Consider the following 139,778-nt stretch of genomic DNA (forward strand, 5'->3'; position numbering starts at 1 on the left):
GCAGTGGTTCTGAACCTGGGGGTCGGGACCCCTTTGGGGTGGTCAAAGGACCATTTCACAGGGGTCGCCTAAGACTACGTGGAAAAAGACAAACCCCCCTGGTGTCAGGAACTAAAGCTTCTATTCTGGCACCTTGGGACATATTTTTACATTCCGACCAATCAGGTCTTTACAGTGGGGGGTGTCCCTCTGACCTTCCTGCCAATCAGCTTCAAGCTCTGTGGGGAGAATTGGCGCTAGACTTATGGTTGGGGGCCACCACAACATGAGGAACTGTATTAAGGGGTCATGGCATTAGAAACTGAGAGCCAGTGCTGGAAAGTAATAAAATTAGGAGGACAAACTCCAAAGAAGGAGATGTTGCTTGGAGGGCTACAAGGGAGGAGCTTTCTGGGGTCCTTTGCTGGACAACCCAGAGGCTTAAGGCACGGCCGTCCATCCTTGGCAACCTTTAAGACTCCCGGACTTCAACTCCCAGAATTCTCCAGCCAGTTATGCAAGAGGTCAGAGGTCTCAAGCCCAAGGTGGAGAGAAATCACATCTGTCTTACAGCTGCCTGGGGCACGGCTGCCCCCCTTCCATGTGTAAATCCACAAGGAGAAAGGCCCTTTGGCACGTGGGCGGAATCTGCCCCAGAAACCAGTAGCCATAAGAGTCAAGAAATGTTCTAAGTCCTCTACCTAAAGTTGCCTGGAAGTTGAGCCCTGGCAACTGCACGTCCAGTTCTTCTTAGAAGAATCAGAATTAATTAAACTAAAATTAATTCTAACTCTCCAAGTTCCCCCAGTTCTTCTTGGAAGAATCGGAATTAATTAAACTAAAATCATTTCAAGTCCTCCCAGTTCTCCTTAGATGTCCAGATAGTAGCCCAAGGCCATTCTAGATTGGAGGCCGGTCTGCCCCTGTGGGGGTCCCACCTTGGGGACATCATCCTCAGTCCCAGGCGCTTCAAGAGACCCAATGCAGGCTCCCCCTCCGTGAAACCTCCCAGGGAAGGGGAGGGTCCGTGAACACGCACGTCTTTGGCATCGGAAGAGAGGCAAAGACCCCCGTCCATTGGGCGTCTCCCAACGGAAACAGTTTGCAGGCTGCTGTGAATCCTCCGCTCGCGAGGACCTCCTCCTGGCCATGGCAGGGGACATCCCTGAGAAGAACTTCAAGGTGGTGAATCCTGCTCCGTCTAGCCGTCTTTCAAGTGGCAACCGATGGCCACCTGAGCGCCAACTGCTTCTCTGCGGAGCTGTGGCTCCTCGTGTCGGTACCACTGCTCTTCACTGAAGTCTGGGAAGAAGAAGGCAATTTCCTTGCTGGCTGAGGCTGCAGAGTCTGCGGGGGGAGGAGAGAACAGAAGAACAGAGTCGGAAGGGGCCTGAGAGGTCATCTAGCCCAACCCCCTGCTCAGGAAGGAGACCCTACACCCGTGATGGCAAACCCATGTCACGGATGCCACAGGTGGTGCGCAGAGCCACATCGGAGGGCACGCGAGACTTTGCCATGTTTGGCCTTGAGAAAGGCTGTTTTTGCCCTCCAGATGCTGCAGGGAAGGTTCCCAGAAGCTCTGGGGGCAAAAAATTAAAAGGCCCAACGGGCAAATGGGAAATTCAGAAAACACAGCTCCTGTTTGCCCATTGTGCTGTTTTTTGCCCTCCGGAGGGTTCAGGGAAGCTTCCTTTACCCCTGGAGTGCAAAAAAACAGCACAACAGGTAAACAGCAAGTGCGTTTTCTGAACTTCTGGTTTGCCTATTGGGCTGTTTTTTGCACTCTGGAGCTGCAGGAAGCTTCCTGAACCCTCTGGAGTGCACAAAACAGCACAACAGGCACAGTGGAAGTCTGTTTTTCTGAACTTCCGGTTTGCCCGTTGGGCTATTTTTTCATGTCTCAAAAGCTTCAGTGAGGCCTATGCAGTGGGACTGGGGGGGGGGGATTTTGCACATGCGCTGGGGCAGTTTGGGGGACATGGGTGGGAGGGAGGAAAGAACTATGGGCACACACACACACCAACACACACACACACTCCCTTTGACACATGAACTAAAAAATGTTTGCCCTCACTGCCCTACACTATTCTGGACAAACAGCTGTCCAACCCTCCAGCGCTGAAGCTTTGCCCACAACTTCAAGAGCCCCCCTGCGCCCCCCCTGGGGCTCACCTGAGCCATGCACGGTGTTGCGGGTGTCGGTGAGGCCCAAATTCCCACGGATGGACTCCGGGGCCATGTGCCGGGCACGGTACACCTTGGTGGGACCCATCAGTGACCTCCAGCGCGTGATGGCTTCCTCGTGAGCCAGGATATAAACCCTCATGGGGCCACTGAAAACGCCAGGAGAGATAAATGCAGGAGACTCCCTGGTCTCTGTGTGTTTCGACATCCCTTCGCTCAAAGTCTCCTTCCCTTCCTTCCTTCCTTCCTTCCTTCCTCCCTTCCTTCCTTTTTTCCCTCCCCTTTTTCTCTCCTTCTCTTCTTTCCTCCTCCCTCCCTCCCTCCCATCCCATCCCCTTCCTCCCTTCCTCCTCCCTTCCTTCTTTCCTTCCTTCCTTCTTTCCTTTTTTCCCTCCCCTTTTTCTCTCCTTCTCTTCTTTCCTCCTCCCTCCCTCCCTCCCATCCCATCCCCTTCCTTCCTTCCTTCCTCCTCCCTCCCTTCTTTCCTTCCTTTCCTTTCCCTTCCCTTCCCTCTATTGATCTTTCCTCCCCTCCCTCCCTCACCTAGATCACCCCACCCACCCCCCAATCTGGAATATCAACAGAGAAAGCGCTTAGATCTACAGTGACCCTGGACAGTTCCTCAAGCTTCATAGAATCATTTCTGGCTATTTATGCAACTGGTCTTCTACTGCCTCCTGGTGGTCAATGCAACACAATACAACACACCTAACCTTTTTTACTAGGCGCCACTCATCCATCCAAATGCATTAATTAGTGCAATTCTCTGTCTCTGTGAGGTCTTCTCCCCACCAGCTCTGGACCTACCTGGACATGAACTCCACCAGCCTCTGGTAGAAAAAGCGCCCTGGAGGAAGAAGAAGAAGGACTTCTGAGAAAGAACAGGTCCTGCTCTGCTCGCTCCCCACCCTGCTGGACCTCAATGAGAACAAGACGGAGATGCTGATGCGCTCCAAAGTGGGTCGGATCCAGCATGGGGGGGCCCAGCACATCAGCTCAAACCAAGGCTTAGAACCGCGATGGGGAACCTCTGGCACACGTGTCTCATGGAGCCACGTCAGAGGGCAGGTGAGACTTCGCCATGTCTCTGCACCCTGGCCAGCTGTTGGGAACGGCCATTTCGTCCTCCAGATGCTTCAGGGAACCTTCCTTGAAGACCCCGAGGCAAAAAAAAATATTCCCCCAACGGTCAATCCAGAAGATTGGGAAAATGCCCCCCTGATTTGCCCTTGTCCTTCTTTTTCACTCCGGAGGGTCCAGGAGGCCCCAGAGGGCAAAAAACAGCACAACGGGCAAAGCGAAAGGGCTTTGTCCAAACTCTTCCACTTTGCCTGTTTGGGCATTTTTTTCACCTACCAGGCTTCAGAAAGGCCTGGGCACATGCACTTGGGGGGCAGCGCAGGGGGGAGGTTTACACATGTGTTGGGGGGGAGGGCACGCATGCTAGCACACCTACCAACACCTCTTTTGGCACGCGAACCCCAAAACGGTTCCCCATCCCTGGCTTGGAAGGACATTGTGGACTCCAGCTTTGATTCCTGAACCCAGGATGCCATTTGACCCACAGAAAGGACCCGGAGGAAGGGTCTGACCCATGCTATTCTTCAGCCCCACTGAAGGCATGAGGACCTGCCCATACCTGGATCAAGTTCACCCAGGAGGATTCTCAGCTCCATGAGGAACATGGACAAGATCCACACGAGGAAGCCCAGATTGGAATCTTGAGAAAACTGGAGATTATTTCTTCAAAATGGGGGCTCGGGGTTTCTAGGTTCCCCCCCCCCCATGGACTTTCTTTCTCTGGGAATGATGCCATTCAAAGAGGCAGGAGGTCAGAATGCATCTTGTTGGGGGAGGCAATCTTCTCCTGGACAAGTCCCTGCACCTCTTTGCATTGTCATCCATCAAGTTACATCTCACAGGGTATTGGAGAAGACAGAACCTTGCTGGATGGGGACCTCCTGACTGCCTCGTGGGTGGTTCATGTCATTCACTTGGGGTAACTGTTTTCTCCAGGGTTGATCAAGGATTGTCACGTCTGGTGCCTACAGAATGTCATGTCCTTGTCTTATCGTGGTTTGCCAGCAATAGACCTGACAGTCTTCTGTCTCCACAGGGAATGAAGACCCTTGGGGTGCAGAAAGCCTCAGGCCACCTGAGGAACTCTGAACTGGATCGAACCTGAGGTCCATCTGCCCCAGCTTCTCCACCGGCCAATTGGGCTGCATTGGGGAGGCTCTCAAGACTGGACTGGAGGACAAGAGACCCTCCCCCAGCCTTTCCCTGTCCCCGGGACGTCAGCCCCTACTGCCCCTAAGCCCCCACACCAACCTGAGTGCTCCTGGTAGAACCTCTGACTGTCCTGCTTACTCCAGAGAAGGTCCTTCGTGCGGACGATCAAGAACCTGTGGCTCAGGATGGTTTCATGCACGGCCTGAGAGGGGGAAGAGAAAGACCTTTAAGGGGAGGGTCAAGGGAGGTCCTCGGTCGTGCAGGTCATTGTGCAGGCCCTGAGTCTGCGGAGAAGGGCAGCACAGGAATCCAACCCAATAGATGAATATTTGCCCCAAAGGTGCTTTTTGCTTCCCCTCCCCCCCCAGGAGGCGACTGAAAAGGAGAAAGGAGGGAAAAGCCAATCTCCCCCCAGTTTGAATTTCCAGAGCCTGGGGAAAGAGGACCTGGCTGTGACTCTGGGCAAGACTGGACTTTCTGCTTCTCCTCCTCCTCCAAGAAGAGTCCAGACTTTAAAGAAAATGAAACTAATTCTCCAGCTCTTGGGTGTAGAGTCTGCAGGGTTAGAAAGTTAGCACAGCCCTGAAGGAAAGGAGGAAAATAGAAATGTATTGTGATGAGTGTAAATAGAAGGTAGCTGGGACAGGTAAATGTGCTCCACACTTTGGAGCAGTGGTTCTCCGCCTGGGGCTGGGGACCCCTTTGGGGTGGTCGAAGGACCGTTTCACAGGGGTCACCTGAGGCCACGTGGAAAAAGACAAATGGATGACCTGTCTATCTGCAGCTTCAGGGGGCGTTTTCAAGCCCCCTATAATGCATCTCAGCTTGAAGGCTCCAAAACACAATTGAACTAATCCAGGGCTCCTCAAACCTCGTCCCCTTTAATACTTGTGGACTGCAACTCCCAGAGTCCCTCAGCCAGCCATGGACGATAGAGTCGGAAGAGGCCAGAACGGTCACCTAAAGCCGGCTGAGGGATTCTGGGAGTCCAGCCGTCTTAAAGGGCCCAAGGCCGGAGCCCCCAGGGCGCCCTCCTTACCTGCAGCACCAGCGGGTGGGCCATGGCGTCGGGCTTGGCGATGGCCAGCGTGAGCTGCAGGGCCTGGCGGAGTCCCGGCCAGGACACGCGCATCTCGCCTGGCAGCGGGGGGAAGGAAGAGCGTCTCTCGCTGCAAAAGAGACGCGCGCGGGCGCCCCGGCACGCCCCCCTTCCGGGGAGGAGACGCCCTCGCACGCCCCTCCCGCCAGGCCCCGACGGAAGCCGGAGGGGGCCGCAACGCTCTTGAACGCGTTTGCACGCTGCCTGCGTCCCCCGTCCCCCCCCCCCAAGCCCGGCACACAGGCGCGCAAGGGGAAGCGGGGACACTTTGGCCCGGTTCTGCAAAGGGGAGCGGGGAAGCCCCCGGGGAGGCTTTTGCACACTTCCTTTGCACGCCCTGCGCTCCCCCCCCCCCTTTTTAAAGGGCTTCCCAAGGGGGCGCTTTTTGCACGCTGCCTCCCTGCCCTGGTTGGCAGACCTCGGTGACCCCCCCCCGTCCCCCTTATTTTTCAGGGCTTGCAAAGGGGAGAGGGGGGCGTTTTGCACACTTCCTTTGCCAAACAGCGCTCTCCCCCCCCCTTTGCACACTTTGCACGCCCGGCGTCTCCTTTTTTGCACACCTTGCACCCCAGTGCCTCCCTTTTGCACACTTTTTTTGCACGCCCGGCGCTCCCTATTTTGCACACTTTACAGTCCCGGTGCCTCTTTTGCACGCCCGGCGTCCTCCCTGTGCAGGCAGAGGGCGGGGGTGGGGAGCGGGGCCCGCGCGCAGCATCCGGCCGGTCGCCTGGCAGCCGGGGCGGCGTCTGTCGGGCGGAGGGAGGGGAGGCGCCCGCGGGCGCAGCGTTGCCAAACCCCTTCCGTCTCCCCTCGGTCTCTGGCATGGCGCAGGCGGGGGGGGGCGGGGGAGCGGGGACCCCCCCAACGCCGCCCTGGACCAGGACAAGTACGACGCCGAGGAGAACGTCAAGATCATCTGCCTGGGCGACACCGCCGTCGGGAAGTCCAAGTGAGTGGGGGGGCGCCCTCCCTCCCTCCCTCTCCCCCCTCCTTACAGAGGGGGGGCTCCTCCCCCGACACCCCCCCAGGGCAGAGCCGGGAATTGCGCCACCCAAGCCCCCCCCCCGGAAGAATAACGGAAGGGACCTCGGAGGTCATGTAGCCGACCCCCCCCCCCCCTGCTCAGGCAGCCCAGCCCCTTTGGAGCCCCTCCTGCATCGCCCCCTCCCCGAGGAGGATGAGGAGGATAATAATTTATTAGATTTGTATGTCGCCCCTCTCCACAGACTGGGGGCAGCTCACAACAATGTGACAAATCTAATATTTAAAAGAAAGCATCTAAAAGCGCATCATTTAAAAACCATACAAGACAAGCACACCATACATAAAACTCTATAAGAATGGGGGAGATGTCTCAATTGCCCCATGCCTGGCGATATAGGTGGGTCTTAAGCAATTTACAAAAGACAGGGAGGGTGGGGGCAGTTCTGATCTCTGGGGGGAGTTGATTCCAGAAGTCCGGGGCCGCCACAGAGAAGGCTCTTCTCCTGGGCCCCACCAGATGACATTGTTTAGTCGACGTGACCCAGAGAAGGCCACCTCTGTGGGACCTTATCGGCCGCTGGGATTCGTGCAGCAGTAGACGGTCCCAGAGATATTCTGGTCCAATGGTCCGATGCCATGGAGGGCTTTATAGCTCATTACCAACACTTTGAATTGTGACCAGAAACTGATCGGCAACCAGTGCAGGTCGCGGAGTGTTGGAGAGATGTGGCCGAATCTAGGTAACCCCACGATAACTCTCGCGGCCGCATTCTTATGGGTGGGGGCATCACAAGTGGGAGGACCCACCAACTTCCCGAATGCTCCTAGACCAGCTGCTCCAGGGGGCCTGTTTGGATGACCTCTAAGGCCAGAGCTGATTGGGGGCTTCTGGGAATTGAAGTCCCACCCTCGCAGCTGAGAGTCCAAAGGGTGATGGATGGGGGTCACACACACACACACACACACACACACACCTTCTTTGGGGTTCAGGTCAGGTGAGGTTGCTGACCAACTGAGCACAGGAATCCGATGGTCATTGAAGCAGGTTTTGGTGCTTTGGGCAGTGGGGGCAGGGGTCACATCCCCCTGAAAGATTGTGGTCAGGCTTGTTCGGGACATTACGGCTGGGAAGGGAAATAATTAGCAGCCGTTAAAATAAAAGAGGTTTTTGGGCAGTGATGGGCTCCTACGGGAACGGTCAGGAACACAGCTCCAGTAGCAAAATGTGGAGCCCCACCCCAGAGCCCCCAATTTGCACTGAAAGATGTTGAAACAAAATGCATAAGCCACGGCCAAAGTGTGGTCGTAAAAATTTTGGTAGCCCATCACTGTTTTGGGGATGTTATTTGTGCCGTATTATTTGATCAAAAGCGAAGGTCAGATCAACACCTAGGAATCTGATCTAGCAACGGTCAAGATAAGAGTCAATGAACAGCGCAGGAGGGGGAGGGAGTCTTGGATCTCTTTGAGGGGGGTCAGGACTCCAGACTGATGACACATTCAACACCCCCCCCCCCCCCCCACCAGCTCTGCCTGGCCGTCTCCCGCCGAAGCTGGACTGGGCTTCCTCAACGCCCTGGTTTTTTTCCTCTTTTTCCAGATTGATGGAGCGCTTCCTCTTGGAGGGGTTGTATCCTTTGACGCTTGACCAACGGGCGAAATCCCACCCCGGGAAAGGCGTCCGGAGGGTCTTCTCGGCTCTTGGGGGGAATGAAACCAGGCGGAGTTTCTTCTTCCAGCATCTGGAGGGAACCAGGTCTTCCTGAAATGGCCGAGGCCGGAAGATTCAGACGGTGCAAAGGAGGAGATGGTTGGAGATTGGTCATGGGTTGTTTTCCCATAGGGCTGCAGGTGCTTTTCTTCCAAAGGGGCAGCTGTCTGTCTGTCTGTCTGTCAATCTCTCTCTCTCTATCTATCTATCTTTTTTCATCTAACTATATCTGTTTTTCTATCTCTATTATCTATCTTTATCTATCTATCTCTGTCTATATCCATCCACCCACCCACCCGTCTGTCTGTCTGTCTATATTTCTATATTTCTATCTATTTCTATCTATTTCTATCTGTCTGCAGTGGCGCAGTGGTTAGGGTGCAGCCCTGCAGGCAACTTCAGCTGACTGGTTCAGCAGTTCATATCTCACCACCAGCTCAAAGTTGATTCAGCCTTCCGAGGGGGGTCAAATGAGGACCCAGATTGTTGGGGGCAAGAGGCTGACTCTGTAAACCACTTAGAGAGGGTTGTAAAAGCTCTAGGAAGCGGTCTAAGCGGTCTATAAGTCTAAATGCTATTGCCAATCTGGCTTCCCCACTGACTTTGCATGGTCAGAAGGTTGATCTAGACTGACATAAGGTCTCCAGCCTTAAGCAGGGGGAGGGGCTTAGGTTTCTACGCCCTGTTCTAAAACGGTCCTAAACTCGCTCTGGGGTGGGTGAGCTGGTGCTGCCTTGATGGCCTCTCCTGAGGAACCTCTACTTTGCTCCGTCCTTTCTCGAGACCCACCGTGGTTTCCTTGACCCTGATCCACAGCAAACCCCAGCAGCTCTCGACCTTCGCCTTGACCCTCTACAAGTACACGGCCACCGTGGACGGCAGGACGATCCTCGTGGGTAAGGACCAGCGGGGGAGACTGGGGTCATGGCCTCTCATTGGGTGGGACCCCCTTTTGATGGGATGGGATGGGACTAGAATAGAAACAGAATAGGAATTAGATCAGAATAGAATAGAATAATAGAATAGAAATAGAATGGAATGGAATAGACACACCTTGGTTTTGGGGGAGAAAAATAGGTGGGGTATCCACCTGGCCAGCGTCCATAGTCTGGTCAGCTTCAGCACATTATTTTATCCCCTGGTTAGGGCTTAAAAAAACCTTATTTGGAAAAACAGTGAAAGAGCTTGTAAGTGGGTAAGAGCTGGGAACATTGTGAGCACCTGGTTAGGGCTGGAAAGAAGCTTATTGGGAGCAAGTAGAGCAATGGAAAAACCCTGCAAAGACTTAAGGCTGGAAAAAGATTCTTCGGAGGGAGTAACAATGAAAGAGCCTGCAAGCTGGGAAGACCGTGTGGACCTAGTTAGTGCTGGAAAAAACTTATTTGGAGCAAGTAGAGCAATGAAAATAAGCCAGCAAAGACTTGGGGCTGGAAAAACATTCTTCCGAGAGAAACCATGAAAGAGCCTGCAAGGGAAGAGCTGGGAAGATCGTGAGCACCCAGTGAGGGCTGAAAAAACCTTTTGGAAAAAAAAGCTACGTTCAGAGTATAAGACGCACCCCAATTTTCAGCCTCTTGGGGAGGAAAAAGGTGCGAATGAAATGGAAGGAATGAAATGGAATGAATGAATGAATGAATGAATGAATGAATGAATCTCCGGCACCTACAAGGGCTCATAGAATCCACCCACATTCAGAAGATCCCAGCTTGGAAGAAGCTGACGTAGTGACCGTTTGAAGACGGCTGGACTGGGGAATTGTGAGAGTTGGAGTCCGGCCGTCTCCGAGCTGCCTTAGAGAGAGGTTTGTGGGTTCGTTTCAAGTGCGTCGTTTGTGAGCTGTGGGATTCCTGTTTTCCAGACTTCTGGGACACGGCCGGCCAGGAGCGTTTCCAGAGCATGCACGCATCCTACTATCACAAGGCCCATGCTTGCATCATGGTAAGGAAGGGGCACATGGGTTATGGGGTGGGAGCTGCCCAATGAAAGCCAGTGGGGGTTTGAGTGAGGGGTCTCTTCAAGGTGATTATCGGTGGTGATTGAAACGGACGTCCAAGTGCCGCCTCTTATGTGGGTGGAGGCAGGCAGGGTTCCCTGGGGTCCCATGTGTTGGGGGTCAGGGCAAAGGGAGGGTCTTGCCTTCTCTTTCTGCTCAAGATCCCCATGGACAATTGGGGCCACTGTGGGACACAGAATGCTGGACTTGATGGTCTTTGGCCCCATTCAGCAGGGCTCCTCTTAGGTCCTTATGTTCTCTGCCCCCTCTCTTTCTCTCCCTCCCTCCCTCTTTCTCTCTCTCCTTCCTCCCTCCCATCTCTTTCCCTATGTTGGTGGAGGCAGGCAGGGTTCCCCGGGGTCCCATGTGTTGGGGGTCAGGGGAAAGGGAGGGTCTTGCCTTCTCCTTCTGCTCAAGATCCCCATGGACAATTGGGAGGGGAAGGAGGGAGGGAGGAAGAGAGAAAGGAAGGGGAGGAGGAAAGAGCTGGGGTGGGACAGTGGTTAGAGCGCAGCACTGCAGGCTCCCTCAGTTAATTGCTGGCTGTAGTTCAACAGTTCAAATCTCACCACTGGCTCCAGGTTGACTCAGCCTTCCATCCTTCCGGGGGGCGGGGGGTGTCAAATGGGGACCCAGATTGTTGGAGGCAAGAGACTGATTCTGTCAACCGCTTAGAGAGGGTGGGAAAAGCACTAGGAAGCGGTATATAAATGCTATTGCTATTTCTTCCTTCCTTCCTTCCTTCCTTCCTTCCTTCCTTCCTTCCTTCCTTCCTTCCTTCCTTCCTTCCTTCCCAGATGGGTCAAGTGAGGACCCAGATTGTTGGGGGAAGGGGCTGACTCTGTCAACCGCTCAGAGAGGGCGGGAAAAGCACCAGGAAGAAGCGGTCTATGAGTCTAACTGCTAAGTTGCCAAGGTTGGAGCCCCCTGATCTAGTAGATGTTTCTTCCTGGGACTCTGTGCCCCATTGAGCTTCCTCCCACCGGGATCTGGCATTTTGGTTGTGGTTTGATTAGCGCCTAATGGAAGCCGTCCTCTTCCCTCTCCCCCCCCCCCCTCTCTTCCAGGTCTTTGATGTCCAGAGGAAGGTCACCTACAGGAACCTGGCCAACTGGTATAAGGAGCTGCGTGAATTCCGGCCTGAAATCCCGTGTGTCGTGGTGGCCAACAAAATCGATGGTGCACCTCTGCCTGGGGGAGGAGACCTTGTTCAGCCACGTCTTGGACAAGGGGGGGGGGAGACCCCCAGGCTTTTGATAAAGCCACACAACCCCCCTTGCCCCAAAGCGGCTTAAGCAGTTGTGTAGAATGTCGCAATTAACTGGTCTGGAACAAAAGGGAGTTTCCAAAAATCTATTGGAAAATGCATTGGGGGTCTTGCAGTCCAACCCCCTGCCCCAGCAGGAGACTCTGTCTGTCTATCTGTCTGTCTGTCTGTCTGTCTGTCTGTCTATTTATTTTATATGCCGCTCACTCCAAACGGACTCTGAGCAGCTAACAACAGGTATAAATAGAATATAAGTAAAAAAACCAATTAAAAACATCACTAAAATCATATGTATTATAAAACCATACTTGCAACAGTCTTCTACCCGTGATGGCAAACCTATCGTGCCACAGGTGGCACATGGATCCATCTCAGAAGCCACACACGAGTCGTGCCCTATCTCAGCTGCAGCGTGCCTGCTTGTGCTAGCCAGCTGATTTTCGGCCTTGGGAAAGGCTGTTTCGCCCTCTGGAGGCTTCACTGAAGCTTCTCAGAAGCCCCGGTGTGCAAAAAACTCCCAACGGGCAAACAGGAAGTTTGGAAAAACAGACTTCCGGTTTGCCTGTTGAGCTGGTTTTCACACTCCAGGTCTTCAGGACGCTTCCAGGAAGGCTCCTGAGTGCAAAAAACAGCACAACGGGCACAACGGAAGTCCGTTTTTCCAAACTTCCTGTTTGCCTCTTTTTTCACCGTCCCAGGCTTCAGTGAGGCCTCTGCGCATGTGCGAGAATGGGGGAGGGGGAGACCTTGTTTTGGGCAGGAGAACCAAAGACGTTTCGCCATCACTTCCCCACACCATATCAGACAGACAGTTGTCCAATGTCTTCTGAAAAGGCATGAATGTGAAACCCTGGTTGGGATGCCGCCGGGGGTCTCAAACTGCAGGGTTTCGGTTCCCCAACTCAAAAGCCGTCGCTCCCTTCCAGCCATGGCCTCTGTCCCAGCCGTGAGCAGCAGCTGCCCAAAAAGCCAACACAGCTCTGGGCTACGTCAAGAGAGGGAGAGAATAATTGATACCACTTTATAAGGCCTTGAAGTACTGCCTCCAGTTTTGGTCTCCACGATGCAAGAAGGATGTTGAGAGTCTAGAAAAAGTGCAGAGAAGAACAACCAAAAGGATCAGGAACTGGAGGATAAAACATATATGAATGGTTGCAGGAACTGGGCCTGGCTAGTTGAATGAAAAGAAGGACCAGGGGGACATGATAGCAGCCTTCCAATATCTCAGGGGTTTCCACAAAGAAGAGGAAGTCAATCTATTCTCCAAAGCACCTGAGGGTAGAAGAAGCAATGGGTGGAAACTAAACAAGGAGAGAAACAATTGAGAACTAAGGAGAAATTTCCTGACAGTCAGAACGGTTGATCTGTGGAACAGCTTGCCACCAGAAGTGAATGCCCCAACACTGGAAGATGTTGGATGACCATCTGTCTAAAGTAGTGTAGGGTTTCCTGCCTGAGCAGGGGGTTAGACTAGAAGACCTCCAAGGTCCCTTCCAGCTCTGTTGTTGTAGTAGTAGTTATTATTTATAACCATGTACGGACGTATTTTATTTATTTAGAAGATCTATGCAGCTGCCCATTCCTTCATTGACTGGGCAGCTTACAAACAATGACAAAGAACCCAATAGATATAAAACAAGTATACACAACACACAAGGCAACGCCAGCAATCCAATGAGCCACTTGATGGGTTCCAGCCCACTTGGGGTTCCCCAGGTCTTCAGGGCCTTGGGGAAGGGTGTTGAAGAGGTCATTTCGGTCACCAAATTAAGCCTGTGGGTCCTCCTCCCTTGTCTTGGTGCTGCACCAGTGGGGGACCCTTTGGGGTCCAGCCACCCCCTCCTGAAAAGGCTCCTGAGGTCACCCCATTCTCTCTCTCTTTTTCCCCTTAGCCGACCTGAAGGCCACGCAGAAAAGCTTCAGTTTTCCTAAGAAGCTCAACCTGCCCCTCTACTTCGTCTCCGCAGCCGACGGCACCAATGTCGTAAAGGTGGGGGTTGGGGGGCAGGAAAGCTTGGGTTCCCGGCCGAGGAAGGCCCCAGGAGTTGCCCCCAGCCGGGCAGGGAAGGGGAGCCTAGCGGTGATCCTCCCTGGCCGACCTCTCGCCTTCTTCTTCTGCAGCTCTTCAGCGATGCCATCAAGTTGGCCGTGGCCTACAAGCAGAATCCGGGGGACTTTATGGACGAAGTCTTGAAGGAGCTGGAGGTCAGAGAGGTGCACGGAGGCAAAATCCTGGGAGGGGACGTGCGCGCGTGGGCTTATATTTGCTTCCATGCACGCGGGGAAGCTTAAAAAAAATTGGGAAAAATCTCTCACACGCACATGTCCCCCCGTGACATTTGGGGGCATTTGTTCCTTCCTGGCCATGCGCGGAAGCAAAAACACGCTGGGGAGGCATGCGCACACATGTGCAATGGCCAAAGTTGCGGACAGAGCGCATGAGTAGCAACGGTAATAGCAACCCACCCCTGGTTAGTGGGTAGTTTTGTGTGTCGTTCTCCCCGACTTCAGTTTTTTCAGGTGGAGCAACCCCTCCCTCCTTCCCTCCCTCCTTCTCTCCTTCCTTCCTTCCCTCCCTCCTTCCCTCCCTCCTTCTCTCCTTCCTTCCTTCCCTCCCTCCTTCCCTCCCTCCTTCTCTCCTTCCTTCCTTCCCTCTTCCTGCCCTCTTTCCCATCTGCCTGCTTCCCTCCTTCCTCTCTACCCCTCTCTTTCTCCCTGTCTACTTCTTCACTCCTCCTCTTTCTTCATTTCTTCCCTTTTTCTTCCCTCTTCCCCTTTTCTCTTTATTTAAAAGGGTTTTTTTATCTTTGTTTTTTAAGATACAGATATTCCATCTTTCCTTAAACGGTGGATCATCTAGGTTCAAATATTTCTGTGCCAAATATCTCCTTCCTCTTTTTTCCTTCTCTTCCTTCTTTTTCCCTCCTTCCTATTCCCCTTTCCCTCCTTCCCTCCCTTTCTGAATCTCTTTCCTTCCTCTCTCCCTCCTTCCTTCTTTTCTCTCTTTCCTTCCCCTTTCCTTCCTCTCCTCCCTCCCTTTCTTTCTCCCCCCTCCCTCCCTCTCTTTCCTTCCTTTCCTCCTACCATCCATCCCATCTGGAAGCCTCTTCCGGCCAGGACCCATGGGCTGGATGCCCCCCCCCCTTGGCTGCAGTGGTGGTAACCGCAGGGTGAAGAGTCCAGCCGTGTCCAGTGTCTCTTTTGACCCCGTCTTCCCTGTTTCCCTGCAGAATTTTGAGCTGGAGGCGAAGGAGGGGGACTCCCCCGCAGAGGACGCCAGTCAAGGGGAGCCTTTCCCGGTCCAGCTGAGCCCCAGGAATGAGTAGCCGTGGGCTACAACCCCCCTGTACGGAGACTGCCAGCAGCCCCCTCTGGTCAGCAGAGGCCACCAGAGACCCCCGAGAAGGCCAGCGGATGGGGGTCAGCCCTGCTGCCCTGGGAGGAAGCGGTCAGAGGACCAGGCTCCCCAGCCGAGAGAAGAGGGGCTGCCGGCTCTGGTAGAGACCCTGGTGGGCTTATCAGTGCCCCCCCCCCCCCATATTTCACTTCTAGAAGGATCTTTAGTCTGTGTTGTTGTTGTTGTTGCAAAGACTCCACCTGGAGAAATAAATTTTGGAAGTCTGGAGAACCAGCCTGGTCAGCTTCTCTGAGAAAGCTCCATCTGGGTTGCGCCCTGAGAAAATGGTGGGGGAATTCAGGTCCCACATTTAGGCGAGAAAAAGGAAACACCCAGGTGCAGTGGGTGGGGCGCATGGCTCAACCCTAGCAACTGTGAGTTTTGGAGTCCTAGTGGACGGCCATTGAAATGCTTTTTGACAAAGTAGACCAGACCCTACTACTAAATAAAGTAGAAAAGTGTGGGATGGACAGCAACATCACCAGATGGATTCAAAACTGGCTGACCAACCGCACTCAACGTGTAGTGCTCAATGGAACTGCATCTAGATGGAGGGATGTTTGCAGTGGGGCGCCCCAGGGATTTCTCTTAGGCCCAGGACTCTTCAACATCTTCACCAATGACTTGGATGAGGGGATAGATGGGGAACTCGTCATCAAATCTGCAGATGACACCAACCTGGCAGGAACACTGCAGAAGATAGGATCTGGACAGACTTGACCAATGGGCGCTATCTAACAAAATGAAATTCAATGGTGAAAAAAAGAAGCCTCTACATTTAGGCAAGAAAAACAAAATGCTCAGCCACAGTACGTGTGGCACATTGCTTTAGAGTAGCAACTGTGAGAGGGATCTTGAGGTCCTAGTGGACAACCATTTACATAGGAGCCAGCCATGTGCAGCAGCTGCCAAAAAAGCCAACACAGTTCCAGGCTGCATTAACAGAGGGAGAGAATCAAGATCACGTGAAGTGGTCACACCACTTTCTAAGGCCCTGATAAGGCCACACTTGGAATACGACATCCAGTTTTGGTCGCCACAATACAAAAAGGATGTGGAGACACTAGAAAGAGGGCAGAGAAGAGCCACAAAGATGGTTAAGGGACTGGAGGCCAAAACATACGAGGAACGGTTGCAGGAACTGGGCCTGGCTAGTTTAATGAAAAGGACCAGGGGAGACAACAGCGTTCCAAAATCTCGTGGGTTGCCACAAAGAAGAGGGAGTCCACCTATTCTCCAAAGAACCTGAGGGCAGAAGAAGCAGCGATGGGTGAAAACTAAACAGGGAGAGAAGCAACTTAGAACTAAGGAGAAATTTCCTGACACTCGGAACAATTAATCTGTGGAACAGAAGTTGCCTCCAGAACTTGTGAATGCTCCAACACTGGAAGGTTTTAAGAAGAGGTTGGATAGCCATTTGTCTGAAGTGATGTCGGGTTTCCAGGGGGTTGGAATAAAAGGCCCCCAAGGTCCCTTCCAACTCTGTTGTTATTGTTATTAAAAGGAAGATGGGTCAGGCGAAACTGGCTGAAGAATTCTGGAAGTTGAAGTCCACAAGTCTTAAAAGTTTGCTAAAGTTGGGGGGCCCTGCCCTAAAAAGCCTTCTCTAGGAATTCATCTACGGCCGTCCCCAGTTCCTCTGGGCTTTAGGGAGAGTGACCGTCAGATGGAGAAAGACTGCGTGGTCAGCCACCATGGGCTGGAATAGCCATCATTTCACAGTTTTGATTTGGGATAGCCAATAGCTGGCAAGGAAGGGAGGATGACCCAAGGGCTCTTCACCTTTTCAGGAATTGTGAAATAAAAGACCCCCAACAGTAACTAGCGTGGGTAGGTGGTCTTTACTGAAAAAGCAACCACCCCAAACAGCAGCTGGCCTCGGAAGTGCGGGGTTTGGACTAGGTGACCTACAAGATCCCTTCCAACTCAAATAAATAAATAGGAAGGAAGGAAGGAGGGAAGGAAGGAAGGAAGGAAAAGACTGAAAGAATACAACCCAGTTCAGAGAGAACCATGGAGCCCTCATTTCAACGCTGAGCTACAAATATCCCCCTAGATAGCTGAGGTGGGCATTGGCAGTACGAGAACAGGCATTGAGCACCAGACCTATAGAAGTCTACCTGGACCCAAGGTGTAGCCTACACAGAGAGGCCTCTGAGACGGTCCAACATGGAGCAGCCGGGTGTGAAGACGGCAGGCAGGAATAGCATGCATTGAAGAGCACACCTAGGTAGCTGGCATGGGGCTCCAACACCTGAGACTTTCCAAGGTGGATTGGACTGCCATTTATCTGAAATGGTGTAGGGACTCCAGCTTGAGCAGGGGGTTGGGCTAGATGATCTACAAGGTCCCTTCCAACTCTAATAAATGAATAAATACTAAATAAAACTCTGGATGCTGGGCACAAGCACCTGCCAACCCTTCAATGCCCCTCAGGTGGCTCTTCATGTCCAGGCGGAAGAGCGGAAGGGACCAACCGTTTGGGGCGTCCTGTCAATGGAGCCATTAGACACCCGTCACTTTTAACTCCCCGTCACGGTGACGACACTTTTGTGAAGCTGCACTTTGCCCAGCGTTGTAGCCGTGGCCCAACAGCCGTTGATCAAGTGTGCAGAAAGGAACGTTTACAGCCCGACTGGCCATCGGAGATGCTCCGGTTAGGAAAGACGGGTTTGGAGGCATGTGGGGGAATAAATGGGGGGGAAATGAAGAGCCTGGGACCAGAACAGCTACATTGGGTAAACACATTTTGATATTTACATTTCGTAAATCAATAAAACACATTGCCAAACATCGGTTACAAAGAAAATCGGGGCGAGGGAAGGGGAAACGGGGTTTGAACTTGTAGCTAGTATAGATTCCGATTCTTAGCCCTTGCAGAAGCTGGTCTTTCCATGTTTAAGGGTTGCTTTCGTGCCCAACGAATTACCTACGCAACCCAATGCTACTTTGCCTTCTCCAGACAATGCTAAGGTCCCAGGGAGAGATGAAAGTGCAGTGGCCTCTGATCCGTTTCCGTGCTGCCTGCAGCCAGTGGTCACCACATGGCCGCTTCAAGAAGCCCCAGCCATGGATGGAGCTCGGCTCACCACCCCGAGCTGCGTAAAAGCGCCCCAGAGACCTGGCACGCGTGAGATTAGCAGGACCCTGAGCAAAACGTCCGTTTCTGGTTTTGGGCGAGTGTGCTGCCTCAGCTGCCCGGAGGATATTGCTGGCATTGCCAAGAATTCTCAATTTCTCCTCCCATTTCACCACGACTCCCCAGGCAGGTCATCCTCCGGTCGCCTTTCTAACTCCTCCTCGAGAGAAGCCAGGTCACTTTGCTTGAAGAGTTTCAGGTTCAACAAATCAGGCCAGATCCACACGGCGTCTTTCAAATTCTTAATGATCTGCGAGAACTGCTGGATGATCCTCAAGAACTTTAGGACGGTGTTGTCGGTATGGGAGATTTCAATGATGGGGACGATTTCATTCTGAGCGATCGGCTGGGATGGGGCCTGGGGGCTTTGGGGGTTCGGATGAGCTTCAGGGTTCGGCTGCCTGGAGGTTTCGGGTTGAGGCGTGGTTTCTGCTAGGGGTGGAGGCGTGGGTGGCGAGGTTTCAGGTGGGAGGTCTATGGAAAGAAGGGGTGTTTCAGGCTCCAGGGTGGGTTCTGTTTGAAGGGTCTCGGAGTGAGTTGGGGCATCGGATGCACCATTAAGTACAATAACGACATGAGATCCGCTCTCTGTTTCCAGTTCTGACGTGATTTGAGGAGAAGTTTGAGTCTCAGGTTGAGTTGGGGCTTCTGGTGTAGTTTGAGATGTCACAGGCTGAGTTGTGGCTTCAGGCTCTGTTTGAGGAGAAGAATGAGGTGGAGCTTTGGATGTAGGTGGACATGTGCTTGTAGACTGATACGGAGCTTCGTAAATGGTTCCAGGAAAAGGTTGGGATTCAGTTTTGGACATGGAGCTAACCTCGGTTGGGATTTCAGGCTTGGGAGGAGTTTCAGGGTTGTGTTGAGACGAGGTGTGGAGAGTGGATTGAACTACAGGTGCGAGTGGAGATGTGCCTTCAGTCTTCGATGGAGTTGGAGGATGAGGTGTTTCGGACCCCAGTTCAGATACGATTTCAATATCAAGTAGAGGAGAGGTGAAGGGTTGAACTGTGGATGCAGGCAGGAGTTCGGCATGAGAGGAAGATGACAGGACATGGGTTGTTGCCTGACTTGACATTTCAGTCTTGGGTGAAGTTGAAGGTGAAGGTTGAGTTGATGTTTGGAGTGTGGGTTGACTTATAGATGTAAGTAGAGATGTGCCTTCAGTCTTTGATGGAGTTGGGGACTGAGGTGGAGAATTGGACGTGGGCTCAGATATTGTTTCAATTTCAAGCAGAGGAGAGGTGTCAGGTGGAACTGTGGATGCAGGCGGGAGTTCGGCATGAGAGGAAGAGGAAGATGAGGCAGTCTGGGATGTTGTCTGACTTGAGGTTTCAGTCTTGGGTGAAGTTGAAGGTGAAGGTTGAGTTGACGTTTGGAGTGTGGATTGAATTGTAGTCTTTGATGGAGTTGGAGGCTGAGGTGGAGACTTGGAGGTGGGCTCAGATATTATTTCAATATCAAGTAGAGGAGAGGTATCAGGTGGAACTGTGGATGCAGGCGGGAGTTCGGCATGAGAGGAAGAGGAAGATGACAGGATGTGGGATGTTGTCTGACTTGAGGTTTCAGTCTTGGGTGAAGTTGAAGGTGAAGGTTGAGTTGATGTTTGGAGTGATTGAATTATAGATGCAAGTAGAGATTGGCCCTCAATCTTTGATGGAGTTGGAGGCTGAGGTGGAGACTTGGACATGGGCTCAGATATTATTTCAATTTCCAGTAGACGAGTGGTCTTGGGTTGAACTGTGGATTCAGGCAGGACTTTGGCATGAGACGAAGGTGACAAGACCTGAGAGGTTGCATGTGGAGAAGAAAACGAAGGCTTGGCAGGAGGTGAAGTTGGCTCTTGGGCTGAGTGGAGGTGGATTTCAATTTGGACCGTGTTGGGAGATGCGTCATGAGGTTGGGCCGTGGGCTTTGTTGATGGGACTCCAGAGGTGGACGGGGACAAAGGTTGTGTTTTAGGCCAAAGCAGAGGTGTTACGGTGGATGGAGGCCAGAAGTAGATCAACTGCTTCTTTCGAGAAGTGGTTTGTAAGGGCGTTGATGATACAGTTGGGGCTTGGGTGGTTCCGGGAGTTGAAGAGGGGCTTTTGGGAGCAGAGCTTGGGTGGGGAGTTGATTCACTCTGGAGTGAAACCTTGAGGGTGGGCATGGGCATGGGTGTGGGAGGGGGCTGCGGCATTGGGCCCGCCAGCTGCTCTATCCACGGGTAGAAGTGTTGCGTGTCGGTATAGACACCCGGCTTGTGCACTTTCCCACAGCCCTGCCCCCAGCTGGTGATTCCAATGATCCAGAAGGGTTGAGTGCCGTCTTCCTGACACATGAGGGGACCACCACTGTCTCCCTGGAACGAAAAACACAGGTAGAAGGAGGAGTCGGGGTCAGTCAACCGGTTGCAGATTCGAAACCAAACAAGGACGCTGTCCTGTCTGGCCAGCTCAATTAACAGGAACAAAGACCCATTTCACACACTGATTCAAAAACAACCCTAAGCAAAGTCTATGTATCAAGCAAACTTCTGCAACACAAAGATGAATGCAAAGGGTTGTGATGTTGGCTGCATTTCTCCCGTTAGCAGCAGAGTCTGGGATCCCGGCCAGAAGAGAGTCATAAATCTCCGATACTGAGGTCTCTGCTTTGACTAATTACTCACACAGTCCAGGGATATTTTACAGCTCAAGCCAAAGGCAGGATGGGGGATGGGAAAAGCTCTCTGTCCTCCATTGCTGAACATTGCTTGCCACACCCCCTTTCCCGTCAGCCTGTCTTTATATACTGCCAGGGTGTGGCCAAATGTCCCATAGAGCTGATCAACGGCAAGAACCCTGTCTAGAGAGATATTCATGCTTGGAGGTCATCCTCCTTACCCTTGCGTCTAATAGGGGGTCCTGATCCTCCTCAACACCCCATCGTCCTCTCCCTTTATACTCCAGAAACCCCGTAAGACAATCTAGAGTAGGGCTGCAAGCGCTGCAGTGTTCAGAGTGCAGTACTGCAGGCTGCCTCTGTTGACTGCCGGCTGCCAGAGGTTTGGCAGTTCGATCCTGACCGGCTCAAGGTTGACTCAGCCTTCCTTCTGAGGTGAGTAGCCGCGGTGGCACAATGGTTAGAGTGAAGTACTGCAGCCTACTTCTGCTGCTCAACGGCTACCAGCAGTTTGGCTGATCAAATCTCACCAGGCTCCAGGTTGACTCAGCCTTCCATCCTTCCAAGGTGGGTCAAATGAGGACCCAGATGGTTGGGGGCAAGAGGCTGAGTCTGTTAACCACTTAGGGCTGTAAAAACACCATGAAGTGGTATACAAGTCTAAGTGCTATTGCTATACCTGCCTTCCTTCCATCCATCCTTCCTTCCCTGGTGGGTCAAATGAGGACCCAGATGGTTGGGGGCAAGAGGCTGACTCTCTGTAAACTGCTTAGAGAGGGCGGGAAAAGCACTTGGAAGTGGTATACAAGTCTAAAATATTACTGCTATCGCTATTGAGTAAAATAAGGACCCAGATAGTTATAGTTTATTAGATTTGTATTATTATTATTATTATTATTATTATTATTATTATTATTATTATTATTATTATTATTATTTATTATTATTATTATTATTATTATTATTATTATTATTATTATTATTATTATTATTATTTAGACTTGTATGCCGCCCCTTGTTTAGTTTCCACCCGTTGCTGCTTCTTCTACCCGCAGGTGCTTTGGAGAATAGCTTGATTCCTTCTTCTTTGGGGCAACCCCTGAGATACTGGAAGGCTGCATACAAGTCCAATGTAAGGGAAGGAGGGGCAGAAACCAGGGGTGGTATTAAAAGAGGGACCACCCTAGAATCAATACATAGCCACAAGCAAATTAAATGCAACACACACACACCCTTGAATTCCATTGAACATTATCTTAAATCCTAGAGGGTGTTGTCCATTAGTTGAGAATAGCAGAGTTGGAAGGGATCTTGGAGGTCCATGCCAGACAAGTGGCTGCCCAATCTCTTTAAAGGCTTCCAGTCTAGGACTGAAGGTGCTTTTCAAAAGGTCATTGGACTTTATTATTTATCCCTTTCCTTCAATATTTTGCATGTCTCCTCCAAGAATGAAGAACTTCTCCAGAACTGAAGAAGCTTCTTGGATGAGAAGCAAAACATTCTCAAGCAGGGGGGAAAAACCAAACCCAAGAATGCCCAATTGCCTTTTGGAAAAGCACCTTTAGGGACAACGATGATCTGGATGGTGGAGAATCTCCGTAGAGATGAACTCTTGCTATAGGAAGACCTGGTGCCTTCTTCAACCCACATTTATGCAAGAAAAACAAAACACACAGGTACAATGTATGTGGTACATTGCTCAACAGTAGCAACTGCGAGAGGGACCTTGGAGTCCTAGTGGACAACCATTTGAATAGGAGCCAGCCGTGTGCAGCAGCTGCCAAAAGAGCCAACACGGTTCTAGGCTGCATCAACAGAGGGACAGAATCAAGATCGCACGACGTGTTAATACCACTTTATAAGGCCCTGATAAGGCCACGCTTGGAATACTGCATTCAGTTTTGGTCTCCACGATGCAAAAAGGATGTTGAGACTCTGGAAAGAGGGCAGAGAAGAGCGACCAAGAGAATTAGGGGCCTGGAGGCTAAAACATAGGAAGAACAGTTGCAGGAACTGGGCATGGCTAGTTGAATGGAAAGAAGGACCAGGGGAGACACGCTAGCAGTCTTCCAATATCTCAGGGGTGGCCAGGAAGAAGAGGAGCCAACCTATTCTCCAAAGCACCCGAGGGTAAAACAAGAAGCAATGGGTGGAAACTAAACAAGGAGGGAAGCAACTTAAAACTAAGGAGAAATTTCCTGACAGTCAGAACAGTTGGTCAGTGGAACAGCTTGTATCCAGAAGTTGTGAATGCTCCAACACTGGAAGTTTTTAAGAAGATGTTGGAAAACCATTTGTCTGAAGTAGTGTAGGGTCTCCTGCCTAAGCAGAGGGTTGGACTAGAAGACCTCCAGGGTCCCTTCCAAATCTGTTGTTGTTGTTGTTGTTGTTGTTGTTATTATTATTATTATTATTATTATTATTATTATTATTATTATTATTATTATTATAATAGCCTGGTGCCCTGTATTGGAGTCTCACTTGCCTTCCAGGACTGGAGTTTGGGCTGTGTAAGGGAAAGGGGGTACAGTCGATTCCCAAGCATCATTGGGGGCCCAGCAGGTGGTGCATTGGATAGAAGACCTACTTTACCTGGCAAATATCGGCTCCTCCTTCCTCGTAACCTGCACAGAGAGTGTTTCTCTCGATGGCCCCATTGTACCAGGTGCTGCTGTTGCACTGAGCCACAGAGAAGCGGTTGACCCTCACTTCGTGCATGACGTCGGTCACATCCCTGGTTGCTGAAATGGAAGGCAGCCGATTAGCAGGGCAGCCCCACTTTCCCCTTCCTCCTGGGGGGGGGGCTTTCAGCCAATGGGCTTCCTGAGCGAGAGCAGCAGGGGCTTGGCACCGGTGGCCCCTGGGAGCTTTAAGGGCCAGTATCTCCTAGCTATCCTAAATGGCCTTGAAGGTGGGGGGGGGCGAGGAGAAGGAGAAGGGAGAGGAAAATAAGAGAAGACAAGGAGGAAAAGATAAGAAAACATGAAGGATTAGAATGGGGAGGAGAGGGGAAGAGAGGTAAGGGGAGAAGAGAGGAGAGGCGAAGGAGGGAGGAATGGGAGAAAGAAGAATGGGGAGGAGAGGGGAAGAGAGGTAAGGGGAGAAGAGAGGAGAGGCGAAGGAGGGAGGAATGGGAGAAAGAAGAATGGGGAGGAGAGGGGAAGAGAGGTAAGGGGAGAAGAGAGGAGAGGCGAAGGAGGGAGGAATGGGAGAAAGAAGAATGGGGAGGAGAGGGGAAGAGAGGTAAGGGGAGAAGAGAGGAGAGGCGAAGGAGGGAGGAATGGGAGAAAGAAGAATGGGAGAGGAGAAGAGAATAAAGAATAGAATTAGAGAAAGATGGAAAGGGAAGAGAGGAGAGGAGATAATGAAGAAGAGAATTAGAGAAAGAAGGGAAGGGGAGAAGAGAGGAGAAGAGATTGAGCATGGCTTAGGTGCATTGATGAGAGGAGAGGGGAGAAGAGGAGAAGAGGGAGGGAGGGAGGAGAAAAGAGAAGAGGCAACACTGGCAAAACCAAAAATGCTTCCGAGCCTGTGGTGGTGGTGGTGGTGGAGCATCAGAAGGTGGCGAAGAAATTATTTGCAGGAGTGTGGTTCCCCCCCACAAAGACACACTAGGGTGGCACATAGCATCAGGGAAGGAGTGTGTGTGCATGCGTGAGAGAGAGATTGACCCGAGTGTGCCTTCTGTCCATGCTCACTGTCGCAGCTATTTAGGGGAACCGGGAAGTCTCCCCCGGCAGCCACGTTGTGAGTGCAGACCACACTCCGAACACCTAAAGCCGCTCCGGATTCCACGGAGTTCTCCACCCCCCGTTAGCATTGCGGAATGGCTTCCCCACCCTGTCCAGCCACAGCAGCAGGGAAACGCCACGTGTGAAGGAAGAGAGAAGCTGCCAAGGGCCCCCGGTGACAGATGTAGCCCTGGAGAATGAAGCAAGACCTTTCCTGGGGTTGGGCTTCTAAAGCGCAGGTGTTTGTACTATGCTTCCATGTATTAGAACACTGTTGCTTTAAGAGTTACTGTTGCAGATTGCCACAAGAGGGCGCCAGAAGCGTGATTCTCTCTCTCTTGCCGACTCTGCTATTTCTTTTTTGCCTTTGTGACGATGCTGTAGTAAGAACCGTGTCTTCAAATGATGGGTTTATGTATTTGTAAGCTGAACAAGTAAGGCTTATAGTTTTATATATGTATTGACTGATTTAACCGTGTATGACTAGGACTGTTCTTGACTGAGATATTTGCCGAAGAAAATGGCATTTTGTATACTTAGTGTACCTGGACTGTATTACTGAATTATTACTAGCATCTCTGGACCATCAGCTGGAGATCTGCCGCCTCCACGTTTCCTCTGCGCTTGTCTATCTTTGACTACTAAGAGGTTACACTGCACACACTCCTTAACCCTTAACACCAGGAAGTGGGCCGAGCCTGGGTGGCACTGGGGGGGGGGAGATGTTCTCACCAGCTTTTCCTAGAATGCCCCAGCCGCTGATGTAGCAGTGGTTGAGGGGAGATAGAGAGACGGTCATGTCGGGCAGGCAAGCCGGCTGGATGTAGTAGCTGCACTTCACCGGCTGGTCCAGCTCCATCAGGGCGATGTCACTGGTCTCCGTGCTCCTCTGGTAGTCCTCGTGGATGACTATCCGCTTGATGTAGCGCACGTGGACCTCGGAGCCAAGCGAAGAAAGCTTCCATGCGCCAATCACCGCGCGCCAGTGTGGAAGGTCCCTGGGGAAGAGACGGGGGGTCAGCCCTTTCCGACACTAGACAGGTGGGGGCTCAAAGGGGCTGCTGGTACTATGCACATAACTACTTCGGTTTGGCAATAGATAACGCAAACCAACCAGTGTTGGGCAGCAGACGATGCGTGCAGATGCACAGCTCTGGTAGGGATGCGTGCGCAGCTGCGCGCCCTCGTTATGGCTCCATGCAAGGTTTGGCTTATGCACATGCGCATCAGGCCAAATCTCACGAGAGCACATGCAAGAGAGGGAGGTTTTGGCGATTTTCACCGATTTCTTTCTTTACGGAAGCAAAAATATCATTGAAAATTGCCAAAATCTGGCTTTAACGTGTGTCCTCGTGTGAGATTTGCTGCACATGTGCAGAAGCCAAATCTCACGCCAATGGGCGCATGCACGACCATGATGACCGCCGAGAGAACTCCAGTAGTAGGCAAGTCGAGCAGCCCATCACTGAAACCAACAATGTAGGCTTACATGCATTAGAACATTTCATTTCACTATGGATGGATGGATGGATGGATGGATGGACGGACGGACGGATGGATGAGAGGGTGGGTGGGTGGGTGGAATGATTGATTGATTGAGTGAGTGAGTGAGTGAGTGAGTGATCGTTTGAGTGAGTGAGTGATTGGATTTTTATCCCGCCCATCTCCGAGGACTCAGTGTGGTTTACAACATATGAAAAAAAAAAACAATTCTGAAATCCAATAATAACTAAAAAGAAACTGTTTTAAAATAAAAACGGTCATTTTCAATCCACCAAGATACTTTCCATTCAACCTACATTCTGTTCATTGGCAGGGGCTGATGTCTAATGTCCCCAGGCCTGTCGGCACAGTTGCGTCTTCAAATTATTATGGAAGGCGAGGGGGGCGGGCAGTACAAATCTCTGAGGGGGGAACTGATTCTAGAGGGCTGGGGCCTCCACAGAGAAGGCTCTTTCCCCAGGTCCCACCAAGCAACATTGTCTAGTGGACAGGACCTGGAGAAAGCTGACTCTGTGGGATCTAACTGGTCAGTGGGACTCATGCGGCAGAAGGCCGCCCCACAAGTAATCTGGTCCCATGCCTTGTAGGGCTTTATGGGTCATAACCAACACTTTGAATTGCGTCTGGAAACCGATTGGCAGCCAGTGCAGCCTGCAGAGTGTTGGAGAAACATGGGCATAGCTTGGGTGGCCCGTGACCGCTCACATTATGCACGATCTGTAGTTTCCGAACACTCTTCAAAGGTAGCCGCCTGCAGAGAGCACTAGACGAGACAAAGCCAATTCCTGCCACCGCCACCCAACCTTTCTCTCCCCTTGGACTTCTTCGCCCATCCCTCTGAGAGGCCCTTCCCCTCCCGGAGAGCTTGGGGCCGCCACGTGGGAAGGTCTCACCTTTTGTTTAAGAAGCAGTGGGCCGCCGTGAGAACCCACCGGCCGGAAACGAGGGAGCCTCCGCAGCTGTGCTTGTGTCCTGTTATCGTGGGCAGCTGCAAGCTGACCACCCATGGCCACGCCCCCGGCTGGGCATCAGCTCCGCCCACCACATGTTCGCTTCGCCCATGGCTGGGCACTAAGGGGTGCCTTCCACAAACACTGGGGGGGGGGGAAGAAACAACACATCCGTCAGCCCACGTGTCCCCACTCTGTGCAGCTAATAGCAAGGGCACTTAGGCTTACACACCACTTCACAGCCCTCTCTAAGCAGTTTGCAAATCAGCCTTTTGCCCCCAATAATCCGGGTCCTCATTTTACCAACCCTGGACAGACGGAAGGCTGAGTCAATCTCAAGATGGTCAGGATTGAACTGCTGGCAATAGGCAGAGTTAGCCTGCAATCCTGCATTCTAACTATTGCACCAGCTATGGCCCTTCCTTCCTTCCTTCCTTCCTTCTTTCCTTCTTTCCTTCTTTCCTTCCTTCCTTCCTTCCTAATTTGTTGGTTTCTCCTTGGTATTTATATCAAGCGAACATATAATCTTTACATGTAATACACATATTTCCATTGTACTTTTTTTCTATAATAATTCACATATTATACTAGTTCTTTAAATTCAATGTTATTACTGTTTCCTTGTGGTACATTTTTTTTGTAAACTCCTTATTTTGATACTTGCAGCTAAAGCGCATCATTGCTAGTCTGTATGTTTTCTAACCGTTCGTACCACTCATCCCAAACCATATAGTTATCTGTCTTCCTCAATAAATGCTTTAGTGAGCTGGTCCATTTCTAGGCCTTCTAAAATTTTCTTGATTATGCATTCTTCTGTTGGTGTATTTTGGTTTTTCCACATCTGAGGCAAAGGACAATCTTGCTGCTATAATGATATGTAAAATTAAACATTGAGTTTTCTTGTCTTGGTTTCCTGTAAATATTCCTAGAAGAAATAGTTCTGGTTTCATTTCAATGTGCTGGTTCGTGATCCCCTCAATCTGCCAGGACTGTTTCGTTTTGGAACAAGACCACCACATATGATGGTAAGTTCCTATATTATGTTTTCACTTCCAGCATTCTATAGACGTATTGGAATATATTTTTGCAATCCTAGCTGCTGGGAGATGCTACCTGTGAACCATCTTATAAATATTTTCTTTACATATTACAGATTTTGTCATTTTATAGCTTTTCTTCCATAGGCTCTCCCATTTTTCTAGTTCTATGTTGTATCCAAATTTTGGGCCCATTTTATCATGACCTCCTTAACAAACACATTCTAACCACTGCACCATCATGGCTCTTTAACCCTAACCACACAGGTCTACAAAAAATATTTTGTGTAATCATCGCAGTTGACCTTGGTCTTTTCTGAATCATTTTTTGTTCTGACTTCAAAAATATACACAGCTTTTCTGTAGTTTCCACAGAGCAGCATCATTATTATAAGGTATAAGAAATATACTGGCGACATTAAGAAAACAATAATCTAACATAATAACAAAAATGCTTCTGTACCAGACACTTTATGTGATAGAGCAAAACTAAGCATATTTTTGGAATCAGCACATCAAACTCCATAAAACAGACCCATTGCTTTTGCTGATGACTTTTTTGTGTCAACCAGTGCCATACTAGCCAAGAGCAATAGCACTTAGACCTCTACACCACTTGGACGTGCTGTACAGCCCTTTCTAAACAGTTTGCAGAGTCAGCATATTGCCCCCCAACAATGTTGGGTCCTCATTTTACCCACCTCGGAGGGATGGGAGGCTGAGTCAACCTTGAGCCAGTGAGACCCGAACTGCCAAACCTCTGGCAGTCAGCAGAAGCAGCCTGCAGTACTGCACTCCAACCACTCATGGTGCTTGGCCCCTCACTCCCATGGGCCCTCTTCTCTTGTCTCTTTGGAAGCCTTGCTCCAGGGGATGCCCCTTGGAACCCTCTCGGGATCGGGCTCCCCTCCCTCCTTTTCCCTTCTCACTTACTTACTCGCAAGTATCAACTATGCTGTGAGTGGGCCAGACGGTAGCCAGAATCTGGAGCGGAAGGAGGATGCATCTCATGCTCTTGATGGCTCCAGGGGTTCCTCTGGATTGCCGCATTCTCTCACTGGCCGTGATGTCACAAGCGCACTCGGCCCGGTTATAGCCAATCAGCACCCAGGCAGTATGACCTCACATGGAATGTGCCAGCTCCAAGCAAGCTTTGGTCTCCTTCCAAAAGCCTTGGAACTTCTAGCCCAGATTATGGTGGAGACAAAACCATGTCGCTGGAGACATAACTAGCCAGGATCTGGCCTACATTTTGTTAGGTTGTCCTGAGAAGCACCCATCATTCATGGTCCTCCATCTGGGCAGGGAGGGATGAACACAAATATACGTGCCCCACAATATTATTACAGGATCCAGTCAGGATCTGTCACCAGGACCAGAGATCTACTCCCCCGAGCTCTCAGACTCAGACTGAAAACCAGTTCTAAGGGCACTTTTCCAGAATATCTTTGGGTTATTCTATGAGTCGTATTTATATGGTGCCTTCCTATTGGTTGTTTGGTGTGTTGATGGCCACTGATTGGCTGATGTTTCGTCCTGCATGTTCTAAGTACCTACTCAGTTTTTGCACCTGCTCGGCTGACAATCTGAGTAGCTGTGAAATTGAATGTAGGTCCTTGTACACTGAGAAGGATGTTTATTTTTAGGGATCTGCAGAGGTCATGCAACCCCTGATGAATAGGTTTTGTTGAGATAAAGCCTTGCTTACTTTCTGTTATTCAGGAGCCTGATGGGAAACTTTATGTGAAGACCCAGATTGTCTCTCAAGCTCCGGGAGAAGATTGGGTGGCATTCTAGCTCAATTGGTGTCGTGTTTTTGTTGTTTCAAAAGTTGATTCTGGAGTTATGTTTTTAAAAATTATTTTATGTATTTTAATACTTGGGGGAAGGGAAGGGGAAAGGAGAAGAGAAGTTGGGTTGGGTTGGGTTGGGTTGGGTTAGGCTGGGAAGGGAAGGGAAGGGAAGGGAAGGGGAGGGGAGGAAGAGGAAGAACCAGAATTCTATAGTCAGTATGACAACTTCGAAACCAGAAGGGTGTCAACCTTGGTAACCTGAAGATGTGTGGACTTCAACTCCCAGAATTCTCCAGCCAGTATTGAAACGTAAGGATTCTTCCCTCTAAATTTCTAGAAATTCTATATTTGTGTCATAAATATTATTTCAGTATTGGCTGGTTGGGGAATTTTGGCAGTTGACGTCTGCACATTTTCAACTTGACCAGGATGAGAAGCACTGATCTACCACGCCAAGAAAACAGGGCCTTGGCCGGCATTTCTCCAACCTTTAAACAGAATTCATAACTGGTCCTTCTTAGGACACCATTTTGCAAAAATAGGCTCTTCTGCCAAAACATCACTTTGTGCAACTCTTCCTCCGATTTTCTCTCTCAGAAGGTATCTCCAATCTCTGGACAGGGTGGACAACTACTCTCCAATGTCATCTGCGCAATGATAGGTCTTGGTCCTGCCTGGTGAAGCATCTTAGTGTCCCTACCATGAAATAAACCAGAGACATTTTCTGGGAGGAAATACTTTATTTGGGGAGTGTTTTCACAGGAGAACATTTGCCCGCATTCATTGGGTCTCAGCTAACCAGGGTGTGAATCGCTACTCCTTCCAGAAATGGGAGTTCAGGCTGGTTGGACGTTTGCCAGAATGTTGGCTCCTGGGTCCTGAAACTAGCCACGGGCCCCTTGGCCTGAGACAAGGTTGCCTGAGAATTGTGTCTGGGGTCATGAAGATAGTTGGCCGCCGTCTTGCTAAGCCTTCCGAAATTGAGTGGCTTTAGTGGGGCTTGGGCCAGGAGATAGGTGCCAATTCTGTTTCCAAGGGGGTGTTGATAGAAAGTGGCTGCAGAAATCTGACCAAAGGGTCAAATATAGGGTGAACGAAAAATAGCCCGCAGGTTGTCAAATGTTCAGGAGCTGGGTGGTAAGGATTACACCAGATGGACACTGGTCGTGGATGCTTCAACTGGGCCGCGGTGGGATGGGAATCCCTGGTCTTCCTTAAAGTTAGGGCCTGTTCCAGAATCCAGGCCTAGTCCAGTAACGTCCTATGGTGCGGGGAGGAGCCGTGGACCTTTTCCGGGGATTTCTATAAATTATGCTCGGTCCCTTGCCCCAGCCTTGGAAGGCAGATGTGCGAATGGGCCACTGGGTGGTCAATGGAAAGAAGGTGTAGGTCTTAAGTGTCCTCGGGGGTCCCGTGTACCAGCCCCAGGTGCTGCGTTCGGCAGCGGGTCTCCACTTGCCCCTTCGGAGTGTGTATGTGTTGGCTTCGGGGAAGTACCCAACTAGCATCCCGTTGACCTTTTTGTAAATGGGGTGGAGGTAATACTCTCCTGTGAACCGGCTGGGGGGCGGAGGAGAGGGGGTGCTGGGGGTGGTTGGCCTGAATGAAGGAGAGAGGGCATAGTCGGGGGGATTCGCCATGATGTCGCTGATCCAGGTGAGGAAGTACTGGGTGTTGGTGAAGACCCCTGCTGCTTTGCCCCTGGAGCAGCCGGTGCCCCAGCTGTTGAGGCCGATCAGCCAGTAGCGCTCGGAATGGTGCTCCCGGCACATCAGGGGCCCACCGCCGTCACCCTGCAGGCAAGAGGAAGAAGACACATCGTGTGGTGACATGACACAGGCAGCTGGCAGTACAAAATCGTTCCAAATTTCCCCTGTTTCTGGCAGGTCCCCGAGCAAAGTGATCTCACATACACATCTCAAGCAGCCTCCATCCAGTAGTGGGTTGCACCCCATATTATTTTTTTTAAAATAATCTTTATTGACCATATAAATTAACAAAAAAAGAAGTAATGTGGAAAATAACACATATACTAATTATTAATACAATCATAAATATCAGACAAAATAAGAGAGGAAATAGAAAGAAAGGAAAAAGGAAAAGATAGAAAGAGAAGATTATAAAGATAAGGAAAAGAAGAGGGGGGCAGCTGATACCTGGCACATCAATAATGTACATAATACATTAATATATATATATATATTATTTTTATCATTATTATTTATTAGATTTGTGTGCCGCCCTTCTCCGAAGACTCGGGCGGCTCAGAGGAATAGATGGGATTGGCGATCTGTTAGTGGAAACGAAGATGTGCGCGCATATCTGCACCCCTGGCACATGAATTGGCTTCCGCACATGTGCGGGGAGTGAAATCTCATGCGAGGGCCATGCTGAAACCTCGCTCATGCGCACATCCTCACATGAGATTTGGCTTCCGGCGCATGCACAGAAGCCAAACCTTGCTCAAGGCCGCATGATGCACCCACTTCGGTCTCAAGGAGGGTTCCAGTCCCATCCCCCCACCTCCACCCCAAGACTCTCAGCCCCACGGCTGCAAAGGGAGACGCATCCAGAAAGAATGGCCATGGCATTTAGACTTATGTACCGCTTCACAGGGCTTTACAGCCCTGCCTAAGTGGTTTACAGAGTGTAAGCATATTGTCCCCCAAAAATCTGGGTCCCCATTTTACTGACCTCAGAAGGATGGAAGGCTGAGTCAACCTGGAACCTGGTGAGACTCGATCTGCCAAACTGCTAGCAGCCGTTGATCGGCAGAAGTGGCTTGCCGTACGGCACTTGAACCACTGCGCCACCAAGGCTCAAGGAATCCAGGAAAGTTCAACGTTGGCACTCAAATGACAAATGCCTGAAAAACGCCTCTCTCCACAGCCCCTCCTTCAGTCTCAGTCCCCAGGTGTGCCTTGTGCCGAGGGGCGAATAGTCAGCTCAGTCTGTGCGGTTCTCACCTTCTTTCCACTCTTCGTGCTCAAGGGTCAGGAAAGGGGGGTCCCTGCCCATTGCCTGAGCTCTCTCTCTCTCATGTTCACTGCTTAGACTCGCTCGGTCATCCTGCCCCCCCTTCCTCCTTGCCTACAAGCCATCCTGATCCTGAAAGGCCCTGAGCTGACTGGGCCTGCTCCTCCCCAGCCACCAAAGCCTGGTCTAGCAAAAGGCACCTCAGTAGTGGAGATTTATGACTCTAGCTGGCACGCATCCTGGGCCGTCTTATCTCTTGCTAAATTAGATAACTGCGGCCGGCATGAAATCCCTTGTGTTCATCGTTTTATTGTATAAAATTGTTTTGCCCAGAGTCCTGGCTTGTTGAGACTTTGGAAACAGCGTGTGTGGGTCTTTATTCCTGAATAATTGACCCAGACAGACAGAACAGAGATGAGAAGCGAAACGTTTGCAAACAAAAGAAAACCAGTAGAGGGTTGCAATCGGTACGGCTGGGATCGAAGTTCCGGTGGCGGAAATGGAGATGCATGTGCACACGTGAGATTTTGCTTCTGCGCATCCGCAGCAAGTGAAATCTCGTGCAAGGACATTCTTGGGCGTGAGATTTTACTGATTTTCGGCCTCTTCTTTTGCTTCTGCGCATGTGCGGAAGCAAAGACATCACTGAAGATTGGCAAAATCTCGCTTGTAGGAGCAACCTGGCATGAGATTTTGCTTGCTGTGGATGTGCAGAAGCAAAACCCCGCGCCCGTGATGGTCCCAGGGGGGCGTATCAGTAGCGGCCGTTAAGTGGAACCCTCGCCTGAAAAAACCCCAAGCCTAGTTGCCCTTTTTGGTAAAAGCATCTTTGGAAAAGTCTCCTCATTCAGCACCATCGTTAACGTCTAACGATGGCTGAAGCCGTGGCCCTCAAAGGAGGAGGGCTACCTCTGGCTCTCCCTGCGACGCCTCTCGGATCCCGGAGAAGGCCAGGAGGAAGAGCCTGGGGACTGAGAGGCCGTCCCTGCCCTTGGCACACTTACCCGGCAGCTGCCCTTGGTGGGGTCCTCAGAGAAGGCGCACAGGTGTTCTTCTCGGATGAGGCTAGCATACATAAGGCTTCGGTTGCACGTATCCCTGTCCATCAGCGTCACTTCAGCCTCTTGCAGGATATCCGAATAGGGGGCCTCCTCTGCGAACAGAAGACAGGCTGGTGTTACCCCACCACTCTCCCGTTGCCACCAGGGACCCATTCACATCACCCCGAGCTCCAGGTGGGGTCAGGCAGATGGGCTGATAGCAATAGCAATAGCATTTAGACTTATATACAGGGATGGGCTCCTACGGGTACGGTCAGGAACGCAGGACCGGTAGCAAAATTTGGAGTCCACCCCAGAGCACCCAATTGGCACTGAAAGATGCTGAAACAAAATGCATAAGCCACGCCCACGGGGTGGTAGTAAAAAATTTAGTAGCCACTCACTGCTTATATAGTGAGGGAGGGAGGGAGGGAGGGAGGGAGGAAGGAAGGAAGGAAGGAAGGAAGGAAGGAAGGAAGGAAGGATAAAATAATGTGCTGAAGCTGACCAGACTAAGGTTGCTAGCCAGATGAATATCAGGTAAGCAGATTCTTTTCCCTATTTTCTTTCCCAAAACTAAGGTGTGTCTTATACTCAGGTGCATCTTATACTCCCAAAAATATGGAGGCTCTCACTTCTCATGATGGTGATGCCCCAGCCGCAGATATAGCAGTGGGTGAGCGAGTCTACAGCCAGATCTCTTTCCGGCAAGCAGGCGGGCTGGACATAATCGTTGCAAGCCACGGGTCTGTCCAGCTCTACCAAGGCAATGTTATTCAAGTGTTTCTCATGGTCGAAACCTTTGTGGTCCACCAGTCTCTTGATGGCACGGACTTGGGCCTCGGGCCCAGGTTTCGAACGCTGGGTGGCCCCAATCTGCACTCTGAAATACTCCACTTTCAGGTACCTGGGTGGAGACAGGAGATCATGTTAGGTAAGACAAGGTCAACTTTGAAGAGGTGCAATTATGTCTTGGAATAGCAATAGCATTTAGACTTATCTACCGCTTCATAGTGGTTTTACAGCCCTATCTAAGCAGTTAACAAAATCAGCATATTTATTTATTTATTTATTACTAATTATTTTGACTTCTCTGCTGCCCAATCCCACTGGGACTTATTGCCCCAAACAATCTGGGTCCTCGTTTTACCCACCTTGGAAGGATGGAAGGCCGAGTGGTGAGATTTGAACTGCTGAACTACAGCTAGCAGATACATAGCAACACCATAGAATCCCTTGGGGACTTGAGATGCCGATGAGGATAGAGAAGGGCCAGCAGAGAACTTCAGGCTCAGCTGAAAGGAGAGACCCTTCCTCCTCCTCTGAGAAGAATAGCAATCATCTACCTGGTAAGGTGATTGTGTAGCCTCTCACTCATTCCCTGCTTGGTCAGGTGTCTTCAAACGTGGCCGCTTTAAGATTTGTAGACTTCAACTCCCAGAATCCCTCAGCCAGCCATGAATGATAGAGTTGGGAGAGGCCACGAAGGGTCATCTAAGTCAGGGGTTCCCAACCTTGGCAACTTTAAGACTTGTGGACTTCAACTCCCACAATCCCTCAGCCCACAAAGCAAAGAATTCTGGGAGTTGAAGTCCACACGTCTTAAAGTTGCCAAGTTTGTTGCCAAGCTGTTTGTTGATTTTTTTTAACCTACCAGGCTTCAGAAAAGCCTGTGTGCATATGTGCGGGGGAGAAACACCATGCGCAGGGGGAGGGGAGGGGTGTGGGCACCTCATACAGGCTGGTCCCCTCCAACTGCCCCTTTTGGCATGTGAACCAAGAAAGGTTCAGCATCACTGTCCCAGACGCTTGATGGCTCCGTGTGCCCCCTGTCTTATCGGAGGACTTTGCCATGGGTCAGCTTCAGTGGGCATATGGCTGCTGGCCAGCTGGTTTTTGGCCTTGGGAAAGGCCGTTTCGCCTTCTGGATTCTCCAGAGAAGCTTCCCTGAACTTCCGGAGGCAAAACAAATCTCCCAGCAGACAAACCGGAAGTTTGGACAAATGCACTTCCAGTTTGCCATTGTGGTGTTTTTTCAACTCCTGAGGGTTAAAGGAAGCGTCCCGAAACCCCAGAGTGCAAAAGACATCACAATGGGCAAACTGGAAGTTCAGAAAACGCACTTCTGGTTTGCCTGTTGTGCTGTTTTTCACACTCCAGGGCTTCAGGATGCTTCCCAGAACCCTCCAGAGTGCAAAAAACAGCACAACTGGCAAACCGGAAGTGCGTTTTCTGAACTTGTTCAGACAGTTTGCCCGTTTGCCTGTTTTTTTCACTGTCCTGGGTTTCGGTGAGGCCTGTGCGCATGCGCTGGGACGGAGGGATTGTGTGCAGGCGCAGGGGCAGCGTGGGTGTGCGGGTGTGCGCACATGTGGGGGGGGAGGGAAGGGGGTGGACACATATCCACATGGTAGCACACCCACACCGCCCCTTTTGGCATGCAAAACAAAAAAGGTTCACCATCACTGTCTTGGACACACCAGTCCCCATGTCCGATCTCGGGACAACTGGACCACCCTCCTGGACTCGGCTGCATTGGTGATTTGGGTGTTTTGGGTTTTGCTCACCTTTGAATGAGGAAGCATTGCGCCGTCGAGACGACCCAGCGAGAATTGATCAAGGAGCCGGCACAGAAATGGCGGAATCCCTGCCGGGTTGGGAACTGGAAGCTGACCGTCCAGGGCCATGTTCCTGGCAGGGAATCGACCCCGGCCACAATCCGCATCATGCCATGGCTCATGGCTAGTGGCCGGCTACCACACACCCTCCTGCAAAGAAAGACGCAGTGATTGATTGGTTGATTGATTGATTCTTGACAAATGTCTCTTTTTCTCTTATGTAAAGACAAATTCCTTGCGTCCCCAATCCCACTTGGCCCATAAAGAATTCTATTCTATTCTATGGAGCGTACGGCCTCCACTGAGGTCCTGCACTGATACACAAGACCAATAAAACACATTATATGTACAAACACAGATAATATAAGGCTACGCACAGATAATCCGTGACTTACAACAGTTCATTTAGTGACCATTCAAAGCTACAACGGCACTGAAAAAAAGTGACTTATGACCAGTTTTCACACATGACTGTTGTAGCATCACCCCCCATGGTCACCAAGGTGTTCTACTCATTCTTCATGCTGTTGTTGTTATTGTTGTTGTTATTGTTGTTGTTGTTAATTAGATTTGTATGCCGCCCTTCTCCAAAGAGAAGGCTTTCCCTGCCCATCTCCAACAACCATCCAGCACAGTCCAGCTGTGGTGTGGAGGCCCCATTCTACCAGGACCCCCCAAGGTTGCCAGTGGAGTGACTCCCTCCCGCTGTGGCCCTCGCTTACGTGCAAGTGTCTTCTTCATCCTCAAAGATCAGACAGAGAGCATCCAGTGCCCAAAGCAGGAACAGCAGCTTCTTCATCCTACATCGCTCAACAAATGTCAGGTCCCACATTCTGCTCCCAGGGCTCATGACGTCACAAACTGGCCTTTCAGTCCCTGGCCAATCAGCCAACAGACAGTATGACGTCACACTGAAGAACCATAATTCTTTGCTGCCCATGGCTTTAGAAGAGTCAATGGTGGGGATCCAGTTTGGGCCTCCGGACGCAGCCTTCAAAACTACTTTCGACCTCGCCTAGGAATGGAACCCATGGCACGCGGCGTGGGGGGTCAGAGAAGGCTCACGGACACTAACTGTCTTGCTGGGTCAGCCACAACAGGAGGCCTGAGCAAGCATCGAGCTGGGAAGGACACAGTGGCATGGACGATGCTTTTGGAGATGTGGAATGGACAAGCAGCCCTGGTTTTGCAGTCATCTGCAAATGCATTTCGCCCCGAGTCTTCGGAGAGGGACGGCATACAAATCTAATAAACTTAAACTAGGAGGTCATTCGTATCATTCTACCCATGAGAATAATGGGGCAAGGTGGAAGGGACCTTGGAGGTCTTCTAATCTAACTCCGTGCTCAAGCTGGAAATCCTATTACATTTCAGACAGTTGTCCAGTCAGAATAGTTGTCCAGTCTCTTCTTTGAAACTTCCAGTGTTGGAGCCCCCACAGCTTCTGGATCAATTGTCAGGAAATTTCTCCTTAATTCTAAATAGAATAAACAGTTGGAAGGGACTTAGAGGTCTTCTAGTCCAACCCCCGACTTCAGCAAGAGATTCTAATCTGGACCATTTCAGATAGGTGGTTGTCCCATAAGCCTGCGCACCCGGACGTTGAGAATGGGGTCATTGATCACCCCTCCTCATTTGACCCAGACGAGGCCCTATCTGGGGGTTCCACAGGCACTGCAGGGACCTCCACCTCTGTCCCTCCAGCCCCTCCAGCTTCCATCTCTCCTTCCCCCTCACCCTCCGAGAGCCACATAGGTCTCCGATGCTCCGACAGACCATCCAGTTCAAAATCAGTGACCAGAGGAGCTGGCCGTGAGCCACCCACAACATTAAGGTGCTAATCTTTGGATAACTATTCTATAATAGCAAATTGAGACAAAACAGTGAACTCTTTGTTGCTACCTCTTGGTTGTCTGGATTTTCTGCAACCCATCTACAGGAGCCCCCTGGCCTGCCAGATGTTGCTAAATTAGATCTCTGAGGAGTCCAAGCCAGCTTGGCTAAATGTGAAGGATGATGGGATTTGGAATACCTTAAGCTCTGTGGAGACAGAGGTTCCTCACTCCAAGTTGAATGTAGCAGCTAATATTTTCGACTTTCAGGATAAATAATTGAGAAGTAACATTAGACGTGAGGTGTTCACCATATATTCTTCAGTTTGGTAGGGAGTCATTGCTCACAGTCGCTCATCACCTCGAGGTTTGACTACTGCAACGCTCTCTACATGGGGCTACCTTTGAAAACTCCAGTTCGGAAACTCCAGATCATGCAGAATGTGGCTGCGAGAGCTATGGTGGGGTTACCTAGATTCGCCCATGTCTCTCCAACACTCCATGGCCTGCACTGGCTGCCGATTAGTTTCCGGTCACAATTCAAAGTGTTAATGACCTATAAAGCCCTACATGGCATCAGACCAGAATACCTCCGGAACTGTCTTCTGCTGCACGAATCCCAGCGGCCGATTAGGTCCCACAGAGTTGGCCTTCTCCGGGTCCCGTCGACCAAACAATGTCGCCTGGTGGGCCCCAGGGGAAGAGCCTTCTCTGTGGTGGCCCCAGCCCTCTGGAATCAACTCCCTCTGGAGATTAGAACTGCCCCCACCCTCCTCGCCTTTCATAAATTGCTTAAGACCCACCTATGTCACCAGGCATGGGGGAATTGAGGTACCCCCCCGGGCTTATATAGTCTATGTATGGTACGCTTGTGTTGTATGATTTTAATGATGGGTTTGAGATGCTTTTAAGTATTACATTTGTCATATTGTTGTTATTATTGTTGCTGTGAGCCACCCCGAGTCTAAGGAGAGAGGTGGCATACAAATCTAATAAATTATTAATTATTATTATTAGTCACCATTAAAGTGGAATTGCTCCTAGATCACGGGAGGTCATTGTTTCTTTGGATTCTTGGACTGTTCTTGGAGGACTTTGTACTTACAATAAATGTAAAGAAACTGGAGCAGGTTCAGGGAGGAGCTTCCAAAGTGGTAAAGGGCCAAGTCCCTTCGAGACGGGTGAAAGGATACACATGTTACGCATTGAAGCTCAGGGTTGAACGGTGTGGTCCTTACGCTCTCTGAATTTAGTGGTTTCCTTGCCGAGGCTTCATGAGCCAACTGTCATTGGTGCTAGATGGTGCTGCTCAACTTCCTAATGCTGCAACCCCTTAATACAGTTCCTCATGTGGTGGTGACCCCCAACATAGAAGTCTAGCGCCAATTATCCCAATGGATCTTTAAGCTGATTGGCAGGAAGGTCAGAGGGACACCCCCACTGTCAACGCCTGATTGGTCAGATTGTAAAAATAGGTTCCAAGGTGCCAGAATAGAAGCTTTAGTTCCTAACACCAGAGGGGGGGTGTTTGTCTTTTCCCATGTGGTCTTAGGGGACCCCTGTGAAATGGTCCTTCGACCCCCAAAGGGGTCCCCACCCCCAGGTTGAGAACCAGTGTGATAGAAGGAGGGGGTGACGATGGCGACATCTGTGGGATCCTTGGTGGTCTCCAACCTTGGTAGTTTTGTTCCACCAATGCTGCCCTCACCAGTATCATTCATGGTCGTAGTTGAGTCATACGCCAATGACAGCCTAGGCAGGAGATCGCCAAGGCAGCTTATTTATTTATTATTTATTGGATTTATAGGCCATCCCTCCATGAGGACTCGGGACGGATTACAACATATAAAAGGCAATAAAAACATCTGAAATCCAATTTAAATTTAAAACTAACTGGTCTAAAACCCAAGTCCATTAAAGGTCAGTCACTCCCATTCAAACAGCAAGCATCCATTTCATTCATTGGTTAGAGCAGTGTTTCCCAACCGGTGTGCCGCGGCACACTAGTGTGCCGCGAGACATGGTCAAGTGTGCCGCAAAGCTAGGGAAGCTCCAGCTGGCCGGGGCGCTGCCGGTGCCTCTGACCTCCCGGCTCCTGCCCGATGCCGCGGTTTCTGGCGCTCTCCTGCTGGGCCCCAAAGAAGGAAGGCAGGAAGAAGGAGAGCTTCATTCTTCACGCCTTTTTCCCACCTTCCTTCTTTGGGGCCCAGCAGGAGAGCGCCAGAAACCGCGGCATCGGGCAGGAGCCGGGAGGTCAGAGACACCGGCAATGCCCCGCCCAGCTGGAGCTTCCCTGGCGTCGGCGGCAAGTGTCCTTTGGGGCCTGGCGGGAGGGCACTGGTGGTGGGAGTGGGGGGGGTGGCTGCAGCGGCCGCAGGCAGTCACGGGGGGGTGGCTGCAGCGGCGCAAGCAGTCGCCGGGAGATGTCAGTGGGAGCAGGGGGGTGGCGGCTGCAGCGGCGCAGGCAGTCGCGGGGAGATGGCGGTGGGAGGGGGTTGCGGCGGCGCTGGCCTGCATATACTGGTATATGCTGGCGCTGCGGGCCTGGCATATACGGCGTCCAGCAGCACGTCCAGCTGCCGTCGTCAGGGCTCCCGCTTGCAGTCAGCTGAGAGAGAGAGAGAGAAAGAAAGAGAGACATATAAGAGAGGCAGAGAAAGAGAGAGAGAGAGCGAGAGAGACATAGCAAGAGAGGCAGAGAAAGAGAAAGAGAGAGACATAGCAAGAGAGGCAGAGAGAGAGAGAGAAAGAAAGAGAGACATAGCAAGAGAGAAAGAGAGACATAGCAAGAGAGGCAGAGAGAGAGAGAGAAAGAGAGAGAGAAAGAGAGACATAGCAAGAGAGAAAGAGAGACATAGCAAGAGAGGCAGAGAGAGAGAGAAAGAGAGAGAAAGAAAGAAAGAGAGAGAAAGAAAGAGATAGCAAGAGAGGCAAAGAGAAAGAAAAAGACATATAGCAAGAGACAGTGAAAGAGAGAGAGAGAACAAGAGAGAAAAAAGCAAGAAAGAGATAGCAAGAGAGACAGAGAGAGAGAGAGAGAGCAAGGGAGAGAGAAAGACATAGAGGAAGGGAAGGAGGGAGAGAGAAAGAGAGCAAAAAAGAGAGGAAGAAAGAAAGAAAGAGGGATGGAGAGAGAGAAAGAAGGGAAGGAAGGAAAAGAGAGAAAGAGGGAGAAATAGAGCGAAAGGGAGGAAGAGAGAGGGGGGTTTTGTCCAAACTTTTCTTTAGCCCGTCCCCCCACCCACCCCTTCAATGTTCCCCAGGATTTTGAAAATATGAATAATGTGCCGTGGCTCAAAAAAGGTTGGGAAACACTGGGTTAGAGGGCAAGTAATTAATTAATAGCACAAAGCCTGGCGAGTCTTTAGACTCTTAAGGAAGGTGAGGAGGGTGGGGGTGGTGTGAATCTCTTGGGGGAGCTGATTACAGAGGACTGGGGCCCCCACAGAGAAGCTCTTCCCCTAGGTCCCACCAAGCAACATTGTCTAGTTGATGGGACCCGGAAGAGGCCGACTCTATGGGATCTAAACTACAGTTTGCTGAATAGATGATGGAGGAGAAATATAATAGCAGTCTACAAACATCTAAAACAGTCTCCTATACAAGAGGACATCTTCTAGGTTGAGAAGGACAATGTAACCTCCATCATCTCTACACTATCAACATTCGCCCAGCTTCTCATTGGCTTCAACCTTCCTGGGAGGAGAATTCCATTCTCATTCCTCTAATCCACATTGGCACCAATTTTGCATTAATCTGAATAGGCTGCTATAATTCCACACTGCAAACATCGTCACACATCCAATATTATGTTTTAATATTTTTTTTAATTTCAACACCAGTCTAAATAAAGTCCTATGAGAAATTCCAAAGGAAAGTTAGTTATATGAAGGTGAAGTTTGTGTTCTAATTTCAATTGGGAATTTTGGAAAGAATGACGGGTTTGGGACTGGGGATTTCAGTGGAAAAAATGACTCTTGGTGTATGGCCAAACAAGGTGTATGGGCACCAGTCCATCATCTTCCTCCTGTTCTCTTCTGTCTTGATTCTCTTAAGATATCTAATCTCTTTCTGGGCCTCTGGGAGGCAAAACCATATCAGACTGACTGCCAGGTTCGCCAAAACTTGGATTCCAGTTGTTAGGGACATAATAGCCAGGGGGTGATAGATTTGGGTCCGGTTGCAGTTGTAATTGACGTGAGGCCCAAGTCACCCTAAACTTCCCAGAAGCCCTGTTCCACCAGTTTCTGGGAGTTGTCCACAAAGGCTGTGTCATTCTCCATGGGGCAGGCCCTGTCCAGGGAAGATACGTAGCGTGGGTTCTTCTCCAGGGAGGAGCCATGCTTCCCCACTTTGTCGGTCTGGACCTAGAAACTAAGTACTGTCGCTTGGGAGGAATTATGTACCACTGCGTGGGCTTCCACATAGGAGGAGGCCTGGCAGCAGTTGTGAACTGAGGAGGAGCAGGAGGAGGCCGAGGCCTGCGGCCAATTGTGAACTGAGAGGAAGGTCGAGGCCTGTACCCAGTCGAGCCCCAAGGGGAGGACGTATATCCAGGTATCCAGAAAGTGAGAGTCTTGCGCCTAGATGTGAACTGAGAGGAGGATATGACCATGGGCCCAGTGATGAGTAAAGGGTAAGTTGGAGGTCTCGGTGGTGGGTGCACCTGGGGACGCTTCCACTTCACATTCTGGGTGCTGGATTGGATCGAGGAGGTTGGCTTTGCAGGAGGCAAGACCTCGGCCAGGACTGGCTTGTGGGTGGCCTTGAAAAGATTCTCTTTGGTGGTGTTTGTGATCCAGTCTAGATGGAGTTGGGTGGAGGTGAAGACACCTGGCTTCCGAGGTATAGTACAATTCGCGGGGCCCCAGCTGGTGACTCCGATGACCAAGTATCGCTCAGACCTTTCTTCCCTACACATGAGAGGCCCTCCGCTGTCACCCTAGAGAAAGAAGGAGAGAACATCCAGTACTGTATCCAGTTGTGTCAGGCAAATACGCCCTTCACAGGCTCTTCTCCTCTGGAGGTACGAACGCTGGCTTCTTGTAAAGAGCATCTTCCAACTCTTCCCCCTTATATACTCTCTGGGAGTGCAGACCATGCACAGCTGTGCTCACTTCCTTTTTCTGAGCTTTCTTAATTGCTCCTGCCTCCCCTGCATCCTTCTCACCCGTACATTCATCGGGTCCCTTATCTCCTCTTCCTCCTCCTCAGACTCTGGCAAATCCCCAGTTGGGGGTTCTATAGCCTCTGTAGGCTCCTTACAGCCAGAGTCTCCCTCCTTCTCTGGCTCACTGTGTGACTCCGCCAGCAGCCACAAATGCCGACCGTGCCCAGATGGCCCCAGTTCATCAGGCTCAAAGTCCGTTGCCAGAGGGCCTGGCTGTGAGCCAACCACAACAGAAACTCTACTCAAGTCACTGAAAGACACGGAGACCAACTAAGTCACCAGTCTAGATCCACCTACCTGACATGTAGTAATTTCTCCACTCTCGTGTCCAGCACATATGTTGTCGGGCAGGATACGCTTGCTCCACCAATATAAGCTGCTGCATGTGTTGTGAGGTATGAGTTTAACAACCCCCTCTTGCATCACATCTGGCACCCTTTGGCCTGTGAACGGAAGCCAGAAGATATCACCAACCAGCATTTCTCCCATGCCCAAGGATTCAAGGGATGGAACGCTCTCTACCGTGGAGAACCAGAACAACAGAATAATGGGAGTGGGAAGGGACCTTGGAGGTCTTCTAGTTCAACCCACTGCTCAATCTGGAGACTTTATACCAGGGGTGTCAAGGTCAAGGCCTGAGGGTTGGATCCAGACTGCAGGGTACAGGCAACTTGGGCGTCCTCCTTGATCCACAGCTCACATTAGGGAACCATCTTTCAGCTGTGGTGAGGGGGGCATTTGCCCAGGTTCGCCTGGTGCAGCAGTTGCGACCCTATTTGGACCGGGACTCACTGCTCACAGTCACTCATGCCCTCATCACCTCGAGGCTCGACTACTGTAATGCTCTCTACATGGGGCTACCTTTGAAGAGTGTTCAGAATGCAGCTGCGAGAGCAATCATGGGCTTTCCCAAATATGCCCATGTCACACCAACACTCCGCAGCCTGGAAATGGTAAAAGAGCTGCCCATGGGGCCTCTGCCTGAGGAAATTGTGCTCAGCCCTTACATGCTCTGTTTGCGCTGGCAGATGGTTGCAGGGGGTCATCCCAGCAGCCAAAAAAGAGGCTGAGAGCAGGCGGGGGCATTTCAGCGCACGCATGTCCTCCTGTGCAATGTGGGGAAGCCAACTCTCACTTGGGCATGAGAAGTCCTTCGGAAGTTGTGGGAGCTTCATCACTTGAGTCTTTCAAGAAGAGACTGGACAGCTATTTTTCAGAAATGGTGTAGGGTCTCCTGCTTGAGCTGAGGGTTGGTCTAGATGACCTATAAGGTCCCTCCCAGCTCTGTTTATCTTCTGACTCTGTGATTCTATTATTATTATTATTCCCCCTGCCTTCCCCAGCGTGGAGACAATTTCAAGGTCTTCCACACTCTGTTTTCATAATGCGCACTTGCAAGAAATCTCCTCTGGGTCAATGCTCCACGTTGGAGATGCCGGAGATACATTGGCTCTAAACCCCCCTGAGATAAGCCAGCCTTTTTCAGGGCCCCCCCGCCTCTCACTTTCGACTTCCATGGTTCCCCAGCCACTGATGGAGCATTGGACCAGCTTTGAGATGGTGACACTCTTGTCAGGCAGACAAGCCGGCTGGATGTAGTCGTTGCATCTGACCGGCTCATTCAGCTCCACCAAGGAAATGTCGTGTTGGATCCCTCCAGCCGTACTGTTGAGTTCGTGCTTGTAGTGCTCGTGGTTGATCACCCTCTTGATTAAACGGTTCTGGGTATCAGGACCAGGTTGGGAGATCCGGTTGAGCCCAAGCACCACCCTAAAATATCTTTTGTCACTGGAACAAGAACAGAGGCATGTCAACCAAAGGTAGAGGGTCTGCCCAGGGCACTGGACTCAAGGCAGGGTGCTCTGCTGCTAAGGACCACAAAAACAGGAAGTCTGGACAGCCCTTCCTTCCCACCCTCTCCTTTTTTCCTTCCTTCTTTCCCTCCTTCATTCCCCCCTCTCATTTTCTCCTTCCTTCCCTCCATCCCTCTTTCCTTCCTTCATTGATTCTTTCCTTCCTTCTCCTTTTTTCCTTCCTTCTTTCCTTCCTTCCCTCCTTCACCTTTCTTTCCTACCTTCCTCTCTTTCTGTCTTTGCCTTCCTCTCCTTCCTTCCTTCCTCCACTCCCTTCCTTCTTTCATTCCTTCCTTTTGTTCCTTCATTCGTAAGATGAGAGAAATACTGAAGAAAGGAGTATAAAGAAATATTTGTGCACGAAAGAGAAAAAAGAAGGAAGGAACGCAGGAGATAGGAAAAAAAGAAAGAAAGAAGGAATGAAAGAGGGAGGGAGGGATGACAAGTTTATTTAGAATAGAACAGAATAGAATATAGGAGAGGAGAATAGAATAGAATAGAATACTTTATTGTCTTTGGTAGAGGGAGGGAGGGAGAAGGAAGGAAGGAAGGAAGGAAGGAAGGAAGGAAGGAAGGAAGGAAGGAAGGATGGAAGGAATGGAACCCTTCATAACCTCCGGAGGTCTCTGGAAGAAAGCAGAAAAGTCCTGCATGTGGATCAACACCAGACTGGATCTATCAATGGACCATGGACTTTAAACTCCCATAAGGCTGGGGTACCTGGTTAGAGGATCCTGTAGCATCACACCATCACTCCCCTCCTCCCCCCAAGAGGCAACAACTTTTTTTGCTCACTCTTCCAGCGTAAAGCAGTGGGCGGCAGTCAGGACCCAGCGAGCGCTGAGCAGGGTCCCTCCACAGGTGTTGGCGTAGCCCAGCATCGTTGGTACCTGGAAGCAAACCTGCCACGGCCACGTCCCTGGCAGAGCGTCTGTGCCCCCCACAACTCGTAGCAGGTTGTGGCTAGCTGCCAACGGACGCCGTCCACAGACACCACTGAAGAGAAGCACAAGTGGAGAAAGGTCAGGAGATGAAGGCTGTGAGATGCTGAGGATACGCAACCCACTACACCCTGGGGCACAAGGCCACCTCCCTGTGGGAGCCTGAATGTACGGAGGAAGATGAAGGGGGCGGCTTCAATGGCTTCAGAGGAATGTCCATCCATTACCTGGGGGGGACTTCTGACCCCTTCAGAAAGGGTCCACAGCTTGGGCGTACTCCGCGATCCACAGCTGACCATGGAACATCATATTTCAGCTGTGGTGAGGGGGTTGTTTGCCCATCCCTGCCTGTCCTGTCTTGCAAATATGGCAGAAGGCAGAAGCCCAGGGATGCAATAACAATAGCATTTAGTCTTACCATATTTTTCGGAGTATAAGACGCACCTTAGTTTTGGGGGATAAAAATAAGGAAAAGAATCTGCCCACCAGGTATTTATCTGGCTAGTGTCCTTAGTCTGGTCAGCTTCAGCATATTATTTTATCCCCTGGTTAAGGGCTTTAAAAAACTTTATTCGGAGAGAGTAACAATGAAAGAGCTTGCAGCCAGTAAGAGCTGGGAACATCATTAGAACCTGGGAAGAAACATTCAGAGCAAGAAGAACAATGGAAAAAACCCTGCGAAGACTTAGCACTTGGAAAAACATTCTCCGCAGAGCGTAACAATGAAAGAGCTTGCAAATGGGTAAGAGCTGGGAATATTGTTAGCACCTGGTTAGGGCTGGAAAGAAACTTATTCGGAGCAAGTTAGAGCAATGAAAAAAACCCTACAAAGGCTTAGGGCTTGGAAAACATTCTTTGCAGAGAGTAACAATGAAAGAGCCTGCAAGGTCAGAACTGGGAAGATTGCTAGTAGCTAGTTAGGGCTGGGAAAAAAAAGAAGAAAGCTACATTCAGAGTATAAGACGCACTCAAATTATCAGCCTGTTTAGGGAGGAAAAGGATGCGTCTTATACTCCGGAAAATACGGCATATCCCTCTTCCCAGGGCTTCTACAGCCCCTTCTTAGCAGGTTACCAAGTTGGCCTCTTGCCCCCAACAATCTGGGTCCTCGTTTTCTTCACCTCGGAAGGAGGGAAGGCTGACTCAGCCCTGCTTCCCATGGTCAGCCGCGGAGTCCTCCTTTGCCACTTACTCGCAGGGGTCATCGGTGGCTGCCAACGCTCCCCCCGGGGCCAACCTCTCCTGCGACATGGCCAGGACCAGGACTGGCAGCAGCTGCCATCCCATCTCCTGGCAGGCTCAGACGTTGCTCCGGCTCTGGCCTCTTCCTAGAACCCGTGACATCACAAAACCCAGGTTTCCTGGTTCTCTCTCGCCTCAGCAACCCAGCGTGGACATTGATGCCCAACCGGGGAGGAGGCAGGTGGGTGATTGGACACACGAGATGAGATTGAATCTGCTCTGTCCGGCCAGATCAGTTATCAGGAAATAAAGGCCCACTCACACTGCATACAAAAGTCTCAGTAAACAGTTGCTTTCATAATGTTAATTTCTTTATTATTCTTACTTTTAAAAATATTTTGAAGTATGTAGTAAATACAATCTATACTTTACCATTTGGGCAGGAGGCAATATAGCCTGCATGATAAATCATTGAAGTATGTATGAAATTAATTTATTAATGGAAAAAATAATGTGCTAATTTATATACTTGAGACTTGATAGTCTGGTACACAATTCAGACACATGGAGCTGCGCATGCAACTCTGGTTTTACTACCGCTGCGATGGTGTCAGCATACCGGTAGGAACCTGCCCCCAAAGGTCAAACACAACCATCAATGAAATCGATGCTTCTTCTTTCAGGGAAGAGAAGGAGGAAGATGAATGTGTCCCTAATGGGCTGCCTGCCATGACCCCCTCTGAGGGTCCCATTGCAAAGTTACTCCCTGCTTCCGACGATACTTCACTGTCCGAAGCAGTGGGCAGTAAAACAGGCCTCTGACACTGGGAGGATTCACCCACCTCCACCCCCACAGTCCTTGGGGCAGGAGCTGGCCCAGAGCCAACCACAACGTCACCAGTGTCATTAATGGTTGAGTCATTCAACAATAACAGCGCAGGCAAGAGATCACCAAGGCTGTTTGTTTATTTATTTATTATTTATTTATTGGAATTATATGCCGCCCCTCTTCCAGGACTCGGGACGGCTTACAACATTTAAAAGACAATAAAAACATCTAAAATCCAATTTAAATTTAAAACTAACTGGTCTAAAACCCAAGTACAGTGGTGCCTCTACTTAGGAACTTAATTTGTTCCGTGACCAGGTTCTTAAGTAGAAACGTTCTTAACTAAAAGCATTTTTTCCCATAGGAATCAATGTAAATAATGTGGATGATTTAAATGTAAATAATGTGGATGATTTAAAAGGTCAGATGTGCCAAGAATCCTCTTTCTTTGTGGTAAACGGAGGCAGACAGCACAAAACTCCATTCCATTGATGTGTCAGACTTATTAGTGGCCAGAAAACATGGTGCTTAAACATTTGTGGATCTTACGTGTAATTAAATATGATTCTCTGTTGTCTGAACATGAAGTAAGCTTCCTTTGCAAAAAAACCAAACCCAAAAACCCCTACACACAACCCCCCCAAGACAAGTACAGTGGTACCTTTGATACTCATTGTTAATTGGTTGTAGAAGGCACAATGAGTACCAAAAACAATTAATACCAAAGAAATTTTCCCCATAAGAAATAATGTAGTGAGTCACAAAGCAGCCCACATGCTCTAGCTTGAGCATCAAACCCACAAAATGTTCATGTCAAAAAGCATTGTTGCGTTCAAAGTTTGATGAGCTTCAAAGCAGTTGTGTACTGAGGTATCATTGTACAGGAAACCGTCAGGGCGTGGGAGGGACAGCCACCTCTGGGGTTTGGGTTCTCGTTCTCTTGGGAGGAAAGAACTCCTTGTCCAGTCCAGTTGATTAAAGGAATTAACACCTTGCAGCAATTAATTTCTTCAGGTCCTTGGAGGAGTTGCATCTGTTCCAGGCTGATGTGCCCAGATTTAATTGAGCCGGTTGAGAATGAGAGAGTTTGACCATCTGAAGTAGATAAAAGCACCAGGTTATTAAAAAATAGAATATAATCAGATGACATGAAAGTCCAGAAGAAAGAGAAGGGAAGGGAAGGGAGGGAAAGAAAGAGAAGAGGAGAAGAGAGGAGAGGGGAGGGGAGAGGATGAAGAATAGAATTAGAAGGAAAATGGAAGAGAAGAGAGAATAGAATGAAGACTAGAATGGGAGGGAAGAGAAGAGAAGAGAAGAACCAGGCCGTGTGAGTGTCAGGCTGGAGTGCACATGCAGCTCAATTTACATGAGTATCGTGCTGACGTGCACAACTTCCACTAAGCTGAGCTGCACACGCATTTTGCACACACACCAACCCGCCATTCACACAGGTTGAACTGCATACAGGCACACATGTACCAACCCATTGGACACAATCCCAGTTGTGAATAGGCCATAGCCCAGGGGTTGGAGAGCCTTGCGCAAGAGGATGATGAGAATAGTCGTCGCCTCCTCCTCCTCTTCCTCCTCCTCCTTTCTGCAACCCCCACCCCTTCTAGAACTGAGTAGGTTGACTAGTAAGCAACCTACTAGTTGGTTGACTTATAGGTTAACTAGTAGGTTACTAGTAGGTTAACCTACACTGAGTAGGTTGTGATTGACCTCTCCAAGTTTCTAAGACGTCAGTAAGGGGTGTGCATAAGTGCACTAGGGTGCCTCCCATCCCCTGTCCTTTCTTTCTTTCTTTCTTTCTTTCTTTCTTTCTTTCCTTCCTTCCTTCCTTCCTTCCTTCCTTCTTTCTTTCTTTCTTTCCTTTCTTCCTGTCTTTGATATGTATTACCACGTGGTTAATCTCATTAACCTTCATTATTTATTGGACTAGATAGATAGATAGATAGATAGATAGATAGATAGATAGATAGATAGATAGTTGGGTCATGAAACATCTGCAGGAAAACAATCCAGCTCAGAGACCATCGAGCAGAAACGAAGCGCTACTTTCCTGGCCTTTCCCTTCCACCTTGCCTGGGCCATGTGGGGAACCCCAGCTGAAGGTCCTCCCCCACGTGTGGCTGCATCTCTGTCTCGCTCGGAGTCTGCCCTGCCCAGCCCTCAAGGCTTCCGTTCGACCTCCTGGTCTCCCACATTCCACCGAGAATGTTAGGAAGGGCAGGTGGCCGTGCCTGATGTCACACAGCCCCCATTCCGTGATGTCAAGCACCAGAGGCCTGGAGGATGAGGAGGCTGCTCCTCTGTCTCCTGGCCCTCGTCACCATCTGGACGACACAGGCCCAGGAGGACAATTGCAAGTAGGTGGCAGCACGCGGAGCAGGTTGGGGTGCAGAGGAAGAGGGACGACAGTTACAAGGCAGGATCTCTGCCAACTCGGAGATCCGTTGCCAGGCAGGCTTAGGCTCCTCAACTACCAAGCATCGGTCAAGAAGAAGGCCCCTCAGAACCCAAAATTGGTAGTGGAGCAATGAGGGACAGGCCAACCTCCCGCCCCCCCGAGTGGGCTGCGGAATAATAGCAATAGCACTTAGACTTCTATACCGCTTCCCAGTGCTTTTACAGCCCTCTCTAAGAGGTTTCCAGAATCAGCCTCTGGCCCCCAACAATCTGGGTCCTTATTTGACCCACCATGGAAGGAAGGAAGGAAGGAAGGAAGGAAGGAAGGAAGGAAGGAAGGAAGGAAGGAAGGAAGGAATAGCAATAGCATTTAGACTTATCTACCACTTCTTAATGCTTTTTCAGCCCTCTCTAAGTGGTGTTCAGAATCAGCCTCTTGCCCCCAACAATCTGGGTCCTCATTTGACCCACCAAGGAAGGAAGGGAGGGAGGGGGGAGCATTGCGAGCCCCCAACCCCAACCTGACTTAGTCATAAGTGGAGGATTATCTGCAAAGGCTACCAAGGTCTCCTTGCTTTTGCTGTTTATAGAGGTCTTTGCGGCAGGCGCCCCTTGGCACCCGGCCACTCCCTCCCCGTTGTGGGAGGCATCGACACTATGCCAGGCACTTGGCCCTGGATGGTCAGCATCCGCACCCCGTTCAAGTCTGGCTACCAACACACCTGTGGAGGGACTCTCATTGGCTCCAGGTGGATTCTCACAGCAGCCCACTGCTTCACAGACATAAGGTGAGTGAAAGCAGGTGAGGGAGGGTTCAGATGCTTAGCTCAGGCAGTGTAGGAACATCATGTGGGCACATAAGACAAGTATTCTACTCGCTGCCTTGGTAGTTGAGGATCGAGGGACAAGTGTGTTTTGGTATCCTAGGCCAGTGGAGTCTGATAGCGAGGAGGTCGAAGGGGATGTGGAGTCAGAGGCTGAAAGCCAACCAGGGTCTATTGCACCTCCAGAGGTGCCCATGAGTGACTCAAGAGAAGAGGAGGAGCCTCTTCTCGATGTCAGAGTGCACAGAAGTATTAGCAGGCAGGAATGGCTGAACAGCAAAAGATCTATGTGTGAATAGCCCTATAGAACAATTAGCCACGCCTTCTGGCTATATAAGGGTTAGTCTTGTGATGAGTGAGTGTGGACGTCAACTATGGATGATTGGGGTTTGAGGTGGAACTAATGAGTTTATTCGAACAAACTTCTTATCTCTGTGCTACCTGCCAGTTCAAGTGAGTCAGGGCCAAAATGCCAGCTGTGAGATCAAAGAAGAAATAACTAGGAACTTGATATCTGTTCTTGGACGATAATTAGCTGGCACAGGAAAAAAAAACATTCCTTGCTAGTCACTGCATTTTGAAAACCTTTCTGCTTTATCAAATATTGGAATTATAACTTGCAAACTTTGGATGTAGGGACTTATTTCTTCAAGGGCTCATCATGGGGTCAGAAAAGTTCTCTCCTTGATCTCCAGCCAGATGTTGGGGTCTAATTATTTTGTGGCTGCTTGAAGATGCCCACTCTCTTCCCACCCTAAGGATTTTCATGGGACAGATTCCTGTTTTGTTCCGTTTACGGCGATGTAGGCAGTGGGAGAGGAACCCATGAATCTTTCGCGTTCTTCTCTCTCCCAGGCACCTGACCAATTGGGAACTGGTGTTTGGCACGAACAAACTGTCCCACCCAGGTCCTGATGCAGAGGTCCGCTTCCTCAAGAGGGTGGTGCAGCACGAGAACTACCAGCCCCGCCAGCAGATCAACGACATCGCCCTGGTAGAGTTGGATGACCCTGTGAAGTGCAGCGACTATATCCAGCCCGCCTGCTTTCCGGACAGCTCGGTGGACGTCTCCAGCATGGTCCATTGCTACATTGCTGGGTGGGGCTATACGCGGGAGATAGGTGAGAGTCTACCAGGCCCAGACAACCACACAATCCCTAAGTTGCTTGAGGATTTCACTACAGGGCCTTTTGCCAATGGATGCTCCCATAAGAGACAAGCGCCCTCTGACCATCCCTACCCCAGTGAACAGGGAGAGGGGGAGGCCTGCTGATTCTTGGCAGTGGAGCATGGGAACTGCTTAAACGACAAAGAAAAAGTAGAAGGCAGTTCAATGCAAAGGAGTGTGAGGTGTTTGATGGTCTCTGAGCCTGGTGGTTTTCTTCTTGATATTTCACTACTTAAGGAACAGTATCAATGCTGAAGGAAGTGGCTTCACTCTTTGTTTAAATACTTTCCTCCCCCCCTCTGGCACTGATGATATTACCTTATCAAGGATGCCTTGTGTGTCCAATCACACTTGACCAATAAATGATTCTGTTCTGTTCTGTTCACACACTCACACAATACCATTAGCAGAGTTCTTCAATGTAGCAACAGTGAAAAATAAAACACAAGCGGGAGAGTTGGTTTCATTTCAGCAGAGCAGACAAGCACAGGGTGGGCTGAGAATACAGAGTGTTGAGAGGACCTGGAGCCATGTCCAGCCTTAAGCTTAAGTTTTCAGTTTCGATTACCTGCACAGACTCAGAAGTGTTTAAACTCCGATTGACTGACTTAGTTGCTGTACCTGTTCATTGGCTAACCTTGTTCCCCTCGGCTCTCCCGGTTCATGAATATCTTAACATATTCTGGTTTTTTATAGGCAAAGAAGTGTCCATGGGTAAATTCATCAGCTATCTTTCCCTTTGCAGACAAGGCTCCATCGGATGTCTTGAAGGAGGCCAAGGTGGACCTCATTTCCACAGAGAAGTGCAACAGCAGCAACTGGTATTACGGAAGCATCTCCAGTAGTAACCTGTGCGCCGGATTTGAAGGAGGAGGCATTGACACTTGCCAGGTATGTGAGCAAGTTACACTCACATCCATTCTGGACTGTTGGTTTGATTGACTGATTGTGATCGTTCCTCATAGACATAGGTAATTTTGTTTTAAAGTTATAACAAGGTTATAAAAATCATGCTGTATGATTTGGGATAGAAAAGATGGATAGAGAAAAATCCTTTTCATAGAAACATAGAAGATTGACGGCAGAAAAAGACCTCCTGGTCCATCTCGTCTGCCCTTATACTATTTCCTGTATTTTATCTTAGGATGGATATGTGTTTATCCCAGGCATGTTTCAATTCAGTGACTGTGGATTTACCAACCATGTCTGCTGGAAGTTTGTTCCAAGGATCTACTATTCTTTCAGTAAAATAATATTTTCTCATTTTTATTATCACACAATACTTGGACGAGGGGGCCCTCCCTAAAGCTCACAGGTAAGAAAGTGAGGACAAATCAAGGGAAATATTTCTTCACCCAGAGGGTCCTTGGTTGATGGAATCCCCTTCCAGAAGAGGTCGTGACAGCTGTCAGCCTGGAGACCTTCAAAGCAGGATTGGACAGATTCATGAAGGCCAAGTGTATCATAGGTGGTTACTGAAATGGATGTCTATGTGCCTCCTTTATGTTGGTGGAGGCAGGCAGGGTCCCCTTGGGTCCCACTTGTTGGGGGTCAAGGGAAAGGGAGGGTCTTGCCTTCTCTTTCTGCTCAATATCCCCATGGACAATTGGGGGCCACTGAGGGACACAGAATGCTGGACTCGATGGGCTTTGGCCCCATTCAGCAGGGCTCTTCTTAGGTTCTTAGGTTCTGCACTGCCATTAATTGAGAGTTATAACTGTTTGGGATAGTTTACAACAGGGATGGGTTCCTATCGGTGCGCTGGGATGCGCCGTTCCAGGAGTGACCTGCAGATTTGTGCCATAGGTTTGCCATCATTGCCATACGGTCTCCAGCTCAAGCACGGGGTTGGAGTATAAGACCTCCAAGGTCCCTTTCAACTTTCAACTTGGCCACTCTATGTTCGAAATTCTATTGGCGCTCCTTCCCAACGCACCAGCCAGTTCCTTGCTTCCTCACGTCTCTTGCTGTCCCCTTCATCGCTTGTCTTTCTTCCTACTCTAGGGTGACAGTGGAGGACCTCTGATGTGTAGGGAAAACCGGTCCGAACGCTACTGGATTGTGGGAGTGACTGCCTGGGGACTGGGCTGTGCCAGGGCCCAAAAACCTGGGGTCTACACTGCTACCCAGAACTTCTATGACTGGATCCTAGGCTACACAAAAGAAAAGACCGTTCAAGAGGTGGTCACCCAAGTGCCAGAGACAACATTGACAACCACGTCTAGTCCATCAACACCTAAAGCAACAACATCCACAGAAAAAACAAGCCCACCCCAACCCGAACAAATTTCAAGGCGTCAAGAAATATCTTCCAAAATTGAGACAGCTTCAACAACCACCACTACTACCACTGAAACCACCACCAAGGCCACCACAAAAACCACCACTGAGGCCACCACGAAAACTACCACCGAGGCCACCACGAAAACCACCACCAAAGCCACCACGAAAACCACCACTGAGACCACCACGGAAACCATCCCCGAAGACACCACTGAAGAAATCATTGAAGACACCACCGAAACCACCACCAAAGCCACCACTGAAAGTAGTACAACCAGCACCACTCCCACCACTACCAAAGCTCCTCAGGCACAAGTCCCACGTCGCAAGCCCGAACGACCCACCAAGACTATTAGCTTCTATGGCTCCAGTGCGGATTTTAACTGGCTAAAGCACTTGCCTGTCAATTGGCCACATTCTTGAACCTGATCCCAGACCTAACTGTTGCTGGTCAGTAGCCCTCTTTATTTGCTTAAGGGATCTTCCCTTACGCCGATAAAAGGATTCTGTGCAGCGGCACTTCTCAAGTGATCCAATTAATGTAACAGATTATTAAAATGCATGTACTTCAAATAAATTTTTTTGTAAAAATGTACAAGACTGGTTTTTGGTTGTGTGGGCCCCAGTATCTCTGGTCTGTCAGCTGGATATTCCTCTGTATATGTGTATCTTTGACTACAAAGACACTACTATGACTGTTCTGCACACTCCTTAACCCTTAACAGTGACCAACACTGGATGTAAGTATGGCCTCACTAAGTCTTTATAAAGTGGCACTAATACTTCACATGATTTTGATTCTATGTCTCTGTTTATACAACAATGAATTGTATTCTCTTTTTTGGCTGCCGCTACAGACGGCTAACTCTGGTTTAAGTGATCGTTCACAAGGTCCCTCTTGCAGTTTTTGAACCAGGTTTCACCTAAACCAGATGTGCCAAACTCACATCGTCACAGCAGTTTCACGTGATGTATTGAGATTCCCCCCCCCTTTGCTAAATCGGACGTGGGGAGGGCCAGTGTGTGACATGTCTGGAATTTGACAGCCCCGACCTAAACTGTACTCGTATCTTTGGTTTTTCCCAGCTTATGTGTAAAACGTGCTTTTCTCTACATTAAATTTCATGTTGTTGGAAAGGGCCCATTGTTCAAGTCTGTCAAGATCTTTTCGGATCCTGAGCCTTTTCTCCTGGGCTGTGGGCTATTCCTGCCAACTTAGTGACACCTGCAAATTTGATGGGTTCTCCTTCTATCCCTTCATCTAAGTCATCAATGAAGACGTTGAAGTCACTGTCCACCCACTGCTACCTCTTAAGAATGTTGGTGCTAAGAGAGACCAACCCTGTCAATGTTCTCTCGTTCATTCATGATCTGAGCTTGGAATCTTACTGAAAATGTCACTCTGACCACCAAATTTGTGGCAGGAATATCTAATGAGTCTGCCTACTGCCTGTCAACCTTAGTTGCTAAGCAACCAGGCTCCAGGCCATCCCTTTGGAGAACTCTCACTGAGGGTCCCCTCTGGAAAGGAAGCAGAGAACTGGTGTGATGTCATATTGGCTGCGTGCTGATTGGAGGAAGGCAAGCGGTCTGTGGTTTGTGACGTCACGAGGAATGTCGTCAACTCAAGATGGAACTGAGCCCTTCTTGAGACATGTAGGATGAAGCAGTTCCCTCTTCATATTTTGGTCCTTCTTCTGTTATGGTCTACACATGCGTATGATAACAAATGTGGGTGAGTTATGTCAAATCCAGGGGTTAATAATCACAACAACAGCACCACCAACAAAAACAGTGTTGGAAGGGACCTTGGAGGTCTTCTATTCCAACCTACTGCTTAGGCAAGAACCCTGCACTACTTCAGACAGATGGTCATCCAACATCTTCATAAAAACTTCCAGTGTTGGAGCATTCACAACTTCTGGAGGCAAGCTGTTCCATGGATTAATTTCATTTCATTCATTTCATTTTATTGGATTTGTATGCCGCCCCTCTCCGTAGACTCGGGGCGGCTAACAACAGTAATAAAAACAACGTGCAATACTAAATCCAATACTAAAAATTAAACACTAAAATTGTTCTCACTGTGAGGAAACTTAGTTCTAAGTTGCTTCTCTCCTTGTTTAGTTTCCACCCATTGCTTCTTGTCCTACCCTCAGGTGCTTTGGAGAATAGTTTGACTCCTTCTTCTTTGTTGAGATATTGGAAGACTGCTATCATGTCTCCTGTGGTCCTTCTTCTCATCAAACTAGCCATGTCCAGTTCCTGCAACCGTTCTTCGTATGTTTTCGCCTCCAGCCCCCTAATCATCTTTGTTGCTCTTCTCTGCACTTTTTCTAGAGTCTCAACATCCTTTTTGCATCATGTCAACCAGAACTGAATGCAATATTATTATTATTATTATTATTATTATTATTATTATTATTATTAATTTATTTTTATTATTTATTAGATTTGTATGCCGCCCCTCTCCGTAGACTCGTATTCCAAGTGTGGCCTTAACGAGGCCTCATAAAGTGGTATTAACATTTCACGTGGTCTTGATTCTCTCCCTCTGTTGATGCAGCCTAGAACTGGGTTGGCTTTTTTGGCAGCTGCTGCACACGGCTGGCTCCTATTCAAATGGTGGTCCACTAGGACTCCAAGATCCCTCTCACAGTTACTACTGTTGAGCAAGGTGCCACATATGCTGTACCTGTGCGTTTTGTTTTTCTTGCCTAAACGTAGAACCTGACTTGTTCAGAGGAAGTGCTTTTAGTGTTCTGCAATGCTTGTTCCTAAGCAGACGTGGCTTCTCTGGTCTCCAGACCCATCAACTTGAGGAGATCCTGGGAACTTCAGGCTTTCTTTACATCAGATGTCCACACCGCTCAAGGAAGGTGGGCTGTTGCCATCCCCAGTAATGGGCAGGCAAAATTTTTACTGCCACACTGTTGGGTGTGGCTTATTTTGTGGGTGTGGCTTAATGGTCATGTGACTGGGTAGGAGTGACTTGCCAGCCATGTGACCAGGTAGGAGTGGCTTGAACGATCATCATCATTCAAGTGAAATGTTAAGTACTCGACTTACAACCTTGCCAGTGTCGCTCACTGGGGTGACAATTTGCTTCGTGTTTCCCGCACTCTCCTTCCTGGGTCGCCCCCCTCCCACCTCAGGCTGGGTAGCTGGGCGAACGGGGGCTGCCAGAGTCATAAATGCTGCCAGCGCCGCTTCCACCCAGGCCTTCTGCTTGCACCTCAGGCGGGAGGTGGCCGTGTGAGGCTGGAGGGGAGCCGGGCAGGAGAGAGGGAAGCTCGTCCGAGGTCAGGAAGGAGGAAAGAGGAGAAAAGCAAGGAGCCCAGACACAGCAGCAGCAGCAACAGGGGGAAAAAGGAAGAGCCAAGACGGGACTGGTAATCCCGGAAGTGACAGCCGCCAATCAGCTGGAGCTGCACATGCATCTTCATTTCCGCCGGTAGAACTGTGTTCCACCCCGTCCTGCCTGCTGCCATCCCTGCCGGTGTGGCATCCTTTACCGTTCCACTAGGAACCCGCTACTGGTTCCAGTGGTGGAAAGATTTGTGTCTCCCCCTTCCTGTGGGGTTTCAAGACGGCTTCCATGCCACCCCCACACCCATAGCAAACTGATGATGACGCTTATTATTATTTTTATTATTATTATTATTTATTAGATTTGTATGCTGCCCCTCTCCGTAGACAGCTTAGCTGAGGAGATGATTAAATTGACAGCATGATCTACCTGATTAAATTGACAACATGATCTACCTGATTAAATTGACAACAAATCAAACGGATGCATTTGGACAAGATGCTAAGTTTGGCTAGTAACATCCTGACTTAGGGGGTAGCATCAGCCTCCTAAGACTTCATTCACAATACGTTGCATGATTGTGCCTTGATTTTGAGTGTGTTCCTCTTTCCCAGTTGCAGTTTTGTCCTTTCAGAGTTTTAAACTGCTTAATTCCAACGATGCTGTTTATATGACTATGTAGGATGTCAGGCATTGATTTAAGCCTCCTCCACCTGTCTCCTTGCCACCTGGTCCCTCCTTTGCACTAGTGGGGTCTACAGTGGGGGGCTTGTTCACATGATATGATAGCAGCATTCCAATCTCTCAGGGGCTGTCACAAAGAAGAAGGAGTCAAGCTGTTCTCCAAAGCCCCTGAGTGTAGAACAAAAAGCAATGGATGGAAATTAAACAAGGAGAGAAGCAACTTAGAACTAAGGAGAAATTTCCTGACATTCAGAACAATTAACCAATGGAACAGCTTGCCTCCAGAAGTTATGAATGCTCCAACACGGGAAGTGTTACGAAGGGTTCCCTGTCTCATCAGGAGGTTGGTCTAGAAGACCTCAAAGGTCCCTTCCAACTCTGTTATTCTGACTGTGACAGCTTTCTTGAGTTTTTCAGCCCTCTTCTTATTCTCTCTTCCCAAGTGACATCTGTGGCCGCCGTCCTTTGGCCTCCAGTCACAGCAGCAACCTGCGGATCATTGGTGGCGTCGATACCCTTCCAGGAACATGGCCTTGGATTGTCAGCATCCAGATACCCACCATGACTGGCTTCAAGCACACCTGTGGGGGGTCCCTCATCAGCCCCCGCTGGGTCATCACGGCAGCCCACTGCTTCCTCAACAAAAGGTGAGGGATGTGTTGGCTGAGCCAGGATTGTCTAGTTAGGTTTGCACAAGGAACCCAGAATGAATTGCATCAGAATAGTTCCTTCATTACTTTTTGCCCATAGGCGGGAATCTTGCCAGATTAAAGCAACTATCTGAATAACCACCAGAAAAATCCTATAAAGCAGGGGTGAAGTCCAGGCTCCAGATTTTGAAGTTTTGAGTAGTTCGGAGAACCAGCAAACACCACCTCGGTCTAGCCCGATTGTGGGGGCGGGAATGGAGATTTTGCAATATCCTTCCTCTGCCATGCCCATCAAGCCACGCCCACAGAACCAGTAGTAAAAAAATATATATTTGAATTTCAACACTGCTATAAAGCTTTAGGGATGATCCATGTTGGAGCTCTTTCTGCACACCAAACACCCAAGTCTATCAGAAATGGTGTAGAGTCTGCTGCTTGGCTGGACTAGATGACCTGCTAGGTCCCTTCCAACTCTGTCAATCGGTTAAAGCCTGAGCTCCTGCAACTATTCATTGCACAGTTCAGCATCCAGACCCCATATCATCTTTGTTGCTCCTCTCTGTACATTGGACATTCCAGAACGGCATAAGGTCTTCTGCTTCTGGGTTTGACTAGAAGACTTCCAAGGTCCCTTCCAGCTCTATTCTGATTGACTGAGTAGTTAATAGGGTTGTGGAATCAAATCTACTCTAAGTGAACAGGCTGATAGTCTGAGTACCTTCCCAGAAGCCAAAGATTCACACAAATTTTGATTCCTAACTCCTAGAAATAAAGTCTACGACCCATCTCCACCCCCTTGTCAGCCTTTCTTAGTTTTAGTTTAATCCCACTGCCCCCCCCCTCCCCCCATGTGGTGGTTCACTCATGTCCTGCCCAAATAGTCATGGACTCAGAGGATGCAGAGACTATGGAGGTGTGGTACAGGTGTCCTGTGCTCCTGGCACCTGAGATTGACAGTGAAGAAGATGGAGGGTCAAGGTCAGAACAACAAGGGCCTTCTGCACTTCCGGGATGAGTGAATCAGCACTTCCTGTCAGGAATGACTTTGCATTTCCTGTGCTGAGTGGCTCAGGAGAAGAGGAGGAGCCTTTTCTGGATGCCAGAGTATGCAGGGCATCTAGGAGACATGAATGGTTGGCTAAAAGGGAATTTACTCATGAGTAGTACTGCTGGCTATTGGGTTATGCCCTCACACTATTTAAGGGTAAGGCCTGCCCCACCTCGCTGCAGAGAACAACGCAGTTCGTTGTGGAAAGATTTCGTATCGGATATTGGATTCAGTTTTTGTTTAAAAGAACTCATTCTTGCCCCTGCCAATCAATTTCAGTTTTCCAGTTGGATCCTGACTTCAACGCTTCTGAAATCTTGCCTCCCCTGGTAATTATAGCTGTGTTTATCATCTGGGATTCTTTCCAACTGATAAGACTTGGCTAGAATTTTCTTTCTGAAAGGATTTTTAAAAGACTCTTAAAAGACTGAAACTGTTGTACATATTAAATCCCTTTATTTGTTATTTCTGGTGTGCATCTGATTACTGGGCTCGGTGCTGGACAGAACATCCCCTCCCTCCTGTTTTCCACCCACAGTGCTTGCGACTTCCCTTTTCCTCCTCTGCCCCAGATACCTAGAACACTGGAAGCTGGTCTTTGGTGCCGCTCAGCTTTCTCGGCCTGGTCCGGATGTCCAGGAACGCACCATCAAGAACCTGGTGGAGCACCAGCAATACGTACGTAGAACCCACTACAATGACCTGGCCTTGATGGAGCTAAGCCACCCGGTCAACTGCAGTGACTACATCCAACCTGCCTGCCTGCCGGACAAGAGTGTGCAGATTTCATCGCTGACCCACTGCTATGTCAGCGGCTGGGGAGTGGCCGATATCTCGAGTGAGTCCTTCAGCATGTCCATCAAGGAGGAGTCTCCAATCACAACACAACTTGATGAGCTGTTTTCTTCTCTGATGGGGGTTTCTGCTGCTTCCAGGGCTGAAATTCTGGGAAGCTGTTCAAACCCAAATGGCCTTTTAAGATGGTTAAGGAGTGTGCAGTGACCCCTGAGTTATCAAGGATACACATACGCAAAGGAAACGTGGAATTCTAGCAGATATCCAGCAGATAGTCAGTAGACATGAATAATGGCTCAGTCATACAAACCAGATACGTTAAAGTGTATACAATAGTATTTACTTTAGCAAATATCGTAGTCAAGTTAAACAGCCCAGTCATGCACGGTCAAATCAGTCAATATCTGTCAATGCATTAGCAATACTACAAGCCTCACTTGTACATCTTACAAATACATAAACTATCATCAGACACAACAGTTCTTACTACAGCAGTCACAATGAATCAGCACAAATCAGCAGAAAAAAACAGAGAGAAAGAACCACGCTTCTAGCTCCCTCTTGTGGCAATTCCCAACACTAACTCTTAAAGCCATAGTGTTTCAATACATACATTCATTGGTAGCTTGTTTATACATTGCCAAACCCAATTGTTATGTACATCGTACTAACAAAGGTCCTAGCCAGAAGGGCCGGGTTCTCTCCGAGATCTTTCCTCAACCAGAACTTTTATCAGTAGAAGAGTTAGGGGTTCCAACTGGAGTGGGGCAGGAGCAAATCAAAATGAAATCCAGGCACATGGTGAGGAAAGGAGATTTATGCATTCGCAAAAGCAAGTGGAGACAGCTACAGAGAGAATGGGGTCCCAAAGGGCTGCTTTATAGGGGAGCCTGTCCTTGGTGGGGATGCGTGTAGGTCAAGGGAGTCAAACTCGATTTCATTGAGGGTTGTGTTTGACCTTTGGGGGCCAGGTGCAGCAATTGGTTCCTACCGGTATCTTGACGCCATTGCAGCGGTAGTAAAACCAGAGTTGCGTGTTCAGCTTCATGTGTCTGGCGTGTCCACATGTGCGCCCCAGTGAGATTTTGCTTCTGCATATGTGCGGAAGCAAAACAAATTGCCAAAATGTAATGCACGCACATGTCCCCTTGCAGGATTTTGCTTCCTGTGGATGCACAGAAGCTGCGCGCACATCACACTTGTATTAGCAGGAGAGGCAACCCCCACCTGCCCCGGGTGGGTGGGCTGGAGTGAGCATGCTCCCCCCAGGCACCATTTCCCTTGGCAGAGGGCAGCAGGAGGCCCTCTAGGCTGAAAACAGGGCCCTGGGGGATAGCAAGCTCTGTTTTTGTGGGCCGAGGCCTTCTGGGTCTCTCCTTCATGGTTTCCAGGCTAGCCCCACAGGCCAGATCTAAGCACCCCATGGGCCTTGAGTTTGACACCCCTGTTCTGAGGGGGTTCTTGAGGGAATGGGCTCCTGTAGGCAAGTGTCACCTATAATGTTTATTCTGGTGAACATGTGTTCCTTTTTCATTGTTTACTTTATTGTCCTGTTTTATTTTGCTTCTCTTTAGATGCTGTTGTGTTAACTTCTTTGAGAAAAGACTCTTAAATAAGACTTTTGTATATAGTAAAATCCTTTATTGGTTAATCCAGTGGTGTGCATCTGATTTCTGGGAGCTCAGAGCTGGGACAGAACAGATGTCTGTCATTTTTTCCCCTTTTTGTTATTGTAAGCCCTCTAGTTTAGACTTACAGCAAGTTAGGAGGCAAATAAATTTAATAGGTAAATTTAAAACAAATAAATAAATCTTTTTTGCTTACTAGAGCCAAATATGACCTCGGATATCCTGCAAGAAGCCAAAGTAAACCTCATCCCCGTATCCACCTGTAACAGCACGACGTGGTACAACAAGAAAATCCATCACAATAATATCTGTGCTGGGCATGAGGAAGGAGGCATTGACACTTGCCAGGTAACAGAAGGATAGTACAACAGAGTTGGCAGGGACTTGGAGGTCTTCTAGTCCAAACCCCTGCTCAGGCAGGAGACCCTATACCAGTGAGAGTGAACCTTTTCTGCCCCAGGTGCCGAAAGTGCTCACAGTCACGCTATCACAAGTGCATGGGTCCCCACACCCATAATGCAATTCCCCCATACCCCACCCCCCTGGGCATCTGTGTGTGATACCCCCCCCAAACCACCCTACCCCTTGGAACCTTGGGAGGGCAAAAAAGTCTCCCACATTTCCTGGAGACCCTTTGGATGTCACGACCAATTTCCCAACATCTGGTGGGCCCAGTAGGACCATTTATCACCCTCCCCAGGTTCCAGAGGCTTCCTTGAAGCCTGGGGAGGGCAAACACAGCCTCCCCCACCCCATCAGAAGTTCTCTGGAGGCTGGAAATGCCCTCCAAGAGCCTCCGCATGAGCCAAAAATCAGCTGGCCAGCACATGTGTGCTTAAGCTGAGCTAGGGCAATGGCTTGTGTACTGGCAGATATGGCTTTGTGTACCACCTGAGGCACATGTGCCATAGGTTCACCATAATGGCCCTATACAATTTTCCAGGCCTGTCGCAGCTTGGGCCTTTAGGGAAGAAAGACCCTCCGTATGCTGTAGTGGCATGGCATACTTTTACTAAAGCCACGTGGTTGCAGCCTAAGCAAATCCCAATCAGAGACTTCCCATGTAAACACGGTATTTTCTCTTTCTCCCACCCCCACCCCCTCTGGTCAATGAGGTTCAAATTTCCAGTAGTTATTTTGCTAACAGTCGTAAGGTTTGGCTCCTCTGGTTCCTCTCAGGTGGCCTCCCTAGAGTCCTCTATTCCCACTCCTCACCTTTTGTGGCAGGCTGCTATCAAAGCGAAGTAGGGCTGAAATGGTTTTATTGCAGATCTGATAACATTTCAGACAAATGGCTGTCCCGCCTCTTTCTTTAAATAAAACCTTCAGTGATGGAGCAACTACAATTCCTGGAGGCAAGTCGTTCCGCTGGCTAATTGTTCTCACTGTCAGGAAATTCCTCCTCTGTTCTAGGTTTTTTCTCTCCTTTCCTGCCTTCAGGTTGACCCACCTCCTCTTTGTGGCAGCCCCTCAGCATATTGGAAGACTGCCACCTGCCTTTGTACCCACAAGCCCAGTCCTCCTTGAATCCCGTTAACTCTTCTCCGCTGTCAATTTGCCTTGATAGTTAGTAGATCAGATTCTTGTAGAGAACTAACACGGATTAAACCTGTACACATTGAAGAGCCTGGCTTCCCTATTTCTTGTCCCTGACAGTTCCTGCACTTGATGTTCTTCCCCTTCTTGTTCCCACAGGGTGACAGTGGTGGTCCTCTCATGTGTCGGGAGCAAAGGTCCGAGCGTTTCTGGCTTGTTGGTGTCACCAGCTGGGGGGCTGGCTGTGCCAGGGCCATGAGGCCAGGCATCTACTCCTCCACGCAAGAATTCCTCAGCTGGATGAAAGACATGACCAAGGAGGACTTTTTCAAGACTCCTCGCCCACCCAAAAGGAGACCCCCGGTAAAGCCGCTTGACCATCTGTGGCAACAAACCACCCCCTCAAATGTAAACCAGCAGCTTGAGAGCTGGGTCCAACCCAAACCGAAGCCGACGATGATTCCTCCAAGGCAACCATCTGCAAACGAAATCCAACAGTTTGAGAACTGGTTTGCAGCTCATACAAGCCCTACTATGCCACCCACCACACCGTACTCCATCCCTTGGCCTCCGCAGCCACTAGCACCAACACTGCCGCTGCCGACACTACCCCCACCACCCCCACCACCCCCATCACCACCATCACTGCCCCCACCATCCCCATTCCCTGTTCAGACTCCGTCCCCATGGGGTTCACAGAATGTGCCGAACTGGAACCAAGGCTGGCAACCAATTTACCGGCCTCCCCCCAGAACCAGGCCCACTACGATGCCTTGGCTAGGATATGGGGCACAGCAGCCCCAGACATGGGGCAATGTGGCTGTGACCAGAACAAGAGCTCCCTATTATGGTGGATACTACCCAAACTGGAACATGGCCAGGCCTCCCTTTCGAACCACCCCTCCTTCAGTGTGGCAGGTTCAGCAATGGTCTCGCTCAAGCACACCCTTCAACTACCTCTGGTACTCGAGATGGAGCAGGTCCCCCAAGTAGCCCACGCTGCCCTACTCCACCATCAGCCAGTCGTTTTCTGCCTTTCCATTCCCATCCGTCAAAAAAGCTTCAAGGGCATGCAGTTTTGGGGATGGGTCTGCCCCCTCCCTTCCTCCAGGTCTCAAGCTGGGTTGCCCAAGAGAAGATAGTCACCTTTTAACCGATTGATATAAACAGAGAGAGAGATGAGACACAACGGATGCTGGAGGGGTGCAGTAGCAAAACCCCAGCTGCTGCAGGGCTGGCTGTGATGCTTGGTTCTGAGGGCCGGTGTTTTGGGGGACTCCCGGAGAGAGCCTACCTGGATAAGGAGACACCTGGTGGATCATTCAGTAACTGGCTTGATGCCTACCAACTGTTTCAAAGAAAAGGCTGGATGCTGCATCGGTCCCAGGGTTGGTCTTCTGTTGAGCAATATTTGTAATTCTATGTTAGGAATAAAGCGGTGGTGCTTCTAATGGGTTGATATGATCTTCATTCATTCATTCATTTTATTGGATTTGTATCCTGCCCCTCTCTGAGGATTTGGGGTGGCTTACAACAACAACATAATAATAATAATAATAATAATAATAATAATAATAATAATAATAATAATAATATAATAATAATAATTTATTAGATTTGTATGCCGCCCCTCTCTGAAGACTTGGGGTGGCTCACAACAGTAATAAAAACAATGTTATAGCGAAACAAATCTAATATTAAAAAAGAAAGTATATAAAACTCTATCATATTTAAAAACCAAACAACACATACATACCAAACATAAAATATAAAAAGCCTGGGGGAAGGTGTCTCAACTCCCCCATGCCTGGCAATAAAGGTGGGACTTGAGTAGTTTGCGAAAGACAGGGAGGGTGGGGGCAGTTCTAATCTCTGGGGGGAGTTGATTCCAGAGGGCCGGGGTCCCTACAGAGAAGGCTCTTCCCCTAGGCCCCGCCAGGTGACATTGTCTAGTTGACAGGACCTGGAGAAGGCCGACTCTGTGGGACCTGACCGGTCGCTGGGATTCGTGTGGCAGAAGGCAGTCCATTAGGTAATCTGGTCCCATGCCATGAAGGGTTTTATAGGATTTATTAGATCCTTTAAAATTTTGGAATCCTATCTTTCTGGGCCCAACATCCAGCTAAAATGGAAACACCGCACTGCAATAAATGGTGGCTTGTTAAAACTTCAGCCTAGAAAAAGATGAAGTGCAGCAGGGTGTTGGACTAGAAGACCTCAAGGGTCCCTTCCAACTCTGTTATTCTGTTGAAGTCAAGGAGCAGCAGTTGAGAGCCCCAGAGTTGGTGACATGAGAAACTAGCTTTCAGCATAAGATGATGACCGGCAGGAATGCCAGGGGACAATTTTCTAGCTGTGTTTGATTGTCACATCTTGGGTGAAAGCCTCTCTCTAAACGTCTGAGTGGATCGAGCCCATTTCTGAGAGGCTGCGGCTCCTGCTTGCAGACCTTCAGCCTAGATCAGGGATGGTCAACCTTTTTTGGTTCACATGCTGAAAGGGTTTGTGTGCATGTCCCATCATGCGCGCATGTGCCCACACCCCTCCCCCAGAGCTGCCCCTGCACATGTGCACAATCCCACCCATCCCCATTCATCCCCGCCAAATGAGCAAACCAGAAGTTCGGAAAACAGACTTCCTGTTTCCCCGTTGTGCTTTTTTTTGCACTCCAGAGCCTTCAGGGAAGCTTCCTGAAGCCCCAGAGTGTGAAAAACAGCACGACAATCAAACCACAAGTCCATTATGTGTGTGTCTGTGTGCTAGAATGCATGCCCATTCCTCTTCCCTCCCCCCCACGTATGTGCAACCCCCCCCCCCCCATGCTGCAACCTGTGGATCACACAGGCCTTTGTGAAACCTGGTAGGTGAAAAAAAATGCCCAAATGGGCAAACCGGAAGTTCGGAAAACCAACTTAGCCACACCTTGTCAGTATATAAGGGGCAGGCTGAGGAGAGAAGAGGAGTGGCCAGCAACGTTCCTATCATGGAAGATGGTGTCCTGGATCTGAGAGACCTTTTCGGGCTCCATGGACTTTGAATCCATTTTTTATATATGAGGTGCGGAAGCCTGGGATGTGAGTGTGGTTAAACTATCAGAGACACTTGATTTATGACGCTAGGAGGCCAGCTAGGGGAACTGCTGCCCACGTGAAATTCCTTGTGTTCTATCATTGTTATTGTAAAAACTGCTTTTCCAATAGACCTTGTTTATTGAGACTTTTTTCTTTTTAAATATTCTTATTAATTTCCACTTTTAAAAAAGAAAACACAATAGTAAGTACAGAAGAAAAATTTTAAAAAAATTAATAGCGGTATATACCGATACTAGCGTTATATTAGCATCAAACGCACTATATATTAATTAAACACTAGGCTATAATTTGTCTCAAGTATATAAATTAGCACATGCCTTTTTCCATTAACAAATTAATTTCATACATACTTCAATGATTTATCATGCAGGCTATATTGCCTCCTGCCCAAATGGTAAAGTATAGATTGTATTTATTACATACTTCAAAATATTTTAAAAAGTAAGAATAATAAAGAAATTAACATTATGAAAACAACTGTTTACTGAGACATTTGTATGCAGTGTGAGTGGGCCTTTATTTCCTGATAACTGATCTGGCCGGAGAGAGCAGATTCAATCTTATCTCGCGTGTCCAATCACCCACCTGCCTCCTCCCCGGTTGGGCATCAATGTCCACGCTGGGTTGCTGAGGCGAGAGAGAACCAGGAAACCTGGGTTTTGTGATGTCACGGGTTCTAGGAAGAGGCCAGAGCCGGAGCAACGTCCGAGCCTGCCAGGAGATGGGATGGCAGCTGCTGCCAGTCCTGGTCCTGGCCATGTCGCAGGAGAGGTTGGCCCCGGGGGGCGCGTTGGCAGCCACCGATGACCCCTGCGAGTAAGTGGCAAAGGAGGGCTGCGTAGGACCGCCCTGTGGGTCACGCGGCTGACCATGGGAAGCAGGGCTGAGTCAGCCTTCCCTCCTTCCGAGGTGTATAAAACGAGGACCCAGATTGTTGGGGGCAAGAGGTTGACTCGGTAACCTGCTAAGAAGGGGCTGTAGAAGCCCTGGGAAGAGGGATATACCGTATTTTCCGGAGTATAAGACGCATCCTTTTCCTCCCTAAACAGGCTGATAATTTGAGTGCGTCTTATACTCTGAATGTAGCTTTCTTTCTTTTTTTCCAGCCCTAACCAGCTGCTAGCAATCTTCCCAATTCTTACCTTGCAGGCTCTTTCATTGTTTCTCTCTGCAAAGAATGTTTTCCAAGCCCTAAGCCTTTGTAGGGTTTTTTTCATTGCTCTAACTTGCTCCGAATAAGTTTCTTTCCAGCCCTAACCAGGTGCTCACAATATTCCCAGCTCTTACCAACTTGCAAGCTCTTTCATTGTTACTCTCTGCAGAGAATGTTTTTCCAAGTGCTAAGTCTTCGCAGGGTTTTTTCCATTGTTCTTCTTGCTCTGAATGTTTCTTCCCAGGTTCTAATGATGTTCCCAGCTCTTACTGGCTGCAAGCTCTTTCATTGTTACTCTCTCCGAATAAAGTTTTTTAAAGCCCTTAACCAGGGGATAAAATAATATGCTGAAGCTGACCAGACTAAGGACACTAGCCAGATAAATACCTGGTGGGCAGATTCCTTTCCTTATTTTCTTCCCCAAAAATTAAGCTGTGTCTTATACCCCAGAAAATACGGTAAGTCTAAATGCTATTGCTATTGCTTCCCTGGGCTTCTGCCTTCTGCCATATTTGCAAGACAGGACAGGCAGGGATGGAGCCAAGCAATCATTCAAGGTTAATAGCATCAAAGTTTTGGAAAAGAAGAATTTGTATGTGATGACCCAAGACAATCCACAGCGGCAACACAACCAGCGGATAGTTCAAACCGCCCCTTTGTTGCTCCAAATTTCCTCCAAATATTCCCACCTTACAGCAAGTCCTAGAGTGAATTGATCACACACACACACACACACACAAACAAACACAAGCACGCACACACACACATCCAGCAGCCTCTGGCTGCAAGTATTTATTTGTTTATTTCTATGCCGCCCTTCTCCGCAGACTCAGGACAGCTTACAAAATAGAAATAAAAGACAATGAGAGAAACCCAAACATAAAATTAATACTAAAACGCCAATAATTATTTTAAGCCAAGCATTCCTTATTCAGTCTAATCATGATTCTCCATTCTTATCACCATCGACCAGAGTAAACTGTTAGTACTCAACAGCCAGTTAGTACTCGAAGTAGTTCGTGTGTGTGAGCACCATGGTTGCAAAGTGAGAAACCCAGCGAGGTCCAGGGAATAAGACAATGAGTCCAGGAGGCCAAGGGGGAAAGGAAATTAGTCCTGGAAGAAAGGAATAAAGGAATGAATCCAGGGAACGGCACACAAAACTCCATGAATTAGGTCTTTGTTCCTGACCAACGACCCTCCCCACAGTGCCTCCTTCAGTCTCAGTCCCCAGGTGTGCCTTGTGGAGAGAGGCGGGGTGCTCTCCTCCCGGGTATTTGGGTCAGCCTGCGCTGTTCCGGCTTCCTCTGCACTTTCCATGCTCAACGATCAAGAGGTCATGTTTTTTGCTCATGGGCTGAGCTCCGTCTCTCATGTTCACTGCTTAGCCTCTCCTGGTCCTCCCGCCCCCATTTCTCTCTGCTAGCAAGGTGTCCCACTCCTGAGGGGCCCTGGCCTAAATCCTCCCCAATTGATTGATTGATTGATTGATTCATTCATTCATTCAGTCATTCAGTCATTCAGTCATTCAGTCATTCAGTCATTCAGTCATTCAGTCATTCAGTCATTGGACTTCTATGCCGCCCCTCTCCGAGGATTCAGGGCAACTTACAACATATAAAAACAATGCAACATCATAATCCAATTAATTAAAAAACAATTAATCTAAAACCCCAATAATATTAAAATCAGTCGCTACCATTTACACAGCAAACATACATTACGTTCATTTGGCCAGGGGGGTAGGGTCTAGTGACCCCAAGACTGGCAACATAAATGAGTCTTCAGACTCTTCCGGAAGGTGAGGAGGGTGGGAGCAGTGCATTCCAGAGTGCCGGAGCCCCCACAGAGAAGGCTCTTCCCCTAGGCCCCACCAAGCAACATTGTCTGGTTGATGGGACCTGGAGAAGGCTGACTCTGTGGGACCTATGCGGCAGGAGGCTGTCCCACAAGTAATCTGGTCTGATGCCATGAAAGGTCAGCTATGGATCAAGGTGGACGCCCAAGCTGTGGACCCTTTCTGAGGGGGTCAAAAGTCCTCCCCAGGTAATGGATGGACATTCCTCCGAAGCCATTGAAGCCACCCCCTTCATCTTCCTCCGTAGATTCAGGCTCCCACAGGGAGGTGGCCTTGTGCTCCAGGGTGGAGTGGGTTGGTTGTCCTCAGCATCTCACAGCCTTCATCTCCTGACCTTTCTTCCTTTGTGCTTCTCTTCAGTGGTGTCTGTGGACGGCGTCCGTTGGCAGCTAGCCACACCCTGCTACGAGTTGTGGGGGGCACAGACGCTCTGCCAGGGACGTGGCCATGGCAGGTTTGCTTCCAGGTCCCAGTGCCACTGGGTTACACCAACGCCTGTGGAGGAACCTTGCTCAGCGCTCGCTGGGTCCTGACTGCCTCCCACTGCTTTACGCTGGAAGAGTGAGCGAAAGAGTTGTTGCCTCTTGGGGGGAGGAGGGGGGTGATAGTGTGATGCTACAGGACCCTCTAACCAGGTACCCCATAGCCTTATGGGAGTTAAAAGTCCATGGTCCATTGATAGATCCAGTCTGGTGTTGATCCACATGCAGGACTTTTCTGCTTTCTTCCAAAGACCTCCAGAGGTTATGAAAGGTTCCATCCCTCCCTCTCTCCCTCATTCCCTCCCTCCCTCCCTCCCTTCCTCCCTCCTTCTTTCTTTCTTCTTTTCCTATCTCCTGCGTTACTTCCTTCTCTCTCTTTTCTCTTTCATGCACAAATATTTCCTTCTTTCTTCAGTATTTCTCTCATCTTACAAATGAAGGAACAAAAGGAAGGAAGGAAAGAAGGGAGGGAAGGAAGGAAGGAAGGAGAGGAAGGCAAAGACGGAAGGAGAGGGTGACAGGGAAGGAAGAGGGTGACAGGGAAGGAAGGAAAGAAGGAAGTAAGGAGGGAAGGAGAGGGAGGGAAGAAATGAAGGAAGGAAGTGAAGAGGGAAAGTGGGAGGGAAGGAAGGAAAGAAAGAAGGAAAAAAGGAGAGTGGAGGAAGGAAGGAAGGATGGAAGGAAGGGCTGTCCTGTTTTTGTGGTCCTTAGCAGCAGAGCACCCTGCCTTGAGTCCAGTGCCCTGGGCAGACCCTCTACCTTCTGTTGACATGCCTCTGTTCTTGTTCCAGTGACATAAGGTTGTATAGGGTGGCGCTTGGGCTCAACCGGATCTCCCAACCTGGTCCTGATACCCAGAACCGTTTAATCAAGAGGGTGATCAACCACGAGCACTACAGGCACGAACTCAACCTCACGGATGGAGGGATCCATAATGACATTTCCTTGGTGGAGCTCAATGAGCCGGTCAGATGCAACGACTACATCCAGCCAGCTTGTCTGCCTGACAAGAGTGTCACCATCTCAAAGCTGGTCCAATGCTCCATCAGTGGCTGGGGAACCATGGATGTCGAAAGTGAGAGGCTTGGGGGCCCTGAAAAAGGCTGGCTTATCTCAGGGGGGGAGGGGGGTTAGAGCCAATGTATCTCCAGCATCTCCAACATGGAGCATTGAGCCCAGGGAGACTTCTTGCAACTGCGCATTGTTTTCTCCTGCTGGAAAATAATGAAAACAGAGTGTGGAAGACCTTGAAATTGTCTCCACGCTGGGGAAGGCAGGGCGAGTAATAATAATAATAGAATCACAGAGTCGGAAGATAAACAGAGCTAGGAGGGACCTTATAGGTCATCTAGACCAGCGTTTCCCAACTGGTGTGCCCAGCAGGAGAGCGCCAGAAACCGTGGCATCGGGCAGGAGCCGGGGGACAGCTGCGAGTAGGAGCTCCAGGTTGGAGGCACCGGCAGCGCCCCGCCCAGCTGGAGCTTCCCTGGCATCGGCGGCAAGTGTCCTTTGGGGCCCGGTGGGAGGGCACTGGCGGTGGGAGTGGGAGGGTGCCGGCTGCAGCAGCCCCAGGCAGTTGCGGGGAGATGGCAGTGGCGAGAGGGAGCTCCAGGGTGGAGGCACCGACGGTGGTGGTTGGACGTGTTGTTGGACGCCGTACATGCTGGCGCTGCGGGGCTGGCATATACGGCGTCCAGCAGCACGTCCAGCTGCCACCGTCAGGGCTCCCACTCGCAGTCAGCCAAGAGAGAGAGAGAGAGAGAGAGAAAGAGAGACATAGCAAGAGAGGCAGAGAGAGAAAGAGAGACATAGCAAGAGAGGCAGAGAGAGAGAGAAAGAAAAAGAGATATAGCAAGAGAGGCAGAGAGAGAGAGAATGAAAGAAAGAGAGACATAGCAAGAGAGACAGAGAGAGAGAGAAAGAGAGAGAGAGAAAGAGAGAGAGAGAAAGAAAGAGAGATAGCAAGAGAGGCAGAGAGAGAAAGAAAGAGACATATATATAGCAAGAGACAGTGAAAGAGAGAGAGGGAGCAAGAAAGAGAGAAAAAAGCAAGAAAGAGATAGCAAGAGAGACAGAGAGAGAGAGAGCAAGGGAGAGAGAAAGACATAAAGGAAGGGAAGGAGGGAGAGAGAAAGAGAGCAAAAAAGAGAGGAAGAAAGAAAGGGATGAGAGAGAGAAAGAAGGGAAGGAAGGAAGAGAGAGAGAGAAAGAGGGAGAAATAGAGCGAAAGGGAGGAAGAGAGAGATTTCTTTTTGACCAAACTTTTCTTTAGACCCCCCCCCCCCCCCGTTCAATGTTTCCCAGGATTTTGAAAATGAATAATGTGCCGCGGCTCAAAAAAGGTTGGGAAACACTGATCTAGACCAAGCCTCAGCTCAAGCAGGAGACCCTGCACCATTTCTGAGAAATCGCAGTCCAGTCTCTTCTTGAAAGTCTCAAGTGATGAAGTTCCCACAACTTCCGAGTGAAATCTCATGAGAGGAGACGTGTGCGTGCAAGATTTTGGTGATTTTCACCATTTTTTTGCTTCCATGCGCCAAAATCTAAGGTGGCTGCACATCCTCTCACGAAATGTTGCTTCCTGCGCATGCACAGAAGCCAAATCTCACTTTGGTATGGGCCCATACCTGCCAGACACCTGGAGCTGCGTTCTCATTGTACTGGTAACGCCAAAAGGTAGGAACCCCCGCCTGCTCTCGACCTCTGTTTTTGGCTGGGATGACCCCCTGCAGCCATCTGCCAGCGCAAACGGAGCATGTAAGGGCAGAGGCCCCGTGGGCTGCTCCTTTACCGATTCCAGGCTGTGGAGTGATGATGAGACTTGGGCATATCTGGTAAGACCCATGATGGCTCTTGCGGCCACATTTTGCACGATCTGAAGTTTCTGAACACTTTTCAAAGGTAGCCCCATGTAGAGAGCATTGCAGTAGTCGAACCTCGAGATGATGTGGGCATGAGTGACTGTGCGTAGTGAGTCCCAGTCCAGGTAGGGCCACAACTGGTGCACCAGGCGAACCTCCTCGCCACAGCTGAAAGATGGTGTTCTAAAATTAGCTGTGGATTGAGGAGGACGCCCAAGTTGCCTGTACCCTGCAGTCTGGATCCAACCCTCAAGCCTTGAGCTTGACACCCCGGTATAAAGTCTCCAAGACCTCCAAGGTCCTTTCCAGCTCCCGTTATTCTGTTGTTCTGGTTCTCCACGGTAGAGAGCGTTCCATCCCTTGAATCCTTGGGCATGGGAGAAATGCTGGTTGGTGATATCTTCTGGCTTCCGTTCACAGGCCAAAGGGTGCCAGATGTGATGCAAGAGGGTGTTGTTAAACTCATACCTCACAACACATGCAGCAGCTTATATTGGTGGAGCAAGCGTATCCTGCCCGACAACATATGTGCTGGACACGAGAGTGGAGAAATTTCTATATGTCAGGTAGGTGGATCTAGGCTGGTGACTTCGTTGGTCTCCATGTCTTTCAGTGACTTGAGTAGAGTTTCTGTTGTGGTTGGCTCACAGCCAGGCCCTCTGGCAACGGACTTTGAGCCTGAGGAACTGGAGACATCTGGGCACGGTCGGCATTTGTGGCTGCTGGAGGAGTCAGACAGCGAGCCGGAGGAGGAGGGAGACTCTGGCTGTAAGGAGCCTACAGAGGCTATAGAACCCCCAACTGGGGATTTGCCAGGGTCTGAGGAGGAGGAAGAGGAGATAAGGGACCTGATGAATGTACGGGTGAGAAGGATGCAGGGGAGGCAGGAGCAGTTAAGAAAGCTCAGAAAAAGGAAGTGAGCACAGCTGTGCAGGGTCTGCACTCCCAGAGAGTATATAAGGGGGAAGAGTTGGAAGATGCTCTTTACAAGAAGCCAGCGTTGGTACCGCCAGAGGAGAAGAGCCTGTGAAGGGCGTATTTGCCTGACATGCCTGGATACAGTACTGGACATTCATAAGGTTAATAACATTGTGAGTAAACTTTTGGATGAGAAGCAACTGTGTGGGACCTTATCTTGCCAAGTTGTCCTCATGCCTGGCTTTTGTTGGGGGAAAATACATTGTTTCGATTCACATTTGTGCAGTTTAAGAAACATCTTTGTAAATAGACTCTTGTTCCTTTTGAAACCTTTTTGTTTGAGTTTTAAACTGGGGCTACTTACTGGATGGCTGCCATGCAAGACAGAAGAGTTTCCAAAGTTGACCTCTAGAGTGTGAAGCCTTTCTTCTGAAACGTGCTTCTAGTTTTGGATGTTCTCTCCTTCTTTCTCTAGGGTGACAGTGGAGGGCCTCTCATGTGTAGGGAAGAAAGGTCCGAGCGGTACTTGGTCATCGGAATCTCCAGCTGGGCACCCTTGCAGTGTACTGTACCTCGGAAGCCAGGTGTCTTCACCTCCACCCAATTCCACCTGGACTGGATCACAGCCACCACCAAAGAGAATCTTTTCAAGGCAACCCACAAGCCAGTCCTGGCTGAGGTCTGGCCTCCTGCAAAGCCAACATCCCCGATCCAATCCAGCACCCAGTATGTGAAGTGGAAGCGCCCCCAGGTGCACCCGCCACCCAGACCTCCAACTTACCCTTCACTCACCCCTGGGCCCATGGTTCCACCTTCCTCTCGGTACACACTTAGGCCCAAGCCTCCCCCTCAATGGATACCTGGGTATAGGCCTCTCCCTTGGGTCACGACTGGGTACAGGCCTCGACCTTCCTCTCGGTTCACGATTGTCCGCAGGCCTCGGCCTCCTCCTCGGTTCACGCCTGCTGCCAGGCCTCCTCCTATGTGGAAGCCCACGCAGTGGCACATGATGACTCCCATACGATGGTACTTAGTTTCTAGGCCCAGACCGACAAAGTGGGGAAGCATGACTCCTCCCTGGAAAAGAACCCAGGCTACGTATCCTCTCTGGACAGGGCCTGCCCTATGGGGAATGACACAACCTTTGTGGACAACTCCCAGAAAGTGGTGGCATAGGACAAGGGCTTCTGGGCAGTTTAGGGTGACTTGGGCCTCACGTCAATTGCAACTGCAACCAGACCCAAATCTATCACCCCCTGGCTATTATGTCCCTAACAACTGGAATCCAAGTTTTGCTGAACCTGGCGGTCAGTCTGATATGGTCTTGCCTCCCAGAGGCCCAGAAAGAGATTAGACAGATATGTGATGTATCCCGTTTTTTTTAATGTTATGGATGTGGAGAAGAAACATAAACTTTTTTCAAAAAAATGATGGTGACTGTCAGGAAATTCCTCCTTAGTTCTAGATTGCTTCACTTATGCCCCTCCCCACTTGCCCCTCGGGGGGGTGGGGGTGCGCCAGCCATTCATGTAGCAGTTGGAGAACAGGGCTTCAGAGTCCATGTTGCCATGAGGCAAGCAAGCTGGCTGGACATAGTTGTCAAAGGTCACTGGGCTGCTGAGTTCCACCAGGGCGAGGTCATTGGCCTCGCTCTGTGGGTTGTGGTCTTGCTGGGGGAGGATGCGGTCCATGGAGCACAATTGTATGGTGTCCAGCAAGTTGTGGTCTCACTTAGCGTCCCAATAGCTGGTTTTGACTGCAGTTGCTAAATGAGCCCCACTTGCATTCAGAGTCTTGGAGAAGGAGCTGCCTTACAAACCTGTTCAGATTCTGAGAGTTTTATGTGGACTGTGCGGGCGGTCAGCTTACATGTGTGTGGGGGGGGGGGGGCGTTTCTCTAGGAAATGTGCATTGTCCATCACTTGATGACAGACTCCAGCAAGGATCCATTTGATCCCAAAGACCAACCCTCTCTAGAAATGCAAATAGCATTTAGCAACAGCCCTTAGATTTATATTCTGCTTCATAGAGATTTCCAGCTCTCTCTAAGCGGTTTACAGAGTCAGCCCCCAACAATCTTGGTCTTTATTTGACCCCCCTCAGAAGGATGGAAGGCTGAGTCAACTTGGAGTTGGTCAGGATTAAACTCCTGGGAGTAGACAAGAGTCAGTCTGCAATACTGCACTCTAACCACTGCGCCCCCATGGATCTTCCTTCCTTCCTTCCTTCCTTCCTTCCTTTCCTTCCTTCCTTCCTTTCCTTCCTTCCTTCCTTCCTTCCTTTCCTTCCTTTCCTTCCTTCCTTCCTTCCTTCCTTTCCTTTCCTTCCTTCCTTCCTTTCCTTCCTTCCTTCCTTTCCTTCCTTCCTTCCTTCCTTCCTTTCCTTCCTTCCTTTCCTTTCCTTCCTTCCCTTCCTTCCATTTCCTTCCTTCCTTTCCTTCCTTTCCTTCCTTCCTTCCTTTCCTTCCTTTCCTTCCTTTCCTTCCTTTCCTTCTTTCCTTCCTTTCCTTCCTTCCTTCCTTTCCTTCCTTCCTTTCCTTCCTTTCCTTCCTTCCTTTCCTTCCTTTCCTTCCTTTCCTTCCTTCCTTCCTTTTCTTCCTTCCTTTCCTTCCTTCCTTTCCTTCCTTCCATTTCCTTCCTTCTTTTCCTTCCTTCCTTTCCTTCTTTTCCTTCCTTCCTTCCCTCCCTCCCTCTTTCTCCTTTCTCCCTTTCCTTCCTTCCTTCCTTCCTTTCCTTCCTTTCCTTCCTTCCTTCCTTTCATTCCTTCCATTTCCTTCCTTCCTTCCTTCCTTTCCTTCCTTTCCTTTCCTTCCTTCCTTCCCTTCCTTCCATTTCCTTCCTTCCTTTCCTTTATTCCTTTCCTTCCTTCCTTCCTTCCTTCCTTCCTTTCCTTCCTTCCTTCCTTCCTTCCTTTCCTCCCTCCCTTCCTTCCTTTCCTTCCTTTCCTTCCTTCCTTCCTTTCCTTCCTTCCTTCCTTCCTTCCTCCCTTCCTTCCTAGCACCAGCATTTAGACTTATCTAGGGCTTCACAGCTTCACAGTGGATTACAGAGTCAGCCTCTTGCCCCTAACAATCTGGGTCCTCATTTTACAGACCTCGGAAAGACAGAAGACTGAGTCAATCTTCAGCCTGGTGGGATTTGAACTGTCAAATTGCAGTCAGCAGTCAGCAGTCAGCAGGAATAACCTGCAGTACTGCACTTTAACCACTGTCCCACCATGAATAGATAGAATTATTTATAGGTCAAGTGTGATTGGACACACAAGGAATTTGTCTTGTGTGTCCAATCACACTTGACCAATAAAGAATTCTATCTATTTGACCATCAGATATTTGACCATCCAGGATGGTCAAGTGCTTGCAACTCACAACTGCCAGACTCATGAAAAGGAAGAAAGGACTTCAAGATTAGATTGGTTGGTTTATATACTTTCCCTTTCAAAGGTTTCCCAAGGTTACTAATAACAATAATAATAACAAAGTCCATTAGGAGAAACAGAGGCAGCTTGGCCGGACGGAAGCAGCGATGGTTGTGGCTGGCTTTTTCGCTTGCTGGCGCCGTGATGAGGCTATGTGAAGGGGCCCCAACAGGCTGCCCCAAAGTTGGCAGCTCCTTTCTCAATCCACCCACTGATGGTTTGAGTGCCGCCGTAGGCCCTTCAGCTCCGAGTGGATCTCCCAGGTTTCCAGTAGAGACGCCGTGTGCTCCACCTAGGGCTCCTTCGTCCACATCTCGACCAGACTGCGAGGAGTTCAGAGTTTGTCCGGAGGAGTTTCTTGCTGCCGTCGGAGCTCAAACCTCTCTGGGATGAGATAGGGGGCCTTTGGGTCCATGGGCACTTCCTCCTTCCGTGGGTCAGCTGGAGGGCCAGCAAAGAATGGCCGAGGGACACCCCTCGCGGGCATCTTTGGTGCCTCCATGGAGCGAGTTTTCCTCCGCCGGGCATAGGGGATCTCCAGAAAGCCCACCTTCTCTGGAGGAACGTCCATGGGCTCCAGGGTTGCTTCTCTCTTCAAAGAGTTGTGTGGAAACCACGTGGGAGGACCAGGATGAGGCCTCCCATAGGGAAGTTGTTCTGGAGGAACATATGGTTTCTCCAGGAGAGCGGTTTCCTCTTCGGGAATGAAGGGGGGCTGTAGAGGAGTGTACGGGGGCTGCTCCGGTGTGTAGGGCCGCTCCAATGACATATGGCTCTCCGGTGGAGTGTAGGGGGGGCTCCAATGACATATGGCTCTCCGGAGGAGAGTAGGGCGGCTCTGGAGGAATGTAGAGGTCTTCTGGAGGTGTATAAGGGTGCTCAATGTCGTGATATGTCTCGGGAGGAATGTAGGGGTTCTCCAGAGGGACTGTTGCCTCCAGGGGCATAAACCAAAGGTCTGGAGGAGTGTAGGGGGGATCTGGAGGAGGGTGAGGGAGATCTAGAAAGCTGTGGGGGGGATCTTGAGGAGGGTGTGGTGGATCCTGAGGAGTGTAAGGGGGATCTGGAGGGATGTAGGGTTCCTCAATAGCATAGGGGGTTTGCGAGTGAATATGGGGAGGGTCTCGATCTCTTCTAGAAGCAAGCGGAAAGAGATGGGCCTCTGCCTTGTCAACTGAGAGGGGAGAGTCATAGTAAGGCTGCGTGGGGAGGATGGGGGGCTCCGGAGTGATATAAGGCTCCTGTTCAGGAATGTATGGAGGTTCCAGACTGGTGTTGACTTCTGGAGGGATGAAGGGGGGCTGCAAAGGTGTCGGTGGGATTTCTCTAGGGATATATGGAAGAGGCAATTGCGTCGGCGGGATTTCTTTAGGATAGAAAGGTGGTTCCAAGGTGACCAGTTGCTCCAGAGGGACAAAGGGAGGTTCTAGAGATGGAGGCAAAAGGCCCGGAGGAATGTAGGGATCTTGGAGACCGATGGTGGGCTCCGTTTCTTTAAAAGAAGCCTCCAAAGAATCCTCCAAAGTGGCGAAGGCTTTCGGAGACCTGTCTATGAGCTCTCCTTCCAGATCTTCTCTGGATTGTGAAGTGGCCGTCTTGATGGGAAGGAGGGTCACACCACTCTTCAGCCTATGTACATGTTCTTCCCCTGGGGCCGTCCCTTCATCAATCTCAATCATTTCTCCTAGGATCCACTCCAAGAAATGCTGGACGGAAGTGTAAATTCCCGGGCTGTTGGCCTCACCGCAGCCTTTGCCCCAACTGGTGATCCCCAAAATGTAGAACAGAGATTCGGGGGATGTCTTGCACATCAATGGGCCTCCACTGTCCCCCTACAGAGAGAGGAAAAGGGGGAAGGTCATTTGGGCAAAGGGAGGTGGGGAAACCAGGCTGAGAGTAGACCTCCACCTATCACCAATGATCCCTCTAACGTTAGAAAACGGTGCAGGGCAATTAGAAACTGCTACACACACTGTTCCCTAGTCATGTTGCACGGGCGTGCAGCCATGCAGCCTCCGATATTAGAAAATGGTGCATGGCAGATGGAAACTGCTGCACATTGTTCTCTCATTATGTGTGCAGCTGCGCAGCCACACAGCTTAGAGCAGTGGGCTGCTTGTCTTGGCACTACTGGTGTGTCCTCTGAGGCCATCGCAGCAGCACACAACTTCCAGTGGCAAGCAGTTCCACTAGTTAATTGTCCTCACTAAGTTTCTCCTTAATTCCAGGTTGAATCTCTCTTTGGTTGGTTTCCATCCGTTGATTCTTGCCCTGCCTTCAGGTGCTTTGGGGACCTTTTCTCTAGACTAGCTAAACCCACATTTCATTCTTCATATGTTTTCATCTTTGAGCCTTTAATCATCTTAGTTGCTCTTTATTTATTCGTGTACACAATTTTCTTTTTCACTATTAGAACTTTTCCGTTCATTCATCTGGGCTCGTGCAGGTATCACAAATGACCTGGTAGAAAGTGGCCTGTTCAGGTCCACTAAAACACCTAGTAGAGGGCGCTACGTTTCAGGTTTAAGAACAGCTTCTTTTGTGCCAGGTTTAAAAATTAATAATTATTTAAAAAGTGGGTTTGCCTGATTAAAACATTGATTCCCCCCTCCCCACTCTTTGAATCTCAGAATCCAGTGTCAGCGGAAAATTGCATGGGATTCAAAACAAGGTTTGGGTTTCCAGCTGCCCTTTAAACTGGTTGCTAGGTGGAAACTTTGATGAACGACGCAGGAGCAGATAATAAAATGCCGGCCTGCAGTTTGAGGACTGTGGGGAAAGGGTCAGTTCATTGGAAAATAGGAAGGAAAGTAAACCAGGATTGTCCAGAAAACTTGGACTGCTTCTGGCTGACCACCATATTGCTGATATTGTTTCGGGGGCATTTCGTACATGGGTGATGTTCTTGTTGTTGTTATTTTATGCCATGTGTTCTTTTAATGTACAACTCAGGGTGGACAGCATGCCTAATCTCTTCTGTTCCACAGCAAACCAGTGAGGTGGTCTCAAGCCAAGCCACAGACCACCCCATGAAACCCAACCCTTTATTTGCTTGTGCCAAATGGACAGAATCTTGCCAGACTAAAGCTATCCCCTTCTAAAACCCCATATGGGAGACTCTGGAGTGCGGCCCTCCAAACCTCTTCCTCCTTCCCTGTCCAGCTTAGGACTCTGTTGTCTCTTGCCTTGCCAAGTTGCCAAGGATGGGAAACACTGCCCTAGCTCAACTCCAACATGCATGTGTTTGTTGGCCAGCTAATTTTCAGCTCAGGCGGAGGCTCTGGGAGAGCATTTTTGGCTTCCAGAGAGCTTCCAGGGGGTGGGGGAGGGCCTTTTTGTCCTCCCCAGGTTCCAGGGAAGGCACTGAAGCCTGAGAAGGGTGAAAAACGGGACTACCGGACCCACCAGAAGTTGGGGAAAGGGCCATTTCTGGCACCCAAGGGGGCAGGGCAGACTGTTTTAACCCTCTCCAGGCACTGAATTGTGGTTGTGGGCACAGGGTTTTGGCACCGGAGGGAAAAAAGCTTCACCATCACTGACCTGCACCAAACTGGTAATTAATTATCCCTTATTTTTCCTACCCCTTTCTCTACCCTGGAACAATCCTTTGTCGGTCTTTTGTCTCAGGACTCTCAGTCCCTTAGAGTGGCAGCCCATTGATCTCATAGTAGGACATTTTCATAACATTGTTTTCTTAAAAATAAAACTTGTTGCTTCAAATCTCTACCGCTTGGCTTCGTATGAAAGCAAAACTGCGATTGTTTTTCATAACCACCAAGCATTGCATGGCAGAATTGCGCAATCTAGGCAAGTACAGGACTCAGGACGTGTCTCTGCCTGTTGAAGGCCACCAGGCTATTTTCTTTGATGTGAATATATACACACACAAACACACACACACACTTTTCCCTGGAACTACCGTACTTGAGGATCCTGACAGGAGAAGCATAGAGGACTTTGAAGGAGCAAGTCTGAACTGACACTTTAGAATTTTAGAATTTAGAACAAGAGACTTGGAAGGGACCTTGGAGGCCTTGTAGTCCACCCTCTGCTCGAGCAGGAGACCCCACACCACTTCAGAGAGATGGTTACCCAACATCTTCTTTAAAACTTGCAGTGTTGGAGCATTCACAACTTCTGGAGGCAACTTCTGTTCCACTGATTAATTGTTCTAACCATCAGGAAATTTCTCCTTAGTTCTAAGTTGCTTCTCTCCTTGTTTAGTTTCCACCCATTGCTTCTTGTTCTACCCTCAGGTGCTTTGGAGAGTAGCTTGACTCCTTCTTCTTTGTGGCAACCCCTGAGATATTGGACGACTGCTATCCTGTCTCCCTTGGTCCTTCTCTTCATTAAACAATCCATGCCCAGTTCCTGCAACCGTTCTTCATAAGATTTTGCCTCCAGTCCCCTCAGCCTCTTTGTTGCTCTTCTCTGCACCCTTTCCAGAGTCTCCACATCCTTTTTGCATCGTTGGGACCAAAACTGACTGCAGGATTCCAAGTGTGGACTTACCAAGGCCTTATAAAGTGGTATTAACACTTCCCGTAATTTTGATTCTCTCCCTCTCTTAATGCAGCCCCGAACTGTGTTGGCTTTTTTGGCAGCTGCTGCACACAGCTGGTCAATCTTCTCCCAAAGGGGCCTTTTCAGGAGTCAACTAGAGTCTCTTGATTTTTTTTTCTTTTGAAGACGTTTCGCTTCTCATCCAAGATGCTTCTTCAGCTCTGCCAGATAGTGGAGAATGGAAGGATTGATATTCCTTTCATCGTTGCAGGATTTGGGTCTGACCAGAGTGAAGGAAAGAAGGACGAGGGGGGGACGTGGTAGCAGGGTTGAGTGGCTGCCCCAAAGAAGAGGAGGGGGGTCAACTTCTTCTCCAAAGCACCAGAAGGCAGGACGAGAAGCAAGGGATGGAAACTGACCAAGGAGAGAAGAAACCTGGAATTAAGGAGAAAACCTCGTGAGAGTGAGGACAACTGACCAGTGTGACGACCTCCAGAAATTGTAGGCACTTCATCACTGGAGTTTTTGAAGAAGATCTAGAGCAGTGATGGCAAACCTTTTTTTGGTTGATGTGCCAAAACAGTGTGTGTGGATGTGCTAGCATGCACACCCCTTCCCTCCCCTCAGGCCTGCGTGCACACTCATACACACGCAAATACACTAATTTCTATGATTTCTATGCTGCCCTTCTCCACAGACTCAGGGCGGCTCACAACAAGGATAGATACAAAAATAGAATATATAAGAAATCTAAACTTGAAAATATGATACAAATTTTTTTTTGTCATCTGCATCTCTATCACTGTCTGGTTCAGTTCTGCCACCCAACAAGACCGACACAGACTTCAGAGGAGAATCAGAACTGCAGAAAAAGCAATGGCTGCCCACCTGCCTCCCATTGAGGACCTGTAGACTGCACGAGTCAAAAAGAGGGCGGTGAAAATATTGACTGACCCCTCGCATAAACTGGACATAAACTGTTTCAACTCCTACCCTCAAAATGTCACTACAGAGCCCTGCACACCAAGACAACTAGACACAAGGACAGTTTTTTCCCAAGCACCCTCACTCTGCTAAACAAATAATTCCCTCAACACTGTCAAACTATTTACTAAGTCTGCACTCCTATTACTACTAGTTTTTTCCTCATCATTCCCATCACCCATTTCCTTCCTGTATGACTGTAACTTGTTGCTTGTATCCTTAAGATTTTTACTAATATTGATTGTCTCCTCATTGCTCATTTGACCCCTATGACCATCATGAAGTCTTGTCCAAATGTCTCTTTTCTTTTATGAACACTGAGAGCATCTGCACCAAAGACAAATTCCTTGTGCATCCAATCACACTTGGCCAATAAAGAATTCTGTTCTGGTCTATGATCTAAACCCCCAATTCATTAAAAAACAAACCACCTTCCAAAAACAATCCTCCCCTTTGTCCTAAAATGGTCTTGACTTATGACTCAGGTGAGTCACGTGTTTACGAATCAGGGACTTGGTAGAGAGAGGCAAAGGGAACGGAGCAATGTGCAGCCAATTAAAACGTTACAATCCTTTAAAAATAGATTTCCTCCTTTAAGACATTGATTGTTTTTTTTCTACTTGGATCCCATTTTCCCTTGTCAGCGGAAAATTGCCCAGCCCTCAGACCGAGGTTGGCGTTCAGGCTGCCCTTTGAATTGATTGTGATGGGGACAAATTGATTAATGACGACGGAGGCACAGATAACAAGATGCAAGCTGGCATTTCAAGGGCTGTTGGGGGGAAAGGCCACTTCGACATGGAATAGGAAGGAAAGCAAACCAGGACTGACCCCGAGTCTGCAGAGGTCCTCCATCACCCAGGTCAGGATTGTCTCAAACAGAGGTGCTTTTTTCAGGAGGTAACTGGAATTTCTTGTTGTTTCTTTGGAAGAGGTTTTGCTTCTCTTCCAAAGCAGCTTCTTCAACTCTGGCAGGACAGTGGGGAATGGAAGGATTTATATTCCTTGCAGATCCTTTGCATCCTTTCAGAAGGTGGTTGGAATAATTGCAGACTGCAGGAATCATTTCAGGACCCAGAGAAACCTCCAAGTGGCCTCAACGACCCTCTAAAACAGTGGCTCTCCACCTTTCTTAATACAGTACCTCATGTAGTGGTGACCCCCAACCATTAGCACCAATTCTCCCAACAGAGCTTGAAGCTGATTGGCAGAAAGGTCAGAGGGGCACCTCCACGGTCAACGCCTGATTGGTCAGATTGTAAAAATATTATTTATAAGGCCTTGAAGTAGTGCATTCAGTTTTGGTCACCATGATGCAAAAAGGACGTTGAGACTCTAGAAAGAGTGCAGAGAAGAGCAACAAAGAGGCTCAGGGGACAGGAGGCTAAAACATAGGAGGAACTGGAAAGAAAGACCAGGGGAGACAGGAGAGCAGCCTTCCAATATCTCAGGGGCTGCCACGAAGGAGTCAAGCTATTCTCCAAAGCACCTGAGAGAAGAAGAAGCAGCAATGGGTGGAAACTAAACAAGGAGAAAAGCAACTTAGAACTAAGGAGAAATTTCTTGACAGTGAGAACAATTCATTAGTGGAACAGAAGTTGCCTCCAGAAGTTGTGAATGCTCCAACACTAGAAGTTTTTAAGAAGATATGGGATAACCATCTGTCTGAAGTGATGTAGGGCTTCCTGCCTAAGCAGGGCGTTGGACTAGAAGACCTCCAAGGTCCCTTTCAACTCTGTTGTTATTATTATTATTAAATATGACCGAGGCTAGCCCAGTAAGAGCAGGAGTGAGAGTAGGGGGTTCCTTACCTGGCAAGTGTCAATCCCTCCTTCCTCATAACCAGCACACAAGGTGTGGGGGCTCATGGCCCCATTGTACCAGTCGCTGCTGTTGCACTTCTCCGAGTCCAAGAGGTTCACTTTGGCTTCCTGCAAGACATCCGAGGTCTTGACACCTCCGAGGAAAGGAAGGAGATTAATTGGGCTTCTGCCATCTGGTGGACGTCCACAATTCCTCCCTTCCTGACACCCCCGGCCCTGGATTATTTAAGAAGCAACAACAAAACCCCCACAACACTTTACGAAGCCTCATTAAGGTCCCACCCAGGACACGGCATCCAGTTTTGGTCAGCAAAGTCACGAAAAAGATGCCACGTTGTGTTCATGCATGAGGGGGAGGACATTGCGTGATGGGTGTGGGCATGTGTGCCCTCACATTATTGCTTGCACGCGCACCCTTTGGGCACCCGAGCCAAGAAAGGTCCACCATCACAGATCTACGGTCTCTAGGGTCTGCTGCTTGAGCAGAAGCTCTGTTCTGATGACAGTGTCCCCTCGACTTTCGCGGGGGATGTGCTCCAAGACCGCCTGCAAAAGTCAAATTTCCATGAAGTAGAGATGCGGAAGTAAATACGCTATTTTTGGCTATGAGCAGTATCGCAGGACATCCCCTAACACTTTAACCCCCTAAATTACAATTTCCCATTCCCTTAACAACCTTCAGATTATTACCACCATGATTACTGGTGTTCTGGATTCTGGTAGAACTTTTATTACATTGGAAATAACGCTGACTGAATGCAGGATTTCATAAACAAAAAATCTCCATTTTTATTCTCCTCTCCTCCGTATTCCAAAATGCAATACAGACAGTCACATTCCTCTCTCTTTATCTTTAGCAATTAGAGCACACAAACATTCCTCCAGGCCTCCTCCCTTATCTTAAGATTTATGTCTATGCAGCGTAGTTCAAAAGCACCAGGAATAGCTATGAAATAATAAAGAATAAGCTAACTCACTCCGGAGCCAAAATGATACATGTCCATGATGGATTTACAACACTGAAAAACTCCACCCTTCTTCCCCGCTGGCACTCTGACGTGACGAATGCATCACTCCAGTAATTAACCCGTTCGTCCCCTTAATATCTTTTTCCTAACACTTGCTCCCTGCGCCTTTGAACTCTTCTGAAGTGAGGGTTTAACCAGCGATTGTCTGTCTCTTCTTCACTGGAGTCTGGACTCATAGCAACAGCCTGTGGCTGGCCTCCCACCTGTTCTGATACCTGTAACCCGGGGCCTGCCACTAATTCATAAACACTATCTGTATCAGAGTTATCAAACTGTTCAGCATCTTCCAACTGACCAGGAGTATGTACAACACCTGGTACTCACCATTGAAGAAGATACTTAATGATCCTGATATTTATTAACATAATTATTTACTAACAATTAGAATCACTCTATAATATGTAAACAGATATTTTCCTCTGGAGTTAACATGGTATATACAAGAAACACCCCCAATTTGGTGGTGGGGTGTGAATGCTTGCCTGGTGGTGGGCACTACTCACAGAGCAGTTGTTTTATGTTGTGTGTGTGTTCATATTTTTAAAAAGTCAGTAAAAATATTTTTTTAAAAACAATAATTTGGCGATGACATATGACGTCACGGGCAGAAAAAACCATGGTGTAAAAAAAACCCCACGAAGTATTTTTTTATTATTTTTTTTTAAAAAAAACCGTGGTATAGACTTTTTGCCAAGTTTGGACCTGTGAAAGTCAAGGGAACACTGTATAACTTATCGGGACCTCCACTGAAGGGGAGTAGAAGAAAGCAGGTTATGGTATGAACTAAAACTTCATGGGATCTCCATTCTCCACATCTTCTACAGATTCCAGGAGCTAACTAGAAGAAGCACCTCCCACATGCACACACATGCAATAATAATAATAATAATAATAATAATAATAATAATAATAATAACAACAACAACAATAATAATAATAATAATAATAATAATAATAATAATAATAATAATTTATTAGATTTGTATGCCGCCCCTCTCTGTAGACTCAGGGCGGCATACAACAATAATAAGCAATATACAATGTGACAAATCTAATATTTAAAAGAAAACATCTAAAAGCGCATCATTTAAAAACCATGCAACACTAGCACACCATACATAAAACTCTATAAGAATGGGGGAGATGTCTCAATTCCCCCATGCCTGGCGATATAGGTGGGTCTTAAGCAATTTACGAAAGACAAGGAGGCTGGAGGCTGTTCTGATCTTGGGGGGGGAGTTGATTCCAGAGGGCCGGGGCCACCACAGAGAAGGCTCTTCCCCTGGGGCCCGCCAGACAACATTGTTTAGTCGATGGGATCCGTAGAAGGCCGACTCTGTGGGACCTTATCGGCCACTGGGATTCGTGCGGCAGAAGACGGTTCCGGAGGTTTTCTGCTCTGCAAGCTGCATAACCTGCATGAAATGAAGGATGCCCTTTGGTTGAACCCTTCTTCTAGCAGAATCGGAAGGCAGTGGAGTAAGTAAATATTGCCTGTTTCAGCCGAAAAGGAAAGCCCGCTAGGGACTCTGCCATAGATGGCCTACAAGGGGCACCAAGCGCTCGTTTGACCCCAGGGAAGTCCACCTCCTTACTGTTCTCAGCAGTGATTCCCCAGCCGGTAGCAAAGCAGGCGGTGAAGTTGGTTTCGGAGCCCATGGTGACCCGAGGGAGGCAGGCCGGTTGCACGTAGTCGTTGTAGGTCACAGGGCTGTCCAGCTTGATCAGCGCAATGTCGTTCTCCTCGGTGAGAGGGTTGTAATTCTGGTGGAGGACCACTTTGCTCACGCTGTGGGTCTGCGCGTCATAGGGCAGCTCGGAGAGGTCGGTGGCGCCCAGCACGATCCGCCAAAGATGCAACGAGCTGTGGAAAAAGAGGGCGCGGTTAGTGGGAGGCCCCCTGGAACAGGAGCCCCAACCTCCATTTCATGGAGCGGGCCACCTCAGGGCTGCGTTTGAGACCCTGAAGGGAAACCCAACGTAGATGACCCGGCCTCGATTTGTTCGGTATCTGATGGACCGGAGAGAAAATGGGAAACCTTTGAGGTTGGCAGGAGATCTTTTGGGTTGGGTCAAGTCAAGGTTTCAGGGGGTTCAGGAATCTTCTCCTTAATTTAGGGCAAAGTAACAGAATCTAGAAAACCTGGGGTGACCTTTGGCCCCTTTCCTACGCTTCCTTCAAACTCTGGACTGTGTAACCTCTCTTCTTTTTTTGAAAGTCCACCCTGAATGGCTCACTTCTTCCTATCCCAAAGTCAACTCCACATTCCTCTCAAGACATTATCTCCGAGACCGCCTTCTGCTGCACAAATCCAGCGACCAGTGAGTTGGCCTCCTTAGGGTCCTGTCGACCAACCAACGGCTGGCAGGACCTAGGGGAAGAGCCTTCTCTGTGGGAGCCCCGGCCCTCTGGAATCAGCTCCCCCCCAGAGATTCGCACTGCCTCCACCCTCCTTGCCTTCTGAAAGAGCTCAAAAACTCATCTTTGCCGCCAGGCTTGGGACTTTTAAATCTTCCCCCTGACCAATGAATGTTTAAGTATGAGTGTTGAATGATTGGTTTGATAGGTTTTCCTTTTTTAGTTAAAACTAAATGGCTGTTTTAGTATTAATTAGTAATTAATTAATTGGACTCATATTATTGTTTTGTTTCTTTTATATGCGGCATACAAATCCAATTAAATAAATAAATCAATAAATAAATCTACGTGCCCAGAAAGGCTGCATATTCCTCACCGAGGACTAACACCCCAAGAGGTCAATATTATTGGTTAAATTTATATCTTCCCAATGAGTGACTCTGGGGGTCTACCCAGGTTTACAGCCTGACCACCAGTCTCGTGGGTACAGATGCCAACTTTCTACCCACCTCTTCTTTGTCTTGAAGCAATGAGCGGCGGTGAGGACCCAATGCTCGGACAGGAGGGACCCTCCGCACGAGTGCCGGGTTCCCTTGGAGGAGGGGATCTGGATGCTGACAAGCCAAGGCCACATCCCTGGCATGGCGTCGATGCCACCCACAATGCGCGCACTTCTGCCATGCTTGGGTGCCAAGGGCTGCTTCCCACAGGCTGAAAGAGAAGCAGAGAGCGGAGTCAGGTCCCATTGTTTAGTTTTAGAGGATGGTTAGATCAGGTGAGAGCGTCCGATGGGGCCTCTTTGGTTCTCCCCAGTTGCCATAACTGGGCAATAATTCACAAGGATATTGAGAAGTCCCAGGTGGGCTTCAAACAGGACCCTCCCGGGCAGTCAATTTAACCACATGAGTCCCAGCAACTGGTCAGGTCCCGTCAACTAGAAAATGTCGCTTGCTGGGGCCTAGGGGAAGAGCCTTCTCTGTGGAGGCCCCGGCCCTCTGGAATCAGCTCCCCCTGGAGATTCGCACTGCCCCCACCCGCCTTGCCTAAAAGTTTAAAGACACACTTGTGCCAACAGGCTTGGGGACACTGGACATCAGTCTCTGCCAATGAATTGAACATGTGTTTGGATTGATAGAATGAGAACGATTGGTGGTTTCTTTTTAATAAATTGGGGGTTTAGATTGTTAGTTTTAGTTATAAAAAAATTGGATTTAGGTAATTGTGTATTGTTTCTTTTGTATGTTGTAAGCCACCCCAAGTCTTTGGAGAGCGGCGACAAATGAATGAATGAATGAATGAATGAATGAATAATACATACATACATAAATCTGTGTGTCTTAACAGAGATAACCTCCTCCTTCTCCTCCCCCTCCCTCCTCCCCCTCCAGGCCCTACTCACTCTCTGGATTGTAGCCCTGTCCCCCCCACAAGTGCAACAAGACCACGATGGGCAGCAGCAGCCCCGGCGGGCTCTCCATCCCCGGCTATGGCTCTTGGCACCCGTTCCCCATTGTTCAGGCCGTGCCACTGCAGGGAGATGGCGACATCAGCGGGTTCTCCTTCTGCGTTGCTAGGAGACGGGTCCAGCCCTGGTTCATGAGGCCGGAAGGAACAGGCCACTCCGCCACTCCTGGCCCAGACGCGTGGCCACTCAGCGTGGGAAGAGCTCCTTGCGTGAAGTCCACTCTGTCTTGGATTCACACAGCGCCCGCCATCATGGCGGCTCCACAGAACTACTTAGAAGATGGCTGGTGGTCATGGCAAAGCTGGTGGAATGCCTGCACACAATAGAGTGAGGCTGACTGGGGAATTCTGGGAGTTGAAGTCCACAGCTCTTAAAGTCACCATGTTTGAAACCTATTGTGATAGAGGCTCTGAGATCCTCTGTGGGAAGTAAGGAGATTCTGACTGAAGATGTATGAATGAGTCGTCAGTGGAAAAATTTGCTTCTGGAAGTTGCATCTGCTCCAACACCAGAGGCAGAAAAAGTGCAGAAAAGGGCAACAAGGATGGTCAAGGAAATGGAGCCCCTCCCTTTTGAAACCAGGTTGCAACGCCTTGGTCTCTTCAGCCTTGAAAGACGGCGTTTAAGGGGGGACTTGATCGAAGGGTATAAAATCCTGCATGGGATAGAAAAGGTGGATAGAGAAAAATTATTTTCTCTATCACACAATCCTAGGACAAGGGGTCCCTCCCTAAGGCTCACAGGTAAGAAAGTGAGGACAAATCAGGGGAAATATTTCTTCACCCAGAGGGTCCTTGGTTGATGGGATTCACTTCCAGAAGAGGTGGTGGCAGCTGTCAGCCTGGAGACCTTCAAGGCAGGATGAGACAGATTCACGGATGCCAAGTGTATCATAGGTGGTTATTGAAACGGATGTTCATGTGTTGCCTCTATGTGGGTTGAGGCAGGCAGGGTTTCCCTTGGGTCCCATTTGTTGGGGGTCAGGGGAAAGGGACAGTTTGGCCTTCTCTTTCTGCTCAAGGTCCCCATGGACAATTGGGGGCCACTGGGGGCCACATAACTCTGGACTCGATGGGTTTTGGCCCCATTCAGCAGGGCTCTTCTTAGGTCCTTATGTTCTTATGGCTTTTAAGAAGAGAGTGGACAGCCATTTGTCTGGAACCATCTACGTTCTCCTGTTTCAGCAAGCAGATGGAGTTGAAGGCCTGCACGGTCCCGTCCAGTGCTGTTATTCTGTATTCCAAGGTCCTGTAATCACACAGCACTAAATACAATCCAGGGGGTGGATTGATAGCATGGGTGGGCTGCTGCCCAGACGGGGGGGACACCCAGTGGGGTAGCGAAAATGGAGCCCCACCCCAGAGCACCCAATTTGCACTGAAAGAGGTTGGAAGAAAATGCCGGGCGTCCTGCCTAAGCCACACCCACAATGTGGTGGTAAAAGGTTTGGTAGCCCTTCACTGGTCAATAGTCTTGGGATTCGAAAACAGGAAGAGACGGCCATTGCAGTTTATGTCCATAGGGTCCACACACACCTGTACAGTTGGACCTTGAGTTATGAATGGCCACTTCACAACTTAACAGCCCTGTTACTAACTTAACAACTGCAATGATTTGCTTAACTGTGACAAGATAGCCATTAAAAAGGGACGAGGCTCACTTAAAAACTGTTTATTTACAGAAATTTGAGGTTCAGTCGAGGTTGTAAATTGAGGATGGTAGTTGCCGGTCAAGGGCTGGTACCTGTAACTGCATTACAGTTAATATGGCTAGAATAATAAAACAATATAAAATAAAATATTTGAATCACAACGGTGATTTAGCCGGGAATTATGATCCTACACTGTGCTGGTTGTTCAAGCAGGTCATCCCATGAATCCTCCCCTTTTAATGGCCCCATAATCCCTCGAGGGGCCGAATCTGGACGTGGGAATGGAGCGTTTACTGGCCAGATGCCTTTCCTGTCACCCCTGTTGAGTTACCGTATTGCTCAGAGTATAAGATGCACTTTTTCTCCCATAGAAGAGGGTGGAAATGCCACTGCATCTTATACACTGGATTCAGCCATTTTTGCTGTCCAGAAACCTCCCCCCCCCCAGAGGGTCTGGGAAGCCTGCAGACAGCTCCTGGGTGCTGGGGGGTGGCAAAAATGACTCCATTTTTGCAAAAAATGGGCCGGTTCTGCCAGATTTTTCCCAAAAATGGGGTGGGCAAAGGGTCTGGAGAACCTGCAGAGAGTTCCTGGGGGCTGGGGGAAGGCAAAATGCCCCAATTTTTGTGGAAAATAAACAGGCATTTTCTCAAAAATGGGGGTATTTTTGCATCTTGCACGACTGCAGGAGGAATTCTGGGAGTTGAAATCCAGTCGTCTTAAAACTGTCGAGTTTGAAGTTTGTAAAAAGTGCACCTGGTTGTAAAAAATATTCTGCTACACTGGTATTTTATTAAATAATACATTACTACACCATTTGGTTCAGGATGCTTTTTTTCCTTGTTTACCTCCTCTAAAATCTAGGGGCATCTTATACTTCAGCGCGTCTTATATGGTATATTCAGTAGATATATGGGATCCTGCGATAGCAGATGGAGAGAAGCCACTGGCACTTTGAATCTGGGTCATCAGTACTTTTGGGGGAAGGTCAATCATACTGTTGAACAGTCTCAAAGAGAACGGTCATAACTTGAGGGTGTTGTGGTTGGCTCTGGGCCAGCTCCTGCTCCGAGGACTGTGGATGTTGGTTTGGGAGAATCCTCACGTTATCAGAGACCAGTTTTACTGCCAACAGCTTCGGACAGTGAAGATTCTGTTCAAGGGCAGACTCTGGGAGTGAAGCAGGATCGGATGGTCAGGTAGATGCAGGCAGCCCATTAGCTAATGACCCTGTTAGTGAGTCATCACCATCAGACTCAGAGCAAGATGGATTAATAGATGCTCGCAGGCACAGGTTTATGACGAGAAGGGAACAACTGCGCAGGTATCATAGAAGATAAGGGAGAACACCTGTGGCTGGGGCAATTAGGCTAATGGGGCTGCTGATAAATTGCCAGCGTGGCTGAGAGCGTGCGTGGGAGATTATCCGTTTGGAGAAGGACGAGTGTTGTTTGATTTGGACTGTTCCAGGACTTACAAAGACTTTTTGGATATTTCACAGTTAAGTACATTTAATGGACTCTTGAAAGGGGGTGGCTGTGACGCCTTCACAGCTGCCTTTATCTGCTCTGTCTTGTTTTTGTTTTTTGCAGCATTCAAGGCTTGTGGTTTGTGGGAGAGCACTTTGGCTGTGCGTGCGTACAATACTTTTGTTTTGATAAATCGACTCTCTGTTTAATTTACAACAGCGTGTGTGTTTGAATTTACATTTCTGACTTAATTGGGGCTCGTAACGTGAAGCCCAGCATAACAGAGGAATACCTGTGTCTATTTTTAAAAAAACCCCACCATAATGCATATTTAAGAAATCAAGAATTTTATTTTCCAAATATGACTTCTCTTTGTCAGAATGTCCACAGTATAAACATTTTTTAAAAAAGAATTAAAATTAAACGTCAAATTAAAACAATTAGCATTTTCCGATCTTTGAAAAAAGCAGTGCAAAGCAATCCAACATCACAGATGTCAATGCCTGGGTGGAGTTGTTCATCAGAGCTTTTTAAAAGTGCTTTTGTTAAAGATGTGATCCTATGAGATTTGGAAAAGCCTTCCAGGGAGAGGGGGGGTTAGCAGCGAATTAGAAAAGAGGGGGAAGGTCAGCAGCGGAGGTCCCTTCTCCGAGCTTGTGGGTTGGTTTCCAAATGTTTTACTACCAGACTAGGTGATACCTTCAATGGAGTACAGGGGATGGCAGTGTTGGTATTCTCCTGCACAGAAGGGCCTCGTGTGGTCAGTATGTCCAGTGATGGGGAAGTCATGTCAGGTGAGGCTCAGGTGATCCACATCTAGAGCCAGGGAACCCCAATATCCTATCAATAAATAATAAATCAAGTGGCCAATATAGATGGGATCTCACTAACAGGTCCCACTGGGCCAGGGACCATCACATACGTGACCCCGTTATGTAGGAAATTGTTAGATGCGGTTTTGTAGCCAAAACAATAAAGCTTTCTTGTGGGAACCAAGGACATTTTCACAGGCGGCTGGCCAGAGGAGGAGCCACGTAACCAAGCAACCAGCCAGCACCTCGATTGGACAGCAGTGGCTTGGGGAAAAGGTTGGATTCCTGTTTTTGCTACTACCAGTGTGCTGTGTGCGCAGTTTCAAGTGTCCTGTGCGCATGCAGGTGCACCTCAGAGTGTTTGTGCTTCTGCGCATCCACAAGGAGCTAGATCTCATGAAGGGACATGCATGCACAATGCCAGCTTTTTTTTTTTTGCTTCCGCACATGCGCAGAAGCAAAAAATCGCCAAAATCTCCCCCACACTTGCATCTTCTTGTGAGATTTTGCTTCTGCACATGCACAGAAGCGACTTCTGTCCCACTGGTTGACCACTCTCACCGTCAGAATGTTCCTCCTTATTTCCAGGTTGAATCTCTCCTTGGTCAGCTTCCATCCGTTGTTCCTTGTCTGGCCTTCTGGTGCTTTGGAGAATAGCTTGACCCCCTCCTCTGTGTGACAACCCCTCCAATAGTGGACGACTGCTATCATGTTCCCCCTGGTCCTTCCCACGCTCTTCGTATGCTGTAGTTTCCAGTCCCCTGATCCTCCTGGTTGCTCTCTGGTTGCAACGCAGTCCTGGATTGCCTCAATGGTCCAAAGACCAGGAGAAGGGCCGGCACCTTCTTTATGCTGCTTTGGTGAGGCCACCCGTGAAGTATGGCATCCGGTTTTGGTCCTCCCTTCAGCCTCCAACCGCCAGGGTCTTGGACAGGGAAGAATGAGGTAGGAGCTCCATTCCTGGTTGAGTTTGGAGTTTCAAAGAAGGCAGAGAAGAAGCGCAGCTGCGGGAGATCCATTGTCCTGTCCCAGCCCAGGATGGACACCTGGACTTCTCATCTGACAGAAGAGCTTGCTCAGGATCACGGAACTTGCCCCGTTCAGAAAGCGAGACGGGATGGAGGTCAGGGGCCGACTGGCATTATGGCCACTACTGGTTCTCTTGCCTGGACACACGCTCATCCCAGTATGGTTTTTGCTCGTCCCAATTTATATAGTGAAGTGTCGAGACACCCTGGTATATTGATCTATCCTAGTCTCCCCTAATTTTCAAATTCAGCAAAAACATGTGACATATATATATATATATAAGGAAGCGAGACTACTATAGATCTTTTTCTAGCTTATTTGCCTTTATCAGGTAGTCACACCCTTTTACTGGGATTTGAACCTGTGACACAATTTACTGTATAATGTATAGTGCCTTTCAAATTTACATCTGTACATGTTTTGGATTTGTTTACTTTTGTTTAATTTTTAAATTTATTTTCTTTTGACTTTTTTGTATCTATATTTGTATTTTCTTTTTAAAAAGTGGAAAATTAATAAAGAATATTTAAAAAGAAAAATGTGCTGAAATCTTGTGAGGGGACACGCATGAGATATTTAAGCGATTTTTTTTTTGCTTCCGCGCATTGCCAAAATCTCTCTCGCACGTCCCCTCACAAGATTTTGCTTCTGCAAAAAATACACTGGGATGCGCACACACGCAAGAGAACTAAAGCTGCACATGTAGCGCACTGTTTGCTACCACTGCGCCATCCTCTACTGCCATGTTTCCCAACCTTGGCCACTTGAAGATATTTGGACTTCAACTCCCAGAATTCAGCTCCCAGAATTCCTCAACCAGCATTTGCTGGCTGGGGAATTCTGGGAGTTGAAGTCCAAATATCTTCAAGTTGCCAAGGTTGGGAAACCCTGGTCTACTGTATCGGTAGCGACCCACAACTGGATGGAGTGCTGTTGTTTTTTCCTGATTTTTTTAAAAAATGGAGAATATTCCTTGAGCGGGCAAAACTGAACCAGCTCTTCTCTCCAGGGAGTAAGATGGAGGTTAGGGATGGGGGGGTGCACGAGTAAGGCAGGGGGGGCCCTAACAGTGGCAGCAGGAGGGCCTGGGGCTGCACTGGGGGCTGCAGCACGGTTGAAGCGAGGGGTCATTCCCCAAGGCCAGCTGGCTTTCCCCAAAGGTCATGTCCTGGTCAAAGACGGCTTTCAGCAAGCGGGCCTCTTTAAGGACCCTCAGGATTTCGGGCTTCCGGCTCCCGGCCGGCAAGAGGTTGTAGTTCTCTGCAGGGTCCATCTCGAGGTCGAAGAGCAAGGGGGGCTCCTGGGCGGTGAGACCAGTGAAGCCGCTGCAGGCCTTGTCAGGGGTGGCGCCGCAGTTGAAGGCTCCTGGAGATCAAAAGAGAGACGGACGGGAGGTTGGTGGGTATTAAGGGTTTTATGGTGCAGAGGCTTTGTGATGTGGTCACCTTTTCCATATTGTAAATGGGTGGTAAAATGGGTGGCAAATAATTAAATAGATCAGAGGGGGAGAGAAGAGAGGGGACAACAACAACAACAACAAGTTGGAAGGGAGGAGAGAGATGGAGGAGAGAGAGAGAGGAGAAAGAGGGAAGAGAGGAGAGAGGGAGAGATGAGAGAGATGGGGAAGAGAGAGGGGAGACAAGGATGAGAGACAGGAGAGGGATGAGGAGGAAGGTAAAGGAATGAACAGGGGAGAGAGGGATGAGAGGGAAGAGAAATGAGATTGAGTATCTATCCATCTTTCCTGCTGTGGCTCCCACCCCCTGGAACCCCAGGCCTCTCAAAGTGAGACTTCTCCCACCCTCCTGGTCTTCCAGAAGGACCTTAAACCCCAGTTCTGCCAACTGGCTTTGGGGTTCATCCCTCCCTGGAGGTAGTCAGTAGACTAGGAAGAACATCTCAGCCCCATCCCAAATGTTCTAGGTTTAAATTTAATGACTCTTTTGGTGTCAAATGCTTTCTACATCTGTTTTTAGGATATGCTAAGCCACCAGAGCCTCTTGACAGTCAGGTGGCCAGTTTGTCAATGTAATCAATCAGTCAAGGGCTCACCTTTGGTGAAGAAATGAGCCTTGTACTTTCCGTGGCGGACAGCAAACACCCCAAACAACTCATCGGGAGCTGGCGGGTAGAAGAACATGGTCTGACGGGGGCTCTGTTGGAGGAAGCAGAGAAGACAACATCACCCCAGCCCTGATGAAGTTCCCTAGTTTGGTAATGAAAGGCCTGCAAGTAAACAACCAAGCTCAGAGAGCACCAAGGACCCCGCAGTCCTCCTCCTCGTCTCCACAGATCCCCCCTTCTAGCACTGATAATGTAACATAGCTGGGTCATGAAAGGTCTGCATGAAAGCAGCCAGGTTCAGGGCAGCACCAAGGGCCCCGTTGTCCTCCTCTTTCCCCTTCTCCTCCCCTCCTTTCTACCACTGGTGACATTACCTAGTTGGGGCATGAAATGAGTGCATGAAAATAGCCAAAAACTGAAGAAGCTTCTTGGGGGAGAAGCGAAAGGTTTTCAAGGAAAAACAGAGAACTTCCAGTTGTCTCTTGAAAAAAGACCCCTGGGGCAACCGTGACCTGGATGATGGAGCGTAATCTCCATGGACAGCCAGGGCATGGAAAGCGAGGCCCTCGCGGCAGGGCTGGGTTCCAACTCACCTCGAGGCCAGTTCAATTCCTCCAGCGCTGCGTGGGTGTGCGTGCATTGCACACCCCACAGCCACACGCATGCAGTGCCAAAAACCAACCTTGTGTGCAGGTGCAGAAGCAAAAAACAAGATGGCGGCACCTACAGGGCCACTGGAATAGCTGGTTTGGGGGCATGGCCACCCATCGAGCGCTCCTGGTTTGACGAGTGGAGAGAAATTCCCACTACCAGTTCAACTTTCAAGTTTTATTAGATTTGTATGCCGCCCCTCTCCGAAGATACAGTTGTTAGTAACTAGTTGGGTTTGGCAATATATAAAATAAACCAACAATGTATGCTTACACGGATTAGAACACTATTGCTTTAAGAGCTAGTGTTACAGATGGCCACAAGAGGGCGCCAGAAGCATGATTTTTTTTTTCTCTCTCCCTCTATTTTCTGCTATGCTGTAGAACTGTGTGTTCAAATGATGGTTTAATGTATTTGTAAGCTGAACGAGTAAGCTAGTAATGTTGTATAGGTATTGAGAGTTATTGACTGATGTAATTGTGTATGACTAGCATTGTTCTTGACTAAGCTATGAAAATCGCCCAGAAACAGTGCACCACATTTTTTTTTCCCAAGCCTACAGTAATGGTACAAATGTGAAACTTTAGATATACATTATTTGAATTGTCAGGAGTGCGTGTGTAAATGTTGCATTTCTTCAGACAGACAGCGTAGCTGCAGCCGTGTTTCGAAATGGCATCTGTAAGGGAGATATGTTACAAGCCGCGTGTCATCGTTGGATTTCTCACTGTAGAGAAAGAAACTGTTGGGAACATTCACTAACGTTTGTGTAGAGTGGATGGAGAAGGTGCAGTGTGGTTCGTCGCTGGGCACAGAGGGTGTGAGGCCATTCGAGGCCATTCGCCCAGTGCAGAAATGGCTTCGTGACCCGAACAAGGAGTGGGACTGACAGGGCATCCACGCCCTGGTGTCTCGCTGGAGGAAGGCCACAGAACGGGACGGAGATTGTGTGGAAAAATAGGGAGGGTAGAAGAAGCATAATTCTTTCTTGTGTGTAAGTTTCTTTGTGTTCAATAAAGAATTGTTGGAGAAAAAAATGTGGTGCATTACTTTCTGGGTGACCCTCATATTTGCCAAAGTAAATAATATTCTTACACTGACCGTATCTGGTGGTCTGAATTCCTAGTTGTATCTCTGGTCTATCAGCTGGATATCTGCCACCTCCACATTTCCTCTGGGCATCCTTTGTAACTCAAGGGTCACTCTGCACACTCCTTAACACCAGTGATATAGCACCGGTCGGAGCAAGCCCCCTCTGCCCCTGGCTGCCCCCAGAAGGCTTACCTTTCCTTTCCCGAAGAGGAGGGGGCTCAGGTCGTATCCATCCAGCGTGACGTTGGGGAGACGCGCCCCAGCCAGAGCGGCCAGCGTGGGAAGGATGTCCAAAGTACTGGCCAGTTCATGGGTCACTCCTGTCTCCAAGAGAAAACAGGGGGGGCATCAGGCCAAATCCGGAACGCTTGGACGTTTTGGCCTGCCGCATCGTGCTATGTTCTGGGATGGGATAGGATAGGATAGATAACGAGCTTTGGAATGAAGAATAGAATAGAATAAATAGAATAGAGTAGAGTAGAGTAGGGCAGGGTAGGGTAGGGTGTAGAATAAGGTATAGTAGAATAAATAGAATAGTGTAGACTAGAGAATAGAATAGAATAGAATAGAATTGAATTCTTTCTTGACCAATTGTGATTGGACACACAAGGAATTTGTCTTTGGTGCATATGCTCTCAGTGTACATAAAAGAAAAAGAGACATTTGTCAAGAATCATGAGGTGCAACACTTAATGATTGTCATAGGGGTCAAATAAGCAATGAAGAAACAATCAATATTAATAAAAATCTTAGGATACAAGATTATCCTAAGTCATACAGCCCTAGGTGGGAGGAGAGGGGTGATAGGAATGATGAGAAAAAACTAGTAGTAACAGCAGTGCAGACTTAGTGAATAGTTTGACAGTGTTGTTATTAGAGGCACATCCGCTCTGCCCCATTGCGAGGGCCAAGTCCTCCCACTGAACTGGCTCACCTGGCGCAATGCGACCGGGCCAATAAGCCACGGCTGGTTCCCTCATGCCCCCTTCATAGGTCGTCCCCTTCCCACATTTCAGCAAGCCAGAGCTTCCCCCTCGGGAGCCGCGCATCGTCTCCGGGCTGTGGAGAAATGAAAAAAGATATTGTAGGAAACGTCTGTGAACCTCCTCAGCAGGGCACCAAGTTCTCAACAGGAAGCAATTTATAAACATTTTTGTTTTAATCCCCATTCATTAAAAACCTGTTTGACTGCTCCTGCATTTATAAACTCCGGGCCTGGTTTTGCAAGAGGGAGGGACTATTATTGTTGTAATATATCTACCCGTATTCAACTGGGAGGGAAATGATATACCCTATTTTTCGGAGTATAAGACACATCTTTTTGCTCCCTAAAAGAGGCTGAAAATTTAGGTGCATCTTATACTCTGAAGGTAGCTTTTTTAAAGCTTTTTTTCCAGCCTTAATTAGGTGCTAATGATCTTCCCAGCTGTTACCTTGCAGGCTCTTTCATTGTTACTCTCTGTAGTCTTTGAAGGGTTTTTCCATTGCTCTAACTTGCTCCAAATAGGTTTCTCTCCAGCCCTAACCAGGTGCTCACAATGTTCCCAGCTCTTACCAGCTTGCAAGCTCTTTCATTGTTATTCTCTGCGAAGAATGTTTTCCAAGTCCTAAGTCTTCGTAGGTTTTTTTTCATTCTCTTCTTGTTCTGAATTTTTTTTTCCAGCCCTAACCAGGTGCTCACAATGTTCCCAGCTCTTACCAGCTTGCAAGCTCTTTCATTGTTACTCTCTGCGAAGAATGTTTTCCAAGTCCTAAGTCTTCGTAGGTTTTTTTCCATTGCTCTACTTGCTCCGAATAAGTTTCTTTCCAGCCCTAACCAGGTGCTAACAATGTTCCCAGCTCTTACCAGCTTGCAAGCTCTTTCATTGTTACTCTCTGCGAAGAATGTTTTCCAAGTCCTAAGTCTTCGTAGGTTTTTTTTCATTCTCTTCTTGTTCTGAATTTTTTTTCCCAGCCCTAACCAGGTGCTCACAATGTTCTCAGCTCTTACCAGCTTGCAAGCTCTTTCATTGCTTCTCTCTGCAAAGAATGTTTTCCAAGCCCTAAGTCTTTGCAGGGTTTTTCCCATTGCTCTAATTGCTTCAAATGTTTCTTTCCAGGTGCTAATGATGTTCCCAGCTCTTACTGTCTTTTGCAAGCTCTTTCATGGTTACTCTCTCCAAATAAGGTTTTTTTAAAGCCCTTAACCAGGGGATAAAATAATGTGCTGAAGGTGACCAGACTAAGGACGCTGGCCAGATGAACGCCTGGTAAGCAGATTCTTTCCCCTATTTTCCTCCCTCAAAACTAAGGTGCGTCTTATACTCTAAAAATATGCTATGTGTATGTGTTTTTCCCTTTTTGTTTTTAAGTCCATGGTTTCTTTAAAAAGGTTTAGTTTTTGAAGTCTGCCAAATGACAACTAGACTTTTTTTGGTGGAGGTTTTTTCCTCTTGAAAATGTTTTGCTTCACATCCAAGAAGCTTCCTCTGTGCTGAGGAATGGAAGAACTTCTCCAGAACTGAAGAAGCTTCTTGGGTGAGAAGCGAAATGGTTTCAAGGACGAAAACCCAGATGACGAAAAAAAGGAAATGGAGGCAGCACTAGATAACAATATCACACAGATCCAAGATGTTTAATTATATAAAGGCTAATGTGTTTTGCTGTATATTTTAAAGGTTGGAGCTAGGGAATATTTATTTGTTTATTTGTTTATTTATTTGTTTGTATTTATATGCCGTCCGTCTCCGAGGACTCGGGGCAGCTTACAACATTTAAAAAACAATGCAACAAAACAATTTTACAGTATTATCAGGCAAGGAAATTTTATATATAGATACGGGTAGATATTGAAATATTAGTTTCTGATTTTTATTACTGTTTTTCATACTGTTAGTTTAAATAATGGAAAAGTGAGGACAAGATTTGTTTACATGGAAAATGAAATTTTTCATGCTCCTTAAAATGTTTTATACTACATGAGAAGGAAATGGTACATATTGTGATTCCTAGACATTAATGCTGTGGGGTTTTTTTTTCAATGTATGTTTTATTGTATGGTGGAGAAAAATAAAAAAAAATTAAACCCGCCTCCCCCCCCCCAAAAAAAAAGAAAAAACCCCAAGAAAGTCCAGTTGCCTCTTGGAAAAGCACATCTGGGACACGGCGACAAAGTTCTGTTAAACTGGATTTTGGGCTGTTATGAAATCTATGCAGAGATACTTTCATGGCGGCAGGATTTATCGCTGATGTCCGGCCTACGTTAACTTTTGAGGCTAATCTGACCACCTTGCTGCGCCCCCCCCATCCCTGACCCAAAGATTGGCCCCCGGATGCTCACTCACCCATTGTCGGATGTGAAAAACACCAGTGAATTTTTGTGGACCCCAGCATCCTGCAAAGCTCGCAAAAGGAAGCCGACGGTCCCATCAAATTCCAGGAGGGAGTCGCCATAAGGTCCCCTAGAGGATCGGCCAGTGTAGTTTTGACTCCCGAACTGGGGATAATGGGTATGCTGGAAAGAGGGGGGGGAATAGAATCTTGAATATTGAAAGCCTCCCAGACATCTTGACCTGAGATGGGGCAGCTATAGAAAAGCTTCAGAAATGATGAGTCTAAAGCAGTGATGGTGAAACTATCTCAGCAACTAAGTAGATAAGCTTGGCAATAACATAAAAAACATTCCACAAGTCATTCTAAAATTTATGGGCTAATCAGGGCTAACCAAGAGTCATATAAAAGCAAGTAATAAATCACACATGATAGCTTACGCTCCAGAGCAAGTCCTGGACGCGACCATCTTTAGATTGCAAGATTGAACGAATTCAGCTTCTCTTCCGTTTTACACCCGGATGCGAGGTAATTGATTAATTAATTACTCTCTAATATCTCCTCCCTCTTTCTTCCAAGTGTCTCCGAAAGTGTCTGAAACGAGCATCCCTCCATATATTATCTCCCCCATTTGAGTCACCTGAACTCATATCTATGTCATTAACTCCATGGTCTTCACTAACATTGCTAACTGTTGGTAGAACAGGGGGATCTATGATCTCTAAATCCCACTCATCCACATTCCTCAAGCTGCAAGGGAGCACACCCAACACTACTGGTGGGGCATCAACAGTGGGATACACTCCAAGGCTAGGGAGGTACTAATACCTCTTTGCAAAGCCTTAGTTAGACCACACCTGGAGTCCTGCACACAATTTTGGTCACCACACCACAAAAAGGACATTGAAACTCTAGAGAAAATAGATCAGCAAGTGCTTTATGGCCTCTGTACAAATCGATGGTGAGACCACAGTTGGAGTCCTGTGTACAGTTCTGGTCACCTCAAGGAGGATAGAATGGAACTGGAAAGGGGGCAAAAAAGGGCAACAAGAATGATCAAGGAAATGGAGCCCCTCCCTTACGAAACCAGGTTGCAAGGCCTTGGTCTCTTCAGCCGTGAAAGACGGCATTTAAGGGGGGACTGATTCAAGTGTATAAAATCCTGCATGGGAGAGAAAAGGTGGATAGGGAAAAATTCTTTCTCTATCACACAATACTAGGACGAGGGGCCCCTCCCTAAAGCTCACAGGTAAGAAAGTGAGGACAAATCAAGGGAAATATTTCTCCACCCAGAGGGTCCTTGGTTGATGGGATTCTCTTCCAGAAGAGGTTGTGACAGCTGTCAGCCTGGAGAGCTTCAAGGCAGGATGAAACAGATTCAGGGATGCCAAGTGTATCATAGGTGGTTATTGAAACAGATGTCCATGTGCCGCCTCTCTGTTGGTTGAGGCAGGCAGGGCTCCCTCGGGTCCCATTTGTTGGGGCTCAAGGGAAAGGGAGGGTCTTGCCTTCTCTTTCTGCCCAAGATCCCCATGGACAATTGGGGGGCCACTGTGGGACACAGAATGCTGGACTCGAGGGGCTTTGGCCCCATTCAGCAGGGCTCTTCTTAGGTTCTCATGAGAAAGTGCAGAAGAGAGCAACAGGATGATTAAAAGACTAGAAACCAAGACATGAAAGGAAAAGCTGAAGGAACTGGGCACGGATGGTCTAGTGAAGAGGAGGTCCTGGGGGCACATGAGAGCAGTCTTCAGATACTTGAGGGGCTGCCACAGTGAGGAGGGGGGTCACACTATTTTCCAGGGCAGCAGAGGGCCAGACTAGGAGCAACGGATGGAAACTGACCAAGGAGAGGTTCAACTAACAAGGAAGAACTTTCTGATGGTGAGGAACGTCTTCCCAACAGAGGTTGTGAATGCCTCAACACTTGACATAGAATGGTGGTGGAGGGTCTCCTGCTTGAGCTGGGGTAGGACTAGATGACCCGCAAGGTCCCTTTCAACTTGAATGAATGAATGAATGAATGAATGAATGAATGAATGAATGAATGAATGAATGGTGGCTGAGTCCAAGACTGCCTCCACCTGCCATCCTGGAATAATTAATTAATAATAATTAATAATAATTTATTCGATTTGTATGCCGCCCCTCTCTGAGGACTTGGAGTGGCTCACAACAGCAATAGTAATACAGTAGAATACAAATCCAATATAAAACTATATTAAAACCCCATTATTATTAAAAATCCAACTGAAAAAGCAACTTTTGGGACATTATATGTGATATTGCAAAGTTGGAGCCCCCGTTTATTCCACAGGGCTCAGGACAAAAGAAGGACCAAAGGGAGTGTCTGCATCGAAGGAGCCATAAAGTTGGAGAAGGACTTTGATTTGGGTGTGGCTTCCCCAGGGTGTGTGTTGTGGGTGTGGGTGTCATGTTTGTGTTGGGATGGGAGAGCAGTGGAGATGGAAGCAGCAACCGAGGGAGGGCCAAGGGCCATCAAACTTTCCATAAGACTCTCCAGATTAATTAATCAATTTATTATTTATTTATTTATTTATTATCCTTATGTGCCACCCAACTCCCGAAGGCCTCTGGGCGGCTTCCGACAAGTAAAAACAATTCTTCGAACAATAGGAGGACCTGGCTTTGCCAGTGAACCTGGGGGCTATGAATGCCAACATCTGTCACGGCCGAATTATGATTGATTGGTATGCATGTTTGTTTTGATTAGACTGCTCGGTGGGTTTTATAATGGGTTTTAAAATAGTTTTTAGCATTTAATATTTGACTTTTTTCACTAATGTGTTGTATGAATGAATGAATGATATAGCTGTCTGGTTCAGTTCTGCAACCCATCAAGACCGACACAGACTTCAGAGCATAATCAGAACTGCAGAACAAAACAATGGCTGCCCACCTGCCTTCCACTGAGGACCAGTCGACCACGAGTCAAAAAGAGGGCGGGGAAAATATTTAATGACCGCTTGCATAAACTGGACACAAACTGTTTCAACTCCCACTCTCAAACTGTCGTTACAGAAAACTGCACACCAAGACAACTAGACACAAGAAGAGTTTTTTCCCAAGCACCCTCACTCTGCTAAACAAATAATTCCCTCAACACTGTCAAACTATTTACAAAGTCTGCACTACTATTACTACCAGTTCCTCCCCCATCATTCCTATCATAATCTCTTCCCACTTATGACTGTAACTTGTTGCTTGTATCCTTAAGATTTTTATTAACATTGTTTCCTGATTGCTCATTTGACCCCTATGATCATCATTAAGGGTTTTTTACCTCCTGATTCTCCACAAATGTCTCTTTTTCTTTTATGTCCACTGAGAGAATCTGCACCAAAGACAAATCCCTTGTGCGTCCGATCACACTTGGCCAATATGGAATTCTATCCTATTCTGTCATTTTATTGTTGTATGCGTGTGTAATGATCTTATGCACTACTGTTGTATGCGTGTGTAATGATCTTATGCACTTATGCCGCCCCGAGTCTTCGGAGAGGGGCGGCATACAAATCCAAATAATAAAATAAATAAATAAATAAAATAAACTGAGACAAATTCCTTGTGTGCCCAGTCACACTTGGCCAAGAAAGAATTCTATCTATCTATCATATATCATTTTTCACTCTTAAGCCTTGGTGGTGCAGTGGTTACAGTGCATTCATTCATTCATTCACCACTGGCTCCATCCTTCCGAGGGGGGTCAAATGAGGACCCAGATTGTTGGGGGCAAGAGGCTGAGTCCCTGTAAATCACCCAGGGAGGGCTGTAAAGGCACTGGGAAGCGGCATATAAGTCTAAATGCTATTGCCCTTCCTTCCTTCCTTCCTTCCTTCCTTCCTTCCTTCCCTTCCTCCTTTCCTTCCTTTGTGGGTCAAATGTGGTCCCAGATTGTTGGGGGCAAGAGGCTGATTCTGTCAACCACTTAGAGGGGGCTGTAAAGGCACTATGAAGCGGTCTATAAGTCTGAATACTATTACTATTGCTATTAAGGTGCTTGCAGGATCTCTGTGCTCATGGGATCAAAACTCAGATGCTTCCCAACTGACTCATCGTGATAACGGTTGAAGCATCTCTGTGGTCATGTGACCAACCTTCTGACGAGCGAAGTCGAGGGGGAAACCAGATTCATTCAACAACCGTGTCACCAAATCAATAACTGCAGGGATTCGGCCAACCCCTGTGGCCAGCGAGGTCGTAGAATGGCACCACATTCAGTTAGCAGCTGCCTCGCTCAGCCACAAAACTGTTGGGGGCCCAACTGTGTGGTCGTACACCGAGGACTCCCTGTCTACCACAGGCTGAGGTTGCCCCCCCATCCCGGCCCCCCCAGGAGACTCACGTGGGAGGCGTAGTAGAGGAAGAAGGGCTGCTTGCGCTGAGCGGAACCCAGGATGAAATCCCGCGCAAAGGCCTTGTAGCGGCCCTCCAGCTGGGGGAAGTAGATCGGCTGCTGGGCGATGCTCCGGTTGAGGAGGAGGGGCACGGGGACCACCCCCTGGTCGCAGACCCCAAAACACTGAGTGCTGGGCGGGAAGCAGGTGAGGTTCCGGCAGGGGCCCTGCGGAAGAGGCGGGAGCGGTGAGGGAGGCAGGGGGTTCCTACCCATGCGGTTCACAGCACTGCGCCACTAGGGACCCACTGATGATGCAATATTCAGCGTCTCCGTGTCAGAAGAAGCCCACCCACTCGCCCTCGTCTTAATGCCGGCCATTATTCTTCGTCCAGCTGAGAACCTCCTTCTCAGGAGACGCCAGCGGGGAAATTGCCAAAAATCGCATCATTTGTGGGTTCCCACCGGTGTGGCGCTCAAGCCGGAAAGCAAAGAATCGCTGGAAATGGCCAAAATCTTCTCGTCAGATTTTCATTCCTGCACATGCGCAGAAGTCAAACCTCCCTCTGATGTGTCCATGCGTGCACCCACTGCTCACCCGGAGCTGTTTGCGCAGCTCTGTTTTCAGTACTGGAACACACACACACACACACGTCCAGGTAGGACCCCTCTGCTGAGGTCAGCCCTGCAGCCTCTCACCTGGTCGTGCGAGTAGGGCACCCCCAAGAAGTGGTCAAAGCCCTGGTTGATGGGCAGGAACACGCCGTCGGGGCCCAGGCCCAGGTGCCACTTGCCGACCATGGCGGTGGCATAGCCGCGCTCCTTCAGCAGTTCGGCCACCGTCACCTCGGCCAGCGGGAGGCCTCCCCTCGAGCCGGGATAAAAGACGCCCGGATAGACGCCGGAACGGGTCTGGAAGCGGCCGGTCAGCAGGGCTGCCCTGCACATACAAAGAGAGAGAGAGAGAAAGAGCGTGGGAGTGAGACAGAGAGGACGAAGAAGGGGGCCCTGGACTTGCCAAATTTTCATTTAGGGGCCACTCAAAGCCACAAGGGCAATGGAAAAAGTGACGCCATCATTTTTATCCCACTTATGACCCCTGCGGCGGGTCCCAAAGTCATACGGTCAAAATTCGAATGATTGGCAACTGATTCATATCTATGACAGTTGCAGCATCCCAAGGTCACGTGATCCCCTTTTGCAATAGCATTTGGCAGAGCATGTAGACCTATATGCCGCTTCACAGGGCTTTTTCCAGCCCTCTCTGAGCAGTTTACAGACTCAGCCTCTTGCCCCCAACCATCTGGGTCCTCATTAGACCCACCTCAGATGGATGGAAGGCTGAGTCGACCTGGAGCCTGTGGTGAGATTTGAACTGCTGAACTACAGCCAGCAGTTGCCTGAAGGAGCCTGCAGGGCTGCACTCTAACCACTGCGCCATCCACCATCATTTAATACACTTTAACGTGTCTTGTGTGACTGACAAAAGACTCCTATCTCCTGGATATCTGCTGGACTCCCACTGGAATTTTCCCCTCTGCATATCCTGGATATAACTCAAGGGTCATTCTGCCCCCTCCTTAACAACCTCTCTCGATGCCTTCTCCCTTGGAGGTCCGTGTGGGCAGCCTTGAGCCCTGTCGACCAGCGAGGGGCCTTCGGAGGTGACCACTCTACCTGGAAGGGCTGCAGACGGGGCTGCTGCTGTAGAAGTCCGTGAAGCGCAGGCCCTCGGCAGCCATCCGGTCCAGGTTGGGGGTGGCGGAGGTGGGGTGTCCGTAGCTGCCCAGGTCCCCAAAGCCCAGGTCATCCGCAAATATCAGGACAATGTTGGGGGGCTGGTTGGCTGAGCCCAGGGAGGCCAGCAGCCCCATGGAGCATAGGGCCAGGAGCCAGGACGGAGGCAAGGCGGCCATGTGGCCCAGGAGGAAGCCCGTCCAAACCACCAGGTCACCACCGGAGGTCCAGCCCAGGCCCCACTGGCTCTGCAGTCAGCAGAAGAGCATTCCGGGTTTGACCGTCAGCGGAAGGATCTGCAGCCAGAGATGGACTCTTCGCTTTACCTGAAAATATTAAGACATAAATACAAGAAAATCAATACAAAATCATGGCCAAAAAAAGAGAAAGAAAGAAGAACTAAGGAGGAATTTGCTAACAGAGAGAACAATTAACCAGTGGAACAGCCTGACACCAGAAGTTGTGAATGCTGGAAATTTTAAAAAAGAAATTGGACCAACCATTTGTCCGAACTGGCATAGAATTTCCTTCTTGAGTGGGGGGGCTGGACTAGAAGACCTCCAAGGCCCCTTCCCACTCTCTGATTCTGTTATGTTTTTGTAGAAAGCACAACTGCTTCAGAGGCCTCAGGATAAGAAATAAGCCTAGCAACTGACCCAAGGTCAAGAGAGAACAGCTGTCTACCCCACATGGCTCTGTGTTATGTAGTGAGGACTAGCACCATGAATTGCACCCAGAAAGAGATTGGAAGGCTATGCAGCTCCTACAGCATTGGGGTCACTTGGCTGAACCACAGATGAAGGTTCACGATAGTCTTCCAGGGCAGCCCCATGTAGACAGCATTGCAGTAATCTAGACAGGAGGGGACCAAGGCAGGAGTGACCATAAACCAGGCCTGCCAGTCCAGGAATAGGCACCACTGGAATCACTGAGCCTGTCATCTGCACCTCTGTAACTGTGGTTCGGTGCTGCAACCCAACAGGACCAACATGGACTTCAGAGAATAATCAGAACTGCAGGGAAAAAAACGGCTGCCAACCTGCCTCCCATTGAGGACCAAAAGGAGGGTGGGGGCAGTTCTGATCTCTGGGAGGACTAAAAGGAGGGCCGGGGCTGCCACAGAGAAGGCTCTTCGCCTGGGGCCCGCCAGACGACATTGTTTAGTCGATGGGACCCGGAGAAGGCTGACTCTGTGGGACCTTATCGGCCGCTTGGATTCATGTGACAGAAGATGGTTCCGGAGGTATTCTGGTCCAATGCCGTGTAGATGCCCTAACAACAACAACAACACAGTTGGAAGGGAGCTTGGAGGTCTTCTAGTCCAACCCCCTGCTTAGGCAGGCAACCCTGCACTACTTCAGACAGAGGGTTATCCAACATCTGCTTAAACATTTCCAGTGTTGGGGCCTTCACAACCTCTGGAGGCAAGTAGTTCCACTGATCAACTGTTCCTCCTTTGTTCTAAGTTGCTTCTCTCCTTAGTTTAGTTTCCACCCGTGGCTTCTTGTTCCGCCCTCAGGGGCTTTGGAGAACGGTTTGACTCCTTTGTGGCAGCCCCTGAGATGCTGGAAGGCTGCTCTCCTGTCTCCCCTGGTCCTTCTTTCCATTAAACTAGACATAATGTCTCTGTTTCTTCTATGGACACTGAGAGCATGTGCACCAAGAGAAATTCCTTGTGTGTCCAATCACACTTGGCCAATAAAAATCCTCTTCTCTTCTCTTCTAAACCCAGTTCCTGCAACCGTCCTTCTATGTTTTAGCCTCCGGTCTCTGAATCCTCTTCCCAGAGCCTCAGCATCCTTTTTGCCTCCTGGCGACCCAAACTGGTCCCCTGGCCTGTGGATTTTGTCCCTGGGGGTGGGGACCCCTTTGGGGTGGACGGAGACTTTCAGGGGGGTCGCCTAAGAAGACCCTGGGGAGAGAGGTTCCCTCTGACCTTCCTGCCCCTCAGCTCCAAGCTCTGTTGGGGGGATTGGGGCTAGTCAGGGTGCTAGTCCTCCCTCCAGGATGCCATGAGCAGAGCCCCCCCCCGTGTCTGGCCCTGGAAGCTTTGCCAGACCGACCCCTCCTGAGGCTGCCCCCCCCATGGACCCCCAAGCCCCGCACCTCGGGAGGGGGGGAGCTGGAGCAGCGCTAAGGAAGGCGAGACGCCCGCTGGATCTCCCCGCGGTGCTGTGGAGGGGCTGGGCCAGACTTGTAGGGCAGGAAGGGGCCCCCAGAGGTCTTCCAGTCCACCCAGAGTCCCCCGTGTTACCCCTCGCCCGCCCAAAGCAGCGGCCCCTGGGGAGCGAGAGGGGGGCCGGCAGCTCGGAGAGGGGGTCCCAAGCAGCCATCGAGTCTCCCGGAGCTCCCGCCGCCTCCCCGCCCTGCCCGCCTCCCCCCGAGACCCCCGCCCCGCCCGTAAGCGCCTCGCCTCGGCCGCTGCTCCGCGGAAGCGCCGCTCCGCTGCCGCCTCCTCCTCGTCTTCCTCGGCAGCTGCTCGCCGGCCCCGGCTGGAGTCACGCGGGGCAGCGGAGGCCGGGCTTTAAAGGGGGGTCCAGTCTCCGCCCGGGGGAGGGGAGGGGCTTCTGGGGCCGGAGGGGCGGGACTGGGCGCGGCTGGACCTCGGCCCTCGCCTCTGGCCACGCAGCCCCGGCGCTCTGTGTGAGTGTGTGAGAGAGTGTGTGTGCGAGTGGGAGTGTGTATGTGTATTGTTTGAAAGGCTCCGCCTTAGCCTCTGGAGGGGGTTGCCCCCCCCGCACTCGGTGAAGCCCCCCCCCCCGTGGGCAGAGCCAGCCGCTGTCTATGAGGGGCCAGGCGGGGCTCGGCTGGATGTTCTCGGGGGTCCCGCTGCTGCCGTCCCGCCTGCCCGCGTCCACAGGGAGGACCGAAGCTGGCAGCCCTTGGCCCAGAGCCCCGGCGGACAGCGGCAGAAGCCCCCGACCGAGGCTGAGCTGCGGCGGCGGAGCGGGCGGGCCTGGGGGGCGAGGCGGGGGTCTGCAGCTGGAGCCCGGGGCTGCGCTCGCCTCTGCCAGCGGAGGGTCCCGGGGCTCCGGCCAAGGGCGAGCGGCCCTCCCTCCGGCTCAGACTCAGCGCCGCCTTTGGGCAGGTGGGGTGGCCTCAGCGGGACCCCCTAGACCATCCAGCCGAACCCCGCCGGCCCCGCTTCTAGAGAGCGGCCGGCTCTGTCCCCGCTGGGCTCCGGCGGCTAATGCGGAGCCTTTGAAACAAACATGTGGTTCTAGCTTTGTATACTACCAATACAATACGTACTTGAATGAGTAAACAAGTAAGTGAATGAGTAAACAAGTAAGTAAATAAGTGAACGAGTAAGTAAGTAAATAAATAAATAAGTAAATTAATAAGTAAATGAATGAATGGATGAATAAGTAGGTAAATAAGTGGGTAAATAGGTAAACAAACAAATAAGTAAATACATGAATAAATAAATAACACACACACAGCATCTCTCTCCCCCCCATGCACAGCCCCCCCCCCTTGCCAGCTGCAGAGAGCCCGACACCCACGGGGCGCAGGCGGCATTACCAGGCGTGGCACCCGGCCCGACCGGAGCAGCGCCCGGCTCAGCCAGTGCCTGGAAGGAGGCAGCACCAGGCGGTTAGTGGCAGGCCGCCTCCTCGCCTCCGCCCTTCCCTTCTCCAGCTCCGTCGGGAGCTGACCTGGCAAGGCTTGGGCACGGCTGCCGGGGAGGCGCCAGGAAGCGGAGACGGTTCATTCTTTATGGGGGGGGGGGGGGTGGCGGCGGCGGCACCGAATTGAGGTGGAGGGAGCACGAGGCTGATATACAGGGGGTGGACAGAAGAATGGAAACACCTTGATAATCAGATTTGTGAAGCTCCCTTGGAAGAGTTTTTGTGGCAACTGGGTTCTGTACCTGTCTATTGAGCTCTGCAGTGATTTTAGCAGCTGCGGTCTTGCGATCCGCTCTAACAATTCGCTTTAGAGTCCCACGGTCTCTCTCAGACCACTTCCACTTTCGACCAGGCCTGTGCTTGGCTGAGGACGTTTTCCCTTCTCTTTCAAAAGCAGCCATGACTTTTGAGACATTACCTCTTGAAACGCCAAACATTCGGGCACTTTCTGTTACACTAGCGCCTGCCATTCGAGCACCAACCATTGGGCCTCTTTGAAAGCCTGAGAGCTCTGCCATTTCTAGAAGGTTATAACCCATTTCCTTAAATGTCTATAAAAAAAGGTAGTTTTAAAAAATATATCAAATAACAGAATTAAAAAACAAACAAACATTAATATATGTCAAGTTTTGATTGATTTGAACATGTTCAAACATTATGATGCCAAAAAGTCAAGTGTTTCCATGTTTTTGTCCACTCCCGTATATTGTGATGTGTTGTAAGCCACCGAGTCCTCAGAGAGGGGCAGCATATACTGTAAATCCAATGAATAAATAAATACCTACACCTCACCATAAATACCTCACCTACAAAGAGATACTGATAAAATTGAAGGGGTCCAAAGACGGGCTACAAGAATGGGGGAAGGTCTTAAGCATAAAACCTATCAGGAAAGACTTCATGAACTCAATCTGTATAGTCTGGAGGACAGAAGGAAAAGGGGGGACATGATCGAAACATTTAAATATGTGAAAGGTTTAAATGAGGTTCAGGAGGGAAGTGTTTTTAATAGGAAAGTGAACACAAGAACAAGGGGACACAATCTGAAGTTAGTTGGGGGAATGATCAAAGGCAACATGAGAAAATATTATTTTACTGAAAGAGTAGTAGATCCTTGGAACAAACTTCCAGCAGACGTGGTAGATAAATCCACAGTAACTGAATTTAAACATGCCTGGGATAAACATAGATCCATCCTAAAATAAAATACAGAAAATAGTAGAAGGGCAGACTAGATGGACCAGGAGGTCTTTTTCTGCCCTCAATCTTCTAGGCTTCTAAATAAAATAAATAAATAATAAACCTGTTTCCTGGTTCTTCCCCCCAGGTAAAGGGGAGTCTCCTGAGAGGGGCAGCATACAAATCTAATAAATTATTATTATTATTACTATTATTAAAACAGCTTGGTCTTATCCAGATGCAAGCCTGGTTTATTCACATCTAATTGATAGTCATTAATAAAACTCTCTTATGAATGAAGGGCAGGAAGAATCAGAGTATTACAAAGTAGGGGATGAATTCTACAAACGGTGAGAAAAGAGAAATCATAACGCGTGAGATTAAATAGTATGGAAATAAGAAAGCAATTTAAAACCGAAGCGATAATGTAAAGGATATGTAATAATATAAATATAATATTAGTAAATAGTATAAGAATTCTATGTCAAAATGAACTGTACAAAGCATAAGTGAGGCATGTCAAAAATGCGAAGGAAAAGGTTTTCAATGTATAAGTTTTAGTTAATTTTACTCAAAGCTCCGAAAACAGCTTCTGACAAGAGAGGGGGTTGTAAAGAACCTCAATGTATGTTTTATGTCTGTCTGTGTTTTGTATTGTGTCATGCAAAAAAAAAACAATGAAAAAACTTATTTATTATTACTTATTATTTAATTATTCTTCATGATTCATAATAATTATTTAATTCATAACAGCTGTGTACAGAAATAAAACAACAATACAAAGTTTAAAATCCCAGTTATTCAAAACCTTCATCCCTCACTACTTTCCTGACCCACAGCCAGGCCCAGGGGGCAGTGGAGCAGCGAAAATGGAGCTCCACCCCAGAGCACCCCATTCGCATTGAAAGATGTTGAAGAGAAATGGATAAGCCACGACCACAGTGGGGTAGTAAAAAAAATTGGTAGCCCTTCACTGCCCACACCAGACGATACAATACAGATCACGCGTGTTATGCCGGGCTTCACGTTACAAGCCCCAATTAAGTCAGAAAGGTAAATTCAAACACACACGCTGTTGTAAATTAAACAGAGAGTCGGTTTATCAAAACAAAAGCACTTTAAACAGCCAAAGTGCTCTCCCACAAACCACAAGGCCTTGAATACTGCGAAAAACAAAAACAAGACAGAGCAGATAAAGGCAGCTGTGAAGGTGTCACAGCCACCCCCTTTCAAGAGTCCATTAAATGTACTTAACTGTGAAATATCCAAAAGGTCTTTGTAAGTCCTGGAACAGTCCAAATCAAACAACACTCATCCTTCTCCAAACAGATAATTTCCCACGCACACTCTCACCGATGCTGGCAATTTATCAGCAGCCCCATTAGCCTAATTGCCCCAGCCACAGGTGTTCTCCCTTATCTTCTATAATACTTGTGCAGTTGTTCCCTTCTCGTCATAAACCTGCGCTTGTGAGCATCTATTAATCCATCTTCCTCTGAGTCTGATGGTGATTTATTATTTATTATTTATTTATTATTTAGATTTGTATGCCGCCCCTCTCCGCTAACGGGGTCATTAGCTAATGGGCTGCCTGCATATACCTGACCATCCGATCCTGCTTCACTCCCAGAGTCTGCCCTTGACACAGAATCTTCACTGTCCGAAGCTGTTGGCAATAAAACCGGTCTCTGAAAACTTGAGGATTCTCCCAAACCAACGTCCACAGTCCGCATTGCAGGAGCTGGCCCAGAGCCAACCACAACATTGGTCATTTTATAAAGCCTTGCTTGGGAAGACCACAACTTGGGATAACACAACCAGTTTTGGTGTGTAAACCAGAGGTTGAGAGACTCTGGGAAGAGAAGAACAAAAACAAGGATTAAGTAAAGGCCAAGGAGCCCAAAACATTTGAAGAATGGTTGCAGCAATTGGGGACATCAAATTTAATATAAAGAAGGACAAGGAGTGACAAAATAGCCTTCCAATATTTGAGGGGCTGACCCAAAGAAGAGGAAGGGGTCAAGCTATTCTCCAAAGCACTTGGAGGCAGGACAAGCAGCAATGGATGGAAGCTGTTCACCAAGAGAAGCAACTTAAAACTAAGGAGAACTGTACTGGCAGTGAGAACAATTAACCAGTGGAACTGCTTGCCACCAGAAGTAGTGGGTGCACCATCACTGAAGGCTTTTTAAGGAGACACTGGACAACCTTTAGTCTGAAATGGCATCTCCTGCTTGAACAGGGTGGGTGGGGGTGGACTAGATGACCTCCAAGGTCCCTTCCAACTCTGTCATTCTGAGTCCCTGGGCACAAGGTCCACTGACTTCTCCTGGCAGCAGGCATTCAAGGGCATGGGCTGCCCAGCCTCAGGGCTTGACACCCAGGGTGGGGGCGACTGCGGTCACTGCCTGCCCCTCCCGTGGTCCACACTGAGGAGTCTTTGTGTGTAAAGGTGGGGGCGGATGCCAGCAAGGCGCTGCTGAGCAACAGCCAGCAAAGAGTGGCAGCTTTCTGTGCCCTTTCAGCTCTCCGGTCAACTGAAATGCCAAGCCCCCTCGCTTTGTCCCTCTGCAGCGACTCAGCACAGATAAAACCAGAGTGGAAGTGCCAAGCGAGGGGAGGGATTGCGCCTTCGCGTCGGCAGAGGGCAATCCATCACTTCACAGGCCTCCACTGTGGCCGGGATCTTGTAGGGATCGGGATTCCCCTCTTGCAGGGCCACATGAAGCATCCGGGAATCGGCTGCTGGATTTGCTCCAGGACACCCGGTGGAGGGGAGGCAAAATTGGGAAGGCAGGGCAGCTCCTAGAAGACAGAAGTGCAATGCAGAACCGCCTTGTAGTAGCTAAGTCTGCACTACTATGACTACTAAGAGTACGAATACTACTTTTCCTATCACCCATCTCCTCCCGCTTGTTGCTTGTATCCATACAATTTATATTAATACTGATTGTTCCCTGGTTGCTTATTTGACTCCTATGACCATCATTAAGTGTTGGACCTCCTGATTCTTGACCAATGTCTCTTTTCTTTTATGGACATCGAGAGCATCTGCACCAAAGACAAATTCCTTGTGTTTCTGATCACACTTGGCCAAGAAAGAATTCTATTCTATTCTATTCTATTCCTTAAGTGTTGGACCTCCTGATTCTTGACCAATGTCTCTTTTCTTTTATGGACACCGAGAGCATCTGCACCAAAGACAAATCCCTTGTGTGTCCAATCACAAAGAATTCTATTCTATTTAAATAATGTTAAATAAATGTTAAATAACATTAAGTAGGGAAGTGTTTTCAATAGGAAAGTGAACCCAAGAACAAGGGGGCACAATCTGAGGTGAGTTGGGGGGAAGATCAGAAGCAACATGAGAAAATATTATTTGACCGAAAGAGTAGTAGATGCTTGGAACAAATTTCCAGCAGACGTGGCTGGTCAATCCACAGTCACTGAATTTAAACATGCCTGCGATAAACATAGATCCATCCCAAGATAAAAGACAGGAAACAGTATAAGAGCAGCATAGATGCACCATGAGGTCTTTTTCTGCCATCAATCTTCTATATTTCTATAATTCTATTCTGTTCTATTCTAATCATTTCTATTCAAGCTGCCAGATCAAGATCATTTTCAGCTACCAGAATAGCGTCACCTTCCTTCAGTTTTAAAACCACGGGGGGTTTTCTTCCAGTTCAATTTCCTTTAATATACATTCAGCATACAGGTTGAAAATATCTATCTCAGGCCTTTGCCAACCTGTTTGACCATGTTTGTCTGGACTGTGGCTTCTTGGCTTGTATATGATTTTCCCACGAAGGCATGAAGACCTTCTGGGATTTCCCACAACTTGACGTGGTCAATGCAACCGAAGGCTTTTTTGTGATCAATTCCACACACGCGGGCTTCTTAGGGGTGTTGTGGGCTCCTTGGTTGAGCTCGGAGCTTGGTTCTTTTCATGCAGACGTTTCACAACCGAACAATGTAACATCGGCAGGTTTAGAAGGAAGTAGAGGAGAGGAAGAGAGGAAGAACGGTGGGTTCTTGGTGGTCTCTGAGCTTGGTTGTTTTCTGGCACATTTCATGACCCAGCTAGGTACCTTCATCAGTGCCAAAAGGGAGTGAGGGGCTCTTCTGCCCTAGAGCCAGCCCTAATAATCAGATGCACACCAATGGTCTAGCTCAGGGTTTCCCAACCTTGGCCACTTGGAGATATTTGGACTTCAACTCCCAGAATCCCCCAGCCAGCATTCACCGGCTGCTGAATTCTGGGAGTTGAAGTCCAAATATCTTCAAGTTGCCAAGGTTGGGAAACACTGGTCTAACTAATAAAAGGATTTGATATTTACAAAAGTCCCAATATTGTAAAAGCCTTTTAAGAGTCTTTTCCAAGAGAGAAGCAAATCTAGCAAAGTCTTATCAGTCGGCTAAAGTCCCAGAGCGAAGATAAAATAATAATTACCAGCTGTGGTCAGAATTCTCAGACGAAGTTCTCAGAAATTAACTGGAGGACCGAAGCTCATTAGCAAAGCCAAGATTCTGCCCTTTTAAAATCAAAACGGAATGCAAGGGTCAAGACGAGATGATTCCTAGGAAATGTGGAGAGCCAATATCAGAAGATCGGTTTTAAAAAGAAAACAGGAAGGCAAAGAGACACCTGGATAAGATTGCTGTGATTTGATGTATATTATGTAAATACAATTTATGTAATTATAAGAGTTGTACTACAGGCAAAGCACAAACTGTCCAACTTTTTTAAAAATGTCTTTTGCATTTTGTCTGGGTTGTGTGTTATGAATAAAGTTTAATTTAATTTTTTTAAAAAAAATACGAGATGATTCCTCAATGAACGACATTGTTTTTCTGCAACAAGGCGGGGCATGCCTCACCCTTAAATAGCATGTGGGTGTGACTCAATTACCCAGCAACACTACTTAGGAGTGACTCTTCTCCTAGCCAACCATTCATGCCTTTTATATGCCCTCCGAACCCTAGCATCCAGACATTGCTCCTCCCCTTCCCCTGAGGCACTAAGCCCTGGAAATGCTAACTCATAACACAGGAAGTGCTGAAGGCCCTGGCTGTCAATCTGACCCTGACCCCTCATCACTTTCACTGTCACTCTCAGGTGCCTGCCTCGCCCCTCCACTGTCTCTGCAACCACAGAGTCCATTACTATTTGCATAGTACACGAGCGAACCATCACAGGGTCTCGCTCACTCTTTATATATCACCGCTTGCCCTGTCACTATTGATGGGAGTGATCTTGGTGGCTCCTTGATTAGGTTATTATTTACTGCCTGGCTGTTTGTTTGGGTTGGTCGTTTCTTGATTGAATCTCTTGGGACATTCTTTCATTTCTTTCTCAAAGGCTCCGCAGGCGTCAGAAATAATGTCTCAGGATCCTCCATCAGGCCACAGCTGCCCAGTGGTGAGTGAACCTTTTCACCTCCTGGCTGTTTCAATCACGGAGTCAATTTAGTTTTCGTGTAGTCCGTCTGATGTTCTCCGTATGTACAGGTTGTTCTTGTTCTGGTTGCTGGAAAACTGCTAACAATGAAAACACCATTGGTTGGGTAGAACATTTTCTGCTCCATTTCTGTTTTCTGAATCCTACAATCCAGATCTGTTTCCCTCGTTAGTATTTCCAATTTTGGCCTTCCAGTCTCCGGTCAGAAAGGGGCACATCTCGGCTGAACGTTCTGTCGATTTCGGATCACCTGAATACGTGTTATGAAAAATGGGTGCGTTTGTGCGAGTGAAGGTGTTTTTATTTTTAAAAAGTCAGCCCGACGGCCTACGTCAATTTGTCTGGACTGATGTAGGGTCTTTCAGCAGGGGGCTGGACTAGAAGACCTCCAGGGTCCCTTCCAAGTCTGTGGTTCTGTTAGATCACAGGTTCTCGAACTTCCGCCATCCTTTAATACAGTTGCTCATGTTGTGGTGACCCCCAACCATAAAATAAATAAATATCTATTATTTCTCTATCTATCTATTATCTATCTATCTCCCTGTCTATTATCTATCTATGTCATCTATCTCTCTATTATTTCTCTCTCTCTCCATGTCCCTTTAGGTAGTCCTTGACTTATGACCACAATTGAGCCCAAATTTTCTGCTGTTAACTGAGACATTTGTTAAGTGAGTTTCCCCCCCATTTTACGACCTTTCTAGCCACCGGTCATAACTCTGGACAAAACAGTCCCACGTCCCATTGTACAGTTGTACCTTTGAATGGTCACTAAACAAACAGTGGTCAGCAGAGAAATCCCTGCATTGGACGAATTCCCTGCGATCAAAGTCTGTGTTGATTCTTATCCCCCCCCCCCCCCCGAAGATCAGTTCCTAATTTGGTCTTTCAGGGTTTCCAATGGTGCCTCACTGTCACCGCGATGCCTGGACTCCGATGGCAGCTTTTCTGACTCACAGGCCTTATTCAGGGGCCACTCCCACAAGTGCCTCTCCACACAATTTGTGAGCTGGCTTTGAGTGACAGTTGTCGTGTGCTTACGCGAGAACTGGAGTTGCTAAAAACAGCATTCTGGTTATTTTATATTTTATTTTATTTTATTATTTATTTTATTTATTTTATTTATTTTATTTATTTTATTTATTTTATTTATTTTATTTATTTTATTTATTTTATTTATTTTATTTATTTAATTTATTTAATTTATTTAATTTATTTAATTTATTTAATTTATTTTATTTATTTTATTTTATTTAATTTATTTAATTTATTTATTTTATTTATTTTATTTATTATTTTATTTATTTTATTTATTTTATTTATTTTATTTATTTTATTTATTTTATTTATTTTATTTATTTTATTTATTTTATTTATTTTATTTATTTTATTTATTTTATTTATTTTATTTTATTTTATTTTATTTTATTTATATATTTTTTTTCATTTTTTATTTTTTATTCTTTATTTTTTTATTTTAATCGATGCTTGGAGCAAACTTCCAGCAGACGTGGTTGGTAAATCCACAGTCACTGGATTGAAACCTGCCTGGGATAAACACAGATCCACCCTAAGATAAAATACAGGAAAGAGTATAAGGGCAGTCGAGATGGACCAGGAGGTCTTTTTCTGCCGTCCATCTTCTATGTTTCTATGAATAAGGATGGAGGGAGGGAGGGAAGGAAGGAAAGAGAGAGAGAGAGAGAGAGAGAGAGAGAAAGAAAGAAAGAAAGAAAGAAAGAAAAAGAAAGAAAGAGAGAAAGAAAGAAAGAAAGAAAGAAAGAAAGAAAGAAAGAAAGAAAGAATTGTCTTTTTATATTGTTGAGCGATGCCCATCCGGATGGAAAGGAAAGGCTGCGTGGTGGAGGAGCCGGCCCAAATTCTCAGCAAAGTCGCCATGGCAACCGTGAGCAAGAGCAGGGAAGATGCTCTCACCCCAATGAAGGTGTGGATGGAGTGGGGGCTGCCTGGGGGGAGATCTGCAGCCCCTTGGTTTCCTTCTGGGGGGCGGAGGGGAGGGGGCAGCTGTGTGGGGCCCATTTTTACAGCAGAGGGGGAGCCCCCAGCCCAGAGGCCTTCCTCACTTGAGGCTTGACTACTGCAATGCCCTCTACGTGGGGCTGCCCTTGAAGACCCTTCGGAAGCTGAAGTGGACGAGCAATGAGCTGGCTGGACCAGGCTCAGGTAGCCCTGTGTGTGAGCTGCACTGGCCGGTCAGTAGCCTCACCCCCCTCCCAGGACGTGGCTGGTGGGGGGCAGCAAGAGGCTTCCTGGTCACAAAGAGAGAAATGGGGCTGTGGGGGGGGGAGATCATTTGAAGCCTGAAGTGCTGCCTCCACCTCTGTCACCAGCCCCACCTATTTGGGGAGCACAACTAAAGCCAGTGGAGGAGACTGGACCACTGGGAGGGGTCAGAAAATTCAAGATGGGTTGCAGCAGCTGTGACCCCAAATCCCCACTCCTTTTGATAGCAATGACACTTAGACTTATAGACCCCAACAATCTGGGTCCTCATTTGACCCACCTGGGAAGGAGGGAAGGCGGAGTCAACCTGGAGCTGGTGGGGAGATTTGAACTGCTGAACTAACAGCTACCATTAGCTGAAGGAGCCTGCAGGGCTGCACTCTAACCACTGCGCCACCCCTGGCTCCCTCCCTCTCTTCCTTCCTTCCTTCCTTCCTTCCTTTTTCTCCTTCTCTCTCTCTGAATAGCCATCGCCCTTAGACTCACCTACCGCTTCCTGGTGCTTCCCCAGCCCCCTCTAAGCAATTGACAGGGTCAACCTCTGGCCCCCAACACTCGGGGTCCTCATCCAACCCCCCTGGGGAGTCCACCTGGAGCCTGGTGAGATTCCATCTGCCCAACTGCTGGCAGCCCATGATCAGCAGAAGCAGCTGGCAGTGCTGCGCTCTAACCACTGGGCCACCCAGGCTCTGGGGTTGGGGCTGGCCAGGGGGGCATTGGCAGCATTTGGAGCAGCTTCTACCAGCCCCACAGCAGCAGGTGGGTGGGGGGGCTCACCTGAGAGCTTTTGTGCCTGTCCCAGACACACAGAGAGACACAGAGACATGTGTGTGTGTGTGTGTGAGAGAGAGAGTGAAAGTGAAAAGAACTGTTCAGTCCTGCTCTCTCCCAACCCCCCCTCCAACCCCCCCCCTCTAATGTTATTTGTCTTGTTCCATTGGTGAAAGGGATTCGTGACCGGGACCCCACCCGAGAGGGGGGATTTTCCTCTCCCCCCCTGATGTCATGCTCTTCCTGAACACGGGTCCCCCCCCAGTCCCCACTTCCCAGGGGAGGGGGAGGGGTGCTTCATCCGGATGCTTCCTGCCCTGGCAACAATGGGTGAGGTCACCGCTTGCTCACTTCTCCACTCTTGGCAAATTGGGCTCTTGGCAAGAAAAGTCTCTCTCTCTCTCTCTCTCTCTCTCTCTCTCTCTCTCTCTCTCTCTCTCTGTGTGTGTGTGTGTGTGTAGGAGAGAGACAGAGAGAGAGAGAGAGAACAAGAGAGAGAAAGAAAGACAGTGAGAGAGAGAAAGAGAGAAAGAGAAAGAGAGAGAGAAAAAGAGAGAAAGAGAGAAAGAAAAAGAGGGAGACAGAGAAAGAGAGAGAAAGACAGAGAGAGTGAGAGAGAGAGAGAGCGAGAGAGAGAGAGAGAAAGCACGTGCACACCAGTGGTAGGATTAAAAAAGTTTTACTACTGGTTCTGTGGGCGTGGCTTGATGGGGCGTATTTTCTGGGCGTGGCAGGGGAAGGATTTCCTCCCAATCAGCTGTGACTCGGGAGGCAGAGATTAGAGGGGGCGGGGCCAGTCAGCGGTGGCATTTACCGATTGCCAGAACTACTCAAATGTCCCGCTACTGGTGGAGGTGGATTCCCATTGCTGTTCCTACCTATGCACTGCGCGCATATCTTTGCCTCGCTTGCATGCATGCGTGTGGGTCCCAGCATGTTTTTGCTTATGCGCATGGAAAAAGGATGTTGAGACTCTAGAAAGAGGGCAGAGAAGAGCCACAGAGAGGCTAAAACATAGTAAGAACCGTGGCAGGAACTGGACCTGTCTAGTTTAATGAAGAGAAGGACCAGGGGAGACAGGATAGCAGTCGTACAATCTCTCAGGGGTTGCCACAAAGAAGAGGGAGTCAAGCTATTCTCCAAAGCACCTGAGGGCAGGACAAGAAGCAATGGATGGAAACTAAACAAGGAGAGAAGCAGCTTAGAACTAAGGAGAAACTTCCTGACAGTTAGAACAATTAATCAGTGGAACTCCTTGCCTCCAGAAGTTGTGAATGCTCCAACACTGGAAGTTTTTAAGAAGAGGTTAGATAACCATTTGTCTCAAGTGGTGTATGTATGTATGTATGTATGTATGTATGTATGTATGTATGTATGTATTTATCTACATTCATTCATTCATTCATTCATTCATTCATTCATTCATTTGCCAACCCTTCTCTGAGGACTGCCTAAGCAGGGGGTTGGACTAGAAGACCTCCAAGGCCCCTTCCAATTATCACGGGTCCAAGGGTGGCGTGGAAGGCGAGTGTGCAGGGTTGCACAATGCACTGCCTGATGTTTCCAAACAAGAGTCCAGGGCTGTGCGTGGCCTTCGGACGCAGGATGTAGCACCGGAAGGATCGTCCAGGTCTCAGGAAAGAGCAGGGCAGCCGATCAGAGCAGCCAGGAAGCAGGTTTCCAAAGTCCCGATGTCATTTCCTGCCCTTCCGAAGCTGCCGAGTTGGAAATCCCTCCGAGAGCCTCTGCTTGGGTCAGAACCCCCCTCCTCTGTTTATTGCTGCAGCCCCAGGGATCACAAGTCACGTCTCCCCAGGCAGGAGGAAGCGAAAGGCTTGCGGCTACCAAACCCCCGGCCTTAACTATCCATTTTATCAGGGTTGATTGCATTTTAATCAGAGGTGAGATGCTACTGGTTAGCTGGGCGAACCGGTAGCAGTGGTGACAAGAGGAGGCTTTGCCCAACTGCCCAGATGTCATCAAAAAACACTCTGCACATGTGCAGAAATGTTGCATGCGCTGATAGTGTAGGTGACTAATTTTGGCTGTACCATCCCGCTAGAAGATTGGGAAACGGTTTGGAAAACTAGTTACCGGATGACACTATCGGTACCGTACAAAGAAAATCTAGACAAGATGTTCTACCAGTGGCATTATGCACCGGCACGTCTGGCCAAAATATGTCCCTTGCATGGGTGGGGGATGGGGGGGGCACGTGGTAGCACACGCACTCACCCCCTTTTGGCAGGCGAGCCGACAAAGGTTTCCCATCACTGGCTTAAGATCTGACTAGAAGAGAATGTTGGTGCTATGAAAACTCAGATGCTGGGCCACTGGCACGGACTTATGCCGGTTGCCACCTCCTGGAGTCACGTGATCCCTTTTTGCCACAGTCCAACAACCAAAGCCAAATCCCCTTCACAGCTGGTGCATTCCTGACTTAAACAGCTGCAGAGATTCACAATGATTTCCTCCGGGGAGAAAGGGGCAAAGTTCACCTAACAAATGTCCCGACAAACAACAGGTATTTGGGGGCTCCGTTGCAGTCATAATGCCCTTGGGGGAAAGGAACCCTCCATCGGAGTCTTGTATTGGCAGTTCCGTGATAGCAAAAACTTCAGAAGAAAAGGATTTGGGGGTGGGGATTTCTGACAGTCTCAAAATGGGTGAGCAGTGTGGTCGGGCGGTAGGAAAAGCAAGTAGGATGCTTGGCTGCATAGCTAGAGGTATAACAAGCAGGAAGAGGGAGATTGTGATCCCGCTATATACAGTGCTGGTGAGACCCCATTTGGAATAATACTGTGTCCAGTTCTGGAGACCTCACCTACAAAAAGATATTGACAAAATTGAACGGGTCCAAAGACGGGCTACAAGAATGGTGGAAGGTCTTAAGCATAAAACGTATCAGGAAAGACTCCATGGACTCAATCTGTAGAGTCTGGAGGACGGAAGGAAAAGGGGGGACATGATTGAAACATTGAAATATGTGAAAGGGTTAAATAAGGTTCAGGAGGGAAGAACAAGGGGGCACAATCTGAGGTTACAATCAGAAGCCACGTGAGAAAATATGATTTGACTGAAAGAGTCATAGATGCTTGGAACAAAGTTCCAGCAGATGTGGTTGGTCAATCCACAGGAACTGAATTGAAACATGCCTGGGATAAACACAGATCCATCCTGAGATAAAATACAGGAAAAGGTACAAGGGCAGACTGGATGGACCAGGAGGTCTTTTTCTGCCGTCAATCTTGTAGGTTTCAATGTCAAGGACTTGCCCTGTGTTATTCATTCATCCATTGGATCCGAGGCCAAAGCCACAGCCTGGTTCCCAGCTGGGTCTGAGCTTGCTTTGCTCCGTAGCCATTGTGATTCTCCGCCTACCCATGAGGGCTTTGTGAAAGGAAAGGTTTCTGCCCGCTGGGGATGGTGAAGAGGGGGCAGAGGCCTTCAGAAGTGACAGACGGGGGCTGGGGCAGATTTCTCCATCCTTCCCCCCAACACACACACACACACACACACACACACACACACACACACACCAATTCTTTGAGAAGCAGGCACAAGTCTCCTCCCAGGGCAGCGTCCTGATGGATTTTCTTGCCAAGTGGAGCATTGCACACTTACCATAACACATTATTATTATTATTATTATTATTATTATTATTATTATTATTATTATTTAGATTTGTATGCCGCCCCTCTCTGCAGACTCATAAAGGGCAAGGAGATGGAGATGGAGGAGGTGGGCAGTTTCAAATTTCTGGGCACTTATGTCTCAGAGGACTTCTCATGGGCTATGAATGTCAACATGGCATGGGTGTCGACAGACTCAAACTCAAGCCTGATAAGACGGAGTGGCTGTGGGTTTTGCCTCCCAAGGACAATTCCATCTGTCCGTCCATCACCTTGGGGGGGGGAATTATTGACCCCCTCGGAGAGGGTCCGCAACTTGGGCGTCCTCCTCGATCCACAGCTCACATTAGAGAACCATCTTTCAGCTGTGGTGAGGGGGGCGTTTGCCCAGGTTCGCCTGGTGCACCAGTTGCGGCCCTATTTGGACCGGGAGTCATTGCTCACAGTCACTCATGCCCTCATCACCTAAAGGATCGACAACTGTAATGCTCTCTGCATGGGGCGACCTTTGAAAAGTGTTTGGAAACTTCAGATCGTGCAGAATGCAGCTGCGAGAGCAGTCATGGGCTTTCCCAAGGTATGATCATGTTACAACAACACTCCGCAGTCTGCATTGGTTGCCGATCAGTTTCCGGTCACAATTCAAAGTGTTGGTTATGACCTATGAAGCCCTTCATGACATCGGACCAGAATATCTCCGAGACTGCCTTCTACCGCACGAATCCCAGCAACCGGTTCGGTCCCACAGAGTGGGTCTTCTCTGGGTCTCATCGGCTAAACAATGTTATCTGGCAGGACCCAGGAGAAGAGCCTTTTCTGTGGCGGCCCTGGCCCTCTGGAACCAACTCCCCCCAGAGATTAGAATTGCCCCCACGCTCCTTGCCTTTCGTAAGCTCCTTAAAACCCACCTATGCCGTCAGGCATGGGGGAATTGAGATATTCCTTTCCCCCAGGCCTATACAAGTTATGCATGGTCTTCTAGTCCAACCCTCTGCTTAGGCAGGAAACCTCACACTATTTCAGACAGGTGGTTATCCAACATCTGCTTAAAAACTTCCAGTGTTGGGGCATTCACAACTTCTGGAGGCAACTTCTGTTCCACTGATGAATTGTTCTAACAGTCAGGAAATTCCTCCTTAGTCCTAAGTTGCTTCTCTCCTTGTTTAGTTTCCACCCATTGCTTCTTGTCCTGCCCTCGGGTGCTTTGGAGAGTAGGTTGATTCCCTCTTCTTTGGGGCAAGAAGATGGCTATCATGTCCCTCCTGGTCCTTCTTTTCATTAAACCAGCCATGTCCAGTTCCTGCAACCGTTCATATATGTTTTAGCCTCCAGTCCCTTCATCCTCTTGGTTGCTCTTCTCTGCCCTCTTTCTAGAGTCTCAACGTCCTTTTTACATCGCGGTGACCAAAACTGGACGCCATATTCCAAGTGTGGCCTTACCAAGGCTTTATAAAGCGGCATTAACCCTTCACGTGATCTTGATTCCGTCCCTCTGTTAATGCAGCCTGCAACTGTGTTGGCTTTTTTGGCAGCTGCTGCGCATGGCTGGCTCCTAGTTGCCCACCAGGACTCCCATGTAAGTGATGTTTGGGTGGCTCAGGGTGGCGCATGTTCTTTTGGGATTGTTTTGGGTGTTCCGACTGGTCTTTAGGCATCATGTGAATGTTGTTGTATGGGTCCACTGTGTATATACACATATAATGACAGCAAAGTATTTATTTCAGAGCTGCGTAGGGCCAACCTGGGTCTGTAGAACAATGCGTGGTCTCTTCCTGGCCTCCTTCTTTTCTCAGCTAGGAAAAAAGGCTTGGAGTTGGGAAAAGGGAAATAGTAGGGGGGGGGGGGTTGTGTGTAAGAGAGAGAGGGCCCAAGGGGGGAGGGGGTTGTATCCTTTTCCTGGCAGGCCGGAGGAAGGAAGGGGACGGAGGGCGGGGCGGCCTTCCTCCTCCCGGCCCAATCTCCCCTGAGTCGCTGGGACAGCCAGGCGCTCAACCCACCAGGCCTCCTCCCGAGGTAAGAAATGGGACTTTTTAGGCGATAGGGACTGGGTGGGGGGTGGGGGAGGGCTGCCCTTGTGGCTTCAGAATCAGGGCCAACCAGACAAAACCGTCCCGTCCCGCAACTCTGCAGCAACTCTGCAAAAGTTTCCTGAGCCTCCTCCAGCCCCCATCCTGCCGGGGGGGGGGGTTGAAGAGGCTTTCTGGTGGGGGCCTGGAGCATCGAGCAGTTTTTGACATAAAACCCAGTAAATCTCTGTTTGCTTCTGTTTTCCTCTGGTCAAACCGGCGCAAGTATGTCGTAAGAGATGGACGTTGGGTACCTGGGCTTGTGGCAATTCCAGTAGGACTGGTGAAAGGTTGGAGGGGCCCTCGAGGGTCCAGGGGCTGCGCTTCCGTCTTGGGAGGCTTCCGGGACCCTCTGAGGCCAGCAGGAGTCTGGTGGCGGTGAGAGGAGGTGAGAGGCAGGGCAGAGTTGCTTCTATGTTTCTATGAGTTAAGGGGGCTGGCATTGCTAAGGCCCAGCAACTGCTCATCGTATGTTTTAGCCTCCAGCTTTTAATCCTCTTAGTTGCTCTCTCTGCGCTACTTCCTCAGTCTCTCTCTCTCTCTCTCTCTCTCTGTGTCTCTCTCCTGTCTGTCTGTCTGTCCATCCATCCATCCATCCATCCATCCATCCATCCTTCCATCCATCCATCCATCCATCCATCCATCCATCCATCCATCCATCCATCCATCTATCTATCTATCTATCTATCTATCTATCTATCTATCTATCCGACGTATCATTCAAGACGATTTGGCCATGAAAGATGTATAATTCATGGTCTCCAGACCTGCCGGCAAAGCGAGGTCTTCGTGGCGTTACAGAAGGCCAGTAGGGTGGGAGCAGTATGGACATCGGGGGGAGGGGCTGGTTTCAAAGAGCCGGGGCAGCCACAGAGAAGGCCCTCCCCTGTGGTCCCACCAACCTGCATTGCATAGTTGGTGGGACCCGGAGGAGGCCGACTCGGTGAGCACTGACTGGTCTCTGGGAGGCCTGTGGCAGGAGACGGTCCCATAAATAGCCTGGTCCTGAGCCATGCAGGGCTTCATAGGTGATAACCAACACCTTGACTTCTGCCCGGAGACTAATAGGCAGCCAGTGCAGCTTGCAGAGTGTAGGTGTTATATGGGTGGACCGAGATGCATCCGTGACAGCTCACGTGGCTGCATTCTGGACCGTTTGGAGTCTCCGAACACTCTTCAAGGGGAGCCCCACCCACCCAGAACGATGAATGGACAGATGGAGTGGTCCTTCGGAGGAGATGCCCACAGCCACTCGGTCTTCTTGTCTGGGTTGAGCTCGAGCCTCTTGACCCCCACCCGTCCATTTTTGCAAGGCCTTGCTTGAGAAGCCTGTCTGGGAGCGGATCCCCATGGGCGATTCCCTTGCTAAGAGCCATCAGATCCTCTCCGGGTCCTGCTCACCAGGAAGCCCACAAGCTGGGGGTCTCGGGGTCTCGGCGTTGGATTGCCAGGAGCCACAGCGTAAGCGGCAGCACCGTAGCCAAGTGTGGCGCGTGTTTCAAGGGAGCAGCTGGGAGCCCTGGATTCAAATCCCATCTCATCTCAGCCATGAAAACGGTTCCGACAGCCGCCATCTGCTCCCTTCTCCCGTTGCAAGTGCCGGAACCCATCTCGGAATTCAGCTGGCGGGAGGAGCCCGTGACCCCGTTTGACCCCATTGGTGGGCGCACGCACGGACAAAGGAGGGCCTTTCCGTGCCCCCCCCTTTCTCCTAATGCCGCCCCCTCTCGGTGTGCATTGATTAATGCGCACGGAGACTTCTGCACTTCCTCCTTCGCCTCCTTTGTGCCTGCAAATGTCCATGCAAAGTATGAGAATAGCTGGCAGCACAGCCATAAGGGGGAGGGGGGAGGAGGAGCACATGAGCGGTTTCAAGGGTGTCAATGCTCCTCAGACTGCAGCACAAAGGAATTGAAGAAGAGCAGCTCATGGCAGAGGAAAGAGAACTAGCAGTGGAAAGGAGGGCGATGGGTGGACACTAGCAAGGAGAAACTTAAAAGGAGTAAAAGTGTGGAAAGTGGAGCCTGGAAGAGGGTCGTTTTCCTATCGGAACAGAAGAACCAAGGAGAATTCCAATTTTGTACCCAATTTTGGTCCACCACGATATAAAGAAAAATAGAGGAAAAGGAATCCTCCATCTGAGCATTGTATTGGCAGTTCTGTGTTAGCAAAAACTTCAAAAGAGAAGGATTTAGGGGTAGTGATTTCTGACAGTGCGGTCAGGCGGTAGGGAAAGCAAGTAGGAGGCTTGGCTGCATAGCTAGAGGTATCACAAGCAGGAAGAGGGAGATTGTGATCCCACTATATAGAGCACTGGTGAGACCACATTTGGAATACTGTGTTCAGTTCTGGAGACCTCACCTTTGTATGCCGCCCCGAGTCTTCGGAGAGGGGCGGCATACAAATCTAAGTAATAAATAAATAAAATAATAAAATAAAAAGATATTGACAAAATTGAAGGGGTCCAAAGACGGGCTACAAGAATGGTGGAAGGTCTTAAGCATAAAACGTATCAGGAAAGACTTCATGGACTCCATCTGTATAGTCTGGAGGACAGAAGGGAAAGGGGGGACATGATCGAAACATTTAAATATGTCAGAGGGTTAAATAAGGTTCAGGAGGGAAGTGTTTTTAATAGGAAAGTGAACATGAGAATAAGGGGGCAGAATCTGAGGTCAGTTGGGGGAAAGATTAGTAGCAATGTGAGAAAATATTACTTGACTGAAAGAGGAGTAGATGCTTGGAACAAACTTCCAGCACACGTGGTTGATAAATCCACAGTAACTGAATGTAAACATGCCTGGGATAAACATAGATCCATCCTAAGATAAAATTAAAAAATAGTATAAGGGCAGACTAGATGGACCAGGAGGTCTTTTTCTGCCGTCAATCTTCTAGGTTTCTAGAAAATTGCAGGGAAAAAAAGATTAGAGGACCACATGCCAAAACACATGATAAATGGTTGTGGGCATGGAGTGCATCTTGTCTAATGAAAAGAAGGACCAGGGGAGACAGGATAGCAGTCTGTGAGCAATATTTGTGCGGCTGCCACAGAGAAGAAAGGGGCCATTTATGAAACGAGAAGCAAGAACGATTTGTCTCCAGAGGTTTAGAATAGAATAGAATTATTTTATTGGCCAAGTGTGATTGGACACCGAAGGGATTTGTCTTTGGTGCAGATGCTCTCAGTGCACATAAAAGAAAAAGAGACATTTGTCAAGAATCATGTTGTACAACACTTAATGATGGTCATAAGGGTCAAATAAGCAACCAGGGAACAATCAATATTAATAAAAATCATAAGGATACAGGCAACAAGTTACAGCCATACAGCCAGAAGTGGGAGGAGATGGGGGATAGGAATGATGAGAAAAAACTAGTAGTGGGAGTAGTGGTAGGGCAGAGAGAGAAGGCCCTGCCAACCTGCATTGGAGAATTCTGGGAGTTGAAGTCCTTCAGGCTTAAAGTTCCCAAGGTTGGAGACCCCTACTTTAGTTGACGGGACCTTGAGAAGGCCAACCCTGTGGGGTCTCCTTGGTCTCTGGGAGGTAGGTGGCAGGAGAAGGTCCCGTGAAGCCATGACCTTGGAGGGGTGGGTAGGATCAGGGGATTCCAGGGGTGGAACAGAGGCAGGGGAGGTCACAGGAATCACAGAAGAGCCAGTGAGGTTTTTCTACCTTCTCAAACATGGATGAAGAATTCTTCCTATCAACGGTGGAGACGAAGTCTCTGGAGCAGCGATTGGAGGCAGACGGGAGTTGCTTTGGACATGGTATCACCTCGAGGTTCAACTACTGTAACGCTCTCTACATGGGGCGACCTTTGAAAAGTGTTCGGAAACTCCAGATCGTGCAGAATGCAGCTGCGAGAGCATTCATGGGCTTCCCTCCATCTGCCCATGTTACTCAAACACTCCGCAGTCTGCATTGGTTGCCAATCAGTTTCCGGTCACAATTCAAAGTGTTGGTTATGACCTATAAAGCCCTTCATGGCATCGGGCCAGAATATCTCCGAGACCGCCTTCTGCTGCACGAATCCCAGAGACCAATCAGGTCCCACAGAGTGGGTCTTCTCCGGGTCCCGTCGACTAAACAATGTCCCTTGGCGGGACCCAGGGGGAAGAGCCTTCTCTGTGGTGGCCCCGGCCCTCTGGAATCAGCTCCCCCGGAGATTAGAACTGCCTTCCGCAAACTCTTGCAAAGCCACCTATGTCACCAGGCATGCGGAAATTGATTTCCCCAGCTGTCCCGCGTTATGAATGGTTTGCTGAATTGTGTGGCTGCTTTTAATAAGGGCTTCTTAATATTTTCTCTTTTTAATATTGGATTTGTAAATTGTATTGTTGTTGGAAGCCGCTCCGAGTCCTTGGAGAGGGGGGGCATACAAATCAAATAAATAATAATAATAGTAATAATAATAATAATAATAGTAATAATAATAATAATCATCATCATCATCATCGTCTGTCAAGAGGAAGAGCTAAGGGGGCTGCCTTAAGTCTCCCCGGGGCTTGTGGAGGTGACGCAGGAAGTTCGCGGGAGAACAGGTGGCGAGAGCGGCGCCTTCCTCTCTGTGGCCATCTGGGTTTGCACGAAGCCACCAACGCTTGTCTCTGGGAAGGCGCCAGCAACCTAGAAATAAGCCTTGTGCCTCCTCCGATGGGAAGCTTCTCCCAGAACATCTCGGGGGCCTGCGGCTGTCAAGTACATTCCAAAGCTGCGATGGAGGCTCAGTCAATCCATCGGTCAGGACAGAGCTGGAAGGGACCTGGGAGGTCTCCTAGTCCAGCCCCCTGCACAAACAGGAGACCCTGCACCATTTCAAAGAAATGCCCACTCCAGTCTCTTCTTAAAAGCTCCAGGTGACCCACAATTCAATTCAATTCAATTGATGAGATTTGTATGCCGCCCTTCTCCCAAGACTCCGGGCGGCTCACAGAATAAATATAAAACAAGCATATAGAACAAATCTAATCTATTAAAAAGTATGACTAAAAACCCTGTGTAATAGACCATCCTACAATCACACCATGCATCACATTTATTAGTCGGGGGGGGGGGGCAAGATCTAATTGTCCCAAGCCTGGCAACATAATAATAATAATTAATAATAATAATAATAATATATTAGACTTTTATGCCGCCCCTCTTCGAAAACTCAGGGCGGCTCACAACATAGATGAGTCTTAAGGCTCTTGCAGAAGGTGAAGAGGGGGGACAGTGCGGATCTCTGGAGGGAGCTGATTCCAGAGGGCCGGGGCCACCACAGAGAAGGCTCTTCCCCTAGGCCCTGCCAAACGACATTGTCTGGTTGGTGGGACCTAGAAAAGGCCGACTCTGTGGGACCTGACCGATTGCTGGGTTTCATGTGGCAGAAGACGGTCCCGGAGATATTCTGGTCCGATGCCATGCAGGGCTTTGTAGATCATGACCAACACATTGAATTGTGACCGGAAACCAATCGGCATCCAGTGAGATATGGGAATATCCATTGAGACCCATGACCGCTCGTGTGGCTGCATTCTGCACGATTTGAAGTTTCCGAACACTCTTCAAAGGTAGCCCCAACCTCTGGTGGCAAGTCATTCCACTGGTTAATTGTCCTGAGTTCCTGGTTGCTCCTCTCCTTGATTAGTTTCCATCCATTCTTTCTCGTCTTGCCCTCTGGTGCTTTGGAAAATAAGTGGATTCCCTCTTCTTTGGGGCAGCTCCCCAAATACCGGAACACTGCTATCATGTCACCCCTAGTCCAGCTTTTCTCTAGAGTGGCCGCACCAAAGTCCTGTTTGTCACGTTTTAGTCTGCAGGTCTTCAATCGTCTTTGTTGCTCTTCTCTGCCCTTCTTTCACTTCCGACATCTTTTCTGTAACGTGGTGACCAGAATTGGATGCAAGTATTCAGTGGAGCCCCCCAAGGCTCTGCTTTAGACCCAGGACCCTTCAACATCTTCATCAGGGACTTGGACGAGGGGAGAGATGGGGAAGTCATCAAATCTGCAGATGACACCAAACTGGCAGGAAGGGCCAGCACTCCCAAGGACAGGCTCAAGACTCAGAAGGATCTGGACAGACTTGAACAATGGGCGCTAGCTAACATAATGAAATTCAGTGGTGGAAAAAGTCAGGTTCTACATTTAGGCAGGAAAAACAAATCACACAGGTACAATATAGGTGGTACCTGGCTCAACAGTAGCAACTGCGAGAGGGATCTTGGACTCCGAGTGGATGACCATTGAAATAGGAGCCAGCCGTGTGCAGCAGCTGCCAAAAAAGCCAACACAGTTCTAGGCTGCACCAACAGAGGGACAGAATCAAGATCATGCGAAGTGTTAATACCACTTTATGAGGCCTCGGGAAGGCCACACTTGGAATATTTGCATCCAGTTTTGGTCCCCACCATGCAAAAAGGATGTTGAGACTGTAGAAAAAGTGCAGAGAAGAGCAACAAAGTAGATTAGGGGACTGGAGGCTAAAACATAGGAAGAACGGTTGCAGGAACTGGGCAGGGCTGGTTTAATGACAAGAAGTACCAGGGGAGACATGATAGCAACCTTCCAATATCTTAGGGGTTGCCACAAAGAAGAGTTGGGGGTCAACCTATTCCCCAAAGCCCCTGAGGGTAGAACAAGAAGCAACGGGTGGAAACTAAACAAGGAGAGAAGCAACTTAGAACTAAGGAGGGATTTGCTGACAGTCAGAACAGTTGATCACTGGAACAGAGGTTGCCTCCAGAAGTTGTGAATGCTCTGACACTGGAAGTGTTTAAGGTGTTGGACAACCATCTGTCTGAAGTAGTGTAGGGTTTTTTGCCTAAGCAGGGGGTTGGACTAGAAGACCTCCAAGGTCCCTTCCAACTCTGTTGTTGTTGTTGTTGTTGTTGTTGTTGTTGTTGTTGTTGTTGTTATTATTATTCTTACTAAGGGTTTATGAAGCCTCACTAATACTTCACGTGGTTTTGATTCTCTGCCTCTGTTTATATAACGACGGATTGTATTCGCTTTTTTGGCTGCTGCTGCTGCAGACGGCTGCCTCTTGTTTAAGTCCACGAGGACTCACAGTTATTGATTTTGAGGCAGGTTTCACCTGATCTGTGCTCCTTTGATTTTTTCCCTGTAAAATTTTGCTTATCACTCAGATACGGTGACAAGCGTTACCACTTCCGATATTGGCAAAAGTCCTGAAACAGCCTCACTCTTCTCCACTCAGACCCTTCAGCCATCTGGAAGGATCTGAAAATCAATGCAAAATAAATAAATAAATAAATATATTTTGAGTGGTTGGCCAATGGCTCCCCAAAGCCTCTTTTGAAACGCCTAAAGCCCCTCAATTAATTCGCCCAAAGGCAGACGACCCATTAACTGATGTCTCAGTAGGAGTCCTAGTCATCTCTGAGCAAGTTTCTTGTTGCAAGCATCTTGCCTGTTGCTCTGGGGTTGATCTTGGTGGGGGGGTGAGCGAGAGGATTGCACGCTTTGCCTTGTCATTCAAGGCCCCCCCCTCAAAGGGAAGCCAGAGGGGAGGGCAAAGCAAAGGGATTTCGCAGAGCCAAGGGAAATAATGGGCCTCGGAAGTGTTGGTGCCGTTCTCGGCCAGGAGACACGAGATTCCACACGGCCTTTGCAGAGCCCAACGTCGCCTGGGGTTGACTCCAGCGTTCCCAAAAATCTTTAGTTTCTGCCAACGGCCTTGGGAGGAAGACGGCTAGTGTTAGCCACGTTCTCCCTGGATTCTGGTGGACATGGGCTCAGTTTCTTTCTTTCTTTCTTTCTTTTTTTCTTTCTTCCTTCCTTCCATTTCTTTCTTTCCTTTCCTTCCTCCCTCTCCCTCCTTTCTTTCTCTCTCTATTTCTTTCTTTTTCTTCCCTCCCTCCCTTCATTTTTTGTTTGTTTCTTTCTCTCTCTTTTCTCCCTCCCTCCCTTCATTCTTCTTTCTTTCTTTCCTCCCTTTTTTCTTTCCTACTTCTCTTTCTTTCCTTCTTTCCTTCTTGCCTGCCTGCCTGTCTTCTTCTTTCTTTCTTTCTTTCTTTCTCTCTCTCTCTCTTTTTTTCTTTCTCTATCCTAACCTTCAATGGCTTGTTACAGGAGGACTCTTGGGGTTTGTTGATTGAATTAATCCTCTATGTTAGTTCCTTCTCTGACCTTAATCCTCCTAAAAACCCCTCACTCTCTGCATGTTTGTGATCTCCAGGAGGGTTTAGTGCCCCACAGGAGATGGGAAGGACAGGGAACTTCCAGCTGAGGGTCCTTGGGCAGCCCATGGTCAGGAGTGGGGTGGGAGGTTGGACGATAAGAGACCCCCCCTTCTCAGGAGAGTTTCTTTCATGCTCTTTTCAACATTGCTCCTTATGCTCCTTTTGTTGTTTTATCCTCGGGATCTTAGGGTGGATCCCAAGTGGATTCCCTGGCATGCTGAGCAAAATGCCGGCAGAGCCCTGGATCACTTCCGGCTGGACTTTCAGTCCGAAAACAGGAAGGGCAGCTGGTCTTCAACTTACAACCATCCATTTAGCAATGTTTGAAGTTACGACAGTGCAATGTTTTTAATTGGCATATAAAAATTTGAAAAATACAAAAAGAGAAACAAAATAGACATAATACAGAATAAACAAAAAAAACCACACTCTGAAACAAATCATAGATGCAGACATTAATACCTTTAAGGGACTGGGCGGCATAGAAGTCAAACTGGGCCCTCACTTGACCCACCTGAGAAGGAGGGAAGGCGGAGTCAACTTTGAGCAAGTGGTGAGATTTGAACAGCTGAACTACAGTTAGCTGAAGGAGCCTGCAGGGCTGTACTCTAACCACTGTACCAGCATGCTGCCACCCGGAAGGAAGGAAGGAAGGAAGGAAGGAAGGAAGGAAGGAAGGAAGGAGATGGAGTAAAAGAAGGAAGATGGAGGGAGGGGAGGGAGGGAAGGAAGGGAGGGAGGAATAGCAACAGCAGTAGCATTTACACTTGTATGCCCCTTCGTGGTACTTTCCCAGCCCCCTCTAAGCGGTTTACAGAATCAGCCTCGTCTCCAACAATCTGGGTCCTCATTTGACCCACCTGGGAAGGAGGGAAGGCGGAGTCAACCTGGAGCCAGTGGGGAGATTTGAACTTTTGAACTACAGGGTGCAGCCTAGAGTTCAGTGATTCTCAGCTGGTACTAATAATATAATAATGATAACAACAGTTAGAAGGGACCTTGGAGGTCTTCTAGTCCAACCCACTACACTTCTTCAGACAGAGGGTTATCCAACATCTGCGTAAAACCTTCCAGTGTTGGAGCATCCACAACTTCTGGAAGCAACTTCTGTTCCACTGATTGTTCTGACTGTCAGGAAATTCCTCCTTAGTTCCAAATTGCTTCTCTCCTTGTTTAGTTTCCACCCCTTGCTTCTTGTTCTATACTTACTTACTTATTTAGTCAAACAATTACAAGGTGATAATTTGTACAAATAAAACATCATTAAAGTAATGATAAAAAGTAGCGATAGACAACCCTCAGGCACTTTGGTGCTTTACTCAGCAACTCCAACTCCCATCCTCCCCAGCCGGCTTGGTTGAAACTCGCGGGAGAACGGGGGCGGGGGGTGCAGCAGCGGGCCGGCGAGGGGCTCCGGGGGTCTCAGGGGAGGGGGTGCTGGGGGCCTGGGGCGCAGAAGCTGCCCTCCCTCCTCCCCGCAGCCCTCCCTCCTCCGGGCGTCCAACTTTTCCGCCCGGCCCTTCCTCGCCGCCCCCTCTCCCTCATTGCCATGGCGACGCTGGGAACTCCGGGCTGCCGAGGGGGCTGAGTTTTGCGGCAGGGAAGGGAGCCTCGCGCCTCGCCACCGCGCCCCGAGACCCTCCGGACGCCCCGCGGACCCCCGGGACCCCGCCAGGTAAGCGCCGCGCGGCCGAGCGCTCGGGCTGGGCAGCCCCGCGGACGGGACCCTGCAGCTCCGGGATGGAAGGGGGTCTGCTGGGGGTCTGGAAGACCTTCGGGGGCCCCTTCCCACCCCGGGACTGTCCCATCCGCGTTCTTGTCCTTAAAGTTTAGTTCCTGAAAGCCCCGCATGGATTCCCTTGCAAGCGCTTTAAGCCTCAAGTCCATCCATTAAGTAATTCGTCCTCTCAAGGAAGCCTGGACTGTTCAAAATTGGGGAGGGTCTCCCGTTCGGGCAGGGGGTTCGTCTAGAAGACCTCCGGGGTTCCCTTCTTCCATGTCCTTCTTTCCCAGTTTAAATCCTACCCCAGCTCTGGTGCCTCGGTCCATTTCAAGGATGAAGCGTCAAGCTTAATTAATTAACGTTAATGAAGCATGAAGCATCAAGGCAGCTGTTGGTCCAGAACTAGGGAGGGTCTCCCTGTTTGAGCAGGAGGTTTGACTAGAAGACCGCTGGGGGTCCCTTCCAACTCTCTTCTTCTTCTATGCCCTCCTTCCAAGCTTGCTTTGCAAACCCTACGCTCCAGCTCTGGTGCCTTGCTTGGTCAGTCCATGGATGAAGGGTGAAGCTTAACTCATGAATGCTAAGGAAGCCATCAGTCCAGAATTGGGGAGGGTCTCCTACTTGAGACAGGGGGGTTGACTAGAAGACCTCTGGGGGTCCCTCCCAGCTCTAATCCTTCAGTTATTTGACTGTCCGGCAGAGCAAAGGAGCCACTGGAGGGAGGTGGGCAGCCAACCCCGGGCCAGTGGCCACAGCTGTGCCTTCAAACTGGGGTGGGCAAACAGGGGGGGGGGTCAGCCCATGTGCCAGTGTGCCAGTACTGATTTTCTCAGCCGCTCCGGGCGATGTCTGGAGAAAGACTCCCTGTTGGGTAATAGCACAGCCCACCTGGCCGGAAGAAGTGGGCGCTGCCACCCTGGGTGGGGGAGTGGTGGGCACCCAGCTCCTGGGCAGGAAAGACCAATTAGGATGGACAGAGAGGCCCAATGCCTGCTGGGAAATGTAGTCCGCCAGTGGCTCCTTTCAAGCCTTCCTGCCTGGCATTCCGAGTCTTGCCACCCAGCTCAGGGGGAGCTGGATCTGTGCCCCCTTGCGCTGCCCACGGTTGGCCTTGAGAGGGAGGCTGTGGGAGGACGCAGGGCGGCTGGCAGGATGTGGGGGCAGGTGCCTGGCTGGGGGCAGAGAAGCCCACGTGCCTTTTTTTGGTGGGGGCACCCTTGAAAAAATGGTTGTGTGAACATCCATTTCTTGGCGTAGATTAAGGAAGAACCCCCTATGATAGGGGATGGATGGGGAGGGGGCAGCTTAGAGGGAAGCCCCGTGACTTTGGCTAGCTGGGGAATTCTGGGAGTTGAAGTCCACAAGTCTTAAAGTGGCCAAGGTTGGGAAACACTGACTTAGAGGACCCTTCTGGCCTCTTCCAACTCTATCATTCGTGGCTGGCTGAGGGAGTCTGGGAGTTGAGGTCCACAAGTCTTAAAGGGGCCAAGGTTGGAGAGCCCCATCCTGAAATGGATAAATCTGGTTCTGAGGACCAAGACTGGATCAGCTCAAAAGAGACAGTGGTTTGTTTTGGTCTTTGGATGAAACTTTGAGCATTTAAAAATGGATGGTTGGTGTGGTGGAATCATGGTAAATCATGGTACAGTGATGGGGAAGTAAGACTCCGTCAATAAGAATAAAGCTGTTTTGTTGACAAAGATCAATAGGAACAAATCCACTTTGCCGTCTGCTGGTTGCAAGAGAGTGAAAATTCAGCAAGAGAGGGAGAGTGAAAATTCTAGAAAAGATGGTGACAGAAACTCAAGGCGAAGTCAAATTGGTTTAAAGAGAGTTTGAGAGAATATGAGTTCAACCTCCCTTAGATTTGATGTTCCCAACCCACCGTGTGTGTAGTCTTCTCTGTACATATGATTTGTTTTCAATTATCATTTAGTAAAAAGATTTTTCATGACAGTAAAAAAAAAAGGATGGTTGTTGAAACTAGTTGATGGGTGTAGTTGGGGTTCTCTTTGGAAGGGCCCTTGGGTTTTGTAAAAGGGAGAGTGAGATTTTAAAAATCCTGATTTAGGACGGACGGACATTTGTGAATGAATTCCTGAAAGGTTGCGGGAATTGGATGTGTCTTATATGAATGGAGAGGAGGAATAGGGGGACATGAAAGCAGACTTGGAGGGTCTGCCACAGAGAAGACGGGGTCAACTTATTTTCCAAAGCAAACGAAAGCAGGAAAAAGGAGCAATGGGTGGAAATTAATCAAGGATGGAAGCAACCTGGAGAAATTTCTTGACAATTAGCAATAGCATTTTAGCATTTAGACTTATATGCTGCTTCACAGTCCTTTT

The 139,778-nt window shown here is 49.0% G+C and overlaps 8 protein-coding genes across 11 annotated transcripts in view; 5 read left to right on the plus strand and 3 right to left on the minus strand.

The window, feature by feature from the left end:
• Positions 1-5,607, minus strand: part of LOC139168847 (nucleoside diphosphate kinase 6-like) — a 13,325-nt gene extending 7,718 nt beyond the window's left edge. For both annotated transcript variants that reach the window (XR_011559399.1, XM_070754590.1), the window contains exons 1-5: positions 5,435-5,607; positions 4,495-4,597; positions 2,971-3,010; positions 2,152-2,312; positions 1-1,326 (exon numbers count right to left, since the gene is read on the minus strand). The exon at positions 1-1,326 is cut by the window's left edge. Coding sequence is in view for 1 of the 2 variants with exons in the window: in XM_070754590.1 (XP_070610691.1) it covers positions 1,181-1,326; positions 2,152-2,312; positions 2,971-3,010; positions 4,495-4,597; positions 5,435-5,527 (543 nt within the window). In the remaining variant the exon portion in view is untranslated. The remainder of the gene's footprint in view (positions 1,327-2,151; positions 2,313-2,970; positions 3,011-4,494; positions 4,598-5,434) is intronic.
• A 594-nt stretch (positions 5,608-6,201) lies between these two features.
• Positions 6,202-15,077, plus strand: RABL2B (RAB, member of RAS oncogene family like 2B; the record flags this gene model as incomplete). The annotated part of the gene is made up of 8 exons (XM_070755005.1): positions 6,202-6,443; positions 8,079-8,108; positions 9,006-9,085; positions 10,048-10,127; positions 11,250-11,361; positions 13,342-13,439; positions 13,571-13,654; positions 14,680-15,077. Coding segments are annotated over 8 exons (822 nt in total), but the record flags the coding sequence as incomplete, so codon positions are not given.
• Positions 15,078-50,378: 35,301 nt separating this feature from the next.
• LOC139169180 (acrosin-like) lies at positions 50,379-55,190 on the plus strand. The gene is made up of 5 exons (XM_070755006.1): positions 50,379-50,452; positions 51,083-51,280; positions 52,172-52,437; positions 53,230-53,375; positions 54,489-55,190. The coding sequence occupies exons 1-5, from the start codon at positions 50,379-50,381 to the stop codon at positions 55,188-55,190; spliced, it is 1,386 nt and encodes a 461-aa protein (XP_070611107.1).
• A 1,238-nt stretch (positions 55,191-56,428) lies between these two features.
• Positions 56,429-65,411, plus strand: LOC139169108 (acrosin-like). The gene is made up of 5 exons (XM_070754924.1): positions 56,429-56,502; positions 59,205-59,408; positions 61,032-61,297; positions 63,082-63,230; positions 64,578-65,411. Exons 1-5 carry the CDS (start codon positions 56,429-56,431, stop codon positions 65,409-65,411), a joined length of 1,527 nt encoding a protein of 508 aa, XP_070611025.1.
• A 2,856-nt stretch (positions 65,412-68,267) lies between these two features.
• On the plus strand, positions 68,268-76,136 carry LOC139169181 (acrosin-like). The gene is made up of 5 exons (XM_070755007.1): positions 68,268-68,326; positions 70,882-71,082; positions 71,795-72,078; positions 74,285-74,430; positions 75,258-76,136. Exons 1-5 carry the CDS (start codon positions 68,268-68,270, stop codon positions 76,134-76,136), a joined length of 1,569 nt encoding a protein of 522 aa, XP_070611108.1.
• A 2,050-nt stretch (positions 76,137-78,186) lies between these two features.
• LOC139169109 (acrosin-like) lies at positions 78,187-90,147 on the minus strand. The gene is made up of 4 exons (XM_070754925.1): positions 89,406-90,147; positions 88,133-88,401; positions 85,498-85,643; positions 78,187-80,031 (listed from the first exon to the last, which is right to left on the minus strand). Exons 1-4 carry the CDS (start codon positions 89,537-89,539, stop codon positions 78,637-78,639), a joined length of 1,944 nt encoding a protein of 647 aa, XP_070611026.1. The 5' UTR covers positions 89,540-90,147; the 3' UTR covers positions 78,187-78,636.
• Positions 90,148-93,811: 3,664 nt separating this feature from the next.
• Positions 93,812-111,034, minus strand: ARSA (arylsulfatase A). The gene is made up of 9 exons (XM_070754593.1): positions 110,946-111,034; positions 108,473-108,858; positions 107,495-107,735; positions 106,805-107,023; positions 102,453-102,622; positions 100,064-100,188; positions 99,322-99,449; positions 97,375-97,477; positions 93,812-96,687 (listed from the first exon to the last, which is right to left on the minus strand). The coding sequence occupies exons 2-9, from the start codon at positions 108,709-108,711 to the stop codon at positions 96,386-96,388; spliced, it is 1,527 nt and encodes a 508-aa protein (XP_070610694.1). The 5' UTR covers positions 108,712-108,858; positions 110,946-111,034; the 3' UTR covers positions 93,812-96,385.
• Positions 111,035-127,429: 16,395 nt separating this feature from the next.
• SHANK3 (SH3 and multiple ankyrin repeat domains 3) overlaps positions 127,430-139,778 on the plus strand; it is a 208,342-nt gene continuing 195,993 nt past the window's right edge. For 2 of the 3 annotated variants that reach the window (XR_011559400.1, XM_070754595.1), the window contains exon 1: positions 137,157-137,385. The gene's annotated coding sequence lies outside the window, so the exon portion shown is untranslated. Of the gene's footprint in view, positions 127,469-137,156; positions 137,386-139,778 lie in introns of those variants that run through there. The other variant, XM_070754596.1, reaches the window with a different exon arrangement.

This window comes from Erythrolamprus reginae, chromosome 6 (assembly GCF_031021105.1).
Source record: "Erythrolamprus reginae isolate rEryReg1 chromosome 6, rEryReg1.hap1, whole genome shotgun sequence".
Lineage (NCBI taxonomy): Eukaryota > Metazoa > Chordata > Lepidosauria > Squamata > Dipsadidae > Erythrolamprus > Erythrolamprus reginae.

Bases quoted from the DNA above. Each gene is read 5' to 3' on its own strand.
- LOC139169180 (XM_070755006.1), top strand. From the start codon at position 50,379: ATGAGGAGGCTGCTCCTCTGTCTCCTGGCCCTCGTCACCATCTGGACG. The intron at 50,453-51,082 runs GTAGGTGGCAGC...TGCTGTTTATAG, and splicing joins GCCCAGGAGGACAATTGCAA to AGGTCTTTGCGGCAGGCGCC. The intron at 51,281-52,171 runs GTGAGTGAAAGC...TCTCTCTCCCAG, and splicing joins CACTGCTTCACAGACATAAG to GCACCTGACCAATTGGGAAC.
- LOC139169108 (XM_070754924.1), top strand. From the start codon at position 56,429: ATGAAGCAGTTCCCTCTTCATATTTTGGTCCTTCTTCTGTTATGGTCT. The intron at 56,503-59,204 runs GTGAGTTATGTC...TCTCTTCCCAAG, and splicing joins GCGTATGATAACAAATGTGG to TGACATCTGTGGCCGCCGTC. The intron at 59,409-61,031 runs GTGAGGGATGTG...CCTCTGCCCCAG, and splicing joins CACTGCTTCCTCAACAAAAG to ATACCTAGAACACTGGAAGC.
- LOC139169181 (XM_070755007.1), top strand. From the start codon at position 68,268: ATGTCGCAGGAGAGGTTGGCCCCGGGGGGCGCGTTGGCAGCCACCGAT. The intron at 68,327-70,881 runs GTAAGTGGCAAA...GCTTCTCTTCAG, and splicing joins GCCACCGATGACCCCTGCGA to TGGTGTCTGTGGACGGCGTC. The intron at 72,079-74,284 runs GTGAGAGGCTTG...TTCCGTTCACAG, and splicing joins GGGAACCATGGATGTCGAAA to GCCAAAGGGTGCCAGATGTG.
- LOC139169109 (XM_070754925.1), bottom strand. From the start codon at position 89,539: ATGCCAGGGATGTGGCCTTGGCTTGTCAGCATCCAGATCCCCTCCTCC. The intron at 88,402-89,405 runs GTGGGTAGAAAG...CTTTTTCCACAG, and splicing joins TGCTTCAAGACAAAGAAGAG to CTCGTTGCATCTTTGGCGGA. The intron at 80,032-85,497 runs GTAAGGAACCCC...CTCTCTCTGTAG, and splicing joins GAGGGATTGACACTTGCCAG to GGGGACAGTGGAGGCCCATT.
- ARSA (XM_070754593.1), bottom strand. From the start codon at position 108,711: ATGGCCGCCTTGCCTCCGTCCTGGCTCCTGGCCCTATGCTCCATGGGG. The intron at 102,623-106,804 runs GTGAGTCTCCTG...CCCTCTTTCCAG, and splicing joins TCCTCTACTACGCCTCCCAC to CATACCCATTATCCCCAGTT. The intron at 97,478-99,321 runs GTAAGCCTTCTG...TTCCTCCAACAG, and splicing joins TCCTCTTCGGGAAAGGAAAG to AGCCCCCGTCAGACCATGTT.